Below are 144179 nucleotides of genomic sequence, written 5' to 3'. Positions count from 1 at the left end.
CACGCAGCAGAGCAGTTTGGCGTGAACAAAGGACAGAGCGCTGAAGTGAGCAGCCTGCTCTGCTTTCTCTCCCCAACACAGAGTACCAGTGCTGCGGCAGGGCCCCACCGTCTGAAGAGGACCGCTGTGCTGAGGGGAACAGTGTGCCCAGCAGCAATCCAGAGAGAGGGACCGCTGCAGAGAGTGCAGAGCCAGGTGTGCGCAGCAGCAGCCAGGGAGAGAAGTGCTCCGTCCTGGGAGCACCAGCATCCGCAGGCTAGCATGCGGGCAGCAGCCCTGCCATCAACAGCGGAGATCAGAGAGAAAGAGCCGTGCAGTCTGAGCCCGGTTATTACCAGAGGACAAGGTGCCGATGTTCCGTGTCTGTGAGTACAGCACACGTGCCCCATAAGAGTGAACAGGACCGGGACAGACTCTTGCACCCTGACTTTGCCAGTTTATATTTGCCGAGCAACGTTGGGTGTTATGTTTGCTAATGACAGGTGTTATGAAGGCAATCCAGAAACACAGTGTGCTTAGCGATCAGAGCGCACACAGTGATCTGACAAATACCCAAAAATACAAGAACGAGCTCTGAGACGTGGAAACTCTGTAGACTGCACACCTGATCCTATCCTAAACACAACTAAAAGCGGCTGTGGATTGCGCCTAACAACTACCTAGGCAACTCGGCACAGCCTAAGAAACTAGCTAGCCTGAAGATAGAAAAATAGGCCTGACTTGCCCCAGAGAAATTCCCCAAAGGAAAAGGCAGCCCCCCACATATAATGACTGTGAGTAAGATGAAAAGACAAAACGTAGGGATGAAATAGATTCAGCAAAGTGGGGCCCGATATTCTAGGACAGAGCGAGGACAGTAAAGCGAACTTTGCAGTCTACAAAAAACCCTAAAGCAAAACCACGCAAAGGGGGCAAAAAAACCCCACCGTGCCGAACTAACGGCACGGCGGTACACCCTTTGCGTCTCAGAGCTTCCAGCAAAACAAAGACAAGCTGGACAGAAAAAAAGCAACAAAAAAGCAAAAAGCACTTAGCTATACAGAGCAGCAGGTCACAGGAACAATCAGGAGAAGCTCAGATCCAACACTGAAACATTGACAAGGAGCAAGGATAGCAGCATCAGGCGGAGTTAAGTAATGAAGCAGTTAACGAGCTCACCAGAACACCTGAGGGAGGAAGCTCAGAAGCTGCAGTACCACTTGTGACCACAGGAGTGAATTCAGCCACAGAATTCACAACAGTACCCCCCCCTTGAGGAGGGGTCACCGAACCCTCACCAGAGCCCCCAGGCCGACCAGGATGAGCCGCATGAAAGGCACGAACAAGATCTGGAGCATGAACATCAGAGGCAAAAACCCAGGAATTATCTTCCTGAGCATAACCCTTCCATTTAACCAGATACTGGAGTTTCCGTCTAGAAACACGAGAATCCAAAATCTTCTCCACAATATACTCCAATTCCCCTTCCACCAAAACCGGGGCAGGAGGCTCAACAGATGGAACCATAGGTGCCACGTATCTCCGCAACAACGACCTATGGAATACATTATGTATGGAAAAGGAGTCTGGGAGGGTCAAACGAAAAGAGACAGGATTGAGAACCTCAGAAATCCTATACGGACCAATAAAACGAGGTTTAAATTTAGGAGAGGAAACCTTCATAGGAATATGACGAGAAGATAACCAAACCAGATCCCCAACACGAAGTCGGGGACCCACACGGCGTCTGCGATTAGCGAAAAGTTGAGCTTTCTCCTGGGACAAGATCAAATTGTCCACTACCTGAGTCCAGATCTGCTGCAACCTATCCACCACAGAATCCACACCAGGACAGTCCGAAGACTCAACCTGTCCTGAAGAGAAACGAGGATGGAACCCAGAATTGCAAAAAAATGGAGAAACCAAGGTAGCCGAGCTGGCCCGATTATTAAGGGCGAACTCAGCCAACGGCAAAAAGGACACCCAATCATCCTGGTCTGCAGAAACAAAACATCTCAGATATGTTTCCAAGGTCTGATTGGTTCGTTCGGTCTGGCCATTAGTCTGAGGATGGAAAGCCGAGGAAAAGGATAGGTCAATGCCCATCCTACCACAAAAGGCTCGCCAAAACCTTGAAACAAACTGGGAACCTCTGTCAGAAACAATATTCTCAGGAATGCCATGCAACCGAACCACATGCTGAAAGAACAAAGGTACCAAATCAGAGGAGGAAGGCAATTTAGCCAAGGGCACCAGATGGACCATTTTAGAAAAGCGATCACAGACCACCCAAATGACTGACATCTTTTGAGAAACGGGAAGGTCAGAAATGAAATCCATCGAAATATGTGTCCAAGGCCTCTTTGGGACCGGCAAGGGCAAAAGCAACCCACTGGCACGAGAACAGCAGGGCTTAGCCCTAGCACAAATCCCACAGGACTGCACAAAAGTACGTACATCCCGTGACAGAGATGGCCACCAGAAGGATCTAGCCACTAACTCTCTGGTACCAAAGATTCCAGGATGACCAGCCAACACCGAACAATGAAGTTCAGAGATAAGTTTATTAGTCCACCTATCAGGGACGAACAGTTTCTCTGCTGGACAACGATCAGGTTTATTCGCCTGAAATTTTTGCAGCACCCGCCGCAAATCAGGGGAGATGGCAGACACAATGACTCCTTCCTTGAGGATACCCGCTGGCTCAGATAAACCCGGAGAGTCGGGCACAAAACTCCTAGACAGAGCATCCGCCTTCACATTTTTAGAGCCCGGAAGGTACGAAATCACAAAGTCGAAGCGGGCAAAAAATAACGACCAACGGGCCTGTCTAGGATTCAAGCGCTTGGCAGACTCGAGATAAGTCAAGTTCTTATGATCAGTCAATACCACCACGCGATGCTTAGCTCCTTCAAGCCAATGACGCCACTCCTCGAATGCCCACTTCATGGCCAGCAACTCTCGATTGCCCACATCATAATTACGCTCAGCGGGCGAAAACTTCCTGGAAAAGAAAGCACATGGTTTCATCACTGAGCAATCAGAACCTCTCTGTGACAAAACCGCCCCTGCTCCAATCTCAGAAGCATCAACCTCGACCTGGAACGGAAGAGAAACATCTGGCTGACACAACACAGGGGCAGAACAAAAACGACGCTTCAACTCCTGAAAAGCTTCCACAGCAGCAGAAGACCAATTAACCAAATCAGCACCCTTCTTGGTCAAATCGGTCAATGGTTTGGCAATGCTAGAAAAATTACAGATGAAGCGACGATAAAAATTAGCAAAGCCCAGGAACTTTTGCAGACTTTTCAGAGATGTCGGCTGAATCCAATCCTGGATGGCTTGGACCTTAACTGGATCCATCTCGATAGTAGAAGGGGTAAAGATGAACCCCAAAAATGAAACTTTCTGCACACCGAAGAGACACTTTGATCCCTTCACAAACAAAGAGTTAGCACGCAGGACCTGAAAAACCATTCTGACCTGCTTCACATGAGACTCCCAATCATCTGAGAAGATCAAAATGTCATCCAAGTAAACAATCAGGAATTTATCCAGATACTCACGGAAGATGTCATGCATAAAAGACTGAAACACAGATGGAGCATTGGCAAGTCCGAACGGCATCACTAGATACTCAAAATGACCCTCGGGCGTATTGAATGCAGTTTTCCATTCATCTCCTTGCCTGATTCTCACCAGATTATACGCACCACGAAGATCTATCTTAGTGAACCAACTAGCCCCCTTAATCCGAGCAAACAAGTCAGATAACAATGGCAAGGGATACTGAAATTTAACAGTGATCTTATTAAGAAGGCGGTAATCAATACACGGTCTCAGCGAACCATCCTTCTTGGCTACAAAGAAGAACCCTGCTCCCAGTGGTGATGACGATGGGCGAATATGTCCCTTCTCCAGGGATTCCTTCACATAACTGCGCATAGCGGCGTGTTCGGGCACGGATAAATTAAATAATCGACCTTTAGGGAATTTACTACCAGGAATCAAATTGATAGCACAATCACAATCCCTATGCGGAGGTAGAGCATCGGACTTGGGCTCTTCAAATACATCCTGATAATCAGACAAGAACTCTGGGACCTCAGAAGGGGTGGATGACGAAATCGACAAAAATGGAACATCACCATGTACCCCCTGACAACCCCAGCTGGATACCGACATGGAATTCCAATCCAATACTGGATTATGGGTTTGTAGCCATGGCAACCCCAACACGATCACATCATGCAGATTATGCAACACCAGAAAGCGAATAACTTCCTGATGTGCAGGAGCCATGCACATGGTCAGCTGGGCCCAGTATTGAGGTTTATTCTTGGCCAAAGGTGTAGCATCAATTCCTCTCAATGGAATAGGACACCGCAAAGGCTCCAAGAAAAACCCACAACGTTTAGCATAATCCAAATCCATCAGATTCAGGGCAGCGCCCAAATCCACAAACGCCATGACAGAAAACGACGACAAAGAGCATATCAAGGTAATGGACAGAAGGAATTTGGACTGTACAGTACCAATGACGGCAGACCTAGCGGACCGCTTAGTGCGCTTAGGACAATCAGAAATAGCATGAGTGGAATCACCACAGTAGAAACACAGACCATTCAGACGTCTGTATTCCTGCCGTTCAACTCTAGTCATAGTCCTATCGCACTGCATAGGCTCAGGTTTAACCTCAGGCAGTACCGCCAAATGGTGCACAGATTTACGCTCGCGCAAGCGTCGACCGATCTGAATGGCCAAAGACAAAGACTCATTCAAACCAGCAGGCATAGGAAATCCCACCATGACATCCTTAAGAGCCTCAGAGAGACCCTTTCTGAACAAAGCTGCCAGCGCAGATTCATTCCACTGAGTGAGTACTGACCATTTCCTAAATTTCTGACAATATTCTTCTATATCATCCTGACCCTGGCACAAAGCCAGCAAATTTTTCTCAGCCTGATCCACTGAATTAGGCTCATCGTACAGCAATCCGAGCGCCAGGAAAAACGCATCGACACTACTCAATGCAGGGTCTCCTGGCGCAAGAGAAAATGCCCAGTCTTGAGGGTCGCCGCGCAAAAAAGAAATAATAATCAAAACCTGTTGAATAGGATTACCAGAAGAATGAGGTTTCAAGGCCAGAAATAGCTTACAATTATTTTTGAAACTTAGAAACTTAGTTCTATCTCCAAAAAACAAATCAGGAATAGGAATTCTTGGTTCTAACATAGATTTCTGATCAATAGTATCTTGAATTTTTTGTACATTTATAACGAGATTATCCATTGAAGAGCACAGACCCTGAATATCCATGTCCACACCTGTGTCCAGAATCACCCAAATGTCTAGGGGAAAAAAAAAAAGTGAACACAGAGCAGAAAAAAAAAAAAATGATGTCCGAACTTTTTCTTTCCCTCTATTGAGAATCATTAGTTAGGCTCCTTGTACTGTTATGTTTGCTAATGACAGGTGTTATGAAGGCAATCCAGAAACACAGTGTGCTTAGCGATCAGAGCGCACACAGTGATCTGACAAATACCCAAAAACACAAGAACGAGCTCTGAGACGTGGAAACTCTGTAGACTGCACACCTGATCCTATCCTAAACACAAGTAAAAGCGGCTGTGGATTGCGCCTAACAACTACCTAGGCAACTCGGCACAGCCTAAGAAACTAGCTAGCCTGAAGATAGAAAAATAGGCCTGACTTGCCCCAGAGAAATTCCCCAAAGGAAAAGGCAGCCCCCCACATATAATGACTGTGAGTAAGATGAAAAGACAAAACGTAGGGATGAAATAGATTCAGCAAAGTGGGGCCCGATATTCTAGGACAGAGCGAGGACAGTAAAGCGAACTTTGCAGTCTACAAAAAACCCTAAAGCAAAACCACGCAAAGGGGGCAAAAAAAACCCACCGTGCCGAACTAACGGCACGGCGGTACACCCTTTGCGTCTCAGAGCTTCCAGCAAAACAAAGACAAGCTGGACAGAAAAAAAGCAACAAAAAAGCAAAAAGCACTTAGCTATACAGAGCAGCAGGTCACAGGAACAATCAGGAGAAGCTCAGATCCAACACTGAAACATTGACAAGGAGCAAGGATAGCAGCATCAGGCGGAGTTAAGTAATGAAGCAGTTAACGAGCTCACCAGAACACCTGAGGGAGGAAGCTCAGAAGCTGCAGTACCACTTGTGACCACAGGAGTGAATTCAGCCACAGAATTCACAACAGTTGGGCTTGTAAAGGACTGTGGCCTGTACCCCTGTCAGCCACTGCAGCAGGGACCAGTGAGTGCTCTGATCCCAGCGCATCCGCACAGTGTAGGCCTGCGCACATGCCCTGCCACCGCTGACAGAGACTGTGAGGCGAGTCGTGCAGGGGACATGTCGGGCTCACACAGTGCCGTGGTTCACACTCCACTGGCCACATCAGTATATGGACTAGGCTCATCTCAAGGTACCGGAAACCGACCGCTGCTGCCAGAAGTCGGGGCATTGATGCCCACAGGACCTTCCTGGAAAAGACACCGCGCCAGCTGTTGCCGGCAAGAGTTGAGAAACTTCTGACACAAGTGCTTCAGAGGAACCGCTGTTACTAGAACCGTTATTCTTTATCTCCCAATATCCTTTGCCATCTATATTGTTTAATTCACTGTTTAACCCTTTACCTCCCTGCATGGAGTATTCCCCTGTTATTAAACCTGTTAACCATTGCTCTGCCTACTGTCCGTCACTGCACTTATAATACTATGCCTCACACTCCCCCCATACACACTGTTCCCTCCTTACAGTGCCCTCGCACTGTCTCTGCCCACTGTCCCCTCTGTATACTTTCTCCTATACTGTCTCCATACATTGTAACATAGTAACATAGTTAGTAAGGCCGAAAAAAGACATTTGTCCATCCAGTTCAGCCTATATTCCATCATAATAAATCCCCAGATCTACGTCCTTCTAAGGACCTCACACTGCCAAGTCTATACTGTGCACCTTTTTCCCACTTACTCCCCCCAAACTGTCTCCTCATACAATCCCCTAAAAGACTCCATTGTTTCTTCAGCTCCTTTTTAGTGTTTACCATCCCGAGATGGATGGACCCATTGAAGAGCTATCAGACTCGAAATGACCGTCATCCACAACATGTATTCCGTCGTTCATTCCTGCAACCCGCTCTTTTAATCTTGCATTAATTAAGAGAACAATTTCTAAAGGGACGGTGAGTGCGGTATCATTCTCCTCTACTTCTTGTCCACTTACCTTGCTGCTGTCTTCGCCTCCTCTGCGGCACAGCAGTGACATCAGCAACATGATCAGGCGACCTTGTCATGCTGCTGAACGTCGCCGTGACCTCAGAAGTGACGGTGATCAGAAGTGACAAGAAGGGGATGCACCAAAAATTTTGCAACTTTTCAAAGCAATTTACTCCAGAATTCTGACGAAATTGCTTTGATGAATTGTGCTGCTACTATAGTAACGACTCTCAAGAAGAAGAAGAAGATGTAAACTTTGTTGCCTGATTGATGCATGGGAAAGATTTTTAGGAAAGTTTTCTCTTATTTATTAAGGACTCAGAAAACCTCATTACCATAATGGAAATGTTCTGCTATAAATATAAGATTTTATTCTGTTCCCTCTTTCTGGGAGTACGTTCTTCATTACTATCCCAAGATGCCGCTATGACGTACTCACCAGATTTGTAAGTGCCTTAAAAGCCATTGTTACATCCAATTTCAGACGACGCTCCGTGGAGTACAGCAATACTGCATTACTGGGGCAATGTTTCCCAAAATGAGATTCTTGTGTTTGAGTCTTGCAACCTTTTAAGTCTGATATTTTATGATAATAGTAGAGGATAAATTAATAAGTAAATGTTCCATTCTGCGCATTTAGTTTAAAAATATCCTGTGTCCAAGTGGGAATACTGAAGACAGAAGAGACTTTTGGGTTTTCTAGCATCGGACCTGCATCCAATGTGTCCACCATAGGAAACATTTCCGAGGGTCCTAAATTACATCATACATACGCAGACAGGTCATATCACTAAAAATGTTAATAAACTGTGATTACCCCCATACGGATTGTCCTGAGCAGCAATTTATGGCTTCCAAAACTACGGTATTTCACATGGGGTTGATTTCCACTGGATTAATGTGGCAGAACGTGGACCCAACAGGGCTTCCCAAAATTACTTTTGTAGACCTGACCGACCCTCGGGCTCACCATCTCACCTATGCTTTTGGCAAAACAAACACTAGTCCTAAATTTTTTGATCTAGAAGTAATAATTGTCATCTCTCCAGGTAGAGTCGACAAATCCATTGAGTCAATCATTGCTGCAACGGCCCACAAAATAAAGTTAAAAGTTTATTTATTCCGCAGTGTGTACAAACAAAACTTAAAAAAAAAACAATGGCAGAAATTCCTGCCAAAATTAATAAAGGTTGATCAATGTTTTATTTATGCCCAAAGTAACAAGTAATTCTTGAACAAAAAAAAAAAAGAAAAAAATTGAAGTGACCCCAAAGTGTTTTTTTTTTTATCCATATCAAAATCTATATTACAAAATATTCTTAAATTATGCAATTTTCATTCTGGCCACTAGGCCTAGTATTAGTCTGAAACTTGCTGATCACATGGTAAAGCTCAGCCAATAAGTAGGGACTATCACCGCAGGAGACATTTTGTGGTGAATCTGGACAGTGAAATGACGTCACAGCTCAGAACTTACACGTAGAGAGAGAATGCCATAAAATACCGAAGAAGCTATGCAGATAATGTGCGACAGCACTGGAGACAATTACTGATTAAGAAAAAAAATAAAACACATTTAATTGATAGGGAGAGAAAGATAGGAGTATAAAAGTGTCATAAATGTATTTTCAGTGCAATTGGAAGCATTAGGGCTCCTTTTCACTTGCGAGAAACACGAGCGAGTCTCGCATGTTAAAACCAAGCTCTGGCGCCGGCACTCCAGAGCGGAGCGTGCAGCCGCACAGCAACACATGGAGCCGCACGCTCCGCTCCCAAGTGCCGGCGTCAGAGCTTGGTTTTAACATGCGAGACTCGCACGTATTTCTCGCAAGTGAAAAGGAGCCCTTGGAGTACTTTTAGTTTGCCATGAGTTAAATTTCTACTGGTTTGTGCTGAAGTTTGTACCCTCTATGTTACAAGTTTGTGAATAAAGAAATGTTATCTTCACGGATTCGGTAGAGCTGGACAATTTTCTTCTTTTGAACTTTACACGTTTGGACACAGCAGGTTCGTACTCCAGAAGTTCAACTTATGCATTACGGGTGAGCTGGTTTATTTCTCTTCTCCTCAAAGCATTATATGAGGCCCATTATACTGTAAGGAGCATTATATGGGGCCCATTATACTGTAAGGAGCATTATATAGGGCCCATTATACTGTATGGAGCGTTATATGGGGCCCATTATACTGTATGGAGCGTTATATGGGGCCCATTATACTGTAAGGAGCATTATATGGGGCCCATTATACTGTATGGAGCATTATATGGGGCTCATTATACTGTATGGAGCATTATATGGGGCCCATAATACTGTATGGAGCATTATATGGGGCCCATAATACTGTATGGAGCATTATATGGGGCCCATTATACTGTAAGGAGCATTATATGGGGCCCATTATACTGTATGGAGCATTATATGGGGCCCATTATACTGTATGGAGCATTATATGGGGCCCATTATACTGTAAGGAGCATTATATGGAGCCCATTATACTGTAAGGAGCATTATATGGGGCCCATTATACTGTATGGAGCATTATATGGGGCTCATTATACTGTATGGAGCATTATATGGGGCCCATAATACTGTATGGAGCATTATTTGGGCCATTATACACTGTATGGAGCAATATATGGGGCCCATTATACAGTATAGAGCATTATATTAGGCCCATTATACTGTGTGGAGCAATATATGGGGACATTATACTGTATGGAGCAATATATAGGGCCTAATATAATGTACAGAACAACATATGGGCCCAATATACTGTAGCATTGCATGGGGCCAATTATAGTGTATGGAGCATTATATGGGGCTCATTATACTGTAGGAAACACTATATGTGGCCCGTTATACTATATGGAGCAATATATGAGGCTCATTATACTGTATGGAGCATTATATTTCTGCCCATTATACTACAGAAGAGTAGTATAATGTAGTATAGTTAAACTAGAAGAAGAGGGGACGGGAAGAAAAACATTAGACTTGAACAAAGAAGACCCAGGAAAACATACTCAGAAGGGAGGTAAGAACATTTCTAAAGCAATCCACAGCGAGGAGATTGGCACAAAACAAAATCCTCTAAACTGCATGCTCGCAAACGCCAGAAGCCTGACAAACAAGATGGAAGAACTAGAAGCAGAAATATCTACAGGTAACTTTGACATAGTGGGAATAACCGAGACATGGTTAGATGAAAGCTATGACTGGGCAGTTAACTTACAGGGTTACAGTCTGTTTAGAAAGGATCGTAAAAATCGGAGAGGAGGAGGGGTTTGTCTCTATGTAAAGTCTTGTCTAAAGTCCACTCTAAGGGAGGATATTAGCGAAGGAAATGAGGATGTCGAGTCCATATGGGTCGAAATTCATGGAGGGAAAAATGGTAACAAAATTCTCATTGGGGTCTGTTACAAACCCCCAAATATAACAGAAACCATGGAAAGTCTACTTCTAAAGCAGATAGATGAAGCTGCAACCCATAATGAGGTCCTGGTTATGGGGGACTTTAACTACCCGGATATTAACTGGGAAACAGAAACCTGTGAAACCCATAAAGGCAACAGGTTTCTGCTAATAACCAAGAAAAATTATCTTTCACAATTGGTGCAGAATCCAACCAGAGGAGCAGCACTTTTAGACCTAATACTATCTAATAGACCTGACAGAATAACAAATCTGCAGGTGGTTGGGCATCTAGGAAATAGCGACCACAATATTGTACAGTTTCACCTGTCTTTCACTAGGGGGACTTGTCAGGGAGTCACAAAAACACTGAACTTTAGGAAGGCAAAGTTTGACCAGCTTAGAGATGCCCTTAATCTGGTAGACTGGGACAATATCCTCAGAACTAATAATACAGATAATAAATGGGAAATGTTTAAGAACATCCTAAATAGGCAGTGTAAGCGGTTTATACCTTGTGGGAATAAAAGGACTAGAAATAGGAAAAACCCAATGTGGCTAAACAAAGAAGTAAGACAGGCAATTAACAGTAAAAAGAAAGCATTTGCACTACTAAAGCAGGATGGCACCATTGAAGCTCTAAAAAACTATAGGGAGAAAAATACTTTATCTAAAAAACTAATTAAAGCTGCCAAAAAGGAAACAGAGAAGCACATTGCTAAGGAGAGTAAAACTAATCCCAAACTGTTCTTCAACTATATCAATAGTAAAAGAATAAAAACTGAAAATGTAGGCCCCTTAAAAAATAGTGAGGAAAGAATTGTTGTAGATGACGAGGAAAAAGCTAACATATTAAACACCTTCTTCTCCACGGTATTCACGGTGGAAAATGAAATGCTAGGTGAAATCCCAAGAAACAATGAAAACCCTATATTAAGGGTCACCAATCTAACCCAAGAAGAGGTGCGAAACCGGCTAAATAAGATTAAAATAGATAAATCTCCGGGTCCGGATGGCATACACCCACGAGTACTAAGAGAACTAAGTAATGTAATAGATAAACCATTATTTCTTATTTTTAGGGACTCTATAGCGACAGGGTCTGTTCCGCAGGATTGGCGCATAGCAAATGTGGTGCCAATATTCAAAAAGGGCTCTAAAAGTGAACCTGGAAATTATAGGCCAGTAAGTCTAACCTCTATTGTTGGTAAAATATTTGAAGGGTTTCTGAGGGATGTTATTCTGGATTATCTCAATGAGAATAACTGTTTAACTCCATATCAGCATGGGTTTATGAGAAATCGCTCCTGTCAAACCAATCTAATCAGTTTTTATGAAGAGGTAAGCTATAGACTGGACCACGGTGAGTCATTGGACGTGGTATATCTCGATTTTTCCAAAGCGTTTGATACCGTGCCGCACAAGAGGTTGGTACACAAAATGAGAATGCTTGGTCTGGGGGAAAATGTGTGTAAATGGGTTAGTAACTGGCTTAGTGATAGAAAGCAGAGGGTGGTTATAAATGGTATAGTCTCTAACTGGGTCGCTGTGACCAGTGGGGTACCGCAGGGGTCAGTATTGGGACCTGTTCTCTTCAACATATTCATTAATGATCTGGTAGAAGGTTTACACAGTAAAATATCGATATTTGCAGATGATACAAAACTATGTAAAGCAGTTAATACAAGAGAAGATAGTATTCTGCTACAGATGGATCTGGATAAGTTGGAAACTTGGGCTGAAAGGTGGCAGATGAGGTTTAACAATGATAAATGTAAGGTTATACACATGGGAAGAAGGAATCAATATCACCATTACACACTGAACGGGAAACCACTGGGTAAATCTGACAGGGAGAAGGACTTGGGGATCCTAGTTAATGATAAACTTACCTGGAGCAGCCAGTGCCAGGCAGCAGCTGCCAAGGCAAACAGGATCATGGGGTGCATTAAAAGAGGTCTGGATACACATGATGAGAGCATTATACTGCCTCTGTACAAATCCCTAGTTAGACCGCACATGGAGCACTGTGTCCAGTTTTGGGCACCGGTGCTCAGGAAGGATATAATGGAACTAGAGAGAGTACAAAGGAGGGCAACAAAATTAATAAAGGGGATGGGAGAACTACAATACCCAGATAGATTAGCGAAATTAGGATTATTTAGTCTAGAAAAAAGACGACTGAGGGGCGATCTAATAACCATGTATAAGTATATAAGGGGACAATACAAATATCTCGCTGAGGATCTGTTTATACCAAGGAAGGTGACGGGCACAAGGGGGCATTCTTTGCGTCTGGAGGAGAGAAGGTTTTTCCACCAACATAGAAGAGGATTCTTTACTGTTAGGGCAGTGAGAATCTGGAATTGCTTGCCTGAGGAGGTGGTGATGGCGAACTCAGTCGAGGGGTTCAAGAGAGGCCTGGATGTCTTCCTGGAGCAGAACAATATTGTATCATACAATTATTAGGTTCTGTAGAAGGACGTAGATCTGGGGATATATTATGATGGAATATAGGCTGAACTGGATGGACAAATGTCTTTTTTCGGCCTATGTTACTATGTTACATAGTACAATATATCGGACCCATAATACTGTAATGTAAGAAGTACGGTAAGTGAAATCTTTGCCATTGTACTATACCGATATTTCTCTTCTGTATCTGTCCATCATGAATCGTGGCATGTGTTACCGAGACTCTGTCGCCCGGGGTCTACGAAAATCTGAAGCTGGTCCTGACTGAGGTCCTCATAACGATTTATGATGTATGGAAAAAAGTATGCAAAATTCTTCATCAGAAGAAATAAATTGATAAGATAAATATAATATTTTTCATTATCTTGTTTTAATTATTAAAACAATGAATATACCGGTAGACGAATGTGATTTCTCCATTTTAAGACATGACCTGTTGGGGTCCCTTGAGGACTGGTTACGGAAATGGTAATCAGCAATCAAGATCCAGTTGGTTGCCTTCAGGTTGTGTGTGGATAGTGTGGATACTGGTTCGAACGCTTTCATTATCCCTCCATCAGCAATATCGGGATCCACTGGTGTGAGACCATTGAGTTTGAAGGTGCCCTATGCAATCCCTTGTCCGTCAGTGCCTGATGGGGGCTATTTTTCAACAAATGACGAATGACTGACCTAGGCTAATAGACAGACCATGGCAGACACCCCGCTCCCCTCTCTTGTCCAATTTTCCTGAGGCCTATAGATCAAAAAGCCATTACTGTTCCCTATGGCTACCTCCATCAGACTGCGCGCTTGCTCAGCAAATATCCTCCATTTCAACCCATCAATCTCAGACTACATTTTTTTTGGGGGGGGGAAATATTTGGACATCTGGATCCTGGAAAGTCCTGTAATAATGGAGCTGCAGCTGTGGGATTACGACCCGTAGCACCATCTAATCACGGAGGAAGATCTGCCGCATAAAAGCAATGAGCCGGCGATGGGGAACACACATCATTTTAGATGCAAGTTTTAGGAATTTTTTCGTTTATTGATATTAACTCCATGAAGTTTAGCTGACTCTCGTTAAAGCATTTAATTATCAATGCAACATGGAAATGATCTCTCTCCTGGAAACAAAGGAAACCATCTTGATAGTGCCACCTATGGAGGGAACTACCCTGTAAGTTAATGTCCAACCTTTAAAAGTCTAGCCCCAAAAATGCAAGTTATCCCCTATCTAGAGGATTTAACATGCCTTTATCCAACTAAGCCTTGATCTGCACTGATAAAGGGCAAGTTCCCTCGAAATAGCTGTATGTAGATGGGTATCTGTATGGCTAATATTCCTAGTCATTGAAAAGGGTTAACTTATTACCAAAATATACAGACCAGCAGTGGAGCACGCGCACCCTCGCTCCATTCATGACAAGGTGGCAGAGTCCTCTTCGCAGGTATCCAGAGCTCTGATCGCTGGGTGTCCCAATGGTCGAATCTCCAGTAATCAGTTATCCCCTATTTCCTGGAGAGGTGACAGCTTGTTTTTTTTTTTTTTGGAGGGGGTGGGGGGGAATAACCCATTAAAGTTTGGCCATTGACTGCCATGGTAGCCCCCATTTTTGGGGAATAACATTTTCACCATGATTAGGAATATTAGCCTATACTGAAACCCATCTACACACAACAGTTTGGGAATTTGTCCCTCATCAGTGCAGAACAAGTGCACATTAAAACCATTATGTGTCATGTATATTAATGGTATTTTTTGCCGGTAATAAAAAGTATTTTCCTTAATTCTTATTCACCCAGGTCTGGTAGCCCCTGGGCCGAGGAAGCAGAAGATAAGGGAACTTTTAATTTTCTGCATTTTCTCAACCAAAGTCTAATTCATTGCGATGCAAAACTTGACTGTGGCAGGTAATTGAAATGCTTCTAATTCTTCAGGGAGTGGATGAACGCGGTAGATTTATTGGTAGGAGGATGTCTAGGGAATTTTAATATTTTATTTTGAAAAAAAAAAAGCATTTTAACAAATGATTGTGTCTTCCTCTGAAAATTCCCTTTTTAATAGCAAACCAAAACTTCAGTTCCTGAGTATAATGGGTAGAAGCAGAAGAAACAGAAGATGGGCACAGAAATAAAAGAGAACATTGAGACTTTGTGGATTTGCTGTGCTGCAATGCCCTTGGCTGTAGATATTGTGCTTTGTTCACCCTCAATCCCTACAATGGCGTGTATTTTCCCAAAGTAAATCCCAATTTCCCTCAACATCCAATGGCGTAACTAGAGCCCGTTGGGCCCCGGTGCAAAATTTGAACCTGGCCCCCCGCATGTTGGTCAGATGTATAGGCCCTTGTAGCTCTCTAAATCCTATAAGGACATTAAAGTTGCATCCCTACCCAATTATGTAGGAATGTTCCCCCATATTGGATTCCTTCTTGGTATACAGCTGTGTGAAGAAGTGTTCTCCCCCTTCCTGATTTCCTATTATGTTTGTCACGCTTAAATGTTTCAGATCACCAAATAAATGTAAATTTTAGACAAAGATAAAACAAGTAACACAAAATGCAGTTGTTAAATAAAGGTCTTTATTATTAAGGGAAAAAGAAATCCAAACCTACAGGGACGTGTGTGAAAAAAGTGACCCCCCCCCCACCCTTAAGACATAAATTAACTGTGGTTTATCACATCTTTGGGAAGTTGAGTTGAAATTCCCTAGCCACATCCAGGTCTGATTACTGCTATTCCTGTTTTCAATCATGAAATCACTTAAATAGGACCTGCCTGACAAAGTGAAATAGGCCAAAAGATCCGCAAAAGCTAGACACCATTTCAGCGATCCAAAGAAAATCTGGAACAAATGAGAAACAAAGTAAGTGAGATCTATCAGTCTGGAAAAGGTTAGAAAACTATTTCTAATTTTACCCCAAGAGCGCAGCGACGACTCATCCCACAGGCCTTACTGCAAGCCTCACTTGCTTTCGTTAAGGTCAGTGTTCAAGACTCCACCGTACGAAAAAAGCTGGGCAAAAATGGCTGGCAGGGCAGAGTTCCAAGATGAAAACCACTACTGAGCAATAAGAACATAAAGGCTTGTCTCAGTTTTGCAAGAAAACATTCTGATGATCCCAAAGACATTTGGGAGAATACTCTGTGGACTGACAAGACAAAAGTTGTACATTATGGAAGGTGTATGTTCCATTACATCTGTCGTAGAAGTAACACAGCATTTCAGAAAAGAAACATCATACTAACAGTAAAATATGGTGGTGGTAGTGTGATGGTCTGTGGCTGTTTTGCTGCTTCAGGACCTGGAATACTTGCTGTGGCAAATAGGACCATGAATTCTGCGGTCTACAAAAAAATCCTGAAGGAAAATGTTCGGCCATCTGTTCGTGACCTCAAGCTGAAGAGCACTTGGGTTATGTAGCAGGACCAGAGGTGTATCTAGGTTTTCTGGCTTGGAGTCTCTTCCTCCCCCAAGCACATATACAATTTGCACACTTAGTCATGTACCAACGAGCTGCTCTCCATAATGCTCTCAATGTTCAGTGAAAAACAGAGAGAAGCAGAAGAGAAGCTTGTTGTAACTGGAACATAAGTATGAAAGTCATATGAGTGAAGTGTCCCTGTGACGACTACTGGAACCTGCAGAGCTGAATACTGACATTGCAGGCTTCTGAATTCTTACAGCGAATGCACTGCACACTTTTAGGATTCTCCCTTGCCGGTGACAAGAGTGGACGGTCATGTCAGCACAAGCATGCAATTTGAGAATTAGTCAGTATCACAAGTAATATTTACATCCAGGTACCTGATAGATGAACGTTGTCTCTGGAGTCGTTCTTCGTTTCTTGATCTTGTCCAGACCCCATGATGAGTTTTCTCATCCACAGCCCGTCTCTGCAGACTTCCATCTTCTCCGGTCTTCTGCAGCAAATCTCCATATGATACCTTTAAACATACCAGTGTCATGCAGAGTCTGCGCCAAATATGACCCCACACTGTCCCTCTTATGATAAATGCTCTTCACACTGATGCCTCCTTTCAATTCTGGGCCCCCCTCTTCACACTGTCCTCTCATACTGTGTCCTCCCTATAGGGCCCAGTCTCTATACTGTACCCTCTCATCACACTCACCCCTCTTGGTATACTGTACCCTTCTGGCTGTACCCTTACACTGTCCCCCCTTGCCACCCCCCACTACTCATTCTCTATTCTGTGCCCACTCACTTTTCTTCCCCATACTGTCTCCTCACATATTTACTGCCTCACTCTTTATACTGTCTGCTCACACATACCCCCGACTTCACGTACTATGTCTGCACACATCCCATCACCCTCACTCCCCATACTGTGTCCACATACATTTTTCCCATTGCTACTCATATTGTTTCCACATACATTCCCCCATTCACTCCCCATACTGTCTGCACCCATCTCCCACACTCATCATACCATGTCTGCACCCATCCCCCCATACTGTTTCCTCATTCATGCCCCCCATTCCCCATACTGTTTTCTCATACATGACCCCCATACCCCCATACTGTTTCATCATATATGCCGCCCATTCCCCCATACTGTTTCCTCATACATGCGCTCACTCTCCCATACTGTTTCCTCATATATGCCCCCCATTCCCCCATACTGTTTCCTCATACATGACCCCCATACTGTTTCCTCATACATGGCCCCATTCCCCCCATACTGTTTCCTCATACATGCCCCCCATTCCCCCATACTGTCTCCTCAAACATGACCCCCATACCATTTCCTCATACATGCCCCCCATTCCCGTGTACTGTTTCCTCATACATGCCCCCCATATCCCCTTACTGTTTCCTCATACATGCCTCCATTCCCCCTGTACTGTTTCCTCATACATGCCCCTCATTCCCCTGTACTGTTTCCTCAGACATGTCCCCCATTCCCCTGTACTGTTTCCTCATACATGCCCCTCATTCCCCTGTACTGTTTCCTTATACATGCCCCCATTCCCCTGTACTGTTTCCTCATACATTCCCCCATTCCCCATACTGATTCCTCATACATGCCCCCCATTCCCGTGTACTGTTTCCTCATGCATGCCCCCCATTCCCGTGTACTGTTTCCTCATACATGCCCCCCATTCCCCCATACTGTTTCCTCATCCATGCCCCCCATTCCCCTGTACTGTTTCCTCATACATGCCCCCCATACCCCCATACTGTTTCCTCATACATGCCCCCCATTCCCCTGTACTGTTTCCTCATACATGCCCCCATTCCCCATACTGATTCCTCATACATGCCCCCCATTCCCGTGTACTGTTTCCTCATACATGCCCCCCATTCCCCTGTACTGTTTCCTCATACATGCCCTGCATCTCCCCCTTTGCTCCTCATTTTTTGTCCTCAAATCCCCCCCACACATTAAATCCTCCACCCTCACTCCAAATCTCATTTTGGCACACTTCACACACTGGCAGAAGTTTTTGTCCACAGATCCGTTCCCTTTTGGATTTCACTTCCCTTCTACACCAGCTTCCCGAAACACAGCACACATTACCTCATGCCCAGTAGGTCTTCGTGAGGCATTTTAGGCAGGAAGTTTTCCCTTCTTCTAGGAGACCCTTAGCAATGATGCTCCAGTAGGGTGGCAAGATTGAGGTTAGGGCTAAAGAGTAGTTCTTGCAAAATGGGTCAAAGGCAGAAGGTCAGGGCCGGCAGCAGACAAAAAATCATGATAAGGAAACTATTTGGGTCTTTGTCAAAAATAGCAAGTCAGGAGATACACCATGCTAGTCAAGAGACTGCGAGACAACGAGCTCATTGGTGGAAATAGGCAGGGACCGGTCAAAAGATGGACACTGGCAGCCACAACAGGACAGAGGTGTGACAGAAAAATGGAAAAGATTGAACTATATGCTGCAGATATATGACCCCATCACTTCTAATCTATCTGTTCAGTGACCCATTGCAAATCACCCTTTCCCTTTGATGGCGCATATCACCCTCCCATTGTGATATGCGCCATCAAACATGTTCCTTGGTAAAAATGTCAGTCCCATGCCAAGTGCAGCATCTGGTGTGAATGATGTCTTTCCTCTGCAAACATTTGTTTAGGTCTTTTACTTCTTTTTTGTTATCGGGCTCCTTACCATGAGCCGGTAGCGACTCCGCCGAGCCGCATTGCACTTCATTAGTCGTCTCCTAGGGCAGCGCACATGGTTCTATTAGCGGAGCGCCGACGCTATGCCTCATTTACAACATCTTTTTTATTTTGGAGAGTCAGGAAGTTTCGCAGCAGAATAAACAAATTAAATATAAAATAAAAGATCATTAATGGAGTCAATTTAGCATAAAACCAAAAAAAAAAAAAAAGTTGAATCCGGTCCAATCAAACTGAAGATGAGTCAGATTTGGAATGGGAAGTTTTCTTTTTTGCTTTTCTGCATTTTTAAGCAGCCGCTATTGAAGCCGATTGTCGAGGATCGGGGACGCAGAGGATGCATCGCAGGAAAGTTATGGTATGAGTTTGGAAATTAAGTAAGCTCGGGGCTGAATACGGTAATTATTGTAATTGATGTTGTTTGGATTTAGAGTTTACTTAATAATTCATAAGATAATCAGATTTCCCATACTGTCTGCATTGCGGGGACAGCAGAGGGAACTGCGGCTTCATTCCGGAGGTTTCATAGAAAGGACTAATGTCCGACAGACAATAGATTTGTGCTTGCCAACTTTTAGCAATTCTTCAACAGGAGAGATTTTCGAAAAGATAAACATTAGAGATCAAAGTATTAAATTTGTGTTGAATTTTAGGAAATTTACAATCAAACATTTTGGGACTTGATTCATGCAAATCAATAAAAAAAATGGTTATATTATACAAAGCATCACCCAGAGAAGGACCACATGGGCTCAGATGTGACCACCATATTGCTGCAGCTATTATATCACATGGTATAGTACAGCCATTCAATAGTGATAATTGTAGCCTGTATAAAAGCCAAGGCAGGGAATGCAGCAGCCGCTTTGTAGAGAATCTGGATAGCTAAAGGACAACACAGAAAGAGGGAGAAATCCATAAAACACTGAAGAAATATTACAGATAGCGTGTGACGGCAGCACAGTGAAGAGCTGTTGCTATCCGATCATCCATAGCCTGTTCAGGTCACTTGTACATTATTAAGGCTGTGTGTTTGCATTAAAGAACTTTAAAGGGGATCAATACAGTCCTAGGAGACTTCAGCGTGTGACAAGCGTATTTTTAAGGCAATTTTGGAAGTTTTGCCATTGTCACGTTTTGCAGCCAAACAAATTTTTGGGAAGCAACAAGGACCAGTGAAGTCACGAAAAGCAAAAGTACACCCACTTTCCTGACATGAAGCAAACTGGTCACTGAGAAAATTCCGTTCAGTCTTCAAGCGTGATGATGTAGAGCAGAGGAAGCTGAAAAATGTGATAGTTTTATAGGAAGAGGTTAAGTATAACTTCAAAAGTATTGATTAAAATCCCAACTTTTTCTATGCTCAGGAGTCCAGTGGGTGGTCCTACTTAGTGATTGAGAGCTATTTCGATAAGCAGACACACCGAGCAGGCTGCCAGTAAGGAGTCCAGTGGGCGGTGCTGACAGTTATCTGTGTATTCGCCTTCACATACGAAGCAATGTCAATCACTGAGTGGGACCGCCCACTGGACTCCTAAGCTAAATTACTAAGTATCTTCCTACAAATCTATAGATCAATCTGTTTGGCTTAGCTAATAGCTATATAAAAATAATTAATTGCTTCACCTTTTGCTTTGAGGACTGTGGTGGGAAAGCTGCCGGACCCCTGACCGAGTGTCTATAGAGCCTCATTCACCCAGCAGAAAGCCCATATTAGTTATACAGCAGCAGACATGACGGCATTCTGCTGTGCAAAGGTTTAATCCCACATGTGACAGAATATAGGAAGCGCCTGCAATGTATTCACTTCTGTAGTCAGACAGCTCCATCTAGCAGCCATTGTGCCGTCTTCACATATTCCTGCTTCCCTGCACCATGCTGATGTTTGCGTGTAATTATTTTTTATTATGCCTCACTTATATAGCGCTATCTTATTCCACAGCGCTTTACAGGAAACCTACGAAAACACGGGGAGAAGATACAAGATCAAGGCAGATGTTTTCCTTGGTGGGATCTGAACCCAGAATGCTGCAAAGCAACAGTGGTAACCACTGAGCCACCATGCAGTGCTAACCACTAAACCACCATACATTGCAACCGCTGAGCCACCATACTGTGCTAATCACTGAGTCACCCTATAGTGCTAACCACTGAGCCACCATACAGTGCTAACCAAAGAGTCATGCTACAATGCTAACCACTGAGCCACCATACAGTGCTAACCACTGAGCCACCGTACAGTGCTAACCACTGAGTCACCCTACAGTGCTAACCACTGAGCCACCATACAGTGCTAACCACTGAGCCACCATGCAGTGCTAACCACTGAGCCACCATACAGTGCTAACCACTGAGTCACCCTACAGTGCTAACCACTGAGCCACCATACAGTGCTAACCACTGAGCCACCATGCAGTGCTAACCACTGAGCCACCATACAGTGCAACCAGAGTCACAATACAGTACTAATCACTGAGTCACCCTATAGTGCTAACCACTGAGCCACCATACAGTGCTATCCAATGAGTCACCATACAATGCTAACCACTGAGTCACCATACAGTGCTAACCACTGAGTCACTGTACAGTGCTAACCACTGAGTCACCCATGCAGTGCTAACCACTGACCCCCCATACAGTGCTAACCACTGAGTCACTGTACAGTGCTAACCACTGAGTCACCCATGCAGTGCTAACCACTGACCCCCCACACAGTGCTAACCACTGAGCCACCGTACAGTGCTAACTGCTGAGCCACCGTACAGTGCTAACCACTGAGCCACCATACAGTGCTAACCACTGAGCCACCATACAGTGCTAACCACTGAGCCACCATACAGTGCTAACCATTGAGCCATCATACAGTGCTAACCACTGAGCCACCATACAGTGTTAACCACTGAGCCACCATACAGTGCTAACCACTGAGCCACCATACAGTGCTAACCACTGAGCCACCATACAGTGCAACCGCTGAGCCACCATACAGTGCTAACCACTGAGCCACCATGCAGTGCTAACCACTGAGCCACCATACAGTGCAACCAGAGTCACAATACAGTGCTAATCACTGAGTCACCCTATAGTGCTAACCACTGAGCCACCATACAGTGCTATCCAATGAGTCACCATACAATGCTAACCACTGAGTCACCATACAGTGCTAACCACTGAGTCACTGTACAGTGCTAACCACTGAGTCACCCATGCAGTGCTAACCACTGACCCCCCACACAGTGCTAACCACTGAGCCACCGTACAGTGCTAACTGCTGAGCCACCGTACAGTGCTAACCATTGAGCCACCATACAGTGCTAACCACTGAGCCACCATACAGTGCTAACCACTGAGCCACCATACAGTGCTAACCATTGAGCCATCATACAGTGCTAACCACTGAGCCACCATACAGTGTTAACCACTGAGCCACCATACAGTGCTAACCACTGAGCCACCATACAGTGCTAACCACTGAGCCACCATACAGTGCTAACCACTGAGCCACCATACAGTGCTAACCACTGAGCCACCATACAGTGCAACCACTGAGCCACCATACAGTGCTAACCACTGAGCCACCATACAGTGCTAACCACTGAGCCACAATACAGTGCTAACCACTGAGCCACCATACAGTGCTAACCACTGAGCCACCATACAGTGCTAACCAATGAGCCATCATACAGTGCTAACCACTGAGCCACTGTGCAGCACTAATTTCTAGGTTTTTTTTAGCATTCGTTATGTATATAGCCCCAACAATTCTGCAGCGCTGCACGGAGATTGTCATCATTCACATCAATCCCCGTCCTCGGGGGTCACAATCTACTTTCCCTATTGTAGATACACAAACTGGGGTCAGTATCATCGGAAGTCAATGACATCTTAGTAATTTGGAGATTTTGGGAGGACGCCCACCTGAATAAAAACACTCTGACCTGTCTGTGGCACTAAATGCTTCCATTTCCCGTGAAATACAAAGGTTGTATTGCCATGACTCTGTTATTCTGTGTATGTATGTGTGTCCGGGATTGGCATCTGCACCGTCGCAGCTACAGCCACAAAATTTTGCACAGTCACACGTCTGGACCCTGAGAGCGTCATAGGCTATGTTGTGAGGCGAAATTTTAACCCCGCGCGTTCCAATTCACCAAACAATTTTGCCCCTATCTACATAATGGGGAAAAAGTGAAAGGAAAAGTGTTGGAGGCAAATTGACAGCTGCCAGATGTGAACAAGGGGGACTTAAAGAGTGAGAGCGATGGCGCCAAAGAGTATATACCGGACAGTTGCTAAGGTGGGGCCCCGACATGGGATACTCACCACACACGGGGATATGAACACACACACAAAATGCGCCACACACTACCACGTGCTTGAACACATATTAACCTCAGCACACATTTCACCACACATACACCAACCTCGCCACATAAAAGTCGAAACACAAAAGTCACCGCTCAAAACTCACCACGCTCAAAACTCGCCACATGCAAAACTAGGCTCACACAAAACTCGCCACACGTGCAGAACTCACCTCATGGAAAACTCACCTCATGCAAAACTTGCACACGTGGAAAAATTGCCACATGCACAAAAGTTGCCTCACACAAAACTTGCACATACTCAAAACGCACCACACAAAAAACTCGCCATGCGCAAAACTTGCTGCACACAACTTGCTACACTAACCTGTCACATGCAACCAGACGTTAAATCTTGTGGAATATCTCTGGTGTTGAAATATATGTTGTGAAATGCTTCTATTAGCTTAGTTTTTGCCTTTTAATAATTACATTTCTATCTATTTGTTTTGTGGTTTTTGTGTGCAGAATAAATTTCTATTTTGCTAACAGCAGTTATTAACCCGGGTAGTACAGCTAGTATATTCATATATTCCCAGGAAGAATAATAGAGGGTCAGTAGTAACTTTTATCGTTTCTTTTCTGTAGGGTGGGAAGTTAATTATTGGTAACGCCGTGCCCCATTCTGGCCCCTGAATTTGGATCTGGGTGATGCAGCCTCCTCCTGGCAAAAGGAACATGTTAGGGGAGCGCTGCTTTGTGATTATGCAGTGCCTGGCGCCATCTCTTCCTGTTGTCTTGGACATTTCCCCTTTTTTTGGTTGGCGAGTATTTAGTATACTCACACATTTCCAGGAGGAATAACAGAGGGACCCGACAGAAAGGGCCATAGACTATAATGGTGCCGGCAGAGTGAACGTGGGCTCTCTAGCGTGCATCATTTTCGGGAGTGTACCCTACAGGAGGCGGACACCCTGATGCGCTCTACTGAGTGTTCGCCTCCAGTAAGAGCATACGCACGAAAATGATGCACGTCATAGGGAACGTTCACTCTGCCTGCACCATTATAGTCTATTGCCCCATCGGCGCATGTGTCCGAATCCCATTTTGCGGTGATATGGACGCAAGCTCTGACGGGACCCAGGGATGTGGAGAAAAGCACAATGTGTAAGAACCCTGATGGAGCAGAGCCAAAAAATCCTAAAAGTGGGAGAAGCAGCTGCAAACGTGAGGCTGTACTGCCCTCTGGTGGCCAAAAGTGTCATAACAAGCCTGGTTTTGGCTACAAATACTGATGTAAAATACTGACCAAATACTGCTAGTGTGACCGCAGCCTCAGACTGAGCAGCTTTCATTTTATCAGAGCTGTTTAACCAATTAAAGAAACAGAGAATTTTTGTTTTTGCTATTCAGTTTCTCTGCTCCTGTTCTAAGAGCCAGAATTTTTAATTAACAACTGGAATTTGATTGTTTCGCCGATTCAGCCGTACACATTGTTTTACCTGTCTCAGTTCAAGAAACTCTTCTTGTTTTTTTGTGTGTATCATGCCACTACTTTGTGCCGCCTACACTCCTCTGTGCTGGACTTTTGTTGCTCCACTGTGCTTTGCTACTCAGACCCTGCTAGACCAGCCCTGGTCCATGTGATGGTCCATCACAGGGCCATATTTGTTACATCAGTTATTGCTGAGCCAACCCTGCTACATCAGTCTCCACTGTTCCAGCTTTGCTACATCAGTCTCCGCTGTTCCAGGTTTGTTACATCAGTCTCTGCTGTTCCAGGTTTGTTACATCAGTCTCTGCTGTTCCAGGTTTGCTACATCAGTCTCTGCTGTTCCAGGTTTGCTACATCAATTTCTGCTGTTCCAGCTTTGCTACATCAATTTCTGCTGTTCCAGCTTTGCTACATCAATTTCTGCTGTTCCAGCTTTGCTACATCAGTCTCTGCTGTTCCAGCTTTGCTACATCAGGCATCACTGTTCCAGCTTTGTTACATCAGTCTCCACTCTTCCAGCTTTGTTACATCAGTCTCTGTTGTTTCAGCTTTGCTACATCAGGCATCACTGTTCCAGCTTTGTTACATCAGTCTCCACTCCTCTAGCTTTCTTATATCAGTCTCTGCTGTTCCAGCTTTGCTACATCAGGCATCGCTGTTCCAGCTTTGTTACATCAGTCTCTGCTGTTCCAGCTTTGTTACATCAGTCTCCACTCTTCCAGCTTTGTTACATCAGTCTTGACTCTTCCAGCTTTGTTACATCAGTCTCCACTCTTCCAGCTTTGTTAAATCAGTCTCGACTCTTCCAGCTTTGTTACATCAGTCTCTGCTGTTCCAGCTTTGCTACATCAGTCTCTGCTGTTCCAGCTTTGTTACATCAGTCTCCACTCTTCCAGCTTATTAAGGTAAATATAGGTCATTGACCTACTTTACCTTCATTCCTCGGGGTTTTGCAGCCATGAGCACCGCTGCATTATAGCAGAGCTCCTGCCTGTAAAATATTTTAACCCCTTCAGATGGATTTACATCGTGGGACGTTACAGATCTTCGGAAGGTATGCATATTGTTGGTTTATTATTTTTTCTTTGTTACAGAGCGAGGGTCTTCAGGTGGATTGAGAGTACAATAAAATATTACAACAAACGGTGTGTTTATTTCATTAAAATACTTTTTAATAATGTGTTTTTTGTTTTTTTTAACCCTTTACTACTGTTGGATTAATAATGGATAGGTCTCACAATTGACGCGTGGATTGAGAGTACAATAAAATATTACAACAAACGGTGTGTTTATTTCATTAAAATACTTTTTAATAATGTGTTTGTGTTTTTTTTAACCCTTTACTACTATTGGATTAATAATGGATAGGTGTCATAATTGACGCCTCTCCATTATTAATCTGGCTTAATGTCACCTTACAATAGCAAGGTGGCATTAACCCTTCATTACCCCATATCCCACCGCTACAGGGGAATGGGAAGAGAGTGGCCAAGTGCCAGAATAGGCGCATCTTACAGATGTGCCTTTTCTGGGGTGTCTGGGGGCAGATGTTTTTAGCCGGGGGGGGCAAAAAACATGGACCCTCTCCAGGCTATTAATATCTGCCCTCAGTCACTGGCTTTACCATTCTGGCGGAGAAAATTGCGCGGGAGCCCACGCCAATTTTTTCCGCCATTTAACCCTTTAATTTAATAGCTAGAACGGCCAAATTTTAGCGCTGTATGAAATAATAATATATATACATATATGTGTCTCTGAGACATATATATATATATATATATACACACCTATTCTATGTGTACACATTTATTCTACCTATTCTACTGTAAGCTGTCAGTGTGATTTTACTGTAAACCGCACTGAATTACCGGCTTTTCTCTCTAACACCGCTGCGTATTTCTCGCAAGTCACACTGCTGGTCCGTGTGTAATCCGTATTTTTCTGGCTTCCATAGACTTTCATTGGCGTTTTTTTTGCACAATACGGTGACAAACGCAGCATGCTGCGATTTTCTACGGCCGTAGAAAGCCGTATAATACGGATCAGTAAAATACAGCAGATAGGAGCAGGGGCATAGAGAATAATTGGGCCGTGTGTAATGCGTGTTTTACGGACGTATTTTATGCGCTAATACGTCCGTAAAACTCGCTAGTGTGACGCCGGCCTTAGAAAACCTGCACAACTTTTCAATTCAACGTTTTTTTTCTGCTACATGTGAACCTCATCTGCACGTGCAGCATTTCATCAATCTGTGAATTTAATCCTTTGGGGGTGGTTTCCAGAAATTGTTGTACAATACATATTGAAAATTGCTATTTTTTTCTTTAGATGGGCTATTTCAGCACCCAATATGTCCAGTTTGCGACATTATTAAGCTATGTTCATGTAACAAGGTGACACGGGGTGGTAGTCATGGGCGAGTCCACTAAGGCAGGGGTGTCAAACTGCATTCCTCGAGGGCCGCAAACCATGCGGGTTTTCAAGATTTTCTTAGCATTGCACAAGGTGCTGCAATCATTATGTGTGTAGGTGATTAAATTATCACCTGTGCAGTACAAGGAAATCCTGAAAACATGACCTGGTTGCAGCCCCCGAGGAATGCAGTTTGACACCCCTGCACTAAGGCACAATCAGTGAGCACCCCGGCCCTTGCACATAGAAAGACAGATAAAGTCCCGGTCCTGCAGCACAATCAGTTACCTCAGTCACAGGATTGCTCTCCACGCTGGAAACTAGTCCTCAGAGGTGAATGAGGTAACACTTTCTGCGCTTTCCCTATCAAAATATGCAGCATGGTCGCTGAGAACTAACAGTCTTTCGGTGGGCACTTCCAAAGTTCCAGTGCCCGCTCCCACTGACCGGCACTGCTTGGCAGTAAGTTATTCTCCTCCAGGGGTATACCCAGCTCCCGACAGTGGAGCAGGTCCCGCCTCGGGCAAGCCCGCCCGGGCTCTGGAAGTTACTTCCTGCTTCTTTTTGGCTGTTAATCCAGGCCCCCTGGAAATACGCCCATCTTTGACCCCAATCACGCGATTGCAGGTCACCGATAGGTTGGCATGGCATGACAACCAGAGGTCTCCTGCAGACTTCTATGGTTGTTACTACCGGATTGCTATGAGCGCTGCCCAGTGGTTGGGACTCCTAGCAAGTGAGTAATTCTGCTACATACAGGCAATCTGAACATCGCCTGTATGTAGCAGAGCCGATCGGGTTATGGCAACTTCTCCCATGGAGGCTAATGAAGCATGCCAAAAGTAAAAAAAAAATAAAAAAATGTAAAAATTTAAATCACCCCCTTATTCAAAATAAAACAATAAAAAAAATCAAGCCTACACCTATTTGGTATCGCCGCATTCAGAATCACCTGATCTATCAATAAAAAAAGAATTAACCTGATCGCTAAACGACGTAATGAGAAAAAAGTCAAAACGCCAGAATTATATTTTTTGGGGTCGCCACGACATTGCATTAAAATGCTGCAATAACGGTCGATCAAAAGAACGTATCTACGACTAAAAGGTAGCATTAAAAATGTCAGCTCCGCACGCAAAAAATAAGCCCTCGCCCAACTCCAGATCACGAAAAATGGAGACACTACGGGTATCGGAAAATCGCGCCATTTTTTTTTCTTTAACAAAGTTTGGAATTTGTTTTTCACCACTTAGATAAAAAATAACCTAGACATGCTTTGTTGTCTATGATGTCGTAGTGACCTGGAGAATCATAATGGCCGGTCAGTTTTAGCATTTAGTGAACGTAGCAAAAAAAGCCAAACAAAAAACCAGTGTGAGATTGCACTTTTTTTTTGCAAATTTCACTGCACTTTGAATTTTTTTCCAATTTTCCAGTGCACGATATGTTAAAACCAATGGTGTCTTTCAAAAGTACAACTTGTCCCGCAAAAAACAAGCCATAGTGACGGAAAAATAAAAAAAAGTTATGGCTCTGGGAAGAAGGGGAGCGAAAAAAATGAAAATGCAAAACCAAAAATACCTCTGGTTGCGAAGGTATTTTTTTCCCCTAGCATATAAATATATATATATATATAAATAAACAAACAAATATGTTTTTTTCACATTATCTTAAAAGCAAAATCGACAGAAAAAAAGTCATAAAAAAATAAATAAAATAAAAAATAATAATAATAATTTTATTTATATAGCGCCAACATATTCCGCAGCGCTTTACATTTACATTAACTGCAGGCACTTCATTTTTTGTCTCCAGGCCATCCTGCCCCTTCTCCCTCTCCTAGTTCTCCTCTGTATAATAAAATAATAATAAATAAAAACAAAACAATTTTTCATGCAGTTTTAAAAAGGAAAAAGCAAACAATTGCAGCAGGTTTTTTTTTTCCATAACAATGCAGAGACAAATAGATTGGGGCTAAACAGTCAGGAGACGGGGGACATTTATGGCAGCGGCTACTGAAAATAAAGGTTACAAAAAAATAGAATTATATATAAAAAATAAATTAATCATCTTTTCCATCGCTGCGTCCGCCCAGGCCAGTCCATCAAAATAGAAAATCAATGAACCCGCTCGTGTGTATACGCTGACGGAAAAATTACAAATAATGAGAATTTTTATTATTAAACAATTCTCTCTAGAACAATAAAAGAAAAAAAAAATTGCCCCGAGGGAAAGGGTTAATGGCACTCCTGTCAGTGAGGAGCATGTCATCAATGAACTCTGCGATCTGCAGGGACAGAAGCGGCTCCAGATGCCGCACAGCGGAGTGAGTCCGTTCACACGGGCCGGCCGGCTCTGCTGTAGCTCAGGGCACACGCTCTGCCGCCTGCAGGACCGGCCTCCGGTGACGTCACAGCCAGTGACTCCTGAATCCTCCCCCCGTGACGTCACAATGACTCCAAACAGGAAATGCTGGAGAATCTGCACAACAGGGGAAGCAGCTCTGGAGGAGAGAGAATAATAATGTGCCTGTGAGAGGAAGGTAAGAGCCGCCATCTGCTGCCGCATGTCCCCTGTGTGTACAGCCCCTGTAGTGTCATCATCACCCATCGTGTATCACCCAGCATACACTGATCACACATCATACATCACACATCATACACTGATCACACATCACACACTGATCACACATCATACACTGATCACCCATCATACACTGATCACACATCATACACTGATCACCCATCATACACTGATCACACATCATATATCACACATCATACACTGATCACACATCATACACTGATCACACATCATATATCACACATCATACACTGATCACACATCATACACTGATCACACATCACACACTGATCACACATCATACACTGATCACACATCATACACTGATCACACATCATACACTCATCACCCATCATACACTGATCACACATCATACACTGATCACCCATCATACACTGATCACACATCATACACTGATCACCCATCATACACTGATCACACATCATATATCACACATCATACACTGATCACACATCATACACTGATCACACATCATATATCACACATCATACACTGATCACACATCATACACTGATCACACATCACACACTGATCACACATCATACACTGATCACACATCATACACTGATCACACATCATACACTGATCACCCATCATACACTGATCACACATCATACACTCATCACCCATCATACACTGATCACACATCATATATCACACATCACACACTGATCACACATCATACACTGATCACACATCATACACTGATCACACATCATACACTGATCACACATCATACACTGATCACCCATCATACACTGATCACCCATCATACACTGATCACCCATCATACACTGATCACACATCATATATCACACATCATACACTGATCACACATCATACACTGATCACACATCATATATCACACATCATACACTGATCACACATCATACACTGATCACACATCACACACTGATCACACATCATACACTGATCACACATCATACACTGATCACACATCATACACTGATCACCCATCATACACTGATCACCCATCATACACTGATCACCCATCATACACTGATCACACATCATATATCACACATCATACACTGATCACACATCATACACTGATCACACATCATATATCACACATCATACACTGATCACACATCATACACTGATCACACATCACACACTGATCACACATCACACACTGATCACACATCATACACTGATCACACATCATACACTGATCACACATCATACACTGATCACACATCATATATCACACATCATACACTGATCACACATCATACACTGATCACACATCATATATCACACATCATACACTGATCACACATCATACACTGATCACACATCATACACTGATCACACATCACACACTGATCACACATCACACACTGATCACACATCATACACTGATCACACATCATACACTGATCACACATCATACACTGATCACACATCATACACTGATCACACATCACACACTGATCACACATCATACACTGATCACACATCATACACTGATCACACATCATATATCACACATCATACACTGATCACACATCATACACTGATCACACATCATACACTGATCACACATCACACACTGATCACACATCATACACTGATCACACATCATATATCACACATCATACACTGATCACACATCATACACTGATCACACATCATACACTGATCACACATCATACACTGATCACACATCATACACTGATCACACATCATATATCACACATCACACACTGATCACACATCACACACTGATCACACATCATACACTGATCACACATCATACACTGATCACACATCATACACTGATCACACATCATATATCACACATCATACACTGATCACACATCACACACTGATCACACATCATACACTGATCACACATCATACACTGATCACACATCATACACTGATCACACATCATACACTGATCACACATCATACACTGATCACACATCACACACTGATCACACATCATACACTGATCACACATCATACACTGATCACACATCATACACTGATCACACATCACACACTGATCACACATCATACACTGATCACGCATCATACACTGATCACACATCATATATCACACATCATACACTGATCACACATCATATATCACACATCATACACTGATCACACATCATACACTGATCACACATCACACACTGATCACACATCATACACTGATCACACATCATATATCACACATCATACACTGATCACACATCATACACTGATCACACATCACACACTGATCACACATCACACACTGATCACACATCATACACTGATCACACATCATACACTGATCACACATCATACACTGATCACACATCATACACTGATCACACATCACACACTGATCACACATCACACACTGATCACACATCATACACTGATCACACATCATACACTGATCACACATCATATATCACACATCATACACTGATCACACATCATACACTGATCACACATCACACACTGATCACACATCATACACTGATCACACATCATATATCACACATCACACACTGATCACACATCACACACTGATCACACATCATACACTGATCACACATCATACACTGATTACACATCATATATCACACATCATACACTGATCACACATCACACACTGATCACACATCATACACTGATCACACATCATACACTGATCACACATCATACACTGATCACACATCATATATCACACACTGATCACACATCATATATCACACATCACACACTGATCACACATCATACACTGATCACACATCATACACTGATCACACATCGTATATCACACATCATACACTGATCACACATCATACACTGATCACACATCATACACTGATCACACATCACACACTGATCACACATCATACACTGATCACACATCATACACTGATCACACATCATATATCACACATCATACACTGATCACACATCATACACTGATCACACATCATACACTGATCACACATCACACACTGATCACACATCATACACTGATCACACATCATATATCACACATCATACACTGATCACACATCATACACTGATCACACATCATACACTGATCATACATCACACACTGATCACACATCATACACTGATCACACATCATACACTGATCACACATCATACACTGATCACACATCATATATCACACATCATACACTGATCACACATCATACACTGATCACACATCACACACTGATCACACATCATACACTGATCACACATCATATATCACACATCATACACTGATCACACATCACACACTGATCACACATCACACACTGATCACACATCATACACTGATCACACATCATACACTGATCACACATCATATATCACACATCATGCACTGATCACACATCACACACTGATCACACATCATACACTGATCACACATCATACACTGATCACACATCATACACTGATCACACATCATACACTGATCACACATCATATATCACACACTGATCACACATCATATATCACACATCACACACTGATCACACATCATACACTGATCACACATCATACACTGATCACACATCGTATATCACACATCATACACTGATCACACATCATACACTGATCACACATCATACACTGATCACACATCACACACTGATCACACATCATACACTGATCACACATCATACACTGATCACACATCATATATCACACATCATACACTGATCACACATCATACACTGATCACACATACACTGATCACACATCACACACTGATCACACATCATACACTGATCACACATCATATATCACACATCATACACTGATCACACATCATACACTGATCACACATCATACACTGATCACACATCATACACTGATCACACATCATACACTGATCACACATCATATATCACACATCACACACTGATCACACATCACACACTGATCACACATCATACACTGATCACACATCATACACTGATCACACATCACACACTGATCACACATCATACACTGATCACACATCATACACTGATCACACATCATACACTGATCACACATCATACACTGATCACACATCATACACTGATCACACATCATACACTGATCACACATCATACACTGATCACACATCATATATCACACATCACACACTGATCACACATCATATATCACACATCACACACTGATCACACATCACACACTGATCACACATCATACACTGATCACACATCATATATCACACATCATACACTGATCACACATCATATATCACACATCACACACTGATCACACATCATACACTGATCACACATCATACACTGATCACACATCATACACTGATCACACATCATATATCACACATCACACACTGATCACACATCATATATCACGCATCACACACTGATCACACATCATACACTGATCACACATCATACACTGATCACACATCATACACTGATCACACATCGTATATCACACATCACACACTGATCACACATCATACATTGATCACACATCATACACTGATCACACATCACACACTGATCACACATCATACACTGATCACACATCATACACTGATCACACATCATATATCACACATCATACACTGATCACACATCATACACTGATCACACATCATACACTGATCACACATCACACACTGATCACACATCATACACTGATCACACATCATATATCACACATCATACACTGATCACACATCATACACTGATCACACATCATACACTGATCACACATCATACACTGATCACACATCATACACTGATCACACATCATATATCACACATCACACACTGATCACACATCACACACTGATCACACATCATACACTGATCACACATCATACACTGATCACACATCACACACTGATCACACATCATACACTGATCACACATCATACACTGATCACACATCATACACTGATCACACATCATACACTGATCACACATCATACACTGATCACACATCATACACTGATCACACATCACACACTGATCACACATCATACACTGATCACACATCATACACTGATCACACATCATACACTGATCACACATCATACACTGATCACACATCACACACTGATCACACATCGTATATCACACATCACACACTGATCACACATCATACACTGATCATACATCGTATATCACACATCATACACTGATCACACATCATACACTGATCACCCATCATACACTGATCACCCATCATACACTGATCACACATCATACATTGATCACACATCATACACTGATCACACATCATACACTGATCACACATCATACACTGATCACACATCACACACTGATCACACATTGTATATCACACATCATACACTGATCACACATCATATATCACACATCATACACTGATCACACATCATATATCACACATCATACACTGATCATACATCATATATCACCCATCATACACTGATCACACATCATACACTGATCACACATCACACACTGATCACACACTGTATATCACCCATCATACACTGATCACACATCATACACTGATCACACATCACACACTGATCACACACTGTATATCACCCATCATACACTGATCACACATCATACACTGATCACACATCATACACTGATCACACATCATATATCACACATCATACACTGATCACACATCATATATCACCCATCATACACTGATCACACATCATACACTGATCACACATCATACACTGATCACACATCATACACTGATCACACATCGTATATCACACATCACACACTGATCACACATCATACACTGATCACCCATCATACACTGATCACCCATCATACACTGATCACACATCATACACTGATCACACATCATACACTGATCACACATCATACACTGATCACACATCATACACTGATCACACATCGTATATCACACATCACACACTGATCACACATCATACACTGATCACACATCGTATATCACACATCACACACTGATCACACATCATACACTGATCACACATCATACACTGATCACACATCATATATCACACATCATACACTGATCACACATCATATATCACCCATCATACACTGATCACACATCATACACTGATCACACATCATACACTGATCACACATCATACACTGATCACACATCGTATATCACACATCACACACTGATCACACATCATACACTGATCACACATCATACACTGATCACACATCATACACTGATCACACATCATACACTGATCACACATCATACACTGATCACACATCATACACTGATCACACATCGTATATCACACATCACACACTGATCACACATCATACACTGATCACACATCGTATATCACACATCACACACTGATCACACATCATACACTGATCATACATCGTATATCACACATCACACATTGTATATCACCCATCATACACTGATCACACATCATACACTGATCACCCATCATACACTGATCACACATCATACACTGATCACCCATCATACACTGATCACACATCATACATTGATCACACATCATACACTGATCACACATCATACACTGATCACACATCATACACTGATCACACATCACACACTGATCACACATTGTATATCACACATCATACACTGATCACACATCATATATCACACATCATACACTGATCACACATCATATATCACACATCATACACTGATCATACATCATATATCACCCATCATACACTGATCACACATCATACACTGATCATACATCATATATCACCCATCATACACTGATCACACATCATACACTGATCACACATCACACACTGATCACACACTGTATATCACCCATCATACACTGATCACACATCATACACTGATCACACATCACACACTGATCACACACTGTATATCACCCATCATACACTGATCACGCATCATACACTGATCACACATCATACACTGATCACACATCATATATCACACATCATACACTGATCACACATCATATATCACACATCATACACTGATCATACATCATATATCACACATCATACACTGATCATACATCATATATCACACATCATACACTGATCACAAATCACACACTGAACATCACACATCATACACTGATCACACATCATACACTGATCACACATCATACACTGATCACACATCACACACTGATCACACATCATACACTGATCACACATCATACACTGATCACACATCACACACTGATCACACACTGTATATCACCCATCATACACTGATCACACATCATATATCACACATCATACACTGATCATACATCATATATCACACATCATACACTGATCATACATCATATATCACACATCATACACTGATCACACATCATATATCACACATCATACACTGATCACACATCATACACTGATCACACATCATACACTGATCACACATCACACACTGATCACACACTGTATATCACCCATCATACACTGATCACACATCATACACTGATCACACATCATATATCACACATCATACACTGATCACACATCATATATCACACATCATACACTGATCATACATCATATATCACACATCATACACTGATCATACATCATACACTGATCACACATCGTATATCACACATCACACACTGATCACACATCATACACTGATCATACATCGTATATCACACATCACACACTGATCACACATCATACACTGATCACACATCACACACTGATCACACATTGTATATCACACATCATACACTGATCACACATCACACATTGTATATCACACATCATACACTGATCAAACAACATATATCACCCATCATACAATGATCACACATCATATATCACTGATCACACATCATACACAGATCACACATCGTATATCACACATCATACACTGATCACACATCATATATCACACATCATACACTGATCACACATCATATATCACACATCATACACTGATCATACATCATATATCACACATCATACACTGATCATACATCGTATATCACACATCATACACTGATCATACATCATATATCACACATCATACACTGATCATACATCATACACTGATCACACATCATATATCACACATCATACACTGATCACACATCATATATCACACATCATACACTGATCATACATCTTATATCACACATCATACACTGATCATACATCTTATATCACACATCATACACTGATCATACATCGTATATCACACATCATACACTGATCATACATCGTATATCACACATCATACACTGATCATACATCATATATCACACATCATACACTGATCATACATCATACACTGATCACACATCATATATCACACATCATACACTGATCACACATCATATATCACACATCATACACTGATCATACATCATATATCACACATCATACACTGATCATACATCGTATATCACACATCATACACTGATCATACATCGTATATCACACATCATACACTGATCATACATCATATATCACACATCATACACTGATCATACATCGTATATCACACATCATACACTGATCATACATCGTATATCACCCATCATACACTGATCACACATCATATATCACCCATCATACACTGATCACACATTGTATATCACACATCATATAATAATCACACATAGTATGTCGCACTTCAGATACAAAATAAATAATAAAAGATTATTTCCACTTTTCCTGCCTCCAAACCTCCCTAATGGAGCCTCCGGCTGCAGATCTTCCAGCACTGACCATTATGGGGTGCGACTCACGTTTTTGACCTTGTGAGCAGAGATCTGCGGGTGCCAGGACACACAAGTATAATCCCTTTTTAATACCTTCCCTCCGCTTATTGCGGGACGCTTTATTTTCATGAAGAATTGACTCAGTTCAAATTTAATTCTTCGGCCGATTTACACATTTTTTTCAAAATTAGTTCATTTTAGTAACACAAATAAATAAACATCGCTGTTACATTGTATCATGGCGCACTTGTCATATTGACTTCTCACCGTCCGTTACATTGTATCATCACACTAGATACATTGTGTAACACACTAGTTACAGTGTGAAATCACACGGGTTACATTGTATCACACTGGTTACATTGGATCATCACACTAGATACATTGTATCACACTGGTTACAGTGTGAAATCACACTGGTTACATTGTATCACACTGGTTACATTGGATCATTGCACTTGTTACATTGCATATTCACACTTGGTACATTGTATCACCACACTTGTTACTTTGTATCTTCACTCTTGTTACTTTGTATCTTCACTCTTGTTACTTTGTATCGTCACTCTTGTTACTGTGTATCGTCACTCTTGTTACTTTGTATCGTCACTCTTGTTACTTTGTATCGTCACTCTTGTTACTTTGTATCGTCACTCTTGTTAGTTTGTATCGTCACTCTTGTTACTTTGTATCGTCACTCTTGTTACTTTGTATCGTCACTCTTGTTAGTTTGTATCGTCACTCTTGTTACTTTGTATCGTCACTCTTGTTAGTTTGTATCGTCACTCTTGTTACTTTGTATCGTCACTCTTGTTACTTTGTATCGTCACTCTTGTTAATTTGTATCGTCACTCTTGTTAGTTTGTATCGTCACTCTTGTTACTTTGTATCGTCACTCTTGTTACTTTGTATCGTCACTCTTGTTAGTTTGTATCGTCACTCTTGTTAGTTTGTATCGTCACTCTTGTTACTTTGTATCGTCACTCTTGTTAGTTTGTATCGTCACTCTTGTTACTTTGTATCGTCACTCTTGTTAATTTGTATCGTCACTCTTGTTAGTTTGTATCGTCACTCTTGTTAGTTTGTATCGTCACTCTTGTTAGTTTGTATCTTCACTCTTGTTACTTTGTATCGTCACTCTTGTTAGTTTGTATCGTCACTCTTGTTACTTTGTATCGTCACTCTTGTTACTTTGTATCGTCACTCTTGTTACTTTGTATCGTCACTCTTGTTACTTTGTATCTTCACTCTTGTTGCTTTGTATCGTCACTCTTGTTACTTTGTATCGTCACTCTTGTTACTTTGTATCTTCACTCTTGTTGCTTTGTATCGTCACACTTGTTACTTTGTATCATCGCACGCTTGCTCGGCTGTATACAGGCAGACGTCCGCTTACCTCTGCTGAATACGTTGAATATTTTGTGCTTCGTGTCACAACTTTCTGTTTCTTCAACCAAATATTGTCACATCAGAATTCCCAAAACCGTTGCCCCATCTACATTACAGAATTTCCGCCACTTCTCCTTCTGATGGATCTGTTCCTGTTTTTGAATAGAAATATACAGATGTTACTTAAAACCCTTCTCTGGCCGTACCCGCAGCCATGTGGTTCTGATCCAATGTTATCTTCCGGACAGATTTTTCCTGTTTTTATCATATGTGATTTTGTACATTTGACATTTTTTTTTTTTGCTTTATCTACCTCCAAAAAGCAGCAAAAATCATCTCAAAACCACCTGAAAGCTTCCTCCTATTAATTTCATTTTAGAGGAAAAATAAAGTGCATGTCAATTCTTTAAAGTGGATCCTGGTGTAATGATTTTAATTTTTATAGCGCCAACATATTCTGCAGCGCTTTACAATTTTAGAGCTCCATATTAAGCACTGTCTATCCGTAGACTTCAAAAGTGCTTCAAACTCCACCGAAAAAAAGCATTTCCTTTATCTGCTTCCACTTGAAAAACCTGTTTCTGAAAACCTTCCGCATAACCTACAACCCGTATATGGAATGAGCTGCGCTACAATCCATGTAGGCGATATGTAGCAGAGAAACAGCAGCAGTGCAGGTTTAGCTGCTGACTGGATTGTGGGTCACTTTACTCCCACATTTATGAGATCAGTAAATATTTGGGCATTGTCATCCTAAATAATAGGGTCAAGAAGGTAATGTTTGTCCTAGAGAGGAATGTGAGGAATCATCCACCCAATGATTCTCTGACAGCGGCAGGTTTACTCTGCTGTAATGACCATAATGTGACAACGAGCTCAGCTGATTGTATCTTCTCAGCTCCCTCAAAGTGTAACTAAACCTTGGACGATATATATATATATATATATATATATATATATATATATATATATATATATACTAGCTGAAGAGGCCGGCGTTGCCTGGGCATAGTAAATATCTCTGGTTAGTTATAGCACCTCACGTCTCTTATTTTCCCATCACATCTTTCATTTTCCCCCTGACTCCTCTCATTTTCTCCCTCACTCCTCTCATTCCCCCTAACACTTGTCATTTCGACCTCACATCTGTCATTTTCCGATCACTCCACAATTTTCCCTCACTCCTCTCATTTTGCACTCACACCTTTTCATTTTCACCTCACACCTCTCATTTTCACCTCAGTATATACATGTTTGTTATCTCCCTTATATATAGTATACACCTGTATGTCATCTACCCTGTATATACCTGTATGTCATCTCCTCCTGTATATAGTATATACCTGTGTGTCATCTCCCCTGTATATAGTATATACCTGTGTGTCATCTCCTCTTGTATATGGTATATACCTGTATGTCATCTCCTCCTTTATATAGTTTATACCTCTGTGTCATCTGCTCCTGTATATAGTATATACCTGTGTCATATCCTCCTGTATATAGTATATACCTGTGTGTCATCTCTCCTGTATATAGTATATATCTGTGTGTCATATCCTCCTGTATATAGTATATACCTGTGTGTCATCTCTCCTGTATATAGTATATATCTGTGTGTCATCTCCCCTGTATATAGTATATACCTGTGTGATCTCCTGTATTAGACCTCGTTCACACGTTATTTGCTCAGTATTTTAACCTCAGTATTTGTAAGATAAATTGGCAGCCTGATAAATCCCCAGCCAACAGGAAGCCCTCCCCCCTGGCAGTATATATTAGCTCACACATACACATAATAGACAGGTCATGTGACTGACAGCTGCTGTATTTCCTATATGGTACATTTGTTGCTCTTGTAGTTTGTCTGCTTATTAATCAGATTTTTATTTTTGAAGGATAATACCAGACTTGTGTGTGTTTTAGGGCGAGTTTAGTTTGTCAAGTTGTGTGTCTTGAGTTGCGTGTGGCGACATGCATGTAGCGACTTTTGTGAGATGAGTTTTGTCTGGCAACATGCGTGTAGCAACTTTTTGTGTGTCGAGTTGCATGTGACAGGTTAGTGTAGCAAGTTGTGTGCAGCAAGTTTTGTGCATGGCGAGTTTTGCGCGTGGCGAGTTTTATGTGTGGTGCCTTTTGAGTATGTGCAAGTTTTGTTTGAGGCAACTTTTGCATGTGTTGCAACTTTTGTGCATGTGGCAATTTTTCTGCGGGTGCAAGTTTTGCGTGAGCCTAGTTTTGCATGTGGCGAGTTTTGCGCGTGGCGAGTTTTGAGCGGCGACTTTTGTGTTTCGACTTTTATGTGGCGAGGTTGGTGTATCTGTGGTGAAATGTGTGCAGAGGGTGGTATATGTGTTCAAGCACGTGGTAGTGTGTGGCGCATTTTGTGTGTGTGTTCATATCCCCGTGTGTGGTGAGTATCCCATGTCGGGGCCCCACCTTAGCAACTGTACGATATATACTCTTTGGCGCCATCGCTCTCACTCTTTAAGCCCCCCTTGTTCACATCTGGCAGCTGTCAATTTGCCTCCAACACTTTTCATTTCACTTTTTCCCCATTATCACAAGGGGTTTGATCACATAGTGGAAAAGAAGTGACCTAGACCATAGTACTGGTAAAAACTAACATTTTATTAAAGAATAATACAATTTAAAAACAGGGTATTACAAATAAAGAAAGGTACTGGACCCTAAAAAAGAGGGACACAAAAGCCATAGGCTACACCCCAAATGTGGACCTAAACAACATACAGGCACAATCAATATGCCATTGAAAATGTATCATATGCACATAATGACCAGCAATAAGAAAATCATAGGCTCAAACCATGGTCTAGGTCACTTCTTTTCCACTATGTGATCAAACCCCTTGTGATATAAGTATTGTTATGGTACGGAGTCCCCCATTTGGGAAGGACACTGATAGTAACATATAGAGCAAACTATTGTGAATATATTTTTCCCCATTATGTAGATAGGGGCTAAATTATTTGGTGAATTGGAAAGCGCGGGGTTAAAATTTCACCTCACAACATAGCCTATGACGCTCTCGGGGTCCAGACGTGTGACTGTGCAAAATTTTGTGGCTGTAGCTGCGACGGTTCAGATGCCAATCCCGGACACACATACATACATTCAGCTTTATATATTAGATATTATTCATTTATAAGGTCCCTGTTTGCTGTGCTAGTTGAGGCTTTGACTAGTCCATGGGCATTAGTTTCCTCAAAACTAGTCAGCCCTCTCTCCATGTAACATAGTAACATAGTAACATAGTAACATAGTTTGTAAGGCAGAAAAAAGACATTTGTCCATCCAGTTCAGCCTATATTCCATCATAATAAATCCCCAGATCTACGTCCTTCTACAGAACCTAATAATTGTATGATACAATATTGTTCTGCTCCAGGAAGACATCCAGGCCTCTCTTGAACCCCTCGACTGAGTTCGCCATCACCACCTCCTCAGGCAAGCAATTCCAGATTCTCACTGCCCTAACAGTAAAGAATCCTCTTCTATGTTGGTGGAAAAACCTTCTCTCCTCCAGACGCAAAGAATGCCCCCTTGTGCCCGTCACCTTCCTTGGTATAAACAGATCCTCAGCGAGATATTTGTATTGTCCCCTTATATACTTATACATGGTTATTAGATCGCCCCTCAGTCGTGTTTTTTCTAGACTAAATAATCCTAATTTCGCTAATCTATCTGGGTATTGTAGTTCTCCCATCCCCTTTACTAATTTTGTTGCCCTCCTTTGTACTCTCTTTAGTTCCATTATATCCTTCCTGAGCACCAGTGCCCAAAACTGGACACAGTACTCCATGTGCGGTCTAACTAGGGATTTGTACAGAGGCAGTATAATGCTCTCATCGTGTGTATCCAGACCTCTTTTAATGCACCCCATGATCCTGTTTGCCTTGGCAGCTGCTGCCTTGCACTGGCTGCTCCAGGTAAGTTTATCATTAACTAGGATCCCCAAGTCCTTCTCCCTGTCAGATTTACCCAGTGGTTTCCCACTCAGTGTGTAATGGTGATATTGATTCCCTCTTCCCATGTGTATAACCTTACATTTATCATTGTTAAACCTCATCTGCCACCTTTCAGCCCAAGTTTCCAACTTATCCAGATCCATCTGTAGCAGAATACTATCTTCTCTTGTATTAACTGCTTTACATAGTTTTGTATCATCTGCAAATATCGATATTTTACTGTGTAAACCTTCTACCAGATCATTAATGAATATGTTGAAGAGAACAGGTCCCAATACTGACCCCTGTGGTACCCCACTGGTCACAGCGACCCAGTTAGAGACTATACCATTTATAACCACCCTCTGCTTTCTATCACTAAGCCAGTTACTAACCCATTTACACACATTTTCCCCCAGACCAAGCATTCTCATTTTGTGTACCAACCTCTTGTGCGGCACGGTATCAAACGCTTTGGAAAAATCGAGATATACCACGTCCAATGACTCACCGTGGTCCAGTCTATAGCTTACCTCTTCATAAAAACTGATTAGATTGGTTTGACAGGAGCGATTTCTCATAAACCCATGCTGATATGGAGTTAAACAGTTATTCTCATTGAGATAATCCAGAATAACATCCCTCAGAAACCCTTCAAATATTTTACCAACAATAGAGGTTAGACTTACTGGCCTATAATTTCCAGGTTCACTTTTAGAGCCCTTTTTGAATATTGGCACCACATTTGCTATGCGCCAATCCTGCGGAACAGACCCTGTCGCTATAGAGTCCCTAAAAATAAGAAATAATGGTTTATCTATTACATTACTTAGTTCTCTTAGTACTCGTGGGTGTATGCCATCCGGACCCGGAGATTTATCTATGTTATGTTGTTATCAGGCCCCTGTGAGCTTGATAACAATTTGCAGGAGCCGATGTCATCTCATCGGCTCCTGCGAATCTCCGCATGCGCGCAGCTTTTTTCACTCGCATCATTGTGTCAGCTGAGTCTTGTTCCTGCTGAATCCAGCTGTTCTTTGGCTCCTCCATGGACGTGAGCCATTTTCCGCACTTCTGGCCGTGCGCAATGCACCTCTGAAGCTGGGAAGCGTACACCCGACTACAGAGGCGTAGTGACGCTGCCGAAATGAGTGGTGCGCAAAAGCCTTTGTTGCAGGTGATGGCAGCTTCAGGACGCCTCCTGTATGGAGAAACTAGTCGCAGGCATTGCTGAGGTATGATTTTGGCCCACTCTTCCACTCAAGCACACTTCCTATCCTGAAGGTCCTCGTTCTATGGACTCTGAGCTTTAGTTCCTTCCATACATTTTGTATCGGATTCAGGTCCCGTGATCAGCTAGGCCATTCTAGCAGATTTTTTTCAAGAATGATTTGGTACACTTGTCCATTCATCCTTACTTTAATTACATGAAGTTTGCCAGTGCTTTATGCTGATTATGCTGATTTATGCCCCACACCATGATGATCCCATCTCCAAACTTCACTGTTGGTATGTTGTCTTTTGGGTGAGGCCTTTTGACCTCCAAACATGGTGTGTACTGTATTATGGCATCCAGAGAGTTCAATTTTGGTCTCTTCAGACCAGACTGTATTCTCTCAGTATTTCACAGACTTGTCTAAATGTTGTTGAGCAAACTGTAAATATGCTTGAACATGCTTTTTGTTCAGCAATGGAGTCTTGCGTGGTGAGCGTGCATATAGGCCATGGAGGTTCAGTGCATCAATTATAATTTTCTTTGAAATAATTGTACCTGTTGATTCCAAGTCCTTTTTGTAGCTTTTCACATGTGATCCTTGGCTCTTGGACAACTCTTCTGATAATTCTTTTCACCCCTCTTTCTGGAATTTTACGGGGAGCACCTGCTCTTGGCCAGTTTATGGGGAAATTATGTTCTTTCTGCTTCCAGATTATGGCCCCGTCAGTGCTCACAGGAGCCTTCGGCAGTTTAGACATTCTTCTGTAACCAATGCCATCAGTACGTTTTGCAACAATAAGGTTGCAAAGGTCTTGAAACAGCTCACTGGTTTTACCCATCATGAGATGTTTCTTGTGTGGCACCTTGGTAATGAGACACCAGGTGAGGTGAGAATTTCATGTCAATAGCACCTTTAGAAATATATATTCACTTAAAAAATTGTTTTACATGTTCAATACTTATTTCACCTGAAATATATATACTCAGAAGTGTGCAACTTAAGAGACAGAGTGCAAAACCATAGGTCCCCGATTCATCCGCACCGCTGTTTTTTTCGCCAGTCTTGATGATGATGAGAGCACTGGAGTAAGATGTTCCAGAATCGTGAAGAGCACTGCACCTCTTAAAGAGGCACTCCCATCTAATTTTTTGTCCTCTTAAAGAGGTGGTCCACTACAATGTGTTATTGGCCCATCAATTTAAACCTTTTAAATAAATATGTTTGTAAATACCTTATGTTTCCATATTTACCTGTGAGTGGCGCTATCGCTGCTTGCTCAGTCCCGATCACATCACCCCGGCTGCAGCCACCGCTGATGTCACGTCAACTTCCGGACTCCCTACTATCACCGAGGCGTGACCCACTTGCACGCCCTGCCCCTGGTTGGCGTGTGGGTGGTGTTTCACTGCTCTTAGCCCAGTATCCAGCGCGCGCTTGTGGCCAATGATATTGGGCTGTTAATGGTCGAGTCTGCCGCCACCTTTACCTCCAGAGCTGCAGTCATAATATTTTGGGCTTCAGAGCTGAAATCCTCCTGGTTTAAAGTTTTTTTTTTCCCCCTGTACTTTAAAAGCAAGTCCCAATGGACCCATAGTGGGGTAATAAAAAAGATCCTGTACTCGGCTCCTGGAACGATCCCGCTCCTCTTCACTTATCATCCCTCCAGTCTGCTGGTGTCAACATCTGGTGTAGATGGGGGAGGTGGTTCCCATAATTGGCTGCAATGATCCCTCTGGATGTCAGTGCCCTTAAACCAGTAGTGGGCACAGTAGTGAGTGTGGAAGAGTGGCACCAGGCGGTCAGTGTGAGATTATAGTAGTGAGTGTAGAAGAGTGGTGTCAGGCGGTCAGTGTGAGATTAGAGTAGTGTGGAAGAGTGGTGTTAGGCGGTCAGTGTGAGATTAGAGTAGTGTGGAAGAGTGACGTCAGGCGGTCAGTGTGAGATTAGAGTAGTTAGTGTAGAAGAGTGACGTCAGGCGGTCAGTGTGAGATTAGAGTAGTTAGTGTAGAAGAGTGACGTCAGGCGGTCAGTGTGAGATAATAATAATAATCTTTATTTTTATATAGCGCTAACATATTCCGCAGCGCTTTACAGGTTGCACACATTATCATCACTGTCCCTCACAATCTAGAATCCCTATCAGTATGTCTTTGGAATGTGGGAGGAAACTGGAGTGCCCGGAGGAAACCCACGCAAACACGAAGAGAACATACAAACTTTTGCAGATGTTGTCCTGGGTGGGATTAGAACCCAGGACTCCAGCGCTGCAAGGCTGCAGTGCTAACCACTGCACCACCGTGCTGCCCCAGATTAAAGTAGTGAGTGTGGAAGAGTGGCGCTGGGTGGTCAGTGTGAGATTAGAGAAGTGAGTGTGGAAGAGTCGCGTCAGGCGATCAGTGTGAGATTATAGTAGTGAGTGTGGAAGAGTGGCGTCAGGCGATCAGTGTGAGATTATAGTAGTGATTGTGGAAGAGTGGCGTCAGGCGATCAGTGTGAGATTACAGTAGTGATTGTGGAAGAGTGGCGTCAGGCGATCAGTGTGAGATTATAGTAGTGAGTGTGGAAGAGTGGCGTGAGGCGGTCAGTGTGAGATTAAAGTAATTAGTGTGGAAGAGTGGCGCCGGGCGGTCAGTGTGAGATTAGAGTAGTTAGTGTGGAAGAGTGGCACAGAGCCAGGCGGTCAGTGTGAGATTAGAATAGTGAGTGTGGAAGAGTGGCGCCAGGCGGTCAGTGTGAGATTAGAGTAGTGAGTGTGGAAGAGTGGCGCTGGGCGGTCAGTGTGAGATTAGAGTAGTGAGTGTGGAAGAGTGGCGCTGGGCGGTCAGTGTGAGATTAGAGTAGTGAGTGTGGAAGAGTCGCGTCGGGCGATCAGTGTGAGATTATAGTAGTGAGTGTGGAAGAGTGGCGTCAGGCGATCAGTGTGAGATTATAGTAGTGAGTGTGGAAGAGTGGCGTCAGGCGATCAGTGTGAGATTACAGTAGTGAGTGTGGAAGAGTGGCGTGAGGCGGTCAGTGTGAGATTAAAGTAATTAGTGTGGAAGAGTGGTGCCGGGCGGTCAGTGTGAGATTATAGTAGTGAGTGTGGAAGAGTGGCGTCAGGCGATCAGTGTGAGATTATAGTAGTGAGTGTGGAAGAGTGGCGTCAGGCGATCAGTGTGAGATTACAGTAGTGAGTGTGGAAGAGTGGCGTGAGGCGGTCAGTGTGAGATTAAAGTAATTAGTGTGGAAGAGTGGCGCCGGGCGGTCAGTGTGAGATTAGAATAGTGAGTGTGGAAGAGTGGCACAGAGCCATGCGGTCAGTGTGAGATTAGAATAGTGAGTGTGGAAGAGTGGCGCCAGGCGGTCAGTGTGAGATTAGAGTAGTGAGTGCCGGGCGGTCAGTGTGAGATTACAGTAGTGAGTTTGGAAGAGTGGTGCCAGGTGGTCAGTGTGAGATTAGATTATTGAGTGGGGAAGCGAGGTGCTGGGGTAGGCGGTGCGTTGGATTACAGTATTAAGTGGGCAAGAGTGGCGCCAGGCCAGGAGGGGAGTGAGGGATTTATTTATTTTTTACCCCATCCTGGACATAACAGGGGAAACCCCTTTATGTTCTGCCCAAAGCAAAATTGGCTTCATATTGGTTTCATCGTCCCAAAGCAAACTGCCTGACTTGTAGAACCCCAGAAGACGTGTAAATGTCGTCTACTGACAGCAAACAGAGATCTTAACAGTTGACGTTGAACTAAGTATTGAGCTTGAGTTAGAGAAATCCGGACCCCCCCACAACCGCCTTTAAAACAAATTGATGCAATTATATAAAATGTTACGATGCGGACAGGAAAACTCCGTTCGTTGACAGCAATCAGAGATCTCGACATTTTACTATATTACAGAATTAGATCAAGTTGCGCGAACAACAAAGAAATACAATTATATCTGACAGTAAAGAATATTCCATTCACTGACAGCAAACTGAGATATTGATATTTAAAGGTCTGTTCTACATTACATAAAACAGGTTTACAATTATCTGAAATATTCCAGCCTGGAATACAGCAAACGGAGATCTTGACATTTTAAAGAGGTATAACACAGATTTAGCTTGAGTTGGCCAAAACCAGACACTTCCCCTTTAAACAAGGACACATAATGAAATCTAACGTTAATTTTCAGATTGGAATATTTCATCTACTGACAGCAAACAGAGATCTCGACCATTAAAGGATCATTACCGATTAGATAACAAAACTAATTGCTCCTAACACTGACCGCAAACATTTAAAGGGATGTTACAGATTGAGCTCGGGTTCCGTAAAATCAGCAGCAGACGTATTTAATACACAAGAACTTACAATTCTGTTTACCAAATAATGATCTGGATGAGAATATTTCACTCGCTGACAGCAAACGGTGATCTTTGACATTTAAAGGGATAATACGGATTGAGCTTAAAGTTACCTACAATTGAAAAGCTCCTTTCCACGAGAGCGTATAAGTATGTGAACCCTCCGTGTGGGTGGTGACAGCTGGGACGTTACAGTCTGGCACCGGTGACACAAAGCAATTACCCTGCGGCCCATCCCACGTACAGCCCGCGGCGGCACTGATCAGCGTGGAACCTGTTTATCTGCTGCCTGAACTTCAGATCCCCTTCAGTTGTCTTCTGACCTTTGGACATATTTTTCTGATACCGGCGCTGAACTTCCTGGTGATCGATGCCAATCCTCCATGGTGTTCCTGGCATCGAGCGCAGCAGCCATGCACTGGAGGCTCCGCAGACGCTTGGCCGGGAAGAAGAGGTCTGAGCGCCTATTGTCACATTCCAGCCGCTTCCTCTGTTCTTCATTTCCAGGAAGTTTTCCCTTCGTCCGCTGTGTGTCTTACGGTAACTTTCTTCCTTCTTGCAGCATGCAGGCGACAGACAGGGATGCGGCTTCTCCCGGGGACGCGGGCTGGTCGGAGGGCATTCCATCCATGGCGGAGTCCCAGCCGGGGTCTCCTCAAGTCGCCAGCAAGTCGCAAGCCTTTGATCTCTTCAACCTGGTCGTCTCCTACAAGAGGATCGAGATCTACCTGGAGCCCGTCCGGGACGGCTGGGACACGGTCCGATACCTGCTGAGGTGAGAGTCGCTCCCTGTACTGGATGTAGCAGAGCTCAGTTTGCCATTAAACAATTTCAGATGCTTTTTTGATTCTGTTTGCATTTTGCAAATCCAATGCTTAGGCTAAGTTCACACTAGGCGTTTTTGTAGTGTTTTTTTATGCATTTTTTTTTTAAATGCAAGTTTTAGGCTTAGTTCACACTAGGCGTTTTTGCAGTTTTCTTTTATGCAAGTTTTAGGCTAAGTTCACACTAGGCGTTTTTGCAGTTTTTTTCCATGCATTTTTTTAATGCAAGTTTTAGGCTAAGTTCACACTAGGCGTTTTTGCAGTTTTTTTCCATGCATTTTTTTAATGCAAGTTTTAGGCTAAGTTCACACTAGGCGTTTTTACAGTTTTCTTTTATGCAAGGTTTAGGCTAAGTTCACACTAGGCGTTTTTACAGTTTTCTTTTATGCAAGGTTTAGGCTAAGTTCACACTAGGTGTTTTTACAGTTTTCTTTTATGCAAGGTTTAGGCTAAGTTCACACTAGGCGTTTTTGCAGTTTTCTTTTATGCAAGGTTTAGGCTAAGTTCACACTAGGCGTTTTTGCAGTTTTCTTTTATGCAAGGTTTAGGCTAAGTTCACACTAGGCGTTTTTGCAGTTTTCTTTTATGCAAGGTTTAGGCTAAGTTCACACTAGGCGTTTTTACAGTTTTCTTTTATGCAAGGTTTAGGCTAAGTTCACACTAGGCGTTTTTGCAGTTTTCTTTTATGCAAGGTTTAGGCTAAGTTCACACTAGGCGTTTTTACAGTTTTCTTTTATGCAAGGTTTAGGCTAAGTTCACACTAGGCGTTTTTGCAGTTTTCTTTTATGCAAGGTTTAGGCTAAGTTCACACTAGGTGTTTTTGCAGTTTTTTTCCATGCATTTTTTTAATGCAAGTTTTAGGCTAAGTTCACACTAGGCGTTTTTGCAGTTTTTTTCCATGCATTTTTTTAATGCAAGTTTTAGGCTAAGTTCACACTAGGCGTTTTTGCAGTTTTCTTTTATGCAAGGTTTAGGCTAAGTTCACACTAGGCGTTTTTGCAGTTTTCTTTTATGCAAGGTTTAGGCTAAGTTCACACTAGGTGTTTTTGCAGTTTTTTTCCATGCATTTTTTTAATGCAAGTTTTAGGCTAAGTTCACACTAGGCGTTTTTGCAGTTTTTTTCCATGCATTTTTTTAATGCAAGTTTTAGGCTAAGTTCACACTAGGCGTTTTTGCAGTTTTCTTTTATGCAAGGTTTAGGCTAAGTTCACACTAGGCGTTTTTGCAGTTTTCTTTTATGCAAGGTTTAGGCTAAGTTCACACTAGGCGTTTTTGCAGTTTTCTTTTATGCAAGGTTTAGGCTAAGTTCACACTAGGTGTTTTTGCAGTTTTCTTTTATGCATTTTTTAATGCAAGTTTTAGGCTAAGTTCACACTAAGATTTTTTACTGCTTTTTAAATGTTTTTTTTATGCTAATTTTTTGCTGCGTTTTACAGTACCAGTAAAGTCTGAGATCTCAGAAATCTCATGAACACACATTGTTTTTTTGTCATCAGGTTTTTGTGCTTTGCACGGTTTCTTGCACAATGGAGGATTTCACTTCTTTCAGCATTTTTTCAGCGTTCTTCACCCATTGAAATGAATGAGTGGTGAAAAAAAACGCTGAAAAAATGCAGATATAAGGTTTTGCTGCATTTTTGTGCCAAAACCTGATCCTGTAGAATAGGACTTTTTTAATACTAAACTTAATCAGCATGTACAAAAGACAAATCTAGCATGCCAAAACCGCAGCGAAAAATGCCCCCAAAATGCAGCAAAAAACACAAGAAAAACACGCTTTTTTTCCTGCAGCTTCTTTCCTGCCAAGACATCATTGTTGCGTTTTTTGTGCATTTTTGCTGTGGTTTTCTTGCGGATTTGCTGCGTTTTTTACCCCTGCGGTTTTCTATAATGGAATGGGTACAAAAACGCTGCAGATTCACAAAAAAGAAGTGACATGCTACTTCTTTAAAACCGCAGCGTTTCCGCAGCGGATTTTCCGCAAAGTGTGCACAGCATTTTTATTTTCTCATTGATTTACATTGTACTGTAAATCAATTGCGGATCTGCAGCGTTTCTGCACCTCAAAAAACGCTGCGGATCCGCAGAGAATCTGCAACCTGTGCACATACCCTTAGCGTTTCAAGATCTCTGCTTGCAGTCAGTGAGTGGCAACAAGCTAGAGCCTGTTTTTAGCCTGTGGATGTAGGCAAGAATGTGTTTATTCACCAACAGCAACAAGAGAGATCGGGAGAAATGTAAACACCAAGGGCTTCATTATTTCTGTCTACTTTTTAGTGTTTTTTTTTCTCCTGTTTATCACTTGCACCTTATTTTTCTTGTAATTTGTGATTTTTTTAAAGTTTATTTTATGTGTTAGCGTCTTCTCCTTTTCCTCCTTCTGTTTTTCTTCTTCTTCTCCTTCTGTTTTTCTTCTTCTCCTTCTCCTCCTTCTTCATCATCTTCTTTTTATTCTTTTTTCTTCCTTTTCTTCTTCTTTTTAATCTTTTTCCTTCTTCCTTTTCTTCTCCTCCTTCTCCTCCTCCTTCTTTTTCTTTTCCTTTTTCTTCTCCTTTTCTTCTCCTTCTCATTCTTTGTCTTTTTATTGTTTCATTTTCTTGTTTTTCTTCTTTTTAATCTTTTTCCTTCTTCCTTTTCTTCTTCTTCTCCTCCTACTTCTCCTTCTCCTTCTTTTTCTCTTTTCTTCTTTTTCTAATCCTTTTTCTTTTTCTTCTTCCTTTTCTTCTTATTTTTATTCTTTTTCCTTTTCGCTTTCCTTTTCGCTTTCTTTTTCTCCTTCTTTTTCTCCTTCTTTCCTTCTTCTTTTCCTTCTTCTTCTTCTTCTTCTTCTTCTTCATCCTTCTTCTTCGTCGTCTTCGTCGTCTTCTTCTTCTTCGTCTTTTTCTTCTTATTATTCTTCTTCGTCTTCTCCTCCTCCTGTTTTTCCTCTTTTCTTCCTTTTCTTCTTTTTAATCTTTTTCCTTCTTCCTTTTCTTCTTATTTTTCTTCTTCTCCTCCTCCTGCTTCTTCCCATTCTTTTTCTCCTTTCTCCTTTATCTTCTTTTTCTTCTTATTTTCCGTCTTCCTTTTCTTCTTCCTTTTCTCCTTTTTTCTCCTTCTTTTTCTCCTTCTTTTTCTTTCTTTTTCTCCTTCTTTTTCTCCTTCTTTTTCTCCTTCTTTTTCTCCTTCTTTTTCTCCTTCTCCTTCTCCTTCTTTATTCTTCTCCTTCTTCTTCATCGTCTTCTCCTCCTCCTTCTGTTTTTCTTCTTCTTTTTCTTCTTCCTATTCTTCTTCTTCTTTTTATTCTTGTTCCTTTTTCTTCTTCTCCTCCTCTTTCTTTTTCCTTTTTCTTCTTCTCCACCTTCTTCTCCTTCTTCTCCTCCTTCTTCTTTTTCTTCTCTTCCTTCTCCCCCTTTTTTTTATTTAAAGTTCGCCATTGTAGGCAGGATTTGGGGTTTCAAGATGTTTTTGGCTGATTCATGACATTTCCAGTCCTCTCCTGATTTTATATACAGTGGGGCAAAAAAGTATTTAGTCAGTCAGCAATAGTGCAAGTTCCACCACTTAAAAAGATGAGAGGCGTCTGTAATTTACATCATAGGTAGACCTCAACTATGGGAGACAAACTGAGAAAAAAAAAATCCAGAAAAACACATTGTCTGTTTTTTTAATCATTTTATTTGCATATTATGGTGGAAAATAAGTATTTGGTCAGAAACAAACAATCAAGATTTCTGGCTCTCACAGACCTGTAACTTCTTCTTTAAGAGTCTCCTCTTTCCTCCACTCATTACCTATAGTAATGGCACCTGTTTAAACTTGTTATCAGTATAAAAAGACACCTGTGCACACCCTCAAACAGTCTGACTCCAAACTCCACTATGGTGAAGACCAAAGAGCTGTCAAAGGACACCAGAAACAAAATTGTAGCCCTGCACCAGGCTGGGAAGACTGAATCTGCAATAGCCAACCAGCTTGGAGTGAAGAAATCAACAGTGGGAGCAATAATTAGAAAATGGAAGACATACAAGACCACTGATAATCTCCCTCGATCTGGGGCTCCACCCAAAATCCCACCCCGTGGGGTCAGAATGATCACAAGAACGGTGAGCAAAAATCCCAGAACCACGCGGGGGGACCTAGTGAATGAACTGCAGAGAGCTGGGACCAATGTAACAAGGCCTACCATAAGTAACACACTACGCCACCATGGACTCAGATCCTTCAGTGCCAGACGTGTCCCACTGCTTAAGCCAGTACATGTCCGGGCCCGTCTGAAGTTTGCTAGAGAGCATTTGGATGATCCAGAGGAGTTTTGGGAGAATGTCCTATGGTCTGATGAAACCAAACTGGAACTGTTTGGTAGAAACACAACTTGTCGTGTTTGGAGGAAAAAGAATACTGAGTTGCATCCATCAAACACCATACCTACTGTAAAGCATGGTGGTGGAAACATCATGCTTTGGGTCTGTTTCTCTGCAAAGGGGCCAGGACGACTGATCCGGGTACATGAAAGAATGAATGGGGCCATGTATCGTGAGATTTTGAGTGCAAACCTCCTTCCATCAGCAAGGGCATTGAAGATGAAACGTGGCTGGGTCTTTCAACATGACAATGATCCAAAGCACACCGCCAGGGCAATAAAGGAGTGGCTTCGTAAGAAGCATTTCAAGGTCCTGGAGTGGCCTAGCCAGTCTCCAGATCTCAACCCTATAGAAAACCTTTGGAGGGAGTTGAAAGTCCGTGTTGCCAAGCGAAAAGCCAATAACAACACTGCTCTAGAGGAGATCTGCATGGAGGAATGGGTCAACATACCAACAACAGTGTGTGGCAACCTTGTGAAGACTTACAGAAAACGTTTGACCTCTGTCATTGCCAACAAAGGATATATTACAAAGTATTGAGATGAAATTTTGTTTCTGACCAAATACTTATTTTCCACCATAATATGCAAATAAAATGTTAAAAAAACAGACAATGTGATTTTCTGGATTTTTTTTTCTCAGTTTGTCTCCCATAGTTGAGGTCTACCTATGATGTAAATTACAGACGCCTCTCATCTTTTTAAGTGGTGGAACTTGCACTATTGCTGACTGACTAAATACTTTTTTGCCCCACTGTAACGGTCTAGAGAAAAAAGACCAGACTCTTCTGGAGAGCGTGGCGCGCACATAGGACACCCAGTCCATCAGTTATACGGCAAAGACGCCTTCTGTGTAACGGGTTGCGGCACCTTTCAGTGTGATTTATCTGGGTGTGTGCATATTCTGCTTTTTTGGTGGCTGCCAGCTTCGTCCTAGCCTCGGGTCTATTTTCTAGCAGTCTGGCTTCTCTTAGGCTACTTTCACACTAGCGTTAACTGCAATCCGTCACAATGCGTCGTTTTGCAGAAAAAACGCATCCTGCAAAAGTGTTTGCAGGATGCGTTTTTTCTCCATTGACTAACATTACGCGACGCATTGCGACGGATTGCCACACGTCGCAACCGTCGCGCGACGGTTGCGCCGTTTTTCGGCCGACCGTCGGCCGCAAAAAACGTTCCATGTAACATTTTTTGCAGCCGACGGACCGTCTTTTCCGACCGCGCATGCGCGGCCGGAACTCCTCCCCCACCTCCCCGCACCTCACAATGGGGCAGTGGATGCGCTGAAAAGCAGCATCCGCTGCACCCGTTGTGCGGCGGAGGCAACGCTAGCGTCGGTAACCTCGGCCCGACGCACTGCGACGGGCCGGGCCCGACGCTAGTGTGAAAGAAGCCTTACCCCGTAGCTTCAGGCGCCATGCACCACATTGTACGGTTCACTTTTATGTTCTGTGCTATGATTATACTTACACCGTTGCCTCTATAAATGTCTCTGAGGTTTTTGGTTTCTTATGTTCCTTTTTTTTACTTTTTCTTTTGTCTTGTTTCTTTTCCTCTTTGTTTCTTTTTTCCCTTTCTTTTCCTGTTTCTCCTTTTTTTTACACCTTTATTTTTCCTTCCTGACCTGAGAGATTGAGAGCAATAATACCACAATGAAGCTGTCCTGGAATCTCCTCTTTTCACCACTTTCTGTCAGTACTATGTACAATTATCTGTGTTTTGTTTGATTTGTGTTTTATGACACTCATGATAAATGGTGTTCATCTCTTATTTTTCCTATTTTTGTATAGTTGTACATTTACCGTATTTATTTTTCTTTTTAACAGACTGATGAAGGTCTTGTATTAACTGAAATGTCTATTGTTTTTTTCTGCATTTGCTTCAGTTAGTTAATATTCCTGTTGTATACACCAAAACGAGTGCCAAGTATTTTTGCAGTTAATATAAATGTCTGTCTGAATTTTTTTTGTCAAATTTTGGGACGTTTATGACTCTTTATGCTTTTTTAAAAAAAAAAAGCTTAAAAAAATCTAAAGGCAAAAAAAAAGTATTTTTGAACCAAATTGTTGAAGAATTTGGTGTGAAAAACGTTAACAAAATACCACAAGATGGAAAAAGAAAAAGTTACTTCAACCCCTTCACGACGTATGATTTCATATGTTGTGTCTTCTGCTTTAATATAGGCCCCGGCGCTGAGCTCGCGTCTTTTCCGTCACATGTCAGCTGACTGTCAAGTGCCTTTAACAGCTGCGGGTGGAATGGTGATCCACCCGCGGCTGTTAACATGTTAAATGCCGCTGTCGATCTCTGACATCAGCATTTAACTCAAGTGCGCCGGAAGCGCGTCACTAACTCCACCCGTTGGCGTCTCTGTTACATGACCGCAGGGCGCCAATGGGTTGGCAAGTCAACCGGGGGTCTTCAGGAGACCCCCATGGTTGAAAAAATTAAAAAATATAAAAGTTCACATCACCCCGCATTTTCCCCATTCCAAATGAAACAATAAAAATCATCAATAATAAAATATGAAAAATAACTTCAATTGCAAAAATAATAAATAATAATAATATTTTGCTGTGTGTTCAATTTTTTTCTCTGTTTTTCCTTGTAGATGGCAGACGCCAATCGTTTCACTTCTCACCTGTTTTCTGGTGAATATTTTGCTGCTCACGATGAATGAAGGTAAGTGGTGATGATCCCACGGATTTTCCGCCCGTCTTCTCCGATCCTGGCAGGGAACTTTCACTTGCGTCCTTCATTCACTTCTTTTATATCTTTTCTTGAGAAAACTGGGTGGAAGGTGAGGCACGGAGAACCTGTAGGCATGGCAAGGGCCATCTGGAAAACCATCCCCTACACAATGGCTGGGCGAGAGCATGGTTGCCTTTTACTAATGGCTTATATTTGGGAATTGTAAGATATGACCACACCCGGGCGCCCCGGCCTCTCCCACATCTGTAATTCCCGTTAGGTCAGTCTACATGGGCCTTAACTACAACTTAATTAACTTTTCCACATCCAGACGAGGCTCCTAATAACAATCTGATAACAAATTAGATGCAAAAATGAATTCCTCTCTCCTGGTTTGGGTCTCCTTTGGCTCCAGACACCACATCACTGGGTCCTCATGTCGTTCAGAGTAATGATATTTTATGTTGTGGGGTCCATGACATCTTAACGATGACTGGCGACCAGATTCTCAGAGCTTAAGAGGACTCAACCCGGGAGGGAGGAGCGACGAGCAACAGATAAATTTAGGGGTCTGGGCTGAGGCCTGAATTTGATTTGAGGATTAGTCTGGATTATGGTTCTGGTCTGGAGTCTAAATTAATTTTGACATCTAGTCTGAATTTATTTAGGAGATCTGAATTTATTTAGGGGTCTGGTCTGTTGTCTCAAAGTATTTGGGGGTTTGATCTGGGGTGTGAATTTATGTAGTTGGTTAGTCTGGGTTCTGAGTTTATGTAGTTGGTTGGTCTGGGTTCTGAGTTTATGTAGTTGGTTGGTCTGGGTTCTGAGTTTATGTAGTTGGTTGGTCTGGGTTCTGAGTTTATGTAGTTGGTTGGTCTGGGTTCTGAGTTTATGTAGTTGGTTGGTCTGGGTTCTGAGTTTATTTAGTTGGTTAGTCTGGGTTCTGAGTTTATGTAGTTGGTTGGTCTGGGTTCTGAGTTTAGTTGGTTGGTCTGGGTTCTGAGTTTATGTAGTTGGTTGGTCTGGGTTCTGAGTTTATGTAGTTGGTTGGTCTGGGTTCTGAGTTTATTTAGTTGGTTGGTCTGGGTTCTGAGTTTATGTAGTTGGTTGGTCTGGGTTCTGAGTTTATGTAGTTGGTTGGTCTGGGTTCTGAGTTTATGTAGTTGGTTGGTCTGGGTTCTGAGTTTATGTAGTTGGTTGGTCTGGGTTCTGAGTTTATGTAGTTGGTTGGTCTGGGTTCTGAGTTTATGTAGTTGGTTGGTCTGGGTTCTGAGTTTATGTAGTTGGTTGGTCTGGGTTCTGAGTTTATGTAGTTGGTTGGTCTGGGTTCTGAGTTTATGTAGTTGGTTGGTCTGGGTTCTGAGTGTATGTAGTTGGTTGGTCTGGGTTCTGAGTTTATGTAGTTGGTTGGTCTGGGTTCTGAGTTTATTTAGTTGGTTGGTCTGGGTTCTGAGTTTATTTAGTTGGTTGGTCTGGGTTCTGAGTTTATGTAGTTGGTTGGTCTGGGTTCTGAGTTTATTTAGTTGGTTGGTCTGGGTTCTGAGTTTATTTAGTTGGTTGGTCTGGGTTCTGAGTTTATTTAGTTGGTTGGTCTGGGTTCTGAGTTTATGTAGTTGGTTGGTCTGGGTTCTGAGTTTATGTAGGAGGTTGGTCTGGGTTCTGAGTTTATGTAGGAGGTTGTCTGAGGTCTGAAGTTATGTAGGGGGAGATTCTGGGGTCTGAATTTATGAAGGAGGTTGTCTGGGGTCTGACTTTATGTAGTGAGAGTTTCTGGGGTCTGACTTTATGTGGAAAGTTAATCTGAATACATGTAGGAGGTTTGTCTGGGGTTGGAATTTATGTAGGAAGTTGATCTGGGGTCTGAGTTTATGTAGAGGGAGGTTCTGGGGTATGAATTTATGGAGGAAGTTAGTCTGGGGTCTGGATTTTTGTAGGAGGTTGGTCTGGGGTCTGAGTCTATGCATTGGGAAGGTTCTGGGGTCTGAATTTATGTAGGGGCTTGATCTCAGGTCTGAATTTATGTAGGCAGGTAGTCTGAGGTCTGGATTTATGTAGGGGGTTGGTCTTGGGTCTGAACTTATGTAGGGGGTTGGTCTTGGGTGTGAATTAATTATGGAGTCTGACCTGTATCAATTTTTGGGTCAAATTTAATTTCTATGTTAGGAATTTTGCAAAAAAAAAGGCGCTAACAAATTTCAAAGGCTTCACAGCTGCCTTCAATTCTGTGGTATGTCTGGCATTGTTGGGTATTCTAGTGGTAGCCATATTGGTTGTCGCCTTTGTCCATGGGTTGTGTCTAGTGTCGCACTTATTCTCACTCAAGATACCAGACACAACCTGTAGACAAGCGTGGTGCTGTTCTTTGTAGTCTTTTTATCCTTCACATTGCCGTTAAGTTTCCATTCTTGTCTAGTATTTACTTTTCAGGTGTTACTTTTTTTTTCATAAAATGATATTGCTGAATACACATCCTCCAGGCCTGGGACATGTGAATGGCTCCATTGTTGTAGCCGGCTGTGTGTGACGCGGGGTGTTTGCTTGCGTCGGTGTGTCCATATAATGCTACAAAGGCCGGTAATCACCTTCCTTAGAAATATGAGAATAATGTTGCAGGTGATTGGTTGTCGTGGGGCGTATCGTTCCGATGTGGCGCCAGAGTAACGACAGATGGTAACGTGTGCGGATCCATGTAAAACCCGTCTCACCGATGAATACGTGATGACTGGTGTAAGGAGAAACATTCACTCATGGCCGCCCACTCGCTGTGCTGTCATCCCTTGTGACAAGGAGTGGATGGTGAATCCCTCTGTCCCCTGGATCAGCAGTATTGCATTTCTTTTTCCAAAAATATTATTAACCCTTAGTGACCAAGCCATTTTTCGTTTTTTTTTTTTTTTTTTTGCATTTGCAGTTTTTATCAATACCTTTTTGGGGTCTATGATTGCTTTTATTGTATTTTATTGTGACCCCCAAAAATTCTGATTATTTTGGGCTTTCTCTTTTTACAATTCACCTTGTGGGTGATATTACATTGTTATAGACTGGACTTATGGACGCAGCGACACTGAGCATGCTTATTATTGTTCTATTTTTACTTTTTTTCTTTGTTTTTATGTATATCTATCTGTCTATCTATCTATCTATATATCTATCTATCTATCTATCTATCTATCTATCTATCTATCTATATACATAGTACAGACCAAAAGTTTGGACACATCTTCTCATTTAAATATTTTTCTGTATTTTCATGACTATGAAAATTGTACATTCACACTGAAGGCATCAAAACTATGAATTAACACATGTGGCATTATATACTTAACAAAAAAAATGTGAAACAACTGAAAATATGTCTTATATTCTAGGTTCTTCAAAGTAGCCACCTTTTGCTTTGATGACTGCTTTGGACACTCTTGGCATTCTCTTGATGAGCTTCAAGAGGTAGTCACCGGGAATTGTCTTCCAACAATCTTGAAGGAGTTCCCAGAGATGCTTAGCACTTGTTGGCCCTTTTGCCGTCACTCTGCGGTCCAGCTCACCCCGAACCATCTGGATTGGGTTCAGGTCTGGTGACTGTGAAGGCCAGGTCATCTGGTGTAGCACCCCATCACTCTCCTTCTTGGTCAAATAGCCCTTACACAGCCTGGAGGTGTGTTTGGGGTCATTGTCCTGTTGAAAAATAAATGATGGTCCCACTAAACTGAAACCGGAAGAATAGCATGCCGCTGCAAAGCACCTCCACATCATCACACCACCTCCTCCATGCTTCACGGTGTGAACCAGGCATGTAATGTCCATCCGTTCACCTTTTCTGCGTCGCACAAAGACACGGTGGTTGGAACTAAAGATCTCAAATTTGGACTCATCAGACCAAAGCACAGATTTCCACTGGTCTAATGTCCATTCCTTGTGTTCTTTAGCCCAAACAAGTCTCTTCTGCTTGTTGCCTGTCCTTAGCAGTGGTTTCCTAACAGCTATTTTACCATGAAGGCCTGCTGCACAAAGTCTCCTCTTAACAGTTGTTGTAGAGATGTGTCTGCTGCTGGAACTCTGTGTGGCATTGACCTGGTCTCTAATCTGAGCTGCTGTTAACCTGCGATTTCTGAGGCTGGTGACTCGGATAAACGTATCCTCAGAAGCAGAGGTGACTCTTGTTCTTCCTTTCCTGGGGCGGTCCTCATGTGAGCCAGTTTTTTTGTAGCGCTTGGTTTTTGCCACTGCACTTAGGGACAATTTCAAAATTTGCCCAATTTTTCAGACTTACTGACATTCATTTCTTAAAGTAATGATGGCCACTCGTTTTTCTTTACTTAGCTGCTTTTTTCTTGCCATAATACCAATTCTAACAGTCTATTCAGTAGGACTATCAGCTGTGCATCCACCAGACTTCTGCTCAACACAACTGATGGTCCCAACCCCATTTATAAGGCAAGAAATCCCACTTATTAAACATGACAGGGCACACCTGTGAAGTGAAAACCATTCCCAGTGACTACCTCTTGAAGCTCATCAAGAGAATGCCAAGAGTGTGCAAAGCAGTCATCAAAGCAAAAGGTGGCTACTTTGAAGAACCTAGAATATTGTACATAATTTCAGTTGTTTCACACTTTTTTGTTAAGTATATAATTCCACATGTTAATTCATAGTTTTGATGCATTCAGTGTGAATGTACAATTTTCATAGTCATGAAAATACAGAAAAATCTTTAAATGAGAAGGTGTGTCCAAACTTTTGGTCTGTACTGTATGTATATTGGTTTTCACTTTATTTTTCAGCTCTATCTAGGGGACTGTTTACTTGTACTATGCACTGCAATACCACAGTACATGTGCCAGGGTGCGGGAAGGGGTTAAGGTAGTTGTATGAGATTATACAATGGTATCTTTTTTTTTTTTCTTTTCCATCACTGGAAAAAAAGGAACAGCGCCCCTCCTGTCCATTGGCTGTGCCTGTTACTGCAGCTTGGCTTCAGATTGCCATATTTTATGGAATGTCGGATTGATCTCCCGACCCGAATTTACAGCTTCATATGTGCCTATAATGCTGTAAGTTTGGATCAGGAGTCTCCCGGTCGATCCTGGCGGACTATGAAGAAAATGCCCGTATGAACTTGGCCCCTTACTCATTATCCCTTAGGCTGATCCTTTTATCCCTTGGTCCAAAACGCTGGTGTATTTATCTCCATACATGGATGGCGCATGTCCAGCTGATACTCTGCTACCTCAACCGTAATAGGAGATGTTGCCGATCCTGGAGTTCACAGCGACTGTGCCATTGGGGGGAAAAAAACTTAAAAAAATTATGCAATACTTCATTCCTCCTGCGGAGGCGCTGCAGGGAAATTGATCACCTTCTCATGTGCTGATCATCCCATAGGACAGGCTGGATGTTGTATTTTACCTTGATTTTATATTTAATTATCCCAGTTGCCTGGTTCTCGGTGGGCGCCCTGCTGGTCTCCATACCTGCCCTTATCGGTTACCTCCAGGAGCTGTCGCACGCGAATCTCCCCGAACCGGAGCTGGCCAGAAGGAAATACTACAGCGTGCGACGTGAGGATCTTAAGAAAGTAAAAGTCACCCGACAGGAAGCTGTGGCCGAGTTCAAGAGCTTGTAAGTCCTTCTTCATTCCTGGAATTCTAGATCTGCCCCATCCATTATTACATCTCGCGCCGTCTGAGCGATGCCCGTGGCGCAAAATATAAATGTCTGGGGAATGCGGAGATTCTCTGTCCTAGAGAATAACACGGTCACTGTTGGTTATTGTGTACTGTCTCTTTAAAATGTGATTATCCTATCGTCATTTAAAGGGTTTGTCTAGGGGATAAAAAACATTCTTAAATGTGGTCAAACTGGTTAAAAAAAGAAAAGAAGTGAACGTTACCCTGATGCCATGCAGCTAACGTTTCAACGCTAACCCAGTCCCGTTTCGACCCACCTGAAATGACCGAAAATGGCCGCATATCTAATCAGTGGTTGACGCCGGACAGTGCATTATTTCCAGCCTTTCAGGAAGTAGACGCCTGCAAGGATCAGGTAATTATCAGGATGGGAGCAGCAAGGAATCACTTTTTAATAATCCTTTTAATCCCCTGGACATCCCCTTTAAGATATTAAATGATGTCTAATTATTGTTTTTCCTGCTATTTGATTGGACAGTGCTTAATTTGCAGTGGATTCCACCGAGAGATGCTACACAGAAGTGACCGGCGCCCCTCTTTTTCCCATCAGGCGTTTTTCTAAACCTGAAGCGGAAAAAAAACACTTTAAGAACACTGAACATATGAACAGCAAAGTGTTTTTACAATAGAAATGAATAGGAGAATCCCTCTGATCTTTTTTTAAATTAAGGTTTCATTATTTTTTTAATTATTATTATTTTTTTTTAAAGCCTAAGGTTTTGTGCACATGACGTCTTTTTCCGGTGGTTTCTGCCTGGTATCCCCCTGACAAAGCGCTGCAAAAAATGAACATAATGAACAGTAATTTAAAAACAACCCGTTGTTCCGTCTTATGTCACTTCTTTTTACCGCTTCTAGGTTTGGAAAAGGTGAAGCGGTTAAACGACGAAGCCTGTTGTTCATTCTTCAGGTGGCTTCGTCTGGAAGCCGCCCGCTCTATATACTTGAAAGTATAAAGCAAAGACACATAAAAAGACATATACATTCCATGAAAGCATATGCATATACATTCCATGAAAGCATACGCATTCACCTATACAATCCATGAAAGCATGCGCATATACATTCCATGAAAGCATGCACATATACATTCCATGAAAGCATGCACACATACGGTACATTCCATGTAAGCATGCACACATACATTCCATGTAAGCATGCGCATACACTGTACATTCCATGAAAGCATGCGCATATACATTCCATGAAAGCATGCACACATACGGTACATTCCATGTAAGCATGCACACATACATTCCATGTAAGCATGCGCATACACTGTACATTCCATGAAAGCATGCACATATACATTAAATGAAAGCTTGCGCAAATATGTTCCATGAAAGCATGCGCATATACATTCCGTGAAAGCATGCGCATATACATTCCATGAAAGCATGCACACATACATTCCATGAAAGCATGCGCATATACATTCAATGAAAGCATGCGCATATACATTCCATGAAAGCATGCGCATATACATTCCATGAAAGCATGCACACATACATTCCATGAAAGCATGCGCATATACATTCAATGAAAGCATGCGCATATACATTCCATGAAAGCATGCACATCTACATTCCATGAAAGCATGCACACACACATTCCATGAAAGCATGCGCATCTACATTCCATGAAAGCATGCACATATACATTCCATGTAAGCATGCGCATCTACATTCCATGAAAGCATGCACACATACATTCCATGTAAGCATGCGCATACACTGTACATTCCATGAAAGCATGCACATATACATTAAATGAATGCATGCGCAAATATGTTCCATGAAAGCATGCGCATATACATTCCGTGAAAGCATGCACACATACATTCCATGAAAGCATGCGCATATACATTCCATGAAAGCATGCACATACATTCCATGAAAGCATGTGCATATACATTCCATGAAAGCATGCACATATACATTCCATGAAAGCATGCGCATATACATTCCATGAAAGCATGCGCATATACATTCCATGAAAGCATGCACATATACATTCCATGAAAGCATGCGCATATACATTCCATGAAAGCATGCACACATACATTCCATGAAAGCATGCACATCTACATTCCATGAAAGCATGCACACATACATTCCATGAAAGCATGCGCATCTACATCCCATGTAAGCATGCACACATACATTCCATGAAAGCATGCGCATATACATTTCATGAAAGCATGCGCACATACATTCCATGAAAGCATGCGCATATACATTTCATGAAAGCATGCGCATATACATTTCATGAAAGCAAGCGCATATACATTCCATGAAAGCATGCGCATATACTGTACATTCCATGAAAGCATGCACATATACATTCAATGAAAGCATGTGCAAATATATTCCATGAAAGCATGCGCATATATATTCCATGAAAGCATACGCATCATTTATACATTCCATGAAAGCATGCGCATATACAATCCATGACATCATGTACCTGGGCCTAGATTTCTGGAGATCTCAGCAGTGGGATCTACAGCTATTGGACATTTGTGAGATGCCATAAGTGTCTCAGATTAAACAACCCCTTTAAGGAAATAGTCGTACTGCTTCTTAAATGTATTGTCTCGGGTTCAGTTGCAAACTGCCTGTAAAAACAATATATTTCTTATTAACAATCCTTTCCATTCTCAAGGATGGATTGATTTTGAATTCTATCGTTTCCTACTCGTTGCTGAGGTTACAAGCCACTTCTGCAGTCGATCAGCGGTGGCCCATTTTGCCGGCAAGAAGCGCCTCACTTGTAGGCTTGTAAGCGCTGCCCTGGAGCTGGATGGATCACTGGATCAAGTCCGCTTTAGGCTCCTTCGATGCTATAGCGTTAAAGCTGCTTCTGCTCGCAGCGTCAGAGAGCTCATATGTTGGGCCAGCGCCTGAGACATGCCTCTGATCTGAACTGCTCATCATCAGGAGCGCACCGCTCCTTTACCTTCCGGATTCCTGCTTACCAGGGGGCGGTGCGCTCCTGAAGATGGACAGTTCAGATCAGAGACATGTCTGAGCCGCTGGCCCGAAATATGCGCTTTCTGATGCCTCAAGCAGAAGCAGCGCTACCTCTGTAGCATGGAGGAGGTAAAGCTGTCAATCTTCAGGAGCGCACCGCCCCCTGGCAGGCATGAATCCAGGAGGCAGAGGAGCGGTGCGCTCCTGATGATGGACAGTTCTGACCAGAGGCATGTCTGAGCCGCTGGTCCAAAATATGCGCCCTCTGATACTGCAAGTGGAAGCAGCTCTACCTCTGTAGCATCGAGGAGGTAAAGCTATCAATCCGCCCCCTGGCAGGCATGAATCCAGGAGGCAGAGGAGCGCACCGCCCCCTGGGGCTTCGTACAGGTCAGACATATATTGCATATGGTGTGGATATGCCACAAGTGTCCAAGATGGAGCGCGCCTCCTGTTATATAGAGAAATCGGATATTATGTCTAAATAGCCGCATGACCCATATCCGTGCACTAACACAGAGACCCTGATTCCACCTCTGGGTCACTTACTGGCCTTCCTACTGTAGTTTTGATGAAATCAGTGTTTTATATGGTCAGCTCTATTAGTCCTGCAATCATGAGCTCTGCCTAACCCACCTACATCATTGATTGACAGCTTTCTGTCTACACTGTGCATAGGCAGAACACTGCCAATCAATGGTGGGTGGGCAGGGATAGCCAGGACTTATAAGTAACAAAGGGAACAATGTTTTATCAGAACTACAGCAAGAAGCCCAGTAAGTGACCCAGAACTGGAAACTGTTTTTTTTTTTCCCCCTGCAGAGTTCCCCTTTCAGAAGCTTTCTTCGCTTTATGACTCTCCCGCCTTGTGTTTTGCAGCTTGATTCACCTGGAGGGCATCCTCAACCTGATCTGTGGCACTTGTGAGCGAGTCTATCAGGTCGTGCACTGGCAGAATCCTTCCGCTTCAATTCAGTAAGTAACTTGGAAGATTTCTCTTTTGCAGAAGTCTCCAACCTGTGGCTCTCCGTCTTTTACAAAACTACAACTCCCAGCGTGTCCGGACAATGAACCACCGGATGCAAATCACAGAAGATTGTTGTTAATGTTTATTTACCGTGCAGGAATTAATATTCCTTACGTTGCCTGTAGGAAGCAGAACTACCGACTAAAGGCCGTGCATGGTATTCACTTGTCTGGGGCTTGGCTGCAATACCGGGCACAGCCTGCGGACGAGGGGGCGCTGTTTCTGAAAAATAAATGACTGTTCCCTTGCGGAGATAGCACCGTATGTTTCCATGCGCCAGAGAGATTCATTTACGTCAATGAATCTGAGCTGCAATACCACTCCCAGCCTGTGGACTAACATGGCGCTGTTGTTACAGGAAAGCTTTCGATGTATGAGACCGGTAGAAGGATATTCTGGTGTAGAAATGACCTAGTGTTCCCTTGTTTTCTCAGGTTGTATGGATTATTACTGGGCTCTATTTGCATACTCTATCTCCTGCCCTTGTGTTGGGTTTTGGTGATTGTGAACAGTACATTATTCCTGAGGAACGCTGACTTCTACAGAGGTAAGAACGTTTGTGATAAATCCTGAATGAAAAATGATGCAACAGATCTTCATAAAAAATCTCCTTCCGTTAAATGTCTTCAGCTGCTGGGCTGATCTATGTGTCTCCATGGTAACAGACTACAAACAAACCCTTTGTAGTCGGATCCTGCAGTTCTACGCTTTTTTTTTTTTTAACTAAGATACCCGGATGCTACATCATTAGACTTGGCCCTGGTGTTTCAGTGCTGCTTCTGGGGGTGGGGATGTGTTTTATAGGAGCGTGCTAATATCACTATATACTGTAATACTAAAGTAAGTATGCTTAATAAAAAGTAAAAAGTCATTAGAATTAAAAAAAAAAAAAAAAATAGTAAAAAGATTACAAAAATATAAATACCCCTAAAAGTTTAAATCACTTTACCACTCCAAAAGTATAGAAATAAAAAAATGTATGAATTGGTTATCGCCGCATTGTAAAACTTCCAATCTGCCAAAATATAGAATTAACGAACCCAAACGTTGTTGATAATAATTAATAATAAAAAAAAGGAGAAAATTTTCTTTAGAAACTTCTGAATTAGGCAACGCCTGTAAAACAATTGTATATATTTTATGATAACACTATCTACTATATAATTGTCTAAGGGTCACTTCAGTCTTTCTGTCTGTCCTTCTGTCTGTCACAGATATTCATTGGTCGCGGCCTCTGTCATGGAAATCCAAGTCACTGATTGGTCGCGGCAAAACAGCCATGACCAATCAGCGACGGGCACAGTCCGGCGCCAAAATGGCCGCTCCTTACTTCCCGCAGTCGGCGCCCGCTCCGTACTCCCCTCCAGTCAGTGCTCATACAGGGTTAATGGCAGCGTTGACCGCGTTATGCCGCGGTGTAACACAGTCCATTAACGCTGCTGTTAACCCTGTGTGACCAACGTTTTACTATTGATGCTGCCTATGCAGCATCAATAGTAAAAAGATCTAATGTTACAAATAATAAAAAAATAAAAAATCGTTGTATACTCACCGTCCGTCGGCCCCTCGGATCCACAACAGGCCTTTCGCGCTGCTCGCGACGTTCCGGTGACCACTCCATGCATTGCGATCTTGCGAGATGATGACGTAGCGGTCTTGCGAGACCGCTACGTCATCATCTCGCGAGACCGCAATGCACTCTTCAGACCGGAGCACGTGAGGACCGTCGGTAACCGCTTCGATCCGGGGGCCAACGGAAGGTGAGTGTATAACTATTTTTTATTTTAATCATTTTTTTTTATCAGGGATATGACGCCCACATTGCTATATACTGCGTGTGCAGTGTTTTATACTACGTGGGCTGTGCTATATACTACGTGGGCTGTGCAATATACTACGTGGGCTGTGCTATATACTACGTGGGCTGTGCTATATACTACGTGGGCTGTGCTATATACTACGTGGGCTGTGCTATATACTACGTGGGCTGTGCAATATACTACGTGGGCAGTGTTATATACTGTATGGGCAGTGTTATATACCTCATCGGCTACGTTATATACTACATGGCTGCTATATACTATGTGGGCAGTGTTATATAATATGTAGGCAGTGTTATATACTGTGTCGGCTGCGTTATATACTGCGTCGGCTACGTTATATACTACATGGCTGCTATATACTACGTGGGCAGTGTTATATACTGTATGGGCAGTGTTATATACTGCATCGGCTACGTTATATACTACATGGCTGCTATATACTAAATGGGCAGTGACAGTGTTATATACTATGTGGGCAGTGTTATATACTGTGTGGGCAGTGTTATATACTGTTTGGGCTGTGTTATATACTGCATGGCCTGTATTAACGCATCGGGTATTCAAGAATATGTCGTGGCCTGTGCTATATACTATGTAGCTGCTATATACATACATATTCTAGAATGCGTTAGAATCGGGCCACGATCTAGTATATATTATAAAAACACTTGATAAGTTTGATTTTGCTGTCATCGTACTGACCTGAGGAATCGGGGATCCAGGTCTGTTTTTATGGCACGTTGAATGGAAGAAAAAAAAATGGAGCCAAAAAACAACAATGGAAATAATTGCATTTTTTCACCATCATGAAGAGAATTGTGACATTCAGGTCTACAAATTTGTTCCATAAATAACAAGCCCTTGTATGGAAAAATTAAAAAAACAAAAAAAAAATGAAATAAAAAAACATGAATGGCTCTTTGAAGAAGAGCAGGGATAAAAATGGGCTTCTATGGGAAGAGGATAAAGACACAGTCCTGATCGTCGTTATCTGACCCCGTCCCCTGCTGCGTTCTCTCCCTAGTTTGGCTGCTGTGAATAAGACGAGTCAGGTTTTGAGTTTTGCTTCTTAAGGTACCGTTACACTAAACGACTTACCAACGATCACGACCAGTGATACGACCTGGCCGTGATCGTTGGTAAGTCGTTGTGTGGTCACTGGGGAGCTGTCACACAGACCGCTCTCTCCAGTGACCAACGATCAGGGGAACGACTTCGTCATCGTTGAAACTGTCTTCAACGATGCCGAAGTCCCCGGGTAACCAGGGGATATTTACCTGTGTCAGCGCCAGCCGACCGTAAAGCAGAGCACAGCGGTGACGTCACCGCTGTGCTCTGCTTTACGGCCGGCGCTGACAGTCAGTGCGGGAAGCTAACGCCGGGGGACGTGACAGACATCGGAATGTGAGTATGTAGTGTTTTTTTTTTTTTTTAACTTTTACAAGGGTGACCAGGGTAAATATCGGGTTACTAAGCGCGGCCCTGCGCTTAGTAACCCGATATTTACCCTGGTTACAAGTGAACACATCGCTGGATCGGTGTCACACACGCCGATCCAGCGATGACAGCGGATGATCAGCGACCAAAAAAAGGTCCTGATCATTCCCAGCGACCAACGATCTCCCAGCAGGGGCCTGATCGTTGGTCGCTGTCACACATAACGATTTCGTTAACGATATCGCTGCTACGTCACAAAAAGCAACAATATCGTTAATGAAATCGTTATGTGTGAAGGTACCTTTATACCTTACACACACACACCCCACTGTGTACACATATTACACACATACACTCCACGGTGTACACATATTACACACACGTACACTCCACTGTGTACACACATTACACACACGCACAACCACTGTGTACACATTACACACACGCACAACCACTGTGTACACATTACACACACGCACACTCCACGGTGTACACATATTTCACACACACACTCCACGGTGTACACATTACACACACGCACACTCCACTGTGTACACATTACACACACGCACACTCCACTGTGTACACATTACACACACGCACACTCCACTGTGTACACATTACACACACGCACACTCCACTGTGTACACATTACACACACGCACACTCCACTGTGTACACATTACACACACGCACACTCCACTGTGTACACATTACACACACGCACACTCCACTGTGTACACATTACACACACGCACACTCCACTGTGTACACATTACACACACGCACAACCACTGTGTACACATTACACACACGCACACTCCACTGTGTACACATTACACACACGCACACTCCACTGTGTACACATTACACACACGCACACTCCACTGTGTACACATTACACACACGCACAACCACTGTGTACACATTACACACACGCACACTCCACTGTGTACACATTACACACACGCACACTCCACTGTGTACACATTACACACACGCACACTCCACTGTGTACACATTACACACACGCACACTCCACTGTGTACACATTACACACACGCACAACCACTGTGTACACATTACACACACGCACACTCCACTGTGTACACATTACACACACGCACACTCCACTGTGTACACATTACACACACGCACACTCCACTGTGTACACATTACACACACGCACAACCACTGTGTACACATTACACACACGCACACTCCACTGTGTACACATTACACACACGCACAACCACTGTGTACACATTACACACACGCACAACCACTGTGTACACATTACACACACGCACACTCCACTGTGTACACACATTACACACACGCACACTCCACTGTGTACACACATTACACACACGCACAACCACTGTGTACACATTACACACACGCACACTCCACTGTGTACACATTACACACACGCACAACCACTGTGTACACATTACACACACGCACACTCCACTGTGTACACACATTACACACACGCACACTCCACTGTGTACACATTACACACACGCACAACCACTGTGTACACATTACACACACGCACACTCCACTGTGTACACATTACACACACGCACACTCCACTGTGTACACATTACACACACGCACAACCACTGTGTACACATTACACACACGCACACTCCACTGTGTACACATTACACACACGCACACTCCACTGTGTACACATTACACACACGCACACTCCACTGTGTACACATTACACACACGCACAACCACTGTGTACACATTACACACACGCACAACCACTGTGTACACATTACACACACGCACACTCCACTGTGTACACACATTACACACACGCACACTCCACTGTGTACACATTACACACACGCACAACCACTGTGTACACATTACACACACGCACACTCCACTGTGTACACATTACACACACGCACAACCACTGTGTACACATTACACACACGCACACTCCACTGTGTACACACATTACACACACGCACACTCCACTGTGTACACACATTACACACACGCACACTCCACTGTGTACACACATTACACACACGCACACTCCACTGTGTACACATTACACACACGCACACTCCACTGTGTACACACATTACACACACGCACACTCCACTGTGTACACACATTACACACACGCACACTCCACTGTGTACACACATTACACACACGCACACTCCACTGTGTACACACATTACACACACGCACACTCCACTGTGTACACACATTACACACACACATTTTTGCTGTCAACACTTTATGGACCCTGGCACAGAGCTGCCATGCATTCACACCTCTGTATATTACACACAGAGCACTGCTGTTTACACATCACACACACAACTCTGCTGTGCACATATTGCCTCCCAGAGCTGCAGGATGGTCGCTATGAGGATGCGTCACGTACGAGCGTCTGGTACAGTCTTGTACGTTGTCTGAGTATAGTACGAGTGTATGACACAGACGTTATTTGAGCGTCGCTTTCCTCTGCTCGGGTCGGGTGCAGAGGCCATCAGCAGTAGGCTGGAGCTTTGCACCCTGAAAAGTCAGAGACATAGAGCTGTGAAGTGAGTACATTGGTCAGACACGGTGTGCCGCCATGGGCCACATTACCGATTGGAGATCTCCTCTGTAACTTTCCCGGGCAGAGTAAGCAGCGCAGGCCTGTAACGTGAGGGCGAGAAGTGATTACAGGGGAGACTGCATCAGTCAGAGGAAGCCATGTCCGCCCCTAAGGAGAGGATGAAGAAGTGTTACAGAGGAGGGGGATAACCTCTGTGAATGTCACAGATAAAGGAAGCCATGCCTCCAAAAGGAGAGAATGAAGAGACGTTATAGTGGGGGGATTGTCTCTGTGACTGTCCTAAACAGAGGAAGCCATGTCTGCTCATAAGGAGAGAATGAAGAGACGTTATAGAGGAGGGGGGTTGCCTCTGTGACTGTCCCGAACAGAGGAAGCCATGACGACTATAATGAGAGGATGAAGAGGTCTTGTAGAAGGGGGTTACCACTAGGGCGGTCCCCGTCAGATGAAGCAATGCCCGCCACTATGGAGAGGATGAAGGGACAATATAGTCTAGGGATTGTCTCTGCTTCTGTCCTAAGCAGAGGAAGCCAAGTCCACCCATAAGGAAAGAAGGAAGAGACATGGTGAAGTGAAGGAGCCGCTCCTGTAACCAACCATAGTGGGGAAGCAATGGAGGCTTGCTGCGAGATCCCGAGGAGATCCCGGTGGTGTGAGGAGCTTAGAGAGCGCGCCGCCTGACGCACAGAGAAGGTATAATACCGGATGAAGGGCTGCCACCCGAGAGGGCCTATATATGTGGATCATGAGATCTGGTAACTATATGTGACCTGGGGTCAAGAAAGCGAGGGAAGTTCTAGGGTCTAAATCTGGGGTGAAGGAAACTACCTTGTAACAAGACCCCTAAATATTTCTTGGCGTAGAGAATCACATCAGTGGTCCCAGGGCTCGCCATCATCAGCAATGTGCACTGCTCCCATCGTCCACCAGGGGGCAGTGTGCACTGCAGATTTCGCAGCCAGCTTTATAGATCGCTGCAGACAGATAATCGTTCCATACTGTATTATGTATCGTGAAAGCAATAAGTAAGATGAATGAAGCGTTTCCCCCGGTATCTGGACGGATGACTCCTCAATCAATAATAAGTAATCTGCGCTGTTAGATTTCATTTTACGTCCACCGTAGTCATTAGATTTCTCTTACTAATATAATTAGCCGTTGTATGTTTCAAGTAACTTTTAATCATCTTGTAGCCACCGGTTTATAGCAATATTTATTATGGAGTCACAGGAGATCGCGCTAGGAGAGCAGCCAAAGTGCTTTTTTTTTTTTTTTAACCCTTTAGTGCAATCATTATAGACAGTAATTGACGGAACATATTTGCACTCCCCCGTCCCCGTCCATAAGCGTCTGACTCTCGCACCCCTTCCATGTGGAGCTACACTGACTATCTTGCTCCCAGAATGTGGTAATTTTAGATTAAAAGTGCTGGCACCATTAATACTGTTCTAAGAACCTCACGGGAGTCTTCATTCTTCTTCGTCCACTTGTGACAGCTGCCTATCTTGGCTCAGGCTTAAAAAAAAAAAAATCTGGTTTCTATAGTACATTTTTGTAAATTTAGACCCTGCAGGGATCAGCAATGATCATCTGTTATCTGCAGAGAAAGCAGATAGGAAGGGTTAATTTCCACTGCAGCGCCACCACAGGAGAAGCTAAGTATTACATGCTTCCCAAATGAGTCTGTCCGTGGGATACATACACAAGCTGAGTCCTTTCTATTCATTTACAAGAGTAATATTCTCCCAACAGGAGAAAAGCATGAAAATGTATTAGTTTTTAATAGCAGCATCCCTTTAATCAGGGGCCAGGTCTTCATTTCTTTGTACCGATCCACCATTTAGGCCGGCCTCACACTACCGTGTTTTTTAATGACGTAAGAGAGGTGCTGAAAATACGGATTGCATACGGTACAATGCTTCTCTATGCCCCTGCTCCTATCAGCCGTATTTTACTGATCCGTATTATACGGTCTTCTACGGCCGTAGAAAATCGCAGCATGCTGCGTTTGTCAGCGTATTGCGCCAAAAATACGGCAATGAAATTCTATGGGGGCGAGAAAAATACGGATTACACACGGACCAGCAGTGTGACTTGCGAGAAATACGCAGCGGTGTTAGAGAGAAAAGCCGGTAATTCAGTGCGGTGTACAGTAAAATCACACTGACAGCTTACAGTAGAATAGGTAGAATAAATGTGTACACATAGAATAGGTATATATATATATATATATGTCAGTGAGACACACACATATATATATATATATATATATATATATAGATATATATATCTATATATATATATATATATATATATATAGATATATATATCTATATATATATATATATATATATGTATATATTAATATTTCATACAGCACTAGATAGGAGAAAAGCTGGTAATTCAATTGCCGGCTTTTTCTTTCTCCTTCCTAAACCCGACATGATATGAGACATGGTTTACATACAGTAAACCATCTCATATCACCATTTTTTTTGCATATTCCACACTACTAATATCAGTAGTGTGTATGTGCAAAATTTGGGTGCTCTAGCTATTAATTTATAGGGTTAGATCGCGGAAAAAATTGGCGTGGGCTCCTGCACAATTTTCTCCGCCAGAGTAGTAAAGCCAGTGACTGAGGGCAGATATTAATAGCCTGGAGAGGGTCCACGGTTATTGGCCCCCCCTGGCTAAAAACATCTGCCCCCAGCCACCCCAGAAAAGGCACATCTGGAAGATGCGCCTATTCTGGCACTTGGCCACTCTCTTACTGTATGTAAACCAGGTCTCATATCATGTCGGGTTTAGGAAGGAGATAGCAAAAGCAGGCAATTGAATTACCGGCTTTTAAGCTATCTAGCGCTGTATGATATATTAATATATATACCGTATATACTCGAGTATAAGCCGACCCCCCTAATTTTGCCACAAAAAACTGGGAAAACTTAATAAGCCAAGGGTGGGAAATGCAGCAGCTACCGGTGAATTTCAAAAATAAAAATAGATACCAATAAAAGTAAAATTAATTGAGACCTCAATTGTGCCATATATATTGCTCTGCACCGTTCATTATTGCCCCATAGATGCTCCATATAAAGCTGTGCCCCATATTTAATGCTCTGCACCGTTCATTATTGCCCCATAGATGTGCCATATAAAGCTGTGCCATATATAACGCTGCTGCTGCTGCAATAAAAAAAAAAACCGTCATACTCACCTCTCTTGCTGCCTGCTGCTCCTCAGCGTCCCGTCCTGGCGTCTCTACTGACTGTTCAGGCAGAGGGCGGCGCGCACACTAGTACGTCATCGCGCCCTCTGACCTGAAAAGTCAGAGCAAGAGGACGGGAAGACTGAGCGGCGCCCGGCGTGTGGAACGCGGACAGGTAAATATGACATACTTACTTGCTCCGGCCCGGTCCCTGGCTCCTTATCCCGGACAGAAGGTCTCTGGGCACTGCAGCTTCTTCCTCTGTCAGCGGTCACCATTACCGCTCATTAGAGGAATCAATATGCGGCTCCACCCCTATAGGAGTGGAGTCCATATTCATAACTTTAATGAGCGGTACCACGTGACCGTTAAACAGGGGAAGAACTGCGGCACCCGAAGACCGTGGGACGGCGCCAGGAGCGCCGGATGCAGGTAAGTATGCGACAGACCTCTCTCCCCCTCACCCGCCGACCCTGCCGCCGACCGTGTCTCGAGTATAAGCCGAGAGGGGCACTTTCAGCCCAAAAATTTGGGCTGAAAATCTCGGCTTATACTCGAGTATGTACGGTATATATATGTGTCTCACTGATATATATATATATATATAAGTGAGATTTTCAGCCCAAAATATATATATATATATATATATAATATGTTTTTACGATTTTTTGAGCACATGGATCCATTGTATGTCCGTATGTCGGTTTTGCAAGCCGGCGAGAAAATCTCACAGTACGGATGCCATTCGGAGGATGCTATGCGCAAAATACGCTCACACACACTGCCTATGGATGACATACGGACCACTATTTTGGGGACTTTTCTGTGTATTACGGACCATATTTTTATACGCTGAGTGTGAAGTCAGCCTTATACAAATGTATACTAATAAAGAATCTTGGCAGCCTGCCCCCCTTTGATATAGGTACTGTGTGCAGTTGACTATACATCAATCCCTCTAAATGAACTTCGGCCATGGTTGGTTAATGAAAAGTCTTACTCTAGAGTTGCAGAGACTACAAATCCCAGCATGGTAGGAGTTATAGTTTTGTGTCAGCTAGACAACAAGTTGCAAATTACAGATGTACAGCAATTAAATAATAGTACTATATATTCACACTAGCTGAAGAGCCCGGCGTTGCCTGGGCATAGTAAATATCTGTGGTTAGTTATAGCACCTCACTTCTCTTATTTTCCCATCACGCCTCTCATTTTCCCAATCACATCTTTAATTTTCCCCCTGACTCCTCTCATTTTTCCCCTCACACCTCTCATTCCCCCCTAACACTTGTCATTTCGACCTCACATCTGTCATTTTCCGATCACTACACTATTTTCCCTCACTCCTCTCATTTTGCACTCACACCTTTTCATTTTCACCTCACACCTCTCATTTTCACCTCAGTATATACATGTTTGTCATCTCCCTTATATATAGTATACACCTGTATGTCATCTCCTGTATATAGTATATACCTGTATGTCATCTCCCCTGTATATAGTATATACCTGTATGTCATCTCCTCCTATATATAGTATATACCTGTATGTCATCTCCTTCTATATATAGTATATACCTGTATGTCATCTCCTCCTGTATATAGTATATACCTGTGTGTCATCTCCCCTGTATAGAGTATATATCTGTGTGTCATCTCCTCCTGTATATAGTATATACCTGTATGTCATCTTCTATATATAGCATATACCTGTATGTCATCTCGTCCTGTATATAGTATATACCTGTAGGTAATCTGCTCCTGTATATAGTATATACCTGTGTGTCATCTCCTCCTGTATATAGTATATACCTGTATGTCATCTCCTCCTGTATATAGTATGTACCTGTATGTCATCTCCTCCTGTATATAGTATGTACCTGTATGTCATCTCCTCCTTTATATAGTATATACCTGTGTGTCATCTGCTCCTGTATATAGTATATACCTGTGTGTCATCTCCTCCTCTATATAGTATATATCTGTGTGTCATCTCCTCCTGTACATAGTATATACCTGTGTGTCATCTCTCCTGTATATAGTATATATCTGTGTGTCATCTCCCCTGTATATAGTATATACCTGTGTGATCTCCTGTATTAGACCTCGTTAACACGTTATTTGCTCAGTATTTTTACCTCAGTATTTGTAAGATAAATTGGCAGCCTGATAAATCCCCAGCCAACAGGAAGCCCTCCCCCCTGGCAGTATATATTAGTTCACACATACACATAATAGACAGGTCATGTGACTGACAGCTGCCGTATTTCCTATATGGTAGATTTGTTGCTCTTGTAGTTTGTCTGCTTATTAATCAGATTTTTATTTTTGAAGGCTAATACCAGACTTGTGTGTGTTTTAGGGCGAGTTTCGTTTGTCAAGTTGTGTGTGTTGAGTTGTGTGTGGTGACATGCATGTAGCGACTTTTGTGAGATGAGTTTTGTGTGGCAACATGCGTGTAGCAACTTTTTGTGTGTCGAGTTGCATGTGACAGGTTAGTGTAGCAAGTTGTGTGCAGCAAGTTTTGCGCATGGCGAGTTTTGCACGTGGCGAGTTTTATGTCTGGTGCCTTTTGAGTATGTGCAAGTTTTGTGTGAGGCAACTTTTGCATGTGTTGCAAATTTTGTGCATGTGGCAATTTTTCCGCATGTGCAAGTTTTGCGTTTGGCGAGTTTTCCATGAGGTGAGTTTTGCACTTGTGGCGAGTTTTGCGTGAGCCTATTTTTTGCATGTGGCGAGTTTTGCGCGTGGTGAGTTTTGAGCGGCGACTTTTGTGTTTCGACTTTTATGTGGCGAGGTTGGTGTATGTGTGGTGAAATGTGTGCTGAGGGTGGTATATGTGTTCAAGCACGTGGTAGTGTGTGGCGCATTTTGTGTGTCTGTTCATATCCCCGTGTGTGGTGAGTATCCCATGTCGGGGCCCCACCTTAGCAACTGTACGGTATATACTCTTTGGCGCCATCGCTCTCACTCTTTAAGTCCCCCTTGTTCACATCTGGCAGCTGTCAATTTGCCTCCTACACTTTTCCTTTCACTTTTCCCCATTATGTAGATAGGGGAAAAATAGTTTGGTGAATTGGAAAGCGCGGAGTTAAAATTTCACCTCACAACGTAGCCTATGACGCTCTCGGGGTCCAGACGTGTGACTGTGCAAAATTTTGTGGCTGTAGCTGCGACGGTGCAGATGCCAATCCCGGACACACACACACACACACACACACACACACACACACACACACACACACACACACACACACACACACACACACACACACACATACACATTCAGCTTTATATAGTAGATTAGATTAAAAATTTTAGAAAAAATGCAATACTAAAATGTTGCCACTAGATGGCAGTGTTTTCACGCTTAAATAATATTTTTTTTAAAATAATAATTTGTATTTTGTGTGACCAGGACGTCCATAGCACAGCAGATAGTCTGGGTGTAAGCTTCAAGCCTCCGTTGCGTGTGAGCATTGAATGCATGCAGGGAGCAACTGTATCCCCACATGTCGGAGCAGCAAGTCAATGATTACTCTTGAAATCTAAGAATGAAGAAAGGTTGCAAACCAAATGTTTAGTGCTTCACCACTCCAAAAAGCCTGCTACCATATTTTACGTGGTTGTTAAACAGAATTAATCATTTAAAATTAACATATGTAATTTGCAAGAAAATAATTTTATGGATTGCCCACTCACTGGTGCCCTTTCTAAATGTTAAAATAATGGCGCGTGTGACGCAAAACAGAACAGAAAGTGTGAGATAATGGGTCACGCTTTTACAGCATGGTGTAAAGCAAAATGTGTTTCTGCAGTAAAGCCTGACATCTAGTGGCAATTAGAGAAACTACATCGATTGCAAATGCTCTCCAATCAGGTTTGTCTCATCAAGACATCTCACTTTATTAATTGAAGCTGCACACAGATTCGTTGAATGAAGCATGCTCGGATTTAGTAACCCCTGGAGATCAGCTGTAACTGGAGGAAACGTGTAGCGGTTTGGAATGGTTTAGGGTTTAGCTGGGAGGGAATCTCCTGTTAAAAAAAAAAAAAAAAAACTCTTTTTTCTGTCGTTTTCAGAAATGCTGAAAGGGGGTTGCCTGGTGTTCTGCTTCTTACATATCCTATAGTCATATCTCATCTGCTCCATCTCCCCTCTCACAGGATCAGTCTCAGAGAAATCAGCTGCAGCTGCATCCCCCTTCCTTTTATTTGTTTTCTGTTTACAATAGAATAATGTCCCCCATTCTGGGTGCCTTCCAGGAATAATGTCCCCATCCTGGGCCCCTTCCAGGAATAATGTCCCCCATCCTGGGCCCCTTCCAGGAATAATGTCCCCCATGCTGGGCCCTTTCCAGGAATAATGTCCCCCATCTTGGTCGCAATCCAGGAATAATATCCCCCATTCTTGGATTTCTTCTAGAAATAATGTCCCCCATCCTGGCCCCTTCCAGGAATAATATCCCCATCCTGGGCCCCTTCCAGGAATAATGTCCCCATCCTGGGCCCCTTCCAGGAATAATGTCCCCCATCCTGGGCCTCTTCCAGGAATAATGTCCCCCTTCCTGGGCGTCTTCCAGGAATAATGTCCCCCATCCTGGGCCCCTTCCAGGAATAATGTCCCCCATGCTGGGCCCTTTCCAGGAATAATGTCCCCCATCTTGGTCGCAATCCAGGAATAATATCCCCCATTCTTGGATTTCTTCTAGAAATAATGTCCCCCATCCTGGCCCCTTCCAGGAATAATATCCCCATCCTGGGCCCCTTCCAGGAATAATGTCCCCATCCTGGGCCCCTTCCAGGAATAATGTCCCCCATCCTGGGCCTCTTCCAGGAATAATGTCCCCCTTCCTGGGCGTCTTCCAGGAATAATGTCCCCCATTCTGGGCCCCTTCCAGGAATAATGTCCCCCATTCTGGGCCCCTTCCAGGAATAATGTCCCCATCCTGGGCCCCTTCCAGGAATAATGTCCCCCATCCTGGGCCTCTTCCAGGAATAATGTCCCCCTTCCTGGGCGTCTTCCAGGAATAATGTCCCCCATTCTGGGCCCCTTCCAGGAATAATGTCCCCCATTCTGGGCCCCTTCCAGGAATAATGTCCCCCATTCTGGGCCCCTTCCAGGAATAATGTCCCCCATCCTAGGCCCCTTCCAGGAATAATGTCCCCCATCCTGGGCCTCTTCCAGGAATAATGTCCCCCTTCCTGGGCGTCTTCCAGGAATAATGTCCCCCATTCTGGGCTCCTTCCAGGAATAATGTCCCCCATTCTGGGCCCCTTCCAGGAATAATGTCCCCCATTCTGGGCCCCTTCCAGGAATAATGTCCCCCATCCTGGGCCCCTTCCAAGAATAATGTCCAGATCCTTGCGCGTTTTGAGGACGCACATCCTTGTGAAATTGGTGCCGGCATGGGTGGACCCCTTTCCCGTTTGGGCCTGGCGCAATCGCACCCTCTGCGAACACGATCGTTACTGCTCCATTTCAACACTTATGCATACATATGCATGTTATAGCAAGCATATCCTTATTCTAAAAAACATATACGTTGCACAGTTTTGTTCTTTGTTAGAAAGGATTTTTTTAATGATATGGAAGGGAGTATCAGCATATTATTTGACTTGTTTTCTCTGGGGGGGGGGAGGATGAAAGTAGTGGATGCAAATGTTAATACTTTCGTATCCGACTTCTATAGACTGTGATGTAATTAAAAAAAAATATTTTTTTGAAAAAAGGCTGAGAAAGTGCAGCAGAAAAAAAACGGATCGCAACAGATGCGCACGGACATATGTCAATTTCTATTGAAATGCAATAATATGATGCTTTGCAGTTTCTAAGGGAAGGTAGTGATCAAGGGGGCTCAAAATTTTGGGATACCTATCCGTTATGCTTGTCCGAATTTGGTGGCTGATAACAGGGAGCCCTAGATTAAATTCCCGTTCACAGCGACTAGACATAAGATGTTGTTTTTCTTGCATTCTAAAATGGCTAGACTAGAAAAGGGACAGTGTCGCTCCCTGCTGTGTACGTGCGCGGTGCGTTGGTTGGACACAGGCGCGTTCCCATGGCTTTTTGGTTTGCACCTTTTACATATTCCTCGGTTCAGTCTTTCCAGGGATTAAGACGAAGGGACAGATGTTTGCATTTGGATTGCTGGAGCACAAATATTCTCCTTTTTCGTTCTGGCACCCTTCGTGTTCCTGGATCAGACACTTTGCTATCCGGTGTGAATAGAAGGAAGTGTGTTGCATATGTATGTGCACCCCGCATAGATCCTGGCCCCAGTCTGCGAGCGGAGTGTCAGATTTTGGCTGGATCTCGTGATCTGGAGGCAATCATGGTGTTCAAGTGTGCTGGTAATTACAGGCGATGTGCTCGGTTCCATCTGGCCGGAGCGTCAGTGCTTGATGGGACCTTGTGCGATTCGTCCAAATGTCACTTTACGTGGACGAGAGCGTTAAGGACAGACGGGAACACGGGCGATTATGTTCACTGTGAATATTTATGCTCCTTGCAAAATTTCCTGATCTGTATCAGAGGGGACAGCAGATGTCTGGTGGCCGCGGCTTCCATGGCACCGGGAGCAGATTGCTCTATTTGCACAAGGACTCTTTGCATCTGGCCAGTTCGAGACTGTTGCATTTCTTAATTATTGCAAAGTTGGCCCACACTGATGAAAAAGAAGGAATATTAGTCGACAGCTTTATAAATGGGTAAATGTAACAAAATGATAGAAAATGCACAAAAGAAATCCCAGTTTCCTTAAAGGGAATGAGACCGAAGTATCATTTATAGTCGGTTGGAGGTCAAAATAGCTAATAAATGGATGGCGTAAAAAAGTATAGTAAATTCAAGAAAAAAAATCTCTTCTTTTTAGAATGAGATAAATGTAACAAAATGATAGAATATGCATAAGTAAAATTCCAGATTCCTTAAAGGGAATATGACCGAAGTATAATTTATAGTCGGTTGGAGGTCAAAATAGCTTAAGCATGGATTACGCAAAAAAGTATAGAAAATTCAAGAAAAAATCATCTCCTCTTTTTAAAATGAGCTTTATAGATATCAAAGCAACAAAGGTGTCGCTTGCAAGACGTGCAATCTATTTTTGCAGCACACATTGGCATTGCAGAGAAAGTGAACTTAAACCTATTGAGCAAATGTGCTTGCACGTGCTCCGGCACTCCAGATGTGCTTGCACGTGCTCCGGCACTCCAGATGTGCTTGCAAGTGCTCCGACACTCCAGATGTGCTTGCAAGTGCTCCGACACTCCAGATGTGCTTGCAAGTGCTCCGACACTCCAGATGTGCTTGCCCGTGCTCCGGCACTCCAGATGTGCTTGCAAGTGCTCCGACACTCCAGATGTGCTTGCCCATGCTCCGACACTCCAGATGTGCTTGCCCGTGCTCTGACACTCCAGATGTGCTTGCACGTGCTCCGGCACTCCAGATGTGCTTGCACGTGCTCCGGCACTCCAGATGTGCTTGCACGTGCTCCGGCACTCCAGATGTGCTTGCACGTGCTCCGGCACTCCAGATGTGCTTGCACGTGCTCCGGCACTCCAGATGTGCTTGCACGTGCTCCGACACTCCAGATGTGCTTGTTAGTGCTCTGGCACTCTAGATGTGCTTGCCCGTGCTCCGGCACTCCAGATGTGCTTGCCCATGCTCTGGCACTCCGGATGTGCTTGCACATGCTCCGGCACTCCAGATGTGCTTGCCCGTGCTCCGGCACTCCAGATGTGCTTGCCCATGCTCTGGCACTCCGGATGTGCTTGCCCGTGCTCTGGCACTCCAGATGTGCTTGCACGTGCTCCGGCACTCCAGATGTGCTTGCACGTGCTCCGGCACTCCAGATGTGCTTGCCCGTGCTCTGGCACTCCAGATGTGCTTGCACGTGCTCCGACACTCCAGATGTGCTTGCACGTGCTCCGGCACTCCAGATGCGCTTGCACGTGCTCCGGCACTCCAGATTTGCTTGCAAGTGCTCCGGCATGCCGCTGTAAATGCTGCACAGTTCCTCCCCCCTTGTGTTTGATGGCTCGTCGTTCTGCAACACTGCTGTCCTCTGCACAGAAGTCTCGATTGTGCGCCTTGCTTTTCCCTGTGCGGCGCACGTTCTTGTCCTGCAATGGCCGACAGCCTCGTTGACTTGTGCAGTGTAGAAGGTGGTGGCATTGCAACACTTCTGGATCTGTCAATCAGAGGTAAAAGGGTGGGATTTGGAAAGGATTAGGACCGCCCTTGTTGCACTTAATTTTCATGTTGAATTAAAAATGTGTCTACAAAGGATTTGGGGTTTTTCCCTATGCTGCGCCATAGACGAAAATCCTCTGTGTCGGGGTATTAGTATGTGTTGTATGGTGGTACTAGATTTGGGAACTGTATTAATTTTTCAAGAACTTTCCTAAAGTGTTACTCAGAATCCATAGGATAGTTGATAACTTGCGGGGTCAGTTGGGGTCCACCCAAACTAAAAACGTAGCTCAAAAATGCAACATCGTAATGAAGTCTGTACCCACCATACTGCGGCGCCACTGCTGGAGGTAGCCGAGTGCACAAAATGGCAAAGTAGCCTTTTGACTCAGAGAGTAATGTGATAGGGTCAGATAGATATATAATTTTTCTTTTTTTAAGTCTGAGTCACATCTTTTGAGATTTATACAAATTTAGACTAGAGATAAGGATCCGGAAGAATGTTCTGGAGTATCGCCTGCCAGGATCTTTTAATGGCTCTTGGCAGAACTAATGTCTTGGATCCAGATCAATTGTACCGTACAGAATAATAAAAGGTGCTCTTTAAAGTGGAGATTTGTCTTAAAAGATTTGCAGAAAAAAATTCTGATGTTTAGGGAACAGAATAGGTGTAACCATTGGATGCAAATACTTTGCTTAAAGGGGTCCTGTCACTGAAACTAATCTTCGGAACACTTTCTATAACTGTTGGCCATACGTTCGTCTACCACTATTCCTCCCGATTGGGCTCTCAATGGGGAAAATGGAATAAGACCCTGCCAGACGCCCCTGCAAAAGTCATTTATGTTTGTTAACGGTGTGCTGATCCCATCGCCTTCAGCAGGAAGAGCCACCCATTTAATGCATATGGGGGGGATACTGGGGGCTGTGACATATCTTCCAGCCTAGTTGGAGGGTGGATTCCGGTTGTTAACATGGCTTCTTTTATTTATTTTTTTCAGGATGGGTAACCGTTGGTAACTTTTAATAATAATACAAACCTTTTGAACAGTTTTAATTTTTGAATCAACTTTGACCACTTGTAAGACCCCCAGAGAGTTGAAGCGTCTTACCTTTAAAGAGGTTGTCTGTCAGAAGATACTGATGACCTATCGTTTACTCCTTCCAGGCTGCCCATTGACTATTAATGTCCGGACGGTCCTCGCTTTACTTTGCAGTGACGTTTTAAAACGTCAGTACAAAGTAAAGTGGCTGCGTGACATTGTGCTGAGACGGGAGCGGGGAGTCGGCAGTCAGACTTCCCATTGAAGAAGGCAGAGATGGCTTAATATCGCCCCTGTCTTTCTGATCTCTGTATACAGGGCACTGTCTGATATTTAAAAAAAAAAAAAAGAAAAATTGTTACGGAAAGGGGAGCAAATTATAAAATGCATTTTAGTGGCTTTTGAGGTCCTATAAAAAAGTGAAAAAACCATCAGAAGTTTTCTTTATTTTCCCAAATATACTGCCCCGATTTTGGGAAGGTGGGGCAAGATAGAATGAAAATAACATAAAAATTTTTCAAAAAAAACCTATTTTGGATATTTGAAAAAATGACGGCTGTTTAAACCGCATTTATGGAAAAAAAAAAACTAAAATGTACCTGGTCAGGAACAGGGGTCCTTTAAAGGTCATTGGTATCAGATTAGGATGGGGGGTCAAACACCTGGCAACTCAACTGAGCAATGGTTACCAGGTCTGGCAATGGCTGGATGTGACCTTTGAACAGATGTGCTCTGCCCAATTCAATGTGTAGCAGCCGCTGCCAGGTACTGCAGATCAGCTACTATTCTTTTGATGTTGGTGAGGTGTCCGGCCTGTTGTGAATTCTGCTCTTGGGTTCCCTCCAGTGGTTGTTGGTGGGAATGCAGTTGTCTCTGACTCGCAGTCCTGGCCAGGTGTATCGGATGATTACAATTCTGACTGGGATATTTAGGTGTGCAGGATCCTTTAGCCCTTGCCAGTAGTCAATGTTTCTCTGGAAGTGTTGGATCTCAGCCTGGCCTCTCCTGCTTATCTGCCAGTTCAGCAAAGATAAGTGTCTGTTTCTTTTCCTGTGGCACACATGCAGTGTGCTTATTTTCAGTACTATTCGTTTGTTTTTCTTTTGTCCAGATTAGACTGTGTCTGTGTTTTCTCAGTCTGATTGGTTTCACTGGAGTTGCAGATATACGCTGCTACGTCTTTAGTTAGATGTAGGAGGTTTTTTGTATACTCTGCTGTGGATTTTTGAAGGGTTTTAATACTGACCGCACAGAACTCTGTCCTATCCTGTCCTATCTAGCTAGAGTGGCCTCCTGTGCTAAATCCTGTTTTTTCTGCTTGTGTATGTTTTTTCCTCTCCGACTCACCGCCAATATTTGTGGGGGGCTGTCTATCCTTTGGGGATTTTCTCTGAGGCAAGACAGTATTCCGATTTCCATCTTTAGGGGAATTTAGTCCTCCGGCTGTGACGAGGTGTCTAGGATTGTTAGGTACACTCCACGGCTACTTCTAGTTGCGGTGTTAAGTTCAGGTTTGCAGTCAGTATAGTGGCCACTTTCTCCAGTGAAAGTTCTCATGCAGCTCCAAGGTCACCGGATCATAACACCGGCCCCACCGATCTGATATTGAAGATCTAGAGTAAGGATCTCATGTGAATGGACAACAGACCATCTCTGACTTCAGTGAGAATCACATTTTGCCCTAATCAAAAATTAAAAAGTTTGGTGTGGAAAAACGTCAGACCTCTATGGGGACTTACAGATATAGCAGCCGCCAACATAACCGCTGCGAACTACAGGTATAGAATCAAGGTGAACGTGGCTAGGCTAGGTAAATGACTTTGATGGTCACATTCATGATGGCGGCTGCTACGTCCGTAAAGTCCGTATGAATCTACTTGGGTAGTTGTAAGATGACTTTAATGACTTATTTCTTTGTCTTTAGTTGTGGCAGAATGTAAAGCGTCTCTACAGCAAAGAGGCAGCAGTGGGACGGCTCCATTGGAACCGACGCAAGCGGCGCAAGAGGTCGAGCCCGTACCGGTTGCGGATCGAACCCCCACCCCAGTATTGACCACCTCAGAAGTGAGTAATTATTTAAGGGATCGTCCAGAATGAAAAAAAATAAAAATCATGGCTGCTTTCTTCCGTAAACAGAGCCCCACCTGTCCGTAGGTTGTGTCTGGTATTGCAGCTCAGTTCTGTTGATTGGAATGGGGCTGAAGTGCAATACTACACACGGCCAGCGGACAGATGTGGCGCTGTTTGGATGTAGATGGGTAAATTCCGGTGTATTGCCGCAGAGGCAGGAAAAACAGATGAGTATAACATGTTGTTGCTTTATTTTGACACTTTCTCGGCCCTCAGAGAACAGTTTAGCAAAATGTCGGCCGGACGGATTCCTGCAAATACAATCCAGTAATAAATATTTCGTGTTCATAAGAATCTGAAATTTTCTGGAAACTCGTAACGAATTTGTTTTGATTTGGTCATCTCTAGTCACGACTTTCTTTCCTGTCACTGACGCCATGCAAACAAATCTGGGAAAATGGTGATCAAATGAAACACATAGAGGAGATTGAGGAGAATACAAATAAAAATCTTGTTGCCCATAGCAACCTATCGCCTTTTGCAACCAATCAGTGCTCAGCTTTCATTTCGTATTCTTTTTTGGCCAGAAAAGAGTAAGACAGGCTGTTGCTCCATAGCAACCAATCACAGAACCGCTTTCGTTTCATATTTTCCTTTTGAGAAATAAAAGCTGCACTGTGATTGGTTGCTATGGACTAGAAAGAGTAAGAAATGCTGTCTGGTGCCCAAGACCAACCAATCAGAGCACAGCTTTCATTTTGCTCTTAGAGTAATGAAAGTTGCGCCGTGGTTGCTATGGGCAACACAGTCTATTAGAAAGCTGCAGAACCGTTTCATTGTACAGTGGGGCTATTGTTCCCTGTAATCGGCCACTTTCTCGTATATTTTCTCTATCCTATTACGTATTTTCTTGATCTTTCCATCCAAATCCAATGTGTTTTTCATTAAGTAAGGAAGACTGATCGGGATATTAGTTCAATCTCCTTTTGATCGTTCGTTTTCTCCATAATTCATCTTGCGCTCGACATAAATGATTTTCCTCATCTGAGGATCATTAGATTACATTATAATGGTTACACGATTCCGCACATTCCTTCAATACTCCCCGGACCGTGCGAGACTCTCGTTTGTCCTCCTCAGCAATCAGTTGCCTCCCCATCTGGTTTTTTGGCTGGAGATCCCGGGATCCCACAGAGTTGTATTCCTGCTCCGACACTGATGGAGCGTCAAAAATTAGTCCTACCTGGCAGAGCCGCCGTGCCGAGTCCAAGCCTGGCCCCGAGCCCGACCCTCCTTTATGGGCCGCCATACAACCCTGCTTGTTTCTATGACGATCAATGTGTTTTCAGAGCAAAAATATCTTCCCCTTTCGACTTAATTTAATATTTCTCCTGTTTTGGTTGCTTTATTATGGAGTGCTATTTGACGGCCAAGTTCAAATCCGCGGCTGACATTCCCTAGCAACCAGGCAACCCCCACATGTACTCAGGCTGACTAGCAGCTGTAAATCATGCAGCTGCATAAACAAAAACTAAATCTCCGAGCACTAACAAATACTCGGAGATCACCCAAGCGTGCTCTGGAAAACCCGAACAACGAGTATCACTAGTATCACTAGTCCCTAACTTTCCTGTCCAGAGTACAATCCTGCGGATTGATACATGTCAAGTCTCTAAAGGCTGGGTGAAACCCCTCTCTAAAGGCTGGGTGAAACCCCTGTGTTAGATAGAACAGCCATAATACTGATTACCTGATATGGAAAAAAAAATCTGAAAAGGAAATGGAAAAAAAAATTGATTTATTTTTCCATTTTTTCATTATATTGTTCCTCTGTTATTCCTTCTGGAAATCGACTTCTATGTACCGGAAACCGTGAAATGTTGACAAATACGGTAGGTTGTTTTGAAGAGGATACATGTCCTCATTTACTCTATTCCCAGAAGGAATAACGGGAAAGCACAAAGTTCTTAGGGAAAAAAATAGGCAACCTGCTCCCCCTACTATAAGGATAAAGCCTCCTGCACATTTTGGCCCATAATACCTGTGCACCCTGCAGAACGGATGTCAAATATGCTTGTGGGGCATAAAGTCAGGGGTCCTGAAATTATCCCCCCACTGATCAGATAGCTGATGCAGATTTGTAGCAGGGATTGTTTTCAGCAGATTGGTCTGTAGGATCTACAAACCGTTTACATGGAGTAACACATCACTGCATGTTGGAAACCTGATTAATTTTTCCTGGAACCTGAAAAACTCAGTGGATTTGGCGTCTACTAGAAAGAAGGGTGACGACGGGGTATAAATGAGTGTTACACTGTCGTACACCATATGTTCTCAGTTTGCGGTGGTTAGTGACCTGCTGAGACATTCTCATCTCAATGAGTCCTAGGATATCGTGATGTATTACACTCTCCATACAGCAGGGTCGTTAAGTGTTTAACCTATCACAATGCAAAACACATAAGCTGATGTGGGAAAGACATTTCTGTACATTACTAAATACCTTATTTCAATTCAGATTTAACATTACTATATACAGCGGATAACACAGAATCCATCATTCACAATTTGTGATGTCACAGCTCACCTCCTCCTCCTCTTGTACAATGACTGATAACACCTATATATACAGCAGATAACACAGAATCCTTCATTCACCATTTGTGATGTCACAGCTCACCTCCTCCCCCTCTTGTACAATGACTGATAACACCTATACATACAGTAGATAACACAGGGTACACCATTCACAATAGTTGATGTCACAGCTCACCTCCTCCTCCTCCTCCTGTACAATGACTGATAACACCTCTATATACAGTAGATAACACAGGATCCACCATTCACAATAGGTGATGTCACAGCTCACCTCCTCCTCACAATATGTGATGTCATGGTTCCCCGTAATCTTATTTTATATAGATCATGATATTAAAAGTAATAAAAACATCTAATTAAGAAGAGGTGATTTTTTGCTGAGCTGTTCCCTTTACGTGATGTGGACGAGAGCTCAGCTGTGTTTAGTACTGTCCGGCTCCTGCTGATGGGATGATTTTCTGGAGTCAGATCCTGGTAGATGACACTTTGCTCTTTCTTCAGCTGTTCACTTTTGTGATGTCACAGCTCACCACCTCCTCCAGTACAATGACTAATAACACCTCTATATACAGTAGATAACACAGGAGCCACCATTCACAGTAGGTGATGTCACAGCTCACCTCCTCCTCCTGTACAATGACTGATATCACCTCTGTATACAGTAGATAACACAGGATCCACCATTCACCCATTCACAGTAGGTGATGTCACAGCTCACCTCCTCCTCCTGTACAATGACTGATAATACCTCTATATACAGTAGATCACACAGGATCCCCCATTCACAGTAGGTGGTGTCACAGCTCACCTCCTCCTCCTGTACAATGACTGATAACACCTCTATATACAGTAGATAACACAGGATCCACCATTCACAATAGGTGATATCACAGCTCACCTCCTCCTCCTGTACAATGACTGATAACACCTCTATATACAGTAGATAACACAGGATCCACCATTCACAATAGGTGATATCACAGCTCACCTCCTCCTCCTGTACAATGACTGATAACACCTCTATATACAGTAGATCACACAGGATCCTCCATTCACAATAGGTGATATCACAGCTCACCTCCTCCTCCTGTACAATGACTGATAACACCTCTATATACAGTAGATCACACAGGATCCCCCATTCACAATAGGTGATATCACAGCTCACCTCCTCCTCCTGTACAATGACTGATAACACCTCTATATACAGTAGATCACACAGGATCCCCCATTCACAATAGGTGATATCACAGCTCACCTCCTCCTCACAATATGTGATGTCATGGTTCCCCTGTAATCTTATTTTATATAGATCATGATATTAAAAGTAATAAAAACATCTAGTTAAGAAGAGGTGATTTTTTTGCTGAGCCGTTCCCTTTAGGCGATATAGACGAGGGCTCAGCTGTGTTTAGTACTGTCCGGCTCCTGCTGATCTGATGATTTTCTGGAGTCAGACCCTGGTAGATGACACATTGCTCTTTCTTCAGCCGTTCCCTTTTGTAGCCAGAGGAGGACATCCAGGACAGTGCCGTGCTCCCAGGCCCTTCTGTCTCTCCTGCTGGTCTCAGTCCGATGCCACATTGCCAGTTATTCATTGCTGGGTCCCTAATAGGGGAATATAATGGCGTATTTCATCTTCTTGCCGGAGTTTTCCTTTAACACCTGAACTTTTCATTTCGGCGTCCAGCGATCGTAAACTAGTTGGTTCTTTGCAGCCAAGTTTTCGTTTTGCTGACGCCGTGTATGTGCACGGATTAGATGAAGATTAGACTTTATAATGATATTGGAGCTCTGGTATTTCTCTCCATGAATGATGAGTTTGGTCTTTATTGTGAGTTTATTAAAGCGATCACCTGAAGTCTGCAATATCCCTCCGATCACCGGAGCTGTGTCCTGTCTGAAGTTTTCAGCTCTGTGGAAAGAAACAAGAAAAGAAAAAAGTGCAATGGCCTGTCCAACATTAGAATGATACTTCTGGTCATATAGGGTAAATACCGTATATGTGCGCACCCTTCTTAATTTTTGAGTTCACCCATTGCACACAGGTGCGTAAAGTCCAGCACACAGCCATACGATCTCCATAGACAAATCTTGCTTGGTCTACCGGTCACATTGAAGAACTTGGGTGTTAGTAAACATGGCCTTGTCGTTGGATGCCATCATCTTGTGATCTTGAGAGGCATCTAAAACAAATAGCAGCTCAACCATGCAGGTGTAGACCACGCAAACATACATGTCGAGACCCCAGATTACTGAAGTAAATGGCAACGTAAAAACCATGGACTACGTAGTTACGAACTACCCCTAGAAGTGGCATCAATCCAAGAACTGTAGGTCAGAAGCTTCATGAAATGGATTTCAGTGGTCAAGCAGCTGCCGAGGATCAGTAGGCACAATGCCAGGCATCTGCTAGAGTGGTGGAAAGCACGTCATCACTGGAGTAGCAAATCAGCCTAGCATCTAACAGTATTATGGTTGTTTCTGTGTTTGGTAGATACGTTGGGAACGCTACATACCACGATATAAGTGTACAGAAGTAATAATGATATGGGGCCGTTCTTTTAGGTTTGTCCCCTCTGTTCTATTGAAGGGAAATCTTAATTTTTCCACATACAGGACATTGTGAACAATTGTAGCCTCCAGCAACAGTTTGGTGAAGGCCTCCTTTTTCTGCTCCTCATGACTGTGCTGAGTGCACAAGGTCCATACAGACATGGGTGGAAGAACATGACCTGACCTTCACCCCATCCAACAACTAGATCGTAGACTTTGAACCTGGCCTCCCCCCCCAACATCAGGACCTGACCTCACAAATGCTCTTCTGGACCAAGGGATGAAAAGTCCTACAAACACCTCCAAATTCTTCATAAAATTCTGGAGACGAATGGACCAACTCCATATCGTCGTCTTTGGTTTTTGGAATGAGAGGTTCATCAAGAATCCACCAGACTCCAGCCACTTATAAATTACGTGGGTGACAACTTATCCAGATGGCCACCATGTAATATTACATTTCCATAACCATTTTCCAGTAGGGACATAGCGCCATCATACTCATTACTGGCAAAGTCGACTATCTGAGCTCTTCGTAGCTGATTGCCACGGCCGCTGTCATAGTAGAGCGATTGCCTGTGACGAGACGACTTTTCCATGGAAAAATAGAATCTAAACACTGAACAAACAGGTAATCCTGGGAGATTCCAGCTCAGGAATGAAACGAAAAGTTAATAAAAGTTGTGCCTCGATTATTTATAAAAGTTCTCACGTAGAATATGTACGGTACATACATGTTACGTAGCATTGATGAAAACTGTCAGAAGTTAATAGTAAATATTAAAGATGTCACGAATTGACTTTCTTTTACTTTTTCAGGATTTCTCTCCTGGCAGTGTGGAAGAAGCCGAAGAAGCAGAACCTGATGAGGAATTTAAAGATGCCATAGAGGTGGGTCAATGAGGCAATGTGTAGTTTGGGTACTGTAGAACATTTTCTTTTTGTGCCATTTCCTTAGATTTTGTTTATTTATTTATTTTTTTTTGGGGGGGGATGTTTTGAAGTCATGGATGCATTCGATGTCGTTAGACTTGACGAGGAGGACAAAGATAGGTGAAAAGTGCTTCATCGCTGGAAACCCCACCTATTGCTAGAATAGAGGTCCTGTTTCCCATGATTAAAAGGAGCAGAGGTCGACCATGGAAGTTGTTGCTCCATTCATTGTATTTGTGACTTATGAGGATAGCTGAGTGCAGTGTTCGATCTTAATCAGTCCCGTAGACAATGACTAGAGCGGCGCATGCGTGATTACTTCTTCACCTATCCTTAGTTGATATGTTGTAATTTTGGGACAACCCCATACCTGTCCTGATTTGCTGATATCGGGACGATCTATCAACAATCCCATGTGTCAGTGATCTCCTGACCGTCACCTAGTGGTGGACACTTGTGGGATAAAGGTTTTGGAAATTCCGGAATCCAGAATTCCCGCAACTTTTTCATCTCCCCATTGGAAGAACAGTTCGCTCTTGGTGGAGTCGAGTTATTTAGCTATAGGCTGAGCAATAAACAGAACGATACCTAAAGCGGATTCTCGGCTTTTGTAGAAATTTTTTTTTTTTACTCCTGCAAATAAGGATCATTTGGTGGAACACTGATGAAAGATCTAGAAATATTTGTGTCTGGAAAATCAGATTTCTGCGTTTTTTTTAGGTGACTTGGAATATCAGGTCTAGAATGGATTTCTCCAATGGGTGGAACCATCCATTCATTTTTTTTTAAATTATTTTTCTATCTCGAGGAGTTGATTCTTAATTGTTTTATTTTTTCCTTTTTGTCCATGCTGCTTGAGAAAGGAGCAACAACTGATGAGCATGGTGAGTGGCGGACGTGTCATGGAGAGAGACCTTCCCGAGACAGCTGATCTGTTACGTGGTCTCCTCCCCAAAGATTTTTCTCCTCCTCTTCCTCAGGTGATGTCACTTACAGACCTGACGCATGCTGTGCAGGTGCTTTTCGCGAACTGATAGCTGAGGAGAATGGCAAAGATGCCATCTTGACTTGTTGCTGCCTAGTTGGTACGAATGGGTCAAACCGTAGACTTTAAATATCGTAAGAATAAGGATTTTTTTTTTTTCGTCTTGACTTCATCCAAGGACGTTTAAGATTTACGTGATTTACGTGAATTTCGGCCAAACTTTCCAAATGTCTAATGTGATGGCCTACTAGCCAATGGCAAAAAAAAAAAAATAGAAGGAAAATAACGACCTGGCTTGTTGGATTTCAATAGGGAGGATGCAGCACCAGACACATCTTACTCCGCTCTCCTCGTTGGGATCACGTGCATGATCGGCCGAGCCATGCTTGCATGTATATGTGCGGGTGGGGAGGAATGGTTATTGAGTTGATGGGACCAATTTAGAAAAGAGTGACATTGCTTCTGAACTTTGCAAAAAAATAATCACCCAGGATCCAGAAAAATGGTGGCCAGCTGGGAAGAGGTTAAAACATTTTTACAATCCCATCGGCCCTCTTCTGGACTTTTTTACTCTGTTGACGGTCCTCCGTTTGGCTCGTCTATCTTTTGTCTTCTGTCTTCCGTCCTCCATCTGGTCTGATCCTCCATTCATTTGGCACTGCACCATTATGTGCGGTGCGACACGGCGTCGATGGGACGACGTGAACGGAACAGAGGAGATGATCTGGGGACCGGCCAAGGCCAAGAAGACCTGTGTATAAGATTTTGATTTTTTTAGTCCCTTCCTGGGTTTTTTGCATCAGATTTTTACAATGTGAATCAAACTTCCTTCCCGATCTGCCCAAATTTCAGGAGATTTGCTCGAATTTAGCTCTTTTGGGTTAAGCCGAAAATATACTGGTTAATGGTCTATAGCCGGATTCGTAAAGCATGTAGCAGATACGCATGTTTATAGAGAAATCGTCAGGTTATTAGTGTCTTTAAAGGGGTTGGCAAACTTATTTGTATACACAAGTTAATTTTTTTTAATGCAACATCACAAGATTCAGCTCATGAAACCCAAGTGACCTAAAGACCGCGAACCCCCGATTCATTGTTAACTTTTTGTTTTGTTTTAAGCCACTTTTCATTTTTGTCTTACGTCATTCGTTGACTTTGTTTTTTTTTTTTTGCACTAAAGTCACCTGACCACGGTTGATGAATTTTTCACAAAGTGAAAAGTAATAAGGCTACTTTCACACTTCCGTCTTTTGTCCTCCGTCGCAATCCTGAAAATGTGCTTGCAGGATGCATTTTTTGCCCATAGACTTGAATTAGTGACAGATGGCCACACGTTGTGTCCGTCGTTCAACAGATCCGTCGTGTTTTGGCAGACGCGACGCACACAAAAAAAGTTCAATGTAACGTTTTTCGTGCATCGCGTCCGCCATTTTCGACCGCGCATGCGCGGCCGAAACTCCGCCCCCTCCTCCCCAGACTGCAGATTGGGCAGCGGATGCGTTGAAAAACTGCATCCGCTGCCCACGTCGTGCAGTAATTTCACAACGTCCGTCGGTACGTCGGCCCGACGCATTTCGACCGACCCGTACCGTCGGAAGTGTGAAAGTAGCCTAACAGTCTGTACTTTTGCCTTGTGATCTGGTTTTTGCAATTTTACGGTACAAAAAAAAAGTCGTTTTGTTTTTCGTTTACGTTTTGTTACGTGGTGCAAAAAAAATTGCACCAGAATAACTGATGTACATAAAAACACACCTGGATGGATGGGAAGGGGGGATATGAGAGAGTACATTTACACCAAATTTTTCAACTTTTAAAAAAATCATAGTTGATGAATCAGCCCAAAACATCTGGAAACCCCAAACCCTGCCACAATGGTGAATATAAAAAAACAAAACAAAAAAACAAACAAACAAGCAAACATATATAAAAAGAAGAATTTGGCACAAATAAAAAAACAAGATAGAAAAAAAAGAGCAAATGTAAAAATCAATCGTGCTCTCTGTATCCCAACTATCATTCTTAACAATGGTGTCTTTGTCACTTTCTTTTTTTCAGGAGGATGACGATGTGTCCCAGTGCCTGTCCGAGTATGAACTGAACATGCAGGACAACGGTTTCCTCAGCAGAAACGACGCTCTCAGAAATAAAGTATCCAAATTGACCGAGAAACTGCGCAAGCGATATCCCACCAATAATTTCGGTAGGCACTGGTGTTTATTCTATAGGCAAACGTTAGAAATTGATCATTGGCAGCAACATGGTTCTAGTAAAGACGATACCAGTAATAAAAATGTGGATTGACACATTAAAAAAAATATATATACGTCTGAGGAAGCCGAATTTTGGCGAAACGCGTGTGGTTTTTTTCTATCATTGAATTCCTTTATCCTTCTTCCCTGGATTGGTATTTATTTAATGTGTAAAACCACATTTTTTACTGGTATTGTCCATGTGATATCTGACAACGTTTCGCCCGCGCAGGCCCTTTATCAAGCTATAGAAAAAAAAAACTTGCTCCAGACGCTTCCATTTCGGCAGTAGAAATTCGTATCTGGGAAATGCAGACGATGCATGACCTCCTAAGGAGTGCGAGAAATCTCTGATATTTTTTGGTCTCCGGGACGTTGTTTTTTTGGAACAAACTCACCTTTTGTTAATTGTAATGGAAGCAGAACATATCTTTTCCCAGCCTCAGCAAGTAAAAGCGGCTACATGGGACGTACATACTTGCCATCTCCTGAGATCTGTAACGTTACACCGCCAGACCATGCATGTAAGATAACTCAATGGCAGACAAACATTCTTTTCACCCGGGCGGACCGCGGATTAAGAGTTTAGTTTAAGCTCGGCCTGCTCGCTGGAAATCTGAGCCGACTGCTGGGCATTACTGTGTTGGACTGGGAGAAGAATGTAAAATAAACATGGAGAAAGCCAGCGGGCACCGAGATTGGGAATAATTGGTAGCGGCACACTTACTGGATTAACCCCTTGTAGTTATCAAATCTGCAAATTGGAGATAATTGACAGTAGACTAAGAAAATGATTGACAGGGATATGTGTAATGTGTAGTGGATTAGATGATGAGCAACAGTGAGATGAAAAGCGGCAATATGGCCGAAATGCAGGAGAGTCTCTATAGATAGAGGTGAGCTACATATATGATAGATGGACTTGATGGAGAAAAGTGTCGGGCCCTACGGCTTAGGCTATGTGCACACGTTGCGGATTTACTGCGGATCCGCAGCCTTTTTTTCCCGCGCAGAAACGCTGCAGATCCGCAAGTGATTTACAGCACAATGTAAATCAATGGAAAAAAAAAAAAATGCTGTGCTAATGGTGCGGAAAATTCCGCACGGAAAAGCTGCGGATTAAAAGAAGGAGCATGTCACTTCTTCTTTTTTGTGGATCTGCAGTGTTTTTGTACCCACTCCATTATAGAAACCTGCAGGGGTAAAAAAACGCACAAAATCCCCGTAAAAAACGCATCAAATCCGCACCTGCGTTTTCTGCCAAGAGATGCAGAATTCGCACAAAAAATTCCAGAGGTAAATCCGCAACGTGTGCACATAGCCTTAATCATTGAATTCAGGTTCTCCACCCTCTCACCTTCTGCCCTGGTGTATAACATCTGTCCCCCCTTCCCCGGTCGGTGTACAACATCCCCATCCCCCCAGTGTATAACATCCACCCCCCCCCCCCCAGTCGGTGTACAACATCCGTCCCCCCAGTGTATACCAACCACAACCCCCCCCCCCCCCCAGTTGGCGTGCAACATCCGTCCCCCGGGTATATAACATCCACCTACACCCCCCCTCCCCCGGCATATAGCATCCGGCTCCATTTCCTCAATGTTTAACATCCATCCCCTTGCCTCCTGATGTATAACATCCGGCCCTCGCCCCCCGGTATATAACATCCAGCCCCTCACCCCCGGTCTCCTAAATCTCCCCTCATCACCTGTGAGTTGAAAGAACCGCAGCAACTCAGCCACGAAGTGGAGACCCCCATAACATTACAGATCGAGGGGCCGAGTACTGAGAAGCAGAGGGCAGAAAAGTCACCACCGCTCTGTGACCCCAGAACTGCAGAGTCCAGACCTCCTCTAGTATAAGATCAGCACAAACACTGCGCCCCCTCCTGGAGCTTCATGGCCGAGCAGCCGTACATCACCAAGCACAATGCCGAGCGTCGGATGGAGTGGTGTAAAGCCGCCATCACTGGACTCTGGAGGAGACGTGTTCTGTGCAGTGACGGATCACACTTCTCTGATGGAGGAGTCTGGGTTTGGTGATTCCAGGAGGACGTTGCCCCCTGACTGCATTGTGCCCCCTGTACAGATGGTGGAGGAGGTTGATGCTATGGGATGATATCAGGGGGCGGCCTCGGACCCTTAGTTAAGGGAAATCTTAAACCTTCAGCACCAGACATTGTGGACAATTGTAGCTTCTATCTTTCTGTTCCCCATGACTGTGCCCAGTGCACAAGCTCCATACAGACATGGAGGGGGAACATGAGCGGCCGCACAGAGCCCGGACCTCAGCCCCATCCAACACCTAGACCAGAAATTGTGAACCTAGACCCCCCAACATCAGGGTCTGACCCCACAAATTCTCTGCTGGATGAAGGGGCAAAAATTCCTCCAAAAACCTGCAGAAATCCTCCCCAGAAGAGCGGGAGCGTTATATCTGCAGAGGGGCGACTCCATGTTAATGTCTATGGATGTAGACGTTCCTGGAGGAGGATGTGGAGGGGGGCACTTACTTTTTATCTATATAGAGTATTTCCACATGTATATGATATAAGCAGACCCCGTATTAATAAGGGGCACGTCCAGCTCCCGTGGTTGCTCACGTGGGTGATCATGTGCCCGTTGACTTGTATTAGGATCGATCACTCAGTTCTGGTTATAATTGTTCATCTCCTATAATTGGATCTGGAGGAGTTCCCTGAGCTGGGAGGAAATCGCTGTCATTTTGGAACTGACTGCACCTCCTAATGGTAGAAGAATAGATGATCCGTCCTCCTCCATGCCGGGAGCAGCCGCTCTGCAATGTTATTCTGTTACCTTCCCATCGAGCATTTCCCAGACCCGGCAGAACCAGCGGTGACCGGTACACGGACCATGGGGCGACCACAGACCATGAGATGACATTTCCCCGATATCTCCTGCGCCTGCTGGGAACATGGACATGAATGTGAAACATTCTCCCTGTGTATTCACCAACCATCAATCTGCCTGAGGGGTATAGATTTTCTGAATGGATCTACAGATAATTTCTTCCTCAGTAGAAATAAATGCATTTGGATCTTTCCAATACAACATTTGCCGATTTTCTAGACTTAAAGGAAATGTCCATCTTTTATACACTATACTACAAATTACCTGTGTATATATTCTATACAACGCTATCTGTTTTCTACTGATCCTGACTTACATCCTGTATTATACTCCAGAGCTGCACTCACTATTCTGCTGGTGCAGTCACTGTGTACATACATTACATTACTGATCCTGAGTTACATCCTGTATTATACTCCAGAGCAGCACTCACTATTCTGCTGGAGCAGTCACTGTGTACATACATTACATTACTGATCCTGAGTTACATCCTGTATTATACTCCAGAGCTGCACTCACTATTCTGCTGGTGCAGTCACTGTGTACATACATTACATTACTGATCCTGAGTTACATCCTGTATTATACTCCAGAGCTGCACTCACTATTCTGCTGGTGCAGTCACTGTGTACATACATTACATTACCGATCCTGAGTTACATCCTGTATTATACTCCAGAGCTGCACTCACTATTCTGCTGGTGCAGTCACTGTGTACATACATTACATTACTGATCCTGAGTTACATCCTGTATTATACTCCAGAGCTGCACTCACTATTCTGCTAGTGCAGTCACTGTGTACATACATTACATTACTGATCCTGTACTACATCCTGTATTATACCCCAGAGCTGCACTCACTATTCTGCTGGTGCAGTCACTGTGTACATACATTACATTACTGATCCTGAGTTACATCCTGTATTATACTCCAGAGCTGCACTCACTATTCTGCTGGTGCAGTCACTGTGTACATACATTACATTACTGATCCTGAGTTACATCCTGTATTATACTCCAGAGCTGCACTCACTATTCTGCTGGTGCAGTCACTGTGTACATACATTACATTACCGATCCTGAGTTACATCCTGTATTATACTCCAGAGCTGCACTCACTATTCTGCTAGTGCAGTCACTGTGTACATACATTACATTACTGATCCTGAGTTACATTCTGTATTATACTCCAGAGCTGCACTCACTATTCTGCTGGTGCAGTCACTGTGTACATACATTACATTACTGATCCTGAGTTACATCCTGTATTATACCCCAGAGCTGCACTCACTATTCTGTTGGTGCAGTCACTGTGTACATACATTACATTACTGATCCTGAGTTACACCCTGTATTATACTCCAGAGCTGCACTCACTATTCTGCTGGTGCAGTCACTGTGTACATACATTACATTACTGATCCTGAGTTACATCCTGTATTATTCTCCAGAGCTGCACTCACTATTCTGCTGGTGCAGTCACTGTGTACATACATTACATTACTGATCCTGAGTTACATCCTGTATTATACTCCAGAGCTGCACTCACTATTCTGCTGGTGCAGTCACTGTGTACATACATTACATTACCGATCCTGAGTTACATCCTGTATTATACTCCAGAGCTGCACTCGCTATTCTGCTGGTGCAGTCACTGTGTACATACATTACATTACCGATCCTGAGTTACATCCTATATTATACTCCAGAGCTGCACTCACTATTCTGCTGGTGCAGTCACTGTGTACATACATTACATTACTGATCCTGAGTTACATCCTGTATTATACCCCAGAGCTGCACTCACTATTCTGCTGGTGCAGCCACTGTGTATATATATTACATTACTGATCCTGAGTTACATCCTGTATTATTCTCCAGAGCTGCACTCACTATTCTGCTGGTGCAGCCACTGTGTATATATATTACATTACTGATCCTGAGTTACACCCTGTATTATACTACAGAGCTGCACTCACTATTCTGCTGGTGCAGCCACTGTGTATATATATTACATTACTGATCCTGAGTTACATCCTGTATTATTCTCCAGAGCTGCACTCACTATTCTGCTGGTGCAGCCACTGTGTATATATATTACATTACTGATCCTGAGTTACATCCTGTATTATTCTCCAGAGCTGCACTCACTATTCTGCTGGTGCAGCCACTGTGTATATATATTACATTACTGATCCTGAGTTACATCCTGTATTATTCACCAAAGCTGCACTCACTATTCTGCTGGTGCAGTCACTGTGTATATACATTACATTACTGATCCTGAGTTACATCCTGTATTATACCCCAGAGCTGCACTCACTATTCTGCTGGTGCAGCCACTGTGTATATATATTACATTACTGATCCTGAGTTACATCCTGTATTATTCTCCAGAGCTGCACTCACTATTCTGCTGGTGCAGCCACTGTGTATATATATTACATTACTGATCCTGAGTTACATCCTGTATTATTCTCCAGAGCTGCACTCACTATTCTGCTGGTGCAGCCACTGTGTATATATATTACATTACTGATCCTGAGTTACACCCTGTATTATACTACAGAGCTGCACTCACTATTCTGCTGGTGCAGCCACTGTGTATATATATTACATTACTGATCCTGAGTTACATCCTGTATTATTCTCCAGAGCTGCACTCACTATTCTGCTGGTGCAGCCACTGTGTATATATATTACATTACTGATCCTGAGTTACATCCTGTATTATTCTCCAGAGCTGCACTCACTATTCTGCTGGTGTAGTCACTGTGTACATACATTACATTACTGATCCTGAGTTACATCCTGTATTATTCTCCAGAGCTGCACTCACTATTCTGCTGGTGCAGCCACTGTGTATATATATTACATTACTGATCCTGAGTTACATCCTGTATTATGCCCCAGAGCTGCACTCACTATTGTGCTGGTGTAGTCACTGTGTACATACATTACATTACTGATCCTGAGTTACATCCTGTATTATACCCCAGAGCTGCACTCACTATTCTGCTGGTGCAGTCACTGTGTACATACATTACATTACTGATCCTGAGTTACATCCTGTATTATACTGCAGAGCTGCACTCACTATTCTGCTGGTGCAGTCACTGTGTACATACATTACTGATCCTGAGTTACATCCTGTATTATACTCCAGAGCTGCACTCACTATTCTGCTGGTGCAGTCACTGTGTACATACATAACTGATCCTGAGTTACATCCTGTATTATACCCCAGAGCTGCACTCACTATTTTGCTGGTGCAGTCATTGAGTACATACATTACATTACTGATCCTGAGTTACATCCTGTATCATTCTCCAGAGCTGCACTCACTATTCTGCTGACTTCAGAGCTGAAATCTGGTCCCGTGCCTTCACAGATCTTGTGGTCTGGACTGTAGGAGACATACTCTCTACACATTGTCCTGTCATTGCGACTGTGCAATTGCTCAGGATACAGCAGCTGCCATCTGCTGAAGTTGACGCCTAAGCTTTTTTGCCGCCTTAGGCTATTGACCACTATCAATCTAAATGTTAATATTTGATCAGTATTATAGACTTTGTGTAGCTTTGTTACCTGGTTTGTTTATGAGAAGAGGAGCTGTTGTTTGGCAGCTGTATTATTTGAGCACTCTGTGGCGGTAATTAGTTGGCTACCGTTGCACCGTTACTCAGCATTGTATGATGGTGGCAGCACTATATGGCATTGCTATTTAAGCAACTATATAGTAGTGTTATTTGGCCAATATCTGTTTTTCTGGTTTGATAGTTCACATATGGGCAGAGGGCACAGACAGAACCTGCACTCACTACATAGCGTGCGGTCGGCCCCGGTCTGAGTGTCCCTTTCATTCTGTGTTCTGTAAGTTTTCATGAAAGTCTGGGGCGGCAATAGAAAAATACAGATAAAACGAAGAGAAACCCTCAGAATTAAACTAAGCCCCTGATTTTGGCGTTGTGTTTCCGTGTGAAGTGGTGTGCGGTGGATACATTTCTGCCCACTTGTGTAGGTTGTGTGGATTCCGCGCATTTCATCATACAGGGCGGTAACTCTGTGTTTATTTCATTAACTTCCAATAATCTCTACAGCAACATTCAGTTTTCCTGTGCGGGACTTAAAATGTTATTGAATTGATACATTTTCCCAAGATCGGTTATTTTCTTTACGTTTTACTGTGAAAACAAATGAGGAATCTATCGCTCTTCTCCCTCCGTTCTGCGCACGCTTTGCCAGGCGGGAGCGTTGGATATTAGCATATGCATAGATTGTGATTATTATCCATGTGCAGACCTACCGCAGAGAGGAAACGTAAAATTACACACTAGATGACGGATGCTATCATGATGTCCAAAGCTTATAGGGACCTTCTATGAATCCATGAGTGGTAAAAACCACGTAGTCCTCGCCTCTCCCATAGAGCTGGCAGTATAGCCCCACTGGGGTACACACCGCAGCATTGCAATCCCAAATGGGTGAACAACAGAAAACTATCAAAAACTCCAAGATTTATGCACAATCAGGGCTATTGGCTAATATGTACAAAAAGGCAGAGTCCCTGTGTACATACATAACATTACCGATCTAGTTTGCATCCTGAGTTACATCCTGTAGTATACCCCAGAGCTGCACTCACTATTCTGCTGGTGCAGTCACTGTGTACATACATTACATTACTGATCCTGAGTTACATCCTGTATTATACTCCAGAGCTGCACTCACTATTCTGCTGGTGCAGTCACTGTGTACATCCATTACATTACTGATCCTGAGTTACATCCTGTATTATACCCCAGAGCTGCATTCACTATTCTGCTGGTGCAATCACTGTGTACATACATTACATTACTTATCCTGAGTTACATCCTGTATTATACTCCAGAGCTGCACTCACTATTCTGCTGGTGCAGTCACTGTGTACATAGATTACATTACTGATCCTGAGTTACATCCTGTATTATACCGCAGAGCTGCACTCACTATTCTGCTGGTGCAGTCACTGTGTACATACATTACATTACTGATCCTGAGTTACCTCCTGTATTATACTCCAGAGCTGCACTCACTATTCTGCTGGTGGAGTCACTGTGTACATACATTACATTACTGATCCTGAGTTACATCCTGTATTATACTCCAGAGCTGCACTCACTATTCTGCTGGTGATGTCACTGTGTACATACATTACATTACTGATCCTGAGTTACCTCCTGTATTATACTCCAGAGCTGCACTCACTATTCTGCTGGTGCAGTCACTGTGTATATACATTACATTACTGATCCTGAGTTACATCCTGTATTATACTCCAGAGCTGCACTCACTATTCTGCTGGTGATGTCACTGTGTACATACATTACATTACTGATCCTGAGTTACCTCCTGTATTATACTCCAGAGCTGCACTCACTATTCTGCTGGTGCAGTCACTGTGTATATACATTACATTACTGATCCTGAGTTACATCCTGTATTATACTCCAGAGCTGCACTCACTATTCTGCTGGTGCAGTCACTGTGTACATACATTACATTACTGATCCTGAGTTACATCCTGTATTATACTCCAGAGCTGCACTCACTATTCTGCTGGTGCAGTCACTGTGTACATACATTACATTACTGATCCTGAGTTACATCCTGTATTATACTGCAGAGCTGCACTCACTATTCTGCTGGTGCAGTCACTGTGTACATACATTACATTACTGATCCTGAGTTACATCCTGTATTATACGCCAGAGCTGCACTCACTATTCTGCTGGTGCAGTCACTGTGTACATACATTACATTACTGATCCCGAGTTACATCCTGTATTATACTCCAGAGCTGCACTCACTATTCTGCTGGTGCAGTCACTGTGTACATACATTACATTACTGATCCTGAGTTACATCCTGTATTATACCCCAGAGCTGCATTCACTATTCTGCTGGTGCAATCACTGTGTACATACATTACATTACTTATCCTGAGTTACATCCTGTATTATACTCCAGAGCTGCACTCACTATTCTGCTGGTGCAGTCACTGTGTACATAGATTACATTACTGATCCTGAGTTACATCCTGTATTATACTCCAGAGCTGCACTCACTATTCTGCTGGTGCAGTCACTGTGTACATACATTACATTACTGATCCTGAGTTACATCCTGTATTATACTCCAGAGCTGCACTCACTATTCTGCTGGTGCAGTCACTGTGTACATACATTACATTACTGATCCTGAGTTACATCCTGTATTATACTCCAGAGCTGCACTCACTATTCTGCTGGTGGAGTCACTGTGTACATTCATTACATTACTTAATTTTACAATGAGATTAAGCCTCCAATATACTCCTCCAGAGCTGAAATCATATATGTCTTTCTATCTTCTCTCTGTCTTGTTGGAGTTGGATCGTTCCCATGGTGACCTGATGTCGTCATGATGACATCTGGGTCACCAGAGCTAGGAAAGTTGCTTAATAGTGATGAGCGAGTGTACTCGTTGCTCGGGTTTTCCAGAGCATGCTCAGGTGGTCTCCGAGTATTTTATGACTGCTCAGAGATTTAGTTTTCATCGCCCCAGCTGGATGATTTACAGCTACTAGCCAGGATGAGTACATGTGGGGGTTGCCTGGTTGCTAGGGAATCCCCACATGTAATCAAGCTGTCTAGTAGCCACAAATCATCCAGCTGAATCAGCAAATTCTCGGCTCCCAAATCCAAATTCCCCCTTCCTTCAGAGCTCCAACGTGTACCTAAACCATATATTGCATCCACATTTGGCATTTCTGAAGGGATGAGAACCCGCCTAACTTACGGGTGCATGCCTCCAGAAGCGTGAGCTGGACATAATGTATTGGTGTCTGCAGCGTACTGGTCACTACAACGACAGTTTGAAATTTTCACTCGGCAGCATTCATTGCTGTTTGTTTCTGAAAAACACTCATGGAGTCAAAATCATCACTACACCTGTAGATACATTTCCAAAGGGGTATAATGCAGCTGCGGAGCCAAACAGCTGATTATTGGGAGTGCTCCAGATATCCAGGTTCCCAATGTTGCTATTCGCATAAGAAGTTATCTGACGCTATTCGGTCATCCCTATTGATAACACCTCTATATACAGTAGATAACACAGGATCCACCATTCACAATAGGTGATGTCACAGCTCACCTCCTCCTGTACAATGACTGATAACACCTCTATATACAGTAGATAACACAGGATCCACCATTCACAATAGGTGATGTCACAGCTCACCTCCTCCTGTACAATGACTGATAACACCTCTATATACAGTAGATAACACAGGATCCACCATTCACAATAGGTGATGTCACAGCTCACCTCCTCCTGTACAATGACTGATAACACCTCTATATACAGTAGATAACACAGGATCCACCATTCACAATAGGTGTCACAGCTCACCTCCTCCTCCTGTACAATGACTGATATCACCTCTATATACAGTAGATAACACAGGATCCACCATTCACAATAGGTGATGTCACAGCTCACCTCCTCCTGTACAATGACTGATATCACCTCTATATACAGTAGATAACACAGGATCCACCATTCACAATAGGTGATATCACAGCTCACCTCCTCCACCTGTACAATGACTGATAACACCTCTATATACAGTAGATAACACAGGATCCACCATTCACAATAGGTGATGTCACAGCTCACCTCCTCCTCCTGTACAATGACTGATAACACCTCTATATACAGTAGATAACACAGGATCCACCATTCACAATAGGTGATGTCACAACTCACCTCCTCCTCCTGTACAATGACTGATAACCCCTCTATATACAGTAAATATCACAGGATCCACCATTCACAATAGATGATGTCACAGCTCACCTCCTCCTCCTGTACAATGACTGATGACACCTCTATATACAGTAGATAACACAGGATCCACCATTCACAATAGGTGATGTCACAGCTCACTTCCTCCTCCTGTACAATGACTGATAACACCTCTATATACAGTAGATAACACGGGATCTACCATTCACAATAGGTGATGTCACAGCTCACCTCCTCCTCCTCCTGTACAATGACTGATAATACCTCTATATACAGTAGAGAACACAGGATCCATCATTCACAATAGGTGATGTCACAGCTCACCTCCTCCTCCTGTACAATGACTGATAACACCTCTATATACAGTAGAGAACACAGGATCCATCATTCACAATAGGTGATGTCACAGCTCACCTTCTCCTCCTGTACTATGACTGATAACACCTCTATATACAGTAGAGAACACAGGATCCATCATTCACAATAGGTGATGTCACAGCTCACCTCCTCCTCCTGTACAATGACTGATAACACCTCTATATACAGTAGATAACACAGGATCCACCATTCACAATAGGTGATGTCACAGCTCAGCTCCTCCTCCTGTACAATGACTGATAACCTCTATATACAATAGATAACACGGGATCCACCATTCACAATAGGTGATGTCACAGCTCACCTCCTCCCCCTGTACAATGACTGATAACACCTCTATATACAGTAGATAACACAGGATCCACTATTCACAATAGATTATGTCACAGCTCACCTTCTTCCCCTCTTCGCACAGTGACCTCTGGTTCAATACAATGGAGTAGGGTCTGAGTCAGTCTATTGCTATGATGTACACGTGGATTCCTTGAAAGAAATGAAAGTACAAGTCCAGAATAGCTCCAGTTGGCAGTGGGAAAAGTGCAAAATAAAACATTACCAACATACCATTTTGTTTCTAAAACACATAATACATTCATTTGAAGGCACATAACATTTCTTGGGGGCATAAATCATCCCCAATGTGTCTGGTGTGTGTGAAATGAACCAAGGGGTAACGTTTCTCCTTGCGGAAAGTGACATGTCAAGCCTCGATCCTGGTCAGGCACCTTTCACACAGCCAAACCAGATCTCACACTTTGCACTGATGAGAGGTAGAATCCCGAAACACAGTGTCTGCAAATTGAGATTTTGGCTTTGGCTTTTATCCAATCTTATCTTGGCAGGGGCCAGCTGTGTCCCATACAGGGGAGGCGCTGGCTGTGTCCCATATGCGTCAGATGCCGGCTGTGTGGACAGCCCGTGTCCCGTACGCGTCAGGCTCCGGCCGTGTCCAGTACGCGTCAGGCTCCGGCCGTGTCTCGTACGCGTCAGGCTCCGGCCGTGTCTCGTACGCAGCAGGCTCCGTCCGTGTCCCATACGCGGTAGGGGCCGGCAGTGTCCCATACGTGGCAGGGGCCGGCAGTGTCCCATACGTGGCAGGGGCCGTCCATGTCCCATACGCGGTAGGGGCCGGCAGTGTCCCATACGTGGCAGGGGCCGACTGTGTCCCATACGCGGCAGGGGCCGTCCATGTCCCATACGTGGCGGGCCGACTGTGTCCCATACGTGGCAGAGGCCGGCTGTGTCCCATACGCGTCAGGCTCCAGCCGTGTCCCATACGCATCAGGTTTCGACTGTGTCCCACATGCGGCAGGGGCTGTTCGTGCCCCATACGTGGCAGGGGCTGTTCGTGCCCCATACGTGGCAGGGGCGGCTGTGTCCCATACGCCGGCTGTGTCCATAGTCTATACTGTTCATTGAACCCTCTTTGCATATCCCAATATATGGGACCAGAATCCACAGCCGCCTTCGTTCCATGTGCGGGCCGCGGGATATAAGCTAAAGTCAATAGAACAGGAATAAAAAACAAAGCAGAAATCCTTCTCTATAAATTGGCTTTATTGTCTGTAAGGAAGGTTTATGATTGTGTTAGAAGTTACATTCGCAGGTGGCAGTAAAGTTTGAGCCTCCGCTCCCGCCGTGACGCCATGCCTTTGCATTAATGCCCATCCCTGTGATAGGACTGAAAACGTTTTGATGAACTCCCCTGTCAGATAATCTGTGAGCGCCGCCGATCTCGCTCCAGAAAGCATCTATTTCTGTTAGCATCACACCGAGGCAATCACAGCTTTATTATGCGCGTGATAAACGTATTCTGCCGTAATGGCCGCCATCGCCTTACTACCTCGAGAAGAAATCGGTGCATCTGGAGGAGGCCGGAGCGCAGCGTTTAGCGCAGGAACCAAGAATAGATGGCTTCATGTAAAGGGGCTGTGCACGGAGAGCGTGGACACAATCCCTCCGCTGACGACCAATTTGCTTTTCCCATTCCTCTAACAGACCTCAATATTTTTTTTTTCTCTTTTGGACACGACAGGCGATAATTTGCATAAAACATTTCTGATAGAAAATACTTTATTTCTCCCTTTATTCAGTACTGGACACAACATCAATATAAGCAGGTAACATTGTGTTTTCTGTCCGGTTGTTTTCCCTGTGTCAGTATTCACTGAAGTTCTGGTATTCTACTCATGAGCTTAGTGTAGGGTGGACTGAATTTTAGGATTCTCCCCAGCAAGGACAGTAGATATTTAAAACCAGGGTGGCATATTTGTAGTGAGAATATATCTTGCTATAGCTTTATATTCTTAATGGTTCAGAAATGATCCAAAATAGTTCCCTGCTGGATTTACAGAAATATTTTGTTGCTCCGGCATCTGCAGCGGTATAGATGGGGTGCTGGACTAGTGCATCATTTTGCAAGAAACTCCGAGTTCTGCCTCCTTTTCACTATATTTGATCGGTCAAGTGCGTCCTTGGTAATGCCGCGTCCCAGCTCCGTTTTCTAAAAGTTGGCACAGCCGGCCGAGAGCAGAGTAAACGCGCCAAAAATGGCAAGAATTACAAATTGCACAAAGTTTTTTTTTCTACTTTTTAAGGTGTTTTTACTCCAGCCAGAACTGGTTAAAAGTGTGAAAACGATTTGATGAATCAGGCCCGATATCTTCCTTTCCATCCTGTATTGTGTTTTCCTTATTTTTCTCTTTTTTCCTTTCCTTTTGTTCTTTTTTTTCTCTTGTTTGTTCGTACCCTTTTTTTCCTCCTTTCATTGTTTTGTACTTTCTTTCTCTCCTTTCGGTCTTTCTTTCTCTCCTTTTGCTCGTTCATTCTTTTTTTCTCTCCTTTTGTCCTTTCTATCTCCTTTCATTCGTTCTTTTTTTCTCCTTTCTTTTTCTTTCTTTCTCTCCTTTCATTCTTTCTTTCTCTACTTTTGTTCTTTTTGTTTCTCTATTTGTTTCTCTTTCTTTATCTCCTTTCTTTGTTTCTTTATCTTTTTCTTTTTATTTCTTTTTCTTTCTCTTTTTTTCTTTCTTTTTATTTTTCTTTCTGTGTCTTTTGTTCTGTTTCTTTCTTTTTCTCTTTCTCTTACTTTCTATTTCTTTGTTTGTTTCCTTTTATCTTGGCCTTTTAGCTCTTACGTTTATTATCTTTGTGTTCTCTTTTGTGTTTTGCTTTCTTCCCTCTTACTTTTGTTTCTTTTTATTTCTTTTTTATTTTTCATTCATTATATCTTTACATTCTTTTTTTTTTAGTGTTTTGATCACCTACCATGTTTCCTTCTCCCCCTTTTTATCCCTAACTTTACTTCTCATGATTCCAAAACTCTCTGTTTTCTCTTGTAAAGTACATTTTGACATCTCCACCCTACATGTAACTTCCCGCCATCTTTTTTTTTTTAATGTTTTGGCGCTGTATTTCTAGCAGGGCTATAAGGTGACAAACTCTGAATTTCCGATAAACAGACTGAATAGCATTATGCGATCCAAATGTGCTTCTGTCGTAAAACGAATACCCCAAGAGGCTGGTGCGCAGAACCTTGCCCCGGGGCTGCAGAGTGATCTTTGATGACCCTCAGACTGCTATGTAGAACATGGTGGTGACAGAATTTTACTGCGTTTTATTAATGACCCAGGGAATTGTGACTTCTGCAGCAGTAGTAGCATGTATTATAAATGTCTGCCGAGATGAAGAAGAAAAGGCTTTGAAGCCTCCAGATAAAAATGTGCATATTACAAGCCCTATAACTCCAGCTGAATGCTTTATGTCTGTGGACAAGGGAGATTACAGTTCTTTAATAACCCTGTGAATACAATGGAAAAAAGCCAAAGTTAGAACAGGATATAAAACTAAAGTTTTTACTTTTTGAGTATATATGTAGTATACGATCCACAATGCCTTTCTGAGGGGTCCTCAATGTGGGGGCAGTCAGGGTGTCAATGTCTAACAGTAAGACTTGCCTTATTGCCCATGGCAGTGGCGATGAAAAAAATGATTGATTAGCTATTTGTGATACCTAATCTTGGCTTTCTCCATCCCACGCGATGGTGGGACCATTTGCTTGTTGTTGGGGATTGTACCAGGAATGATACCATGGCATTCCTAATAACTGTCCCATTATTCCAGGGATTGTTCCTACAATTGGATAAAGGGATTTGTGACTTTTAGCTGAGGGTTAATATGTTCTAAAGCATACCTGTATAGTCACACAAAACCTGTAAAAAAAAAAATAAAAATATGCATGCACTTGTTGCCATCATCCCCCAAAACATGGTAACACTGATTTTGGTGATCATAATACCAGTCTGAAAAGTCCAGGAACTATCCCAATTCCCATGCGCTCTATCTTACCATCCACCTGCCCCTGTGTTATGCCTATATACAGTTTGAGAGACAAGGAAGCTCGAGAAGACAAAAACCTGCCCCCATTGCTTGACAAGAGACAAAAACCTGCCCCCACTGCCTGATGAGAGACAAACACCTGCCCCCACTGCCTGACTGGACAGAAAAACCTGCCCCCATTGCCTGACAAGAGACAAACACCTGCCCCCACTGCCTGATGAGAGACAAACACCTGCCCCCACTGCCTGACCAGAGACAAACACCTGCCCCACTGCCTGACCAGAGACAAACACCTGCCCCACTGCCTGAGGAGAGACAAACACCTGCCCCCACTGCCTGAGGAGAGACCAAAACCTGCCCCCACTGCCTGACCAGAGACAAACACCTGCCCCCACTGCCTGAGGAGAGACAAACACCTGCCCCCACTGCCTGACGAGAGACAAACACCTGCCCCCACTGCCTGACCAGAGACAAACACCTGCCCCCACTGCCTGACCAGAGACAAACACCTGCCCCCACTGCCTGACGAGAGACAAACACCTGCCCCCACTGCCTGACCAGAGACAAACACCTGCCCCCACTGCCTGACGAGAGACAAACACCTGCCCCCATTGCCTGACGAGAGACAAACACCTGCCCCCACTGCCTGACGAGAGACAAACACCTGCCCCCACTGCCTGACGAGAGACAAACACCTGCCCCCACTGCCTGACGAGAGACAAACACCTGCCCCCACTGCCTGACCAGAGACAAACACCTGCCCCCACTGCCTGACGAGAGACAAACACCTTCCCCCACTGCCTGACGAGAGACAAACACCTGCCCCCACTGCCTGACCAGAGACAAACACCTGCCCCCACTGCCTGATGAGAGACCAACACCTGCCCCCACTGCCTGACGAGAGACAAACACCTTCCCCCATTGCCTGACGAGAGACAAACACCTTCCCCCATTGCCTGACGAGAGACAAACACCTGCCCCCACTGCCTGACGAGAGACAAACACCTGCCCCCACTGCCTGACCAGAGACAAACACCTGCCCCCACTGCCTGATGAGAGACCAACACCTGCCCCCACTGCCAGACCAGAGACAAACACCTGCCCCCATTGCCTGACGAGAGACAAACACCTGCCCCCACTGCCTGACGAGAGACAAACACCTGCCCCCACTGCCTGATGAGAGACCAACACCTGCCCCCACTGCCAGACCAGAGACAAACACCTGCCCCCATTGCCTGACGAGAGACAAACACCTGCCCCCACTGCCTGACGAGAGACAAACACCTGCCCCCACTGCCTGACCAGAGACAAACACCTGCCCCCACTGCCTGACCAGAGACAAACACCTGCCCCCACTGCCTGATGAGAGACCAACACCTGCCCCCATTGCCTGACGAGAGACAAACACCTGCCCCCACTGCCAGACTAGAGTCAAAAACCTGCCCCCACTTACCGTAAAACAAATACCTGCCCCCCACTTCGTGTAGATGGACAGAAACCCGTCAAATTCTTATGGAAACAGGACTGCCCCCCACTTCCTGTGTAAATAAAAGACCGCCCCCACTTCTTGTAGAAACAAAAGACTGCCCCCCACTTCCTGTAGAAACAAAAGACTGCCCCCCACTTCCTGTAGAAACAAAAGACTGCCCCCCACTTCCTGTAGAAACAAAAGACTGCCCCCCACTTCCTGTAGAAACAGAAGACCGTCACCTAGTTATGCCACACCTGTGGGGTGGACAGATTATCACAGCTGGGACTGGTACAATAATAAACATAATTTCTGAGCTAGTTTTATATTGCACAAAAAAAATAGTATGATTACAGAATCAGACTACACAGGGATTGTTTGTAGTCTGTTACCATGGAGACACACAGGCGTGCATAGGACCTACATACTTAAGATAAGAGATTTGTTTTTATTTAATACTATTTGTGAAGTTTTCTGACTGTTCCATACATTGGAACAAGTTTCTGTGCTTTGGAGGCATAGTAACGCCTCTCACTCCTTCCGTCTACCAGCAGATGATCAGTGGCATGAAGCGCTGTCTGGATGGATTGCTCTTCTGTATTTATCAGGGGTAATTACTTTATAATGAATGGTTTGTGTAAATATGATGGCTTCTTAAAGGTGAAAATGAGATGCACCTGGTGAAATCCTGCAGCTGAGGAAACAGGTGACCTCTGCAAATTGGCTTCATTTTCGGCTCCAGAAAGCAAATAACGTCTATTGCATATTGAAGCCGTGGTGACATCTGAAAAACAGGTCACCCCCAGCTGGAGGGGTGATAAAGATACACTGAATATTTTTGGTTGTCACCCAAAACTTTCAGGGGTTTTCCACTACAGAAAAACCTCCTCTTTAATAGTTAAGTTCCCTACATAATGAAAAATATACATACATCTGCTCTGATTACTGAAAGCTTCAGCCAATCACTGTCCACTGATTGACTGACTGCAGCAGTCACGTGACATAACAGTCACAGCGTTGACATCGGAGGAATGGCACACGTCTGCGGGGTAGGTGTATGTTTTTTTTTTATTTCAGGTGGAGGATTCAAGCAATTAAGAAGGGGGTTGATATGGATACCTTTTGTGGTCATTTTTACCAAATGCATGTTTTTTTTTCATTGCTAGGAATCTTTTTTTCCAATAAGATCACATTAATAATTCTATATCCGTTGTTTTCTACAGCCTCTATGTATCACTGTACATAGCAGACTGCAGAAGGTGTTAACAGTGAATCAGTTAGTGCAAATATTCTAACCACCTTACCTCTCCAGTCCAAAAACCATCTTCCTAGGTCCACATCAAAGTCCAACTTTCATCTCATTCTAAAGTTTTCTATGTACTGTGATACACAAAGGCTGTAGAAGCCAGAATGTTAAAAATGTTAATGAAACCCTATAGCAAAATTGCAGTTCTTTATAACATATGCAATACTTTGTCCACGATTCATCAGCAATTTTTTTGTCATTTTTCTGTCTTTCTGTTTTTGCTGATGGACTTTGAACCAAATTTGAACCAAATGTATCAAAACGGTGCACAAAATTGGATGAATTTGGGGCAAAATTAAAAGGGTTGTTTTTTTGTACCCTTTTAAAGTAAAAAGTTTCACAATTCTTTAATTAGTACGTTTTAACACCTTAATCTTCAACTGCTTAAAAAAACTTGAGATTTTGCGCTCTACTTAGTTGCTAAAGTGCAATTGAGCAAAAATTGTCACGCGTGAAAAAGTTGCAAATAATGAATTAGCCGATGAGATCTATATGATGAATACCATGCCCACATTGTCGACCAAAACATAAAAATGATGATGAAAAAAATTGGTTGAAAATTGGCAAAAAAAAAGGCCGTTATTTGTTGCAAAAGTAAAACTGACTAAAATCCAAATTTGAAGTCTACAAAAAAGATGCAAAAACGATGAATTGGGTTCTTTTTCAGATACCGTCACTGAGAACACTTTTGTTTAATATCTCTGGGACTTGGATCTTTTTCGAGGATGGAAATCCCCATCTGTGAAGGATTACCCCTTCCTCCCACGTCACCAATCCGTGACGTCACTACACAGGCCCAGCTCTCCGGCGCCCCCTTTGTCTCTCCGGTCAGTAAAGGAACTGCACCTAGAGCAAATGGCCGCCGGGGAGACTGCCCTGTTACCCACACTGGGTATTCTAAGATTCGCAATCAGAGTAAAAGGATCAGCCCAAAATTAATTTATGATTTAATTGCCTTAAGGGCGCACTAGATAATTACAAGAAATATACAATCACAATATATCAAGAGTTACAGTCAGAGTACAATATAACAACAATAATACAAGGCTTAAAAGTATAAAGCTGGGGGTCCATTTACCAGGTTGAAGGTCGCTTGTGGAAGCCGGGGGGCATAGCATTCCGCATGTCCAAAAACTTAGTTGCCGGGCAGCCCCCAGAAAGCCTGTGCTTGCTCCCCCCTCTGGCTGGCATACCCTGTTCCTTAAGAAATCATCATCGTCTTCTTCTGTGGAGTGAGGCCCTCCCAGTGACCTCAGCTTCTTCTTATACGTGGCTGAGCCCCCCTGCCTGCAGCTGGGTGGGCTTAGCAATCTCCACCCCCTCTGCCTCCCTGCAAGATTTATTCCAATTTCTAATAAATGGGATAACCTCCCTCAGGATGATCGGATCAGCACACGGGCAGTACCAGCGCCTGTGGTTTGTTCTGCCGGTCGTACTGGGATCAAACCTGGACCCATTCGGTCCCTGTGGGAGGCTGATCTCTATATCTCGGGTTTCAGACCTCCCACCGCCACGGGGGTCGCACTGTTGGATGCACAATTTCTTTAGGGTAAGGAGAATATTTTTTATGAGCCTGTACCTCAGACGATGCGTCCATAATTCACAATTCCATGTTGGAGACGGTTCGGCTGGGCTGCCATAATAGATGTGTATCCAGTGGCCACTTGGCATGCGTGTTTTAATTAAGCCCCAAGCATTTCCAAGCCCCCCTGCTGGCGTGGTTTCCTCAGTGAGCTTTGAAATGCCGTCTACAGTTTACACTGAGCTCAGCCCGTTAGCATACTAATAGGAACTTTATTCATTAGAAAAGGTGGGGGCCAGGAGCGCTCCTCTCTGCCGACCTGACCAGGAGACAAAATGGAGTCACGCCAATCTATGTTAGTATGCCCGTCCAAAGATGGCGGCTGTTCCCTCATCACACCTCCCTGCTTTAGAGGGCGCTAGGGGGCATCACATTCCTGTGTTCCCCCATGCGCCCTTCCGCACCTTCTCCTTGCCGGGACAACCCATCAGCATTACTAGGGTCTCGGCCTCTCTCTCCCTGAGCCTGTCCCTGCCTCCTCCTCTCTGAGGCTGACTCTGTCCCTCCTCTCTCTCTCTCTGAGGCTGTCTCTGCCTCTCCCCTCTTTCTGAGGCTGTCTCTGCCTCCTCCCCTGTCTTTCTCTGAGGCTGTCTCTGCCCCCTCCTCCTTCTCTCTCTGAGGCTGACTCTGTCCCTCCTCTCTCTCTCTCTGAGGCCGTCTCTGCCTCTCCCCTCTTTCTGAGGCTGTCTCTGCCTCCTCCCCTGTCTCTCTCTGAGGCTGTCTCGGCCTCCTCCTCTCTCTCTCTGAGGCTGTCTCGGCCTCCTCCTCTGTCTCTCTCTGAGGCTGTCTCGGCCTCCTACTCTCTCTCTCTGAGGCTGTCCCTGCCTCCACCTCTGTCTCTCTCTGAGGCGGTCTCCGCCCCCTCCTCTCTCTCTCTCTCGGAGGCTGTCTCTGCCCACTCCTCCTTCTTTCTCTGAGGCTGTCTCTGCCCCCTCCTCTCTCTCTCTGAGGCTGTCCCTGCCTCCCCCTCTGTCTCTCTCTGAGGCTGTCTCTGCCTCCTCCTTTCTCTCTCTGAGGCTGTCTCCGCCTCCTCCTCTGTCTCTCTCTGAGGCTGTCTCTGCCTCCTCCTTTCTCTCTGAGGCTGTCTCTGCCTCCTCCCCTCTCTTCCTGAGGCTGTCTCCGCCCCCTCCTCTCTCTCTCTGAGGCTGTCTCTGCCCCCTCCTCCTCTCTCTCTCTGAGGCTGTCTCTGCCCCCTCCTCTCTCTCTCTGAGGCTGTCTCTGCCCCCTCCTCCTTCTCTCTCTGAGGCTGTCTCTGCCCCCTCCTCTCTCTCTCTGAGGCTGTCTCTGCCCCCTCCTCCTTCTCTCTCTGAGGCTGTCTCTGCCCCCTCCTCCTTCTTTCTCCCTCTCTCTGAGGCTGCCTCTAACTGTCGGTCCCTAGGCCACGCCTCCGGTGAACCCTGCTGGACCGTTACCCGGTACAGCCATCCCTGGTCCCAGACCACCTGCTCGCGGTCTGACTCCCCGGGAGGCTGTGCCGCCTGCTCCTTAAGAGCTTTCAGGCTAGCGTCGGCTTCCAGCGCTGCCTGAAATCCCTGACTCGATGCGGCGAGAATGGACGACATTGCCACATCCACTGTCAGCTCCCCGGGATCTGTCACCTGGCTGCTGTCTGACTCGGCAGCCACTTGGTCAGAGAGGGGGAAGCCGTCGGACCTCTGCAAGGCTCCTTGGGCCCCGGCGCTCCCACTCCTGGTGACAGCGGCCACGACCGCTGTGCCCACAGGTAGCGCCTGCTTCCCCCCGGCTCCTGACCAAGTCGCCGGGTCAGGCAGACTTCCCTGCCCTCCTGACATCCCGGGTGTGGGGAACTCCTGCCCTGGGGTCTTACCTGGTGGCTCCTCTCCCGGGACGCCTCCTCTCCCCATGGCCTGTTCCTCTTCCTGCAGGGGCCCTAGACTCAGCAGGCTGGATTCACTTAGGGGCCCTACACTGCCCGTAGCAGCCCCTCCCTCCACCTCTGAGCTCTCCCCTACAGTCTCCTCACCTGTCCTCCCTGGGTGTGTGGTGTCAGTGTATGGAGTACCCTCAGGTTTCACTTCCTCCCCCACTGTTGGAGGCACATTCAACCCATCAACATTCACAGTAGAGACATGACATTCTTGGGGAGCCGAACTTGGGGGTTCAGTGGCCACATACTGAGACACTAGCCGCCCCAAATCGGTCCCAAGCAATACATTAGCAGGAATATTCGACGTTACTCCCACCTCCCGCATTCCCCTCCCGGCACCCCAGTCCAAAAACACCTTTGCAACAGGCAGCGCCGGTTCCACGCCTCCAATTCCGGAGACGGACAGGGTTCTCCCTGGCACCAAGTCTTGAGGGGACACCACCTCAGGACGTACCAGGGTTCGTTCAGCGCCTGTGTCCCGCAGTCCCATGACCGCTGAGCGGCCGATAGTGACAGGTTGGTAATTGTCCAGGGACCTCCCACCACCCCCTCCCACACATAAAACAGTGGACGGTTCCGGGGACAGGGATGGGGGCTTATGACGCTGGGGACATGCAGCCTTGAAGTGTCCCAGCTGGTTGCAGTGATGACAACGTCTGGGTTCTGCGCCTGGCCTGGAGAGGGCAGCAGGGGGGTACACCCCTTGCACTCTGGGGGCTGGGGAAACAGGGGCAGGATTGGGCTTACCCCCTCTCCAGGTGCTGCTGGCAGGCTTCTTTGGCTCAGGCGCCCTGTTATTGGCATACTCATCTGCCAGGGCGGCTGTAGCAGAAGCCCCCTTCGGTTTCCGGTCACGGAGGAACTGCTGGAGGTCCTCTGGGCAGTTCCACAAGAACTGCTCCATGACGAACAGTTCCTGGACCTCCTGGCGGGTGGTGAGCGCTAGACCCGAAGTCCAGTGCTCTGCAGCTCTCAGCAACGCCCGCATGTGGTCGGTCCAGGTGTCCTTTGGGCCCCGCTGCAGGCTCCGGAACTTCTTGCGGTAAGACTCTGGGGTGAGGTTGTAGTGCTGGATCAGGGTCCGCTTGATGCTGCTGTAGTCCTGCTCCGCCCCGGCAGGTAAGTCCCCCAAAACTTCCAGGGACTTACCCCTCAAACGGGGGGTCAGGTATCTTGCCCACTGATCCGGGGCCAGATGGTGTTGAAGGCAGGTCCTTTCAAAGGCCAGCAAGAAGGAATCCAGGTCTCCATCCTTCTCAAGCAGAGGGAAGTCCTCGGCCCGGACTTTGGAAGCCCTGGACTCTGGTGGTGCTGGGGCGTCCAGCAGGAGCCCGCGTTGAGCCATCTCCAGTCGGTGCTGGCGCTCCGCTGCCCGCTCAGCAGCTCTCTCTGCCCGCTCCACTGCCTCGCGGCGTTCTGCCCTCTCCCGCTCCTCTGCTTCACGGCGTTCTGCACGCTCAGCCTCCGCTGCTTTCTCTGCAGCTGCCATGAGTCTCATATAGGCGTCTTCATTACCCGCCTCGAGACGTGCCACTGCCGCTGCAACAAGGGCCGCTGATGTGGACAGGCCGGGGCGGGTAGGTGGAGGGTAGTCTCTTGCCGGACTAAGCACGGGTGGCTGGCTCCTTGGGGAGTCTGGGCTGAGCTCCCCCTCGCCTGGAACAGTACCGTCCACCACCACCTCCTCATAGGCCATAGCACTGGCCTGCGCCCTCACTGCACTCCTGGTGCCCTCCGCCATCTTTGCAACCTCTGGTTACTGACACAGCTGTAACCCTGACCTTGCACACAACTTATTATATCTACACTCTGACCGTCTAGTGCTGGGCTGACCTTAAGACCCCAGCAGTGAAAGTTACCACTGGTAGTCTTTAGTGTCTGGGAGTAGGGGTCCCACGCACACTATTACTCTGATCCCACCGCTGCCACCACTGTGAAGGATTACCTGTGATGAGGGAACAGCCGCCATCTTTGGACGGGCATACTAACATAGATTGGCGTGACTCCATTTTGTCTCCTGGTCAGGTCGGCAGAGAGGAGCGCTCCTGGCCCCCACCTTTTCTAATGAATAAAGTTCCTATTAGTATGCTAACGGGCTGAGCTCAGTGTAAACTGTAGACGGCATTTCAAAGCTCACTGAGGAAACCACGCCAGCAGGGGGGCTTGGAAATGCTTGGGGCTTAATTAAAACACGCATGCCAAGTGGCCACTGGATACACATCTATTATGGCAGCCCAGCCGAACCGTCTCCAACATGGAATTGTGAATTATGGACGCATCGTCTGAGGTACAGGCTCATAAAAAATATTCTCCTTACCCTAAAGAAATTGTGCATCCAACAGTGCGACTCCCGTGGCGGTGGGAGGTCTGAAACCCGAGATATAGAGATCAGCCTCCCACAGGGACCGAATAGGTCCAGGTTTGATCCCAGTACGACCGGCAGAACAAACCACAGGCGCTGGTACTGCCCGTGTGCTGATCCGATCATCCTGAGGGAGGTTATCCCATTTATTAGAAATTGGAATAAATCTTGCAGGGAGGCAGAGGGGGTGGAGATTGCTAAGCCCACCCAGCTGCAGGCAGGGGGGCTCAGCCAGGTATAAGAAGAAGCTGAGGTCACTGGGAGGGCCTCACTCCACAGAAGAAGACGATGATGATTTCTTAAGGAACAGGGTATGCCAGCCAGAGGGGGGAGCAAGCACAGCCTTTCTGGGGGCTGCCCGGCAACTAAGTTTTTGGACCTGCAGAATGCTATGCCCCCCCCGGCTTCCACAAGCGACCTTCAACCTGGTAAATTGACCCCCAGCTTTATACCTTTAAGCCTTGTATTATTGTTGTTATATTGTACTCTGACTGTAACTCTTGATATATTGTGATTGTATATTTGTTGTAATTATCTAGTGCGCCCTTAAGGCAATTAAATCATAAATTAATTTTGGGCTGATCCTTTTACTCTGATTGCGAATCTTAGAATACCCAGTGTGGGTAACAGGGCAGTCTGCCCGGCGGCCATTTGCTCTAGGTGCAGTTCCTTTACTGACCGGAGAGACAAAGGGGGCGCCGGAGAGCTGGGCCTGTGTAGTGACGTCACGGATTGGTGACGTGGGAGGAAGGGGTAATCCTTCACACCATCTATTAGTAGCCGTGAATGTAGAAGTCTCCATTCACTTCTGCAAAAATTCAGAGGTGGGACCCGCATTTCTCCGACATTCCAATTTGATACAACAACTCCTCTAAACTTTGGGTGGATGTTTCGAATTGCAAAACGACTATCAGGGGACCTCTGTTTTCCCAATTGTTGGTTGTTCCAAATTTACCTAGCACCCTCTTGATAATGTCCTCAATCTTTACTTTACCAGATGCTCTAATTCTGATATTTATGGCTCTCTCCATGCCTTCCTATTAGTTGTACAGCGCCGGTGAAGCTTCTACTTACGGCACCTGTGAGATACGATGAACGAGAACTTCCAAATTAAAAAAAAAAGTTTGTAACTTTTTGTTTCCAAGGCAAATACAAATATCCATAAAACGAACACCTGCAGGTCTCAATCTAGAGATTTCATTTGCTATTTTGGCCTGATGCACACAGTGTGCGGCAGACAGTAAATCAACATAATACCGTAAAAGATGAAAATTTATAGAAGTAGCCATTTTTACAATGCAACGATTACCGGCGGGGGAGGAGAGGAGGGAGATGTTAGGTATGGGGTGATGTCTTGAAGGCTGGAGCTGTCGGTTCCTCTCCCTGCACATACAAGAGCGGAGGTGTAATGGAAAAAAGATGTTCTTGGGAGTATTTTTCGTCCAAAGCTGGACTGCGGTTCTGCTGAAATATGGGATGAATGTTTGGATCGAGATAATGAGTGGGCAGGATTTATTTCTCGCTTCCAAAACGTAAGTCTGGAGCATAATTTCCGAATGGCACCAGATAAAGAACTTCAACCGGTAAATGGAAGCTTCGGAGTTGTTCCTTAGTTAGGGAAAGTTGTCTAATGTCCTGTTACGGTGGCCGTTTTTGCTACTCCAGAAACTGACATTATCCCTGTCCAAAACCTGGTAAAAAGTAGCTTCTGAGCTACATTGTCATGTCGTGGAAATGCTGTGGAGCTTCCATCCTATTTCCAACAAAATTTGGCACATGCACACAGCACGTTTCTGGAGATGACCCGACCCACAGCGGAAATGCCGCAGCAATTATCATTTTTTTTAACTGAGCTTTTCTTTTGTTCTTCGGGGGCCTTCAAAACAGAACGCTGTGCAAAAATATTATGACTATGGCTAGTGGTGAGCAACTCTCCCGAAGCTTACCGTATTTCCGGCAGATTTGGCCTCAATTTCGGTCCAAATTGAAAATGTCTTGATTGCCGCGAAAAGACAATTTATTATGCTCCAATATCTCAGCATACGAAAAGCAAGAGAGGGGTAAAAAAAAAAATTATACGCACCTATCGAAATCCTGCCTCCATAGCTTCTTGGTCCACCATGTTTCTTCTGAGGCCAGTGGTAGGCATCACTCGGTCTCTTGGGGAAGGTGGATGCACCTAATTGACAATTGTCTCGTGAGGGAGATGCACGCCATCGACATACATCCCTATCCAGGTTAGAAGAACTGAAGATCAACATAGTCAACCCAGGAAGGCGGCATAAGGACAGATGAGGGTCTAAGATAGGTTAGCATAATGTATTTTGGCATTCAACTTCTTCCCGGCCCTCAAAAGAAGCCAGCAAAATGGCAGCAAGGTGGTCACCACTTTTCTAGATTTGTGAGTATTTGCCAGAACCATAAATTTGGGGGAAAATTTAATTTGGTTAGTTGCGGATCAATTCGCATAGCTCTAATTTAGGTCATTAACTCATTACAGGGTAATAGCTATATGGAGTATATGGGAAGCAGCAACTCGGATACACTTGAGCCTGCAGGGGCCAAAAAGATTCTCTGCTGACACCAGTATTATAAATGGCACTTGTGAAAGGATTGGAGGAAATGTAACCAATTTTATATTGTGCCCATGATGCAATAAATGTAAAATGCTGAGGACCATACTTGCCGCCAGTCATATTCTGCCGCCCTGTGTAGATGAATCCATAATCTCGGCAAGTTAGAAGGTCCATGCGGAAAGTGGCCATCTACATAGTCCGGGCGACATCACCTGATATCTTATAACATTCCTAATGATGAATATTTAGCATCTACTTATAATATGTGCAGAGCTGGATGTTGTCAGACACCTGAAATAACAGCGCAGGAATGTGTCTGCTTAACCCAAAGCGCGTATGGACCTGTCATTGGTTTCCATCAACCTCGGCACCATGCGTGTGTATGTAATGTGAGCGCTCTGCTGGTGCGTGTTACGTTCTCATCCCCTGGTATATAACATCACCAGCATTGGTGCACTGGCCTCCATTGTAAATGACTGCTGTTCTACAGAGGGGCCTGTGCAACATCTCCGGGCCTTGGGTTGTCAGCGTCCACATAATGCATACGCTTGTCAAGCTGTCCGTAGCCATGAGGAGTTCCAGGATAGATTCCACGAATGACACAGACTTCATTACACTTAACACTTGCTCTTCTCTATTCCCGAGTTAGTGACGGGGCTGGAGCTGCGGAGTTGCTGCCTTTCAGCCGTCATAGCTGGATTCTGAATTAATGGGAGTTTTGTGCAGGATAATGGTTTGGGGTCTCCTATGATGTACGTTCCCGCCGCTACCTGCCCAATTATCAGAATAACGTTTCATTGTGAGAGAAGTTCTACCTAGAAGCAGAAGTCACATCGTATCGACTGTAGAACAGAGCCGTCCGGATCGAAGAACTGTATCCTCCCCATGGTCCGATGAGAAGAAAGCTGATTAAATACTGTGAAAAGTTGCATGACCCTCCCATTAACTTGGTGCCACAATTCCTCACCATTTTGAAGATATCTGCTTGTGGCCGGTGAAAAATGGCTGAAAAGCAAAAATGCTTCAAACCTGAACTCCTCTCGCTGTTGAGAGGGTGTCTCGCAGTATAAGGCTTTATTCATTTTTCGTTTGGTTGATACATCGGAGGTAGACATGTACTCGGACGTGACCTATGCCACCCACGAGTGACAAAAGAGTGCGGGCCAAAGGACAATCTGTGGATTCCAGGCTGAGGCTCTGTAACCGAACCTGCAGGTTTTACATTAGTAGGTCCTGGTTTCATTGTCTAAGGCTGCGTTCACATACATTGGTTTTTTTTTTCAGCACTCTTTTCATTCAGCTATTTTCAGCGACCTAATAAATAATCTTTATTTTTATATAGCGCTAACGTATTCCGCAGCGCTTTACAGTTTGCGCAAATTATCATCGCTGTCCCTGATAGGGCTCACAATCTAAATCCCCTATCAGTATGTCTTTGGAATGTGGGAGGAAACCGGAGAACCCGAAGGAAACCCACTCAAGCACGGCGAGAACATACAAACTCCTTGCAGATGTTGTCCTTGGTAGGATTTGAACCCAGGACTCCAGCGCTGCAAGACTGCAGTGCTAACCACTGAGCCACCGTGCCGACCTATTCGAAGTAGCAATCCAAAAGTCACTATCGACCCTTTTAGGGTATGTGCACACGTTGCGGATTTGGCTGGGGATCCGCAGCAGTTTTCCATGCGGTGTACAGTACCATGTAAACCTATAGAAATTCAAAAATGCTGTGCACATGCTGCGTAAAAAAGTGTGGATTCGCAGAGTTTCCGCAGCATGTCAATTCTTTGTGCGGATCTGCAGTGTTTCTACACCCATTGACTTGCATTGAGTCAGGCACGTTTGCAACAAAACCGCAAATGTAAAAAAGATCTGCGGTTTAGCTGCAGATGAAACGCTGCAGATTGGAAGGAGGAAGTGTGTGGGCGGTGACTGTGTATGTGTGTGTGGGCGGGGTCTGCGGGCTGTCCATGGGTCTGTGCGGGGCTGTCCGGGGGTCTGCGGGCTGTCCAGGGGTCTACAGTGCTGTGCGTGGGTCTTTGGTTCTGTGCGGGGCTCTGCCAGGTCTATGTCAGTATGTGTGTGTGTGTGTAGGCATAGTCCGATGGGACTGCAAGTCCCATCCAGCTATGCCTGCTACAGTGACAGTGATTGACACATTAGCCAATGATGGGACAGTAGTAGTCCCATCATCCGGCTAATGTGTTGAATGTAAAAAAAGAAACACATACAGTACATATATATTTCATACTCACCATCTACACCTAATCCCCGAAGACCTTGCTCACCTCAAAAAAAATAAAAAAAAATAAACCAACAATATACTCCCTGTGTCCGACGTAATCCAATTAATACGAGTGTCCCACGACTATCTCTCGTATCCACGGGAGATACGAGTGTCCCACGACTATCTCCCGTGGAGAGCAGCCACATCAGCTGATGCAACCGCTCTCCAGGGGCTCCGGGATACAATGACGGAAGGTATCCTTCCTCACTGTATCCCTCCGCCGCTGTGAGTACAGTAAAGTCCATACTCTCACTCGCGGCACTGCTGCGTGGGAAAATTCCCACCCAGCATTGCCATAAAGTGAGACAATGAACTAAAGTAACCTCTTCAGTGATGCACTGCAGGAGCCATTGTCTTCTGTCATTGTGTCACTGGAGGCCCTATAGAGCAGTGACATCTCCTGATGTGCTGCCTCCAATTTTTCTTTTTTTTATAATTGAGGTTTGGTATTTGCCTGGGGGGCTCTGAACCCAGACTTTTTCTTTGTGCTGCTCTAATTCTCTTTTTTTCTAGATAGATAGATAGATAGATAGATAGGAATGAGATAGATAGATAGGAATGAGATAGATCTATAGATAAATAGATCTATACATAGATCGATAGATATTATCTATAGATCTATCTGTGTGTAATGGATTGTGGGTTGGACAAATGTAAAAGAGGAGGTTGTACAAGAAATTACATCACAAATCTTTTTTTTTGTGTTCAATAATAGATCTTTATTTAGCTTTCAAAAATGCATACAAAAACGCATCAAATCCGCACAAAAAATGCATCAAAAACGTGCAGATTTTTACCTGCGTTTTCTGCCAAGAGATGCAGATTCAGTGTGAAAAAATCCGCAGGCAAATCCGCAACGTGTGCACATACGTTAACGAGCCTTGCAACATGACTTGTATAAAAGCCAAACCAGAATCTCAATTTGCAGATATGGTGTTTCGGGGAGTTGTCCCTCATCAGTGCAAAGTGTGAGATCTCATTTTGATGTATGTGAGACTTCTGACTGGGGTCTAGTGGGTAATGTTTTTCTTTATGGAGGGTGACATGCCAGACCTGGTATGCCGTAGTGAGAAGGATTGCATGCCAAAGATGAGATTTTGATTTGGCTTTTATCCTAAGCCTCGTGGCAAGGCTCATTAAAGAGTTGATAGTGACTTTTAGGATCGCTACTTCCAGTAGGTGGCGCTATAGAGTTCTGGTCCTCTCTGAAGAGGCAAATTGCATATTTAATTTCAAAGAGGAGCATTGCACGGCTTTTAAGCCTCCTCACACTGTCATGTCACTTTTCACAGCCTTTGAGAAGTATTTTCGATGCTGTTTACATGCGTGCTTTGTCTACAGTACGAGTTTAAGAACATTAGTTTTATTCACCAAAAAACGCTACGAAAAATGCCGTTGCGTTTTTTACAGCACTTTTTAACTTTCATGTTGCTTTCTTTGGGTGAAAACATACTGCAAAAACTCTGAAAGAAGTGACATGTTGCAGTTTTAAGTAAACTCAGCAGTTTTCCAATTCAGTCAATGGAAAACCAGAACATGCATGTGCATGAGATTTCAGAAATCTTATAGCTTTGCTCGTACTGTGAAAAGCAGCTTTTAAATTGCATTAAAAAATCCAACTACAAAAACGTAATGTGTGAACGTGGCCTTAGGGTCTGCGCACAGGGTCCGAAATTCTGCTGCAAATCCTGATTCTGCATTAAAAAAAAAGTGCATTTTTGTTGCGTTTTTTTATCTGCAATTTTTTTTTTAGATTTTCCCCCACTCGTCAGTAAGGTTGACATCTGCTGCATAAACATTACAAGAATTGACATTATGCAGATTTTAATTTGCTGCAAATCTGCAAGGAAAAAAAAAAAAATCAGTGTGTGCATGAGACTTCAGGATTCTCAGTCACTAGGAAATCGTTCAGGTTTTGTGACAAAACTGCGCGGTAAAAACATGACGACTGTGACATGCTCAGACTCTTAATGTGGTTGTCTGTGATGAGGGTGGATGAAGCTCGAGGAGCCAGGACCCCGTCTACATCACGTGTATAGCGGTATACTATATGAAGGACCGTAGACTACATCCTGATGCCGGAGAGTCATTTCCAACATTCATTACTAGTGATGAGCGAGGGTGCGCGTTACACCCGTCCCCAGTATTGTGGCTGCTCTTGTGAAATGTTCGCGTCCCCGCGCCCGCGTGTTTCACTGCTGTTACACGGCCGCAAAACATTGGGGTATTGTCCGTGTATGTCAGGTACGTACCCGAGCACCCGATGCAAACATCAAGCACGCTCAGCACTATTCATTACCACTTCTGTATCTCTACACTTACGGTTTCTATTTTTGTTTTCTATTTTGCAGGTACATGTAATGGATGCAACGCAACATTTTCAGTACTGAAAAAGAGGGTATGTCTCATTAATTACCTGAAAATATTAAGGGGATTTATTTTCATTTTTATGTTTTAATATTTACTATTTTTCCCAGTGTGCAACGATCTATCTACTCCAACACTGCTGGCTATACCTAAGAATATAACTACTATACTACCTCCTATGTACAAAAATATAACTACTATAATACTGCTCCTATGTACAAGAATATAACTACTATAATACTGCTCCTATGTACAAGAATATAACTACTATAATACTGTCCCTATGTACAAGAATATAACTACTATAATACTGCCACTATGTGCAAGAATATAACTACTATAATACTGCCCCTATGTACAAGAATATAACTACTATAATACTGCCACTATGTGCAAGAATATAACTACTATAATACTGCCCCTATGTACAAGAATATAACTACTATAATGCTGCCCCTATTTACAAGAATATAACTACTATAATACTGCCCCTATGTACAAGAATATAACTACTATAATACTGCCACTATGTGCAAGAATATAACTACTATAATACTGCCCCTATGTACAAGAATATAACTACTATAATATTGCCCCTATGTACAAGAATATAACTACTATAATACTGCCACTATGTGCAAGAATATAACTACTATAATACTGCCCCTATGTACAAGAATATAACTACTATAATATTGCCCCTATGTACAAGAATATAACTACTATAATACTGCCCCTATGTACAAGAATATAACTACTATAATATTGCCCCTATGTACAAGAATATAACTACTATAATACTGCCACTATGTGCAAGAATATAACTACTATAATACTTCCCCCATGTACAAGAATATAACTACTATAATATTGCCCCTATGTACAAGAATATAACTACTATAATACTGTCCTCTACGTACAAGAATATAACTACTATAATACTGCTCCTATGTACAAGAATATAACTACTATAATACTGCCCCTATGTACAAGAATATAACTACTATAATACTGCTCCTATGTACAAGAATATAACTACTATAATACTGCTCCTATGTACAAGAATATAACTACTATAATACTGCCCCTATGTACAAGAATATAACTACTATAATACTGCCCCTATGTGCAAGAATATAACTACTATAATACTGCCCCTATGTACAAGAATATAACTACTATAATACTGCCCCTATGTACAAGAATATAACTACTATAATACTGCCCCTATGTGCAAGAATATAACTACTATAATACTGCCCCTATGTGCAAGAATATAACTACTATAATACTGCCCCTATGTACAAGAATATAACTACTATAATACCGCCCCTATGTGCAAGAATATAACTACTATAATACTGCCCCTATGTGCAAGAATATAACTACTATAATACTGCCACTATGTGCAAGAATATAACTACTATAATACTGCCCCTATGTACAAGAATATAACTACTATAATATTGCCCCTATGTACAAGAATATAACTACTATAATACTGTCCTCTACGTACAAGAATATAACTACTATAATACTGCTCCTATGTGCAAGAATATAACTACTATAATACCGCCCCTATGTGCAAGAATATAACTACTATAATACTGCCCCTATGTGCAAGAATATAACTACTATAATACTGCCACTATGTGCAAGAATATAACTACTATAATACTGCCCCTATGTACAAGAATATAACTACTATAATACTGCCCCTATGTACAAGAATATAACTACTATAATACCGCCCCTATGTGCAAGAATATAACTACTATAATACTGCCCCTATGTGCAAGAATATAACTACTATAATACTGTCACTATGTGCAAGAATATAACTACTATAATACTGTCCTCTACGTACAAGAATATAACTACTATAGTACTGCCCCTATGTACAAGAATATAACTACTATAATACCGCCCCTATGTGCAAGAATATAACTACTATAATACTGCCCCTATGTGCAAGAATATAACTACTATAATACTGCCACTATGTGCAAGAATATAACTACTATAATACTGCCCCTATGTACAAGAATATAACTACTATAATATTGCCCCTATGTACAAGAATATAACTACTATAATACTGGCTCCTATGTACAAGAATATAACTACTATAATACTGCCCCTATGTGCAAGAATATAACTACTATAATACTGCCCCTATGTACAAGAATATAACTACTATAATACTGCTCCTATGTACAAGAATATAACTACTATAATACTGCTCCTATGTGCAAGAATATAACTACTATAATACTCCCCCTATGTACAAGAATATAACTAATGTTGATATATAACTAGCATCTGATTTTGATTTGCAGAGAAACTGCAGTAACTGCGGGAACGGCTTCTGTTCACGATGCTGCTCTTACAAAGTCCCTAAATCATTGATGGGGGCCACAGGTAAGTCCTAAGAGCGTAGAGTCCTGGCTTGTGGGTTGTGTGACGTTCACTCGCGCTGGCGATGCTGCGCCACCAGAAAGGTCCATAGACTCCTGCGGTGGCCACAGTGGGGAAAAGACACTTCCAATGCTGTGGATCTGGGGTCGCATGACCTTGGATTTTGGGGCATCCCTGCCTTGCTGCTATTAAAGGAGGTTTACAGGATTAGAAGAGCAAACTTCTAGAAGTTGGAAGTATAGCTCGACTCTATGGGTTGCAATACAAACACAACCTGAGGACAGGGGCGGCGCTGTGTTTGGCAGTATGCAGTCATGTTTTTCAAATCATGTAAAATCCCTTTTTTGCAAAGTGGTTTTCTTTGTCGATATCATATACTAAATTAAAAGTTTTCAAATTAAAAAAATATATATTTTCTTATCAGATTAGCTTAAAGACAAAAAAGAGCATTTTTTTAATTTTATGCAAAAGTCAAGATTTTGCTCCGTTTTGAAAAATTTGGCTTAAAAAATGTCAACAAAATCCACAAGACAAAATAAGAAAAGAGGTTAAAAAAAAGTTGCAGTACGATGAATCAAGACACAGAAAATGCAAGAAATGTATCAGTCGTTCTCACTGTTGGATAAATCTATTTTTTTTTTTTCAACTTTGTGTATTGTTACTTTTCAATTGGGACAAATTGAAACACAAAGGGCTCGTTTCATCTTATTGCGTGTTTTCTTTATTTATTTTTTTAAATATTTAGAATTGAGAGTCCTCAGTGGTTACCTTTTTAATTTTTTTACATTTTTTAATTTTTTACATTTTTTTTATTTTTAATTTTTTACATTTTTTTTATTTTTTTTATTCACTTTTCATTTTTTTTGCCTTGTGGTATTCATTGAAGATTTCTGCCTTTTTTTTTTTTTTTTTTTAAATATTAAAAATTTTTGCTAAAATGTTGCAAAATTTGCTCAAAAATTTCAGGTGTACGTAAAATATCACTCCAGAGGTTTAGATTGGAGTAAATTTGCATATTTCCCCCAAAAAATTTGCGACTTTTCAATAAAACGTCAGCTGGAAAACAAAAACCACGTCCACAATGACAAACATGTAAAAACAGATGTAAAAAAAGACTTAAATTTAAAAAAGATTAAGAAAAAAAAAGTACCAAAAATTTGCTAAAAAAAAAAAATATAAATGCAATAATTGGACACAAACTACATTAGAGAGTTGTAGAATTTTAAATAAGAATAATACGCAAATAAAAAATACCAAAAATTTGTAAAAAATGTAAACAATATTACTTACAGATATGTCAGCAGGAAGTGTCTTTGTGTCTCTTACTGTTAATAATATATGATGCACTTTAATTTCAGCTCCGGATGCACAAAGAGAAACTGTATTTGTCTGTGCCCTGTGCAACCAGGCGCTCTGTAAATAGGATCGGACTTTTCACTGTGGACCTGGGATTGGAACGTCTGCTACGTCTGAAGAAGATCTGACATAGCTATACAGATGGCATCTCAGGGGTGTATCCCCACGGCCTCATCCCGCCCCCATGGCCTCATCCCGCCCCCATGGCCTCATCCCGCCCCTGAGGATCTTATACTGTATCTCCTGGACATGACTACTGGGTATAATCAGAAGCCATTATGACTGCTAAGAAATTAACTATTAGCTGCTTATAGACCAGGTCTTGGAGACAGCTCCTGTGGCTCCTAAGGGGCCCCGTTCAGATCGGGTCCATGCCCCGGCCCTATGGGCTGTGTTAGTCTTTAGTTGACTCCCTTTACGTAGGAAAAGTACGAAGAAGAATCCAAGGATTGGAACGTTTGTTACATCTGAAGAAGATCTGATATAGCTATACAGATGGCATCTCAGGGGTGTATCCCCATGGCTTTATCCCGCCCCTGAGGATCTTATACTGTATCTCCTGGACATGACTACTGGGTATAATCAGAAGCCATTATGACTGCTAAGAAATTAACTATTAGCTGCTTATAGACCAGGTCTTGGAGACAGCTCCTGTGGCTCCTAAGGGGCCCAGTTCAGATCGGGTCCATGCCCCGGCCCTATGGGCTATGTTAGTCTTTAGTTGACTCCCTTTACGTAGGAAAAGTACAAAGAAGAATCCAAGGATTGGAACGTTTGTTACATCTGAAGAAGATCTGACATAGCTATACAGGTGGCATCTCAGGGGGGTATCCCATGGCTTTATCCCGCCCCCATGGCTTTATCCCGCCCCTGAGGATCGTATACTGTATCTCCTGGACATGTCTACTAGGTATAATCAGAAGCCATTATGACTGCTAAGAAATTAACTATTAGCTACATATAGACCAGGCCTTAGGGACAGCTCCTGTGACTCCTAATGGGCCCTATGGACTATGTTAGTCTACAGTTTAATCACGTTACATAGGAAAAGAGCGAAGAAGAATCCAAGGATCATCCAACATCTTGCTCCAACAAGGGACGTACGCTGGGGTTCCTTGACCCAATAGCCCCGGTTGTGGTCTCCTTGAGGGGGCCCCTTTAATATTTTTGCCCGGTTTTCTATAGGCTAATACATCTAAACAAAGACCGGTTTATAGGAACAGTCTCGGCGGTGTAGTTCTCAGTTGCACAGGACGGATCCCTCCTGGTCGTCTTGATGGCAGGAATAGTGGCCCCCCGCCAGAGGAGAAATGTCTGACGACGATTGTGGTGCTCCGCTTGTGAAGTCAGAAGGAAGAAAATCAATTAACATGGTCTTGTGATCCAACACAGGTGCAAGTAAGAAGGTCACATTGGTGAAGTCGGGGATGACTTCCAAGGCACTAGAGAGTAATTGAACCCCTTTGGCACCGCATAGAGACTTCTGTTCTGATCAGTCATCTTGGACAACAGCACCCACTGGTTGCAGTCCAGTCGATAGCATGTTGTAGAGCAGGAAGAACTGAGCAGATAGATATATGGGTTTATGGGAAAAGATTCAGTATAACTTGTCATTTATTTATCTAAAGCCCTGCCCTTTTTAAGCTCAGGAGTCCAGTGGGCGGTCCTCCTCAGTGTCAATCGCCAATTAACACCACCTATGCGTAGAATAAACAAATTTTGATCAATAAATTATAATCTATGCTAAATATTTTCCCATAAAACCGGGTATCGATCCGCTCTTCGTCAGATTGAGTAACGTGTTCAAGGTAGTAGAAACCTCCGAGCAGTGTCAAAGGGATGGAACCCTGCAAAACTTCTTCCTGCTGAAAAACCACTGGTCTGACTCCCCAGACCGCACCAATGCCGTCCTCTATGACTCTATGATGAACTGACTATTATCAGCACCATTAAAAAATAAAACTGCAGTAATCGCTGACAGCGTTTATTATAAAGTCATATCAGTAACCTCTCTGCTCCGCCGTCTATCAAATAACTATTTTGGATTTATTTTTTTTAATTATTTTTATTGATTTTTTTTTCTATTATTTTGGCATTGTGCCACCCTTCCATTATTCCTCCTGAAAATTATATTGAAAACTCACCAATCCCCTTCCCCATTAACCCTTTAATCACCATTTGGAGAGCATTGAAGAAAAGTGTTATTTTATACCGTTAGTCTCCTGCCCTGTAGCTGCCTGCAGCCACCGCTAGGGGGAGCACTTTGTAGTGTCTTATGTTCACATATCGTGCAGTTAGCTCCCTCTAGTGGTGGCTCCTAAATGCCTTTTTTTTTTGTAAATGCTGCATTGAAACCTGCCTCCATTGTTATAGACACTTCTATTGCATCAATTCTTTAAAAAAAAAAAAAAACTGTGCAAACAGTCTTGATAAATAATAATTTTTTTTTTAAAACTACCGTTTAGTGTACACAGCTCCTATGCTAATTTATGTATCTATATCGTCACAGTGTAAAAACAGAACCTGCAGCTGTGTTTTACTTTTCTCCATTTTTTTCTGTTTGCTACTCGTTTTAGGTTTATCGACACATAGGTCTGTGTAGGAGCTGTGAACCCCAAACGGTTGAAGTTTTTTTTTTTAATTATTATTATTATTTTGATCAAGACTATTTGCAAAGTGTTTTTTTTCTAAAAGTATCCGAGCATTAAAGGTTTTGATGTTTAGAATGCAAATGCATCATTTATATTTTGACACTAGGTCGGTATTGTGCGCAGTTAAAGGGATATTCCCAGCCTGCCCAAGGGATATGCTATAAATGACTGATAAATGCAGGGTCTTGCACCCATTTGGGGCCCCCTTAAACCTACAGGAGGAGAATGATAGGAGAGGTGACGGCGCATGCGCAAGGCTCCCTCCATTCTCTACTATGGGAGTTCTATCGGATTGGGGGCCGGATGACTCCCATTGTGCACAACGGTGCAGGACCCCAGGGTGCGGCTCACGTCTGTTAGACATTTGCCCTGTAGAAATGGGAGAATACCCCTTTTACAATCTTATCCACCAGTGGTAATGTGGCCGCTCATTAAAGTAATTCTTACACGGCTGACCCCTAAAATATCTGTTTCTCTTAAGCTTTTATTGTAAAAATGTCCATTTTCGGCACATTTCCCAGGCTGCGCTCTGTGGTTTTATGGGATGCACTAACGCTACAATATGTAGGATAGTATGCCTTGACGCCCCTCTATGACTGGTGGTGCGGCTGAGGGTGACGTCATTGTGTCTATATAGGGGTCATTGTAGATAAATTCTGAATATAAAATGTATTATAGACGTTACACTGGACTATAAGAATCACAGTAAATAGTGATGAGCGAACGTGCTTGGATGAGGTGTTATCTCAGCATGCTCGGGTGCTAACAGCGCTCGAAAAATATGTTTGCGTCCCTGCGGCTGCACGTCTAAAAATTAAACAATCCCTGCATGTGTTGCACCTGTCGAACAGCCGCGAGGCGCCGGGACTTGAACATATTTTTCAGCACGCCGGAGACACTCCAGCATGCTCAGATAACACCTTATCCGCTCACGTTCGCTCATCACTAGTAAATGACTAAAACTAGCTTGGTAAATGCAACGATGTTGATACTTTGCACATGTATATGGATATATATATATAGAGAGAGAGATACATAACACTGTACATACATCTGTATGCAATCATCCTCTGCATTACAGTGGGATCGGGGCTTTGAAATATTGGAAAGGGTAAAAGGAACGCCGCGTTCCCCTGAGTTAGGTGCATCGTCAGGACTGGTAAAATGCTCATTTGGACGAATCGGGCCCCAAAAGTCCGAGATTCATGTTCTACCACCCAACCCTCGCACTACATGCTCCTGTAATTTGCCACCACTGTGGATTCCTCTGCACACTGGCAGCGGGGCGCACCTACACCCCAGGCCTGACGTGGAGTGCCATGTGGCTGTACTGTATGATACCCCTGGTGCCGATTAGTTTTATCGTTTCTGGCAACTGTTTCACGGGAATATGTGATATATAACTTTGCATTTACCGTTATTAACCACTTCCTCTACCACTCGTGACCTGAAAAAAAGTTTGCAAAAGTTAAGTCAGTCACTTGTAGAGCCGCAAACCTTGCTAAAAGTAGTGTAAAGTCCTCATGCACCGTGTCCACAGGGCACATCCGGGGTTTCTAAGGCTGGGTCCACTCTACGCTTGTGCCCACTGTCGGGCGTATGCACAAAACATGGGCCATAGTCGGGATGGATGCCCAGGAAGTCGCCCACCAAAGGGACCCGAAGAAAAATTTGTTGCAATGTCCCCTTGTGTGGGAAAGTATAGTCTGCTGCACTTTCCAGCTCAGTTAAAGGGGTTGTACGACCTTAGGCTACAAGTCTGCAGTCACTCTGTGAGGATTCTCCGGCAGCGGGCTCACAAACTTGCAAGTATTCGATTTGCATACATGCGGTCACATGCTAACTAGACATGCACAGCCTTGCTCAATGCAAGAGTAATGAGTGAGGCGGGACAGTCTAGTCGTTATGTGGCCGGGAGTATGCAAATCACATACTTGTGGTCACTTGATATTGGAGCCTCCGAGCATGCTCAGATAACACCTTATCGGAGGACGATCACTCATGACTGCTCAGCGCACGTGCCAGTTTTTGGCTCTACACCGGTGTTTGCCCTTGTGTGGGCAGAGTAATCAATTTTGGCCTGCGCATGCGCCAGTCCGGAGTTACCTTCAGGGTCAGCACATGTGCAGCCGAGGTTTATTACTCTCCTGGCACAAGAGTAATTCCTCTGCAGATGCGACTTCACTATTTGCTTTTGTGTGGCCATAGGAATCAGTTCTTGCGTGTTCCACGATCCAAATCTCACTTCTGGATCATTAGAACCTGCAGAACCTCCCCCGTGCCAAAAATGATTCTCTCGGGGGTTTCGCCCTACGTCTGAGGGAACACCATTTTGGTTCATGACTGCGCCAGTCCTGATCCTGCTCGCCCCTCTTCCCCTCGATGTGTACAATGACATTGGATCGTCTACGAGGGATTTTTTTCTTGCTTTATGTTTGTATAGCACAGAAGGTCTTTCGTATCTCGTTAGCTTTGTCAGGTATTAGTCCAGGGTGCTGAGATCCGGGGTCCTGTCTGCACTGAAGGACCCATCTTTTTAGTTTTCTGATCTCTTGGTGGTCGGCGGTCCCTAACTTGAAAGGAAATAATGTAATATACTAATTTAGTAAATTCTGTAATTTTTAAACAAAATAGTTCTGAAGCTATAATAATATATTTTATGTATATATGCAGAAAAACCTTCCTGGAAAAAGAGGTCACTTTTTGGTGGATGAGGGTCTTTTTTTTTTTTTTTTAATTAAAACAAATGAATTCTATAGCTGTCTATCATGGCTCCGCTAATTATCAGCAGTAAGTGCTCGATCATGTAACTTTATCTTCTGGTTCTTATGGACGTCATGCCTTTTTGTTGTGTTTTACTTACGTGTCGCTTTAACAGTCGTTTGTTGCACATGTAATATTGTATTTATTATATTTATTGGTGTTTTTTTTTTGTTTTAGTACAATAGCTGCACAGGTATCACTGTTATATGTTATTACTGTCTATGCTGACCGTCTTCTCATGACAACCCCTTTTAGAAATGAAGCTGCCCGGGGCGATCGCTGAGAGTCTGGATCTTTGATCGCTGCAGCTGGCTGCACATTTTCTCTGCAGTGGCCTCTACTGGGCAAATAGAGCATTACACGTCGGTTACTTATAGGGAACCCGTCAATTGGGTTCATGCTTACTAAACCGCGGACAGCTTGAATCGGATCCTGGCTGGATGATTGCAGCCAAGGTTTGTTTCAGAGGACGTATACTTTGAAGATCCGACAGGTCTCCAGACGGTTCTTCCAATTATATTTTCTATGCAATAGTGCGGCCAGGTTCTGATTCATCCTGCACCGAATCTGGACATCATGAATGTGATGGAAGATTCCCTTTAAACCATGCGTAACGTGAGCAGGCTGGGTCTGCTATATGCTATATCCAGGACTAATATATATATATATATATATATATATATATATATATATATATATATAAAAATATATACGGTATATGTATATATCTCTGATGGTCCTGCAGACCGGAAAGCAATGTGCTGCAAATATATATATGCACATACATATTGCTGCAAATGTGTATGTGTATATAATATAATATATATATATATATATATATATATATATATATATATATATATATATATATATATATATATATATATATATATCTGATGGTCCTGCAGACCTGAAAGCAATGTGCTGTGATTATATATTTATGCACACACACATTTGCAGCAATACATATTGCTGCAAATGTGTATGTGTGTGTGTGTGTATATATATATTATTATTATTATTATGCATTTTTATAGCGCCATTTATTCCATGGCGCTTTACATGTGAATACGGGGCAGATATAGACAAATACATTAAACATGAGCAGATAACAAGGCACACGAGTACATAAGGAGGGAGGACCCTGCCCGCGAGGGCTCACAGTCTGCAGGGGGTGGGTGAGGATACACTAGGAGAGGGAAGAGCTGGCTGTGCGGCTGTTCAGTAGGTTGAGGATCACTGCAGGCTGTAGGCTTGTCGGAAGAGATGAGTCTTCAGGTTCTTTTTGAAGGTTTCTATGGTAGGCGCGAGTCTGATGTGTTGGGGTAGAGAGTTCCAGAGTATGGGGGAAGCACGGGAGAAATCTTGTATGCGGTTATGGGAAGAGGAGATAAGAGGGGAGTAGAGAAGGAGATCTTGTGAGGATCGGAGGTTGCGTGTAGGTAGGTACCGGGAGACCATGTCACAGATGTATGGAGGAGACAGGTTGTGGATGGCTTTGTATGTCAGTGTGAGGGTTTTGAACTGGAGTCTCTGGGCGATAGGAAGCCAGTGAAGGGCTTGACACAGGGGAGAGGCTGGGGAATAGCGGGGGGACAGGTGGATTAGTCGGGCAGCAGAGTGTAGGATGGATTGGAGTGGTGCCCGAGTGCTAGAGGGGAGGCCAGAGAGCAGGAGGTTGCAGTAGTCGAGGCGGGAGATTATAAGGGCATGCACTAGCGATTTTGCGGTGTTGCGGTCAGGAAAGCACGGATCCGGGAAATATTTTTGAGTTTGAGACGACAGGAGGAGGCAAGGGCTTGGATATGTGGCTTGAAAGAGAGGGCAGAGTCGAGGATCACCCCGAGGCACCGGGCTTGTGGGACTGGGGATAGTGAGCAGCCATTGACATTGATGGATAGGTCTGGTGGAGGGGTAGAGTGAGATGGGGGAAAGATGATGAATTCTGTTTTGTCCATGTTCAGTTGTAGAAAGCGAGCAGAAAAGAAGGCTGAAATAGCAGACAGACAGTGCGGGATTTTGGTAAGTAAGGAGGTGATGTCAGGTCCAGATAGGTAGATCTGCGTGTCATCGGTGTAGAGATGGTACTGCATACCGTGGGATTCTATGAGCTGTCCCAGGCCGAAAGTGTAGATGGAGAAGAGTAGGGGTCCTAGAACAGAGCCTTGAGGAACACCGACTGACAAGGGGCGAAGTGAGGAGGTGGTGTGGGGGAGGGAGACACTGAATGTTCGGTCTGTCAGATATGACGAGATCCAGGAAAGGGCCAAGTCTGTGATGCCAAGAGATGAGAGGATTTGTAGCAAAAGGGAGTGGTCTACAGTGTCAAAGGCAGAAGACAAGTCCAGGAGAAGGAGGACAGAGTAGTGTCGCTTGCTCCTGGCAGTTAGTAGGTCATTGGTGACTTTAGTTAGGGCAGTTTCAGTTGAGTGATGGGAACGGAAGCCTGATTGTAACCGATCAAAGAGGGAGCAGGAGGAGAAGTGGGAGGACAGTTCAAGATGGACGTGTTGCTCCAGCAATTTGGAGGCATAAGTGAGAAGAGATATATATATATTGTGTGTGTGTACTATTTCTTGTGTTTTCCATTAGAGGAGACCAATCTTTTTCTGTATGTCTTCATCAGCTACCTGTATACTGTATAATCACTTAGGAATATTATTGGGTTTTCCAGAGATTAATTAGGAATTGTTCCCATGACATCTGATGTGAAACTACAACTCCCAACATGTCCTGATAGCTGCAGGCTGGAGATCAATGGATGATGGTATGCATAAGATGCAATGTCACAGCTTACTAGTGAGGTCAGGACATTCAGAAATATCATTCTTCATGTGCCCAAATATAATTGAGGTAGCCCTCTCCTCCCTCCCGCCTGTAGTTAATGTCCTCCCTTAAACACCCTGTTGTTTTTAAAACCTTTTAAGTTCTGAATTTGTTTGTAATATTTTATTATAGTGGTTTAAGCTCCATTTTTTCTCCTACAAAGCTCCAAATCTGCTGCAGAAAGATACGGTAAAATGCTAAAATTCTCATTACCTGCAGCCACCACTAGAGGGAGCCCAGTAGTTTACGGAATACAATTTATACATTGAGCTCAATGATAACACAGCAGGAAGCTCCCCCTAGTGGTGGCTGCAGGGAGACAGAATTGTATCTGTTTGTGTCGTCTCTACCAGTAAAGCATTAAAAGGTCTTGTAGATTTCCTACTTGGTTCTAGTTTAATCTTTTTTTATTGTTGTCTTTAGTTTTACATAAAGTATATTTCTTAGACAGGGGAAAAAAATAATTGTCACAGAATCAGCTACTGTTTGTTTTATGTATAGGTACAATTTTTTATATATATATTTTATTCTGCAAAAATTGTTTTATTGTTTTTTTTTGTATTTTTTTCTGTTTTGCTTAACATGTGGATCAATAAATGTGTCACCAGGTGGATTATTTGTTTGGCTCTTACTTTCCTGCTCGATGTCCTTATCTGGGGTCATTACTGACTATTTCCAAGATGTGGAATTTTCCATTTATTAATAAAACAAGTTAATAGTCACAGAGTTTGGGGATAATTTTTCGGCGGTCATATAGATGGATGGCAGTCTAAAAATTATTTAAAAAATTGAGTAAATTGCGACTAATTTATAAAGAAGATTACGCCTTTTAATAAAATAATTGCTATTTTTTGCAGTTTTAAAGTCAGAAAATAAAATCTACGCCTGCTAGACTTGCACCACAAAAAAAGTGCACTATTGTTCCGTTGCTGCGGAAACGCGAAACACAGAAAACACACAAAAAATGGAAACAAATCCCAGCATTTCCTCCCATAATCTTCTCTTCTTTGTTCTTAATTTGCCTCGTTTTACAATTAAAGCTGAAAAACAACTGTGCTTTTTAAAATCTGCAGCACTTCACTTCTTCCAGCGTTTTTACAGCTTGTTTTTCACCCATAGAAAGTAATGAGAAAGTGAAAAAAGCGTTTTTACAGCATGTTTGGTGGAAAAAACCTAACAATTTCATCAAACATTTTTTATTGATATTTTAACATATTACATAATAGGAAAATATGTGGGATAAAAGGAAAAAGGGGATATGGGTGGGGAAACTATTCCTAGATGCCTGTTGGGACAGGAAGAAAAGGTATAAAAACATATTAAAAAGGGGGGAAAAAATCTTACAAAAACGATCTGAGTAATAATAAAAAGAAAATAACTTTATCGAACACAAGTAATCAGCATAAAAATGCAGAAAAAAAACACAAAAAGGGGGTTTTGAACTCGGCGTTTTTGCTGACAAGAGAGCGCATTTTGGGTGTTGAAAAAAATGCGACAAAAATGCAACGTGTGAACATAGCCTAAGAATACTTTAAAAAAATTAAGTGTTAATAGTTTATTTTTATCAATTAACAAAATGCAAAGTGATTAAACGAAAGAGAAATCTAAATCGCATCACTATTTGGTGACCTCCCCGTCGCATTCACCAGTTCTTCTAGGAACTTGTCACTTGCACATAGTTTTTTTAGGGAGATTGTTCCAAACATCTTGAAGATTGTTTTTTTTTTTGTGTGTGTGAAAAATCACTGATGGGATCAGTTTTTCATCTTTTTTTTTTCTACACCCTAAAATCTTGTTTGCTTTTGCAGCAGCTGCCTGACATTGAGTTCTGCTGCTCAGCTTAAAACCAGAATCCCCCGTCCTTCTCCTGCCCTATATTCCCGAGTATACTTTCATTTAATGTATGTGCAGCAATATAATTACTGCAGGCTCTATTTCTAGTTTTCAGTTGTCCCCGAGCTAGTGGATGGAGGCTATCTGCTAAGATGTCTTCTATACACCTCACACACGGACATGAAGGATTCATTCTGTCCTCTTTCCCATTTTCAGAATTGTCAGTATGGAAGATATTATACCCTAGTACTGGTCAGTGTACCTGTGCATCCAGCTCTTTGATGAGATAAAACACTTACTAGAGAGTAGAATCACAATCTCCCCCTCTGCTTCTCTATCTTTCTCCTTTTCATAGACTTCAATAGGCAGCTGTAATCTCATCCTCAGTGATGATGGACATTAGCTGTATTTTTTAATAACTTATGATTTCAGGAGATTGGAGGGGAAAAGAGGTGGCTGATAAGTGGAGAAAGAAGTATATTTCCATTGATTAAATATAATACAAAGTTTCTTATAATCACATGTTGATTTATGCAAAATTTATCACAATGACTATTTGCATCTCGGCTTTGGGAAAATGGCCGCCGCGATCTCTAATGCGCACGCGCGGCATCCCGCGGCCATTTTCCTGAAGCCCCGTGCAGCAGAGCACTCGATCTGCGCACGCGCGGCCCCAGGAAGATGGCCGCCCCCACCGATGACCGGGGCAATAGCGCCGAACGCGTGCTTTTGCTTCACGTGCGCGCAGGGGATTCGGAACTCTGGACATGCGCACACCACTACGCCACCAACGGAAAGCTGGGGAAGAAAAGAGCGATGTCACCACGCCCACCCGACCTGACCAGCCTGATTGACAGGCGAAAACGGCGACTTTGGTAATGTATTTCTCATCATAGGTGGGGAATCAGGGTACACTACATACACTATAGTAACACACAGCGCAGGCCCTATTTAACAGTATTTATATCTCAATCTCAAAAAACGGGGTGACAGGTTCCCTTTAACACTTTTCTTGTGTAATAATAAGTTATATGATTTTTTCCTTTTGTGCCTCTTCCAGGCACAGTAATTCCGGCTCTTCTGCCAGTCTCTATCTGGTTATTGCCAACAGAAAATGACTGCACAATTCCACTCTGTTATTAAGAATACAGGATAATAGAAACACGCGTCGGGGGAGGGAGCCGCTATAAAGAATATCAGATAGACTCCAATTATGGGATATTTAGACTTGTCCTTCTGTTTATTGCACCTGTGTGGCTGAAGCAGCAGCCAAGAGGAGCAGCTGGACCCAAAATTTCTGCAAACCTTCATCTTTTTGTAATTTGTTTGGAATAGCTTGTGGAGATGGGACCGAACTCGACAGATCATGGAATCTTCTGCCAGAAAACTTCTCGAAAATCTGCACTTAAAATAGGTAAGTGATGAAATATAACAACCTGCGGCCCCCACCATAGCAGAGACGTAACCTGAAGCTACTTGGCCCCGAAACAAAACCCCTCAACTATTATTGGCCTTATTTGGGGCAGACGCACCCTTTGGAGCTCCCACCGACACTGTGGCCGGCGTGACTGCAGCTTCTGCTCTGTCCACACATACTATCCGCTTTAAAGCTAATGCCCAGGAACTATCCTGATTCTAATTCTCTATATTTTTGCCAATCCACCATTTTTCAGTGGCTGCTTCTTCATCAGCATTCCTCCAGCACTATAGGACCTGGAAAAGCCTTTGCCATTGACCAATGGCTTGATTGCCCTGAACTGTAAGCCATCCTCTCTGTTGCGCCTGTATGCACTTTTTTGGCATACAAGACTTACCGCAATTCCTGTGGATAAACCAACCTGACACAAGGGTTCTATTTTCCTGCAGTGCCCCCACAGGAAAAATGAAGTATTGCACAGTGCCTATTAAAATTAATTGGCTGCCCATGTGTTTGGTCCTCCAGGACAATAGACGATCTCAGCTCTGATAGATGAGGGTGAAAATCTGTTTGTTTGTTTTTTAAATATATATATATTTTAAGTACCGTATATAAGAAAAGTGCAATGATTTGGATTTGCCTTCCCCTCCCCCCCCAATATTTGCAAATAAGTGCCCTATAAAATCTAAAGACTGCACAGGAACATCTAAAATCTAAACA

The 144179-nt window shown here is 43.5% G+C and overlaps 1 protein-coding gene across 3 annotated transcripts; it reads left to right on the top strand.

Annotated features, from left to right (window-relative positions):
- The first annotated feature begins 29925 nt into the window (after window positions 1-29925).
- ZFYVE27 (zinc finger FYVE-type containing 27) lies at window positions 29926-133881 on the top strand. Of its 3 annotated transcripts, XM_069754021.1 has the most exons (13): window positions 29926-30007; window positions 50267-50479; window positions 57482-57552; window positions 62991-63177; window positions 67097-67192; window positions 67679-67791; window positions 87475-87614; window positions 93594-93665; window positions 94571-94687; window positions 96748-96892; window positions 128180-128226; window positions 130535-130616; window positions 131972-133881. In XM_069754021.1, the coding sequence occupies exons 2-13, from the start codon at window positions 50268-50270 to the stop codon at window positions 132034-132036; spliced, it is 1347 nt and encodes a 448-aa protein (XP_069610122.1). In that variant the 5' UTR covers window positions 29926-30007; window position 50267; the 3' UTR covers window positions 132037-133881. The 3 variants fall into 3 exon arrangements, with proteins under 3 accessions (XP_069610122.1, XP_069610124.1, XP_069610123.1); XM_069754023.1 differs by lacking the exon at window positions 94571-94687; XM_069754022.1 differs by lacking the exons at window positions 29926-30007; window positions 94571-94687 and adding an exon at window positions 50010-50158.
- The last annotated feature ends 10298 nt before the right edge of the window (window positions 133882-144179 follow it).

The sequence above is a fragment of the Ranitomeya imitator genome, chromosome 2 (genome assembly GCF_032444005.1).
Source record: "Ranitomeya imitator isolate aRanImi1 chromosome 2, aRanImi1.pri, whole genome shotgun sequence".
Lineage (NCBI taxonomy): Eukaryota > Metazoa > Chordata > Amphibia > Anura > Dendrobatidae > Ranitomeya > Ranitomeya imitator.
The sequence above is the reverse complement of the archived record's forward strand: the minus strand, read 5'-3'. Positions and strand labels throughout refer to the sequence as shown.

What these genes read in the sequence shown, in the direction of transcription:
- ZFYVE27 (XM_069754021.1), top strand. Translation starts at nt 50,268, where the DNA reads ATGCAGGCGACAGACAGGGATGCGGCTTCTCCCGGGGACGCGGGCTGG. An exon ending in GCTGCTCACGATGAATGAAG is followed by an intron (nt 57,553 to 62,990) that starts GTAAGTGGTGAT and finishes TAATTATCCCAG; the next exon opens with TTGCCTGGTTCTCGGTGGGC. An exon ending in CAGTATTGACCACCTCAGAA is followed by an intron (nt 87,615 to 93,593) that starts GTGAGTAATTAT and finishes TTACTTTTTCAG; the next exon opens with GATTTCTCTCCTGGCAGTGT.